This window comes from Tasmannia lanceolata, unplaced genomic scaffold (assembly GCF_043159265.1).
Source record: "Tasmannia lanceolata isolate RefF3 unplaced genomic scaffold, GAP_Taslan_0.1 ptg000007l, whole genome shotgun sequence".
NCBI lineage: Eukaryota > Viridiplantae > Streptophyta > Magnoliopsida > Canellales > Winteraceae > Tasmannia > Tasmannia lanceolata.
In genome coordinates this window covers 9,124,222-9,241,966 of record NW_027518684.1, presented here as the reverse complement: position 1 = coordinate 9,241,966, position 117,745 = coordinate 9,124,222, and the positions used below count along the sequence as shown (strand labels likewise).

Genomic DNA, 117,745 nt, shown 5'->3' with positions numbered 1-117,745 from the left:
CAATTTAGTTCTAACTCTTTTTGGATCCTTTGGATTGCCTGGATCCATTGACACCCTTACATGTTGACAAATAATCACACCAATTGAATGGGTTAGGATCTCTGGTACCATCGAATGCATGACCCAAAAAATGCCTAGAATCTAGAGTCTAGACCACCTTTGTACCTTCAAGGTTCGTTTGGATTAGTTGTGATTACCGGTATCAGGTGCTGGAATCGGCATTGTATTCCGATTCGATTCAAAAACTTAAGAGAATTAGGGGACTGAAATGAACCTGTTTACTGTCCACAAAGGTAGTATTCTGATTCCACCTTGGTTGGAATGAATATTTTGATTGGAATTTTTTCTTTTCTTTTTGTTTTTCATTCCATTTCCAGGGGAATAAAAGGATGCCAAATCCAATTCCAATTCCTGATTCCAGCAATCTAATAATATGATTATATGAGATAATTGGAGAAGAAAACTGAACTAGAAGAATTATCTCAACCGTCCGATTTGTAGTCTCGAAAGTCCATGTAGTCAAGATTCCATTCCACCGAATGCCTCCCACAAAATTCCACCCGTACGCGGTTTACAAAAAAAGAGTCAAATGTACAGAAAGTGTCTTTTTCTCGGCCAATTCGCCCAATGGCAGAACCGAAAATATAACGAAACTAAAAGGCTAAAAGACTAAAGACTTCCAGCAAGCTGGCTACTGTACATTATTTCTCTGTCGCACGATATCCGCTTTCTCTAAAAAAAAACCGTGGGCCCACCATGTGCTCTCGTGTACTCTCTCTCTCCCAAAACTCTTTTTTTATCCTTGGCCTTTCTCAATCTTTCTCTCTGCAATGCAGCTCTCAAAAGAGGGCCTGCAAAGCTAAAAACCCTCCACCTCTCTCTCTCTCTCTCCAACCATGAAAACCCACCTCCGATTCAGGGTTTTAGCCCTTCTATTACCTCTTTCTCTCTCCTTTCTTTTCATGGCGAGATCTCAGACAAATCCCGGCGATATCTCGGCGATGCAATCTCTGTCCAAAAACTTGAACGCCAGCGTGGCACTCGGATGGACCGACCCAGACCCGTGCAAATGGAAACTCGTCACGTGCTCAGCCAACCGAGTCACCGCCATCCAAATCGGAAACCAGCAACTCGGAGGAAATCTCCCACCAGATATCCAAAACCTAACCTCTCTGACTCGGTTAGAACTCCATCTCAACAATCTCACCGGTTCTCTACCGACTCTGACCGGGTTGGCTCAGTTGCAAGTTCTCCTCCTCTACAACAACAGCTTCTCATCTATACCCCAAAATTTCTTTTCTGGCCTTTCCTCACTTCAATCTGTTTACTTAGACTACAACCCCTTTTCCTCTTGGCAGATTCCAAATACCCTAAATGATGCTTTAACCCTAGTAAATTTCTCGGCCAACTCGGCAAATCTTACTGGAAAAATCCCTGATTTTTTGGGTACTAGTTTTGCGAGCTTGAATCATCTGGGTCTTGCTTACAATAACCTAGATGGTGGGTTGCCATTAACGTTTGCGGGATCGTCCATTCAATCGCTCTGGTTGAATAATCAGCAGGGAATCAGGCTCTCTGGAACCATCCAAATTATTCAGAACATGACCAATTTGGTTCAGCTCTGGTTACATGTGAACGCCTTCTCCGGCCCCTTGCCGGATTTTTCAGGGTTAAAGTCTTTGCAGGATTTGGAAATCCGTGACAATAGATTGACTGGTATTGTTCCTTCCTCTTTGACCTCACTTCCTTCTCTGAATAAAGTACTTTTAAAGAACAATCTACTTCAAGGGCCAATCCCTCTATTTGAGAATAAGGTAGATACGGATGTTAATTCGACTCAGACCAGTAATAGGTTCTGTTTGCCCCAACCGGGTGATTGCGATTCTCGTGTAAATGTATTGATTTCGGTTGCAAAATCGTTGAATTTTCCTGATAACCTTGCTGATAGTTGGAGTGGGAATGATCCTTGTGTGAATTGGCTGGGGATTACTTGTAATTCTGGTGGGAACATTACTGTTGTTAATTTTGATTTGAAGGGTTTTTCGGGTACTATTTCGCCCGATTTCGTTCAACTTGGTTCATTGCAGAAACTGCTGCTTTCTGATAATAATCTCACTGGTTCTATACCACCTGAGCTCACACAACTGGTGAATCTTCAAACATTGGATGTTCGTAACAATTCGTTCTCTGGGAAAGTCCCTGTTTTTAATCAGAATGTTCTTGTTCGGACAGAGGGGAATCCAAATATTGGGAAACAGGATCCTGGTAGCCCTAGTCCATCACCAGATAACACTTCTGGTGGTTCAACTTCAGGCAGAGGTAATCAAACCAATAGCAATGGTAGTAGCAGTAAAAAATCATCTATTTCGTTGGGAGTTATTGCGGGATCTGTAGTTGGTGTTGTCATTGTGGTTCTTGTAGTGGCGGCGTTGTTTTATTGCTTCTGCAAGAGAAAACAAAGTCGATTTGGTAAAGTACAGAGTCCAAACACAACAGTCATTCACCCTCGGCATTCTGGATCGGACCCAGAAGCAGTAAAGATCACAATCGCAGGCTCGAGCTTGAATGGGACCGTGAGTGATGGGTACAGTAGGACTAGCAGCGGACCCAGTGACATTCAACTTGTTGATACTGGAAATATGGTAATCTCAATACAAGTACTGAGAACTATGACGAACAATTTCAGCGAAGAGAATATCTTGGGACGGGGTGGGTTTGGGACGGTTTATAAAGGGGAATTGCAGGATGGGACAACAGTTGCGGTGAAGAGAATGGAATCGGGTGTGATTAGTTCAAAGGGATTGAATGAATTCAAGTCAGAGATCGCAGTTTTGACCAAAGTTCGGCACAGGCATTTGGTGACACTTCTTGGGTATTGTTTGGAAGGGAATGAGAGGCTTTTAGTATATGAATATATGCCTCAAGGGACTCTTGGAGACCATCTTTTTAACTGGAAGGAACTTGGGTTGAAGCCTTTGGAATGGAAGAAGAGATTGAGTATTGCTTTGGATGTCGCAAGGGGAGTTGAATATCTACATAGTTTGGCTCGTGAGAGCTTTATTCATCGTGATCTCAAGCCTACTAATATTCTTCTTGGAGATGACATGAAGGCTAAAGTTGCAGATTTCGGTCTTGTTCGTCTTGCACCTGATGGGAAATGTTCGGTCGAAACAAGACTAGCTGGAACTTTTGGTTATCTTGCACCAGAGTATGCAGGCAAGTATCTTTACTTAGTTCGATGTCTTTAAAAGTAGTAGAATGATTATACTGTTTGTTTGTTGTTAGCCTTATTAACAAACCTACAATAAGCATCTGAAAATTGCAATGGAAATCAATTAATCCAGTCATCCCTTAAGAAGCCCAGAATAAAATAAGTCTGTTAATTTATAGCCTCTTTGGATGGCACCAAAATTATCCTTGCTTAGAAACAAGTATTTTAATTTAATCTTTTTTGCAAATAAGACATTTATACCTCTTTGGGAGCCATTAGCTATTATCTTCTTAAATCTTTTATAACCATTATTGAAAAATAATCCTATTTAATTTCAAAACCATGTGCATATAAGATCGTATGCAAAAAAAATATTAGTGATCCAATAAGGGCCTCTTTGGATGCCATCGATATTTGTTCTTATTTGCAAATAAGATGGTTAGAAGTTACTCTTGTTTGTAAATGGTAACTACTGCCACCTAGGATGCCATAAAAGAAATGATTTTTCTGTTGGAGAACATTAGAACTGAAATCAAATGCTAAAAATCTTTTAAGATTTCAATTCTTGTTTTTCTATTTCTTGGTTTTCCCTTTTGTATAATATACTTTTAGGAATAGAACTGGCATAAATAGTTTCCATAGTACTAATTTTCTGAAGCTATCTCTGCTACTGTTCATCAGAGCAATTGGATAAGATCTGTGGATGCCCATGAGTTTGACCAAACTTTATCTGCACCCTTAATTTTTTGTTGCATTATGAATTCTGATTATATGGTTCTGTGTATACAACTGATGCCCCTAATGCGCAGTTAACACAACCATGCACATGGATAGTTGAATCCAATTCACGCACTAACATGAACCCGGGTGTTGTTTGTTAACTGTGTGGATGGACAGTAACTGGACGCGTGACAACTAAAGCCGATGTCTTCAGCTTCGGTGTGATTCTGATGGAGTTGGTAACAGGTCGGAGGGCACTTGACGAGAGCCAACCAGAGGAAAGTGTCCATTTAGTGACATGGTTCCGAAGGATGCAGATTAACAAAGAGACCTTTCAGAAGGCAATTGACCCAACAATGGACATAACTGAAGAGACACTAAACAGCATCAACAAAGTTTCTGAGCTTGCAGGGCACTGCTGTGGAAGGGAACCCCACCAGAGACCTGAGATGGGTCACGCTGTTAATGTCCTTTCATCGCTTGTGGACGTGTGGAGGCCCACGGACCCTGACTCAGAGGACATCTATGGGATAGACCTAGACATGACCCTACCACAAGCCCTCAAGAAGTGGCAAGCATTCGAGGATAGCAGTGCGACTTCATCGTTCCTCGCCAGCGTGGACAACACCCAAACCAGCATACCCACCAGGCCCTCTGGATTTGCTGATTCCTTCACCTCAGCTGATGGGAGGTGAGAATAGAGATAGTTCTTGAACAGTTTGCTTCAAATCCTTCCTTCCGCTGTTTTTTTCCTTTTGTAATTTTATTGTAAGGCCTTCTCTTTGTGGATGTATGATGGATGTAGCCATGTTGGTCTTTTACGGATACTCTTTTTATTTGTTTCTTTTGTTTCTTGGGGTTGTTTCAGAAATGGTTATTAGATCACGGAAAAATATCATCTCGCATTGTGGTGTAATGTGTTGTTGTTCTTTTCATTTATTTATTTTTCAATTTTGTCCTGGTCTTTAATGTAAATAAAAATATATCAGAATTGAAAACAATTCAATTACATAGTTGATTTTGTTTAAGTATAAAGGATTAAATACATCATCTCCAACGGCTCAAACTTTTGGAGTAATTGGTCGTTCACGTGGTATCAGAGCAAAGGTCATGAGTTCAAAACTCTTGTCTAGGCCAACCCTAAAAAGAGGTGCCACACGTGAGGGGGTGGGGGTGTTGAAGTATAAAAGATTAAATAACACCATCTACAACAGCTTAAGCTTTTCGTGTAATTGGTTGGTTCACGGATTTGGGGATGTAGTTCCGTCAAGCATTATGAATCAAAATCTCCAATTAGTGGTGATTCAAGTGTCCTAAAGGCTTCATGAAATTTACATTTTTCTAATATTAATTAAGTATAAATACCATTGATCACAACCAATTCTTATTTTATTGTTATCCCTATTAATAACTTTATTTTTGTAATTAAAAACAGGGATAGTACAGTCTGGTTGTGACCATTCAAAAAAAAAAAAGGTACAGTCTGTTTGTGCAATATAAAACATACATCCATGTGACATGTCACATGTATACAAAGTTCCATAGTTTAGATTCTGTGTTTTAAGGATTGAAGCTTATATGGATACCCTATGCTCTTTGTTGGGGCACTCCCCTTGTCTATCTTTACCTAGCAAAACGGGATTTTGTTTAAAATTCCCCTAATCCTCTAGACAAGTCTACACATATCCCCACCCTTGTCACCTCCTTGTTGACTACTACATCCACTAAAATCCAAGCTAACCAAACAAAGCCTTTGGAAAATGAAGATGAAAAATGGGGTTGTATTTGTTTAAAAATTAAGTTATTTGAAAAATATTAAAGTGTGAGGCGCACTTGTTAGCTAATCCAAACCGTTCTCCCATCGGCCTTTTAAATGCTTAGAAGAGGGGACGGACGGTTCGGATTTATTTGGAAAAGTCCCCAATAAATCAAAAGAGTCATTTGGAGTTGCAGCTGTTATTCATTTGCAAGAAAATTGACGTTATATTGTATAGGGATCTGAACACACATTGTTGTGGGCCACGTCCAGCACAATTCTAGGTCTTTTAAGTGAAGTTGATTGATGTTTTTCTTCCGATGGGATTGACTTATTCCACCACTCTCGACATTCCGTCTCTCTCTCTCTCTCTCGTATACGTCATGGCGGTGTTTCGCAGAGATTGTTACCCGCTAGTTTCGGCGAGAAAAAGAAGCAAAAAACGGAAGAGATAGATGGAATATGAGGCTTGTGGGTCCTCCATACATTTCACCAGAAACTCTTAGCCGATCGGGACAGGACAGTAAACATGTGTTAGCCCCTTTAATTAAGGGTGTTCCAGCATAATTAAGTTGCTGCCCCTGATGTCAATATGCCACCCCTGACTGACCATTTTCTCATTTCCACTGGGATTGGAGCGACCTTACTTGTCTTCTTGTGCATACGCTTGCGGGGGAGTTTGGAGAATGCCAGGCGTATGACAGCTGGGTAAAGAGTGGGACACACACACGGAAGCAACCAATTGCCGGAACTTGGAAGATGAGAAGAATCCCGACAGATCAGCAATGGTTTGCCAGCTGTCACTAACCTGCTGCCGTCTCCAAGATTCCCCCCACTCCCCACCGAACCCTCCCCATCTCTGTATGGAGAACGGAGCCTCTCTCGTCATTATAAACGGGAACCAGATTCGGCAGTTTTCAAGGTGCATGTGCCGTGTACGAGGCTACATCATTTTTTATTTGTTTGTTTGGGAAGTGATAAACTCACCCCCTTTTCTTCCCTAAGCCAGTCTCCTCTGGTGCATTTAGGAATACTCTTTTCCACTACAAGATGATGGCGTACGTCGTATCTTACTCAGACCAGGCTCGCGAGCCTTATCAAGCTTGGCTTATATTATGGGCATTGATATATTCACACCCCTCATCTTCCCTGGACAGCCCTATCTAGTGTAATTTGACTACACTTTTTACAACCCGGGGGGTTGGTAGTCCAAGTAACAAATGGGGTTCCAAAAAAGAAGTGACATATTTTGCCTCCTCCTTTCGCTCCATAGACAACCCTTTTAGTGTGTGTGTATATATATATAATCCTTAACGAGCCGAGCCTGGCCTAGCTTGGGCTTGGCTCGTTAAGCGTAACGAGCCTGGCAAGCAGGCTCTGCTCGTTAAGGATTCGAGCCGAGCTCGAGCGAGCTTCTAAGCCCGAGCCAAAATTGACACCCTTAATTAGGAGTGCAGCTCGGATCGATTTTTTTGGAATTCGGGTTGAGCTTTTACCTTAAATTGGGTCGGGTTAAGGTTGATTCCAATTCATATTTTAGCAAAAGCTCAACCTGACCCAACCCAACCCAAGTTGCACCCCTACAATCAATAGAGCTGGAGTAATAGTTGAAGCAGCTAGTAGAAAACTGAAACAACTAGTTATAGTAGGCATGAAGGAACTAAATGAGATTCGTTCTTTCTTTTTTCTTTTTCTATTTTTTACATATGTTTATAGAAAATATTCCAATTGACAGAATCAGTTCCATTTGAAAGTTCTTGATTCATTAGAGTCATTATAGACGATACTAACAAATATAGATCGGCAGAGGTAACAAAAAAAGATTGATTTATCAGATGTGACACCTACCAATGGCGGGATTCCGAATCAACAGATTCATTGAACAACTCGTGAGTAGAGTAATGGTGAGAAGAACTGTGCCATGTAACTTCATTAAAAAATGAAACTCTCTTTGAATAACTATAGAATAAAAGAATTGGATTTGAAAAGAAGTTATATTTTGATAATTTCTTTTTCCACTACAAGATGGTGGCCCGGGGAAGAAAAGGGGGTGAATATATCATTTCCCCTATGTTTCAGTTAGTTTTCGTTGACCCCAATAGGAGGCGCGGGTCCGTCGTCACTCTTATGAGTTAGTACGAGTTGTGGGCCCCTTGGGCCACCTGCTTGCTCGTTTCTTTTACCATTGAGAAGTTTTAAAACATACGTTACGTAGGGATTTGCTAGGGACCATAGAGAAGGCATTGTTTTGCCAGCTGGCACTACCAGCTGCCGTCCTCCCTCTCACTCCCACCGAAGAGGGAACCAGATTCGACAGTTGTCTTCTAGATTTATATGAGTCATTATAAACGGGAACCAGATTCGACAGTTTTCAACGTGCATGTGCCATTTACGAGGCCACGTCATTAAAATACAGCACTTTTTATTTCCGTGTTTGGTAAGTTATATATTCGCCCCCTTTTTTCCCCCTCTGGCCACCCCCTTCTACTGTATTTATGTCTATCCTTTTACAATACAACAGAGCGGTCTGGGGATGAAAATGGGGTGAATGTAAAATTCCCCGTTGTCTAGGTTAGTTTTCGTGGGTACTACTAATAGGAGGCGTGGGACGTCATTCCTTAGAGCTATAATGTTTGTGGGCCCCTTGGGCCACCTACTTTGCTTATTTCTTTACTTTTTTACCCTCTCTCGAGCGTCACCGATTCCACTCACCGTGTATACTTCAAATTCTAGGAGACACCATACGTAAGTCCCGCCACAATTGAAGCATCTGGTGGGGTCCACATTTGCTGTGATTCATACAAGGAAAATGATACGGTGGCCCACCCCCTTTACTGTAAAAAGTATAGTCATAAATACACGAGGGGGGGGGGGGGGGGGAGGGAGTGTCATAGTTTCAAATCAGATGTATTAAAGCAACTTAGAGCTTCATGTGATGGCTCTCTCCACTGTTGAGAAGTTTCCAAGCTTAATGAACATGATTTCAAAGCAGATGAAGTTCAAATAGCTACTTAGTAATCCTACTGATAAAACTTCACTTTTTCACACAGCAATATTGTACTTGCTAACCTCCATCTCATATAGAGATAGAAAAAAAAATACCAGGTCCCTAAAGAACTACAGATTCTTGTACCTCTTCTCAACTTCTTCCAAATCATGAATCTCCTTGTAATATCTACAAACTCGATGGACACACCTGCACCCACACAATGACATATACACTTTAAGCATGCAACTTAGATTCTGACATTCACACCAAATCAATATGGTAAGAGTATTCACTGCCTACCAATAAAGAAGGCATGCGGCAGCACAAAGGATAACATTCCTCTGAGCTTTAAAAATCTGCAAAGCATCTCAACAATATCATCAAGTTAAATGCTTGGTTACGAAAGAGGAATAAACAGGAGGAAAGACGAACCTTATTTCCCAGAACCTATGTTCAAGATACCAAGAAATAATTCCATTCAAACAAACCAGAAACCATAATACTTAATTGAAACACTCAGCAACAAGCCAAACATTACCAATAGCTACAATACTTAATTGTTCCATCAGCTTTGTATTTAATCATGTAAACCTATTTGCAACCAATAAATTTTTGTTTGCTTGCCCGAGAACAATGTCCCATTTATCATTCCTACAAAGTAGATTCATCTCCCATATCATCACTTCAATCTACCATGAGTTCATCTTAGCTTCATTGAATGAGTCCAGTTCAGAAAATTTTTGAAGCTCTGTAGGAAAACCTGTTGAGATTGCTTCTACTTTGCCTTTCTCAAAAAATAGAGCCAGACATAAAGTTGAGGAAGACCAGTAGAGGCTTTTATACTAGCTACGGAGCTGTAATACCATTTTTGTGATTGTTGTCCTTGTTTATGATTTTCATTTCCAGCAAGCTGGTTTTCTACAAGGAATTATATAAGGGATCAACAGAGTAGATTGTACGAGTTTTATGAATGCTATTGGATGTTTCCTAACCCTTTGATTAAAATCGTGTGATTGTTCTTTGAAGCCCAAGATATAACCTATTGAAGTGCATTTATGAGGTTAAAAAAATAAAAATAACAAATATCAGCTACCAGTCAATTCATGCAACTCGCCCAAGATATAACCTATTGAAGTGCATTTATGAGGTTCAAAAAATAAAATAACAAATATCTGCTACCAGCCTACCAGTCAATTCATGCAACTCTCTCTCTCCTGCCTGATGAATAGTCCGGATCAGCATAATGTTTAATCCCATGTTTTTTTTTTGGCGTAGGTGGTTAGTTCCATGTTATTGAACCACGTAGTCAAACAATTTCTTACCTTCTGAATCAGTCCACCACAACTACAAGCACACATAAGTCCAACTAATGTATAACCTCGTCGGGCCTTGAGTTTCGGCAAAGTCCAAATCAAGTAGAATCAAATTGGGATTCTATTTTAATACACAGCACTTACAGAAATTTTGGTAATGACTTTCGAATTTATGACAGCTCCAAGAGGGCAGAAATTCTGTCTACAGCCCAAAACAATTGTGTTGTTAGCTGGTTTGCTGAGATTATTTTCATCATCTTTTTTCTTTTTTGAATGGCAGCAAATGACTTTATTAATTAACATAAATAAGGAGGAAGTACAAAGCCCAAGAACAAGGTGGCCGTGTAGAAGTAGCTTCTAAAAGTAAAGAGAAAAACCAAGCTCCAATGCTTCTCCTACCAATATAGAAATAGAAAATAATTAAATTCCTAGGGGGAGACACTCGAAAAGCTACAACCGCAGCCAAGTCACACCATAGAGAGCCTAACTGATCACTGATCAGCGTCACTGTTGGCCAATCTTCAAACATGCTGAAATCACACCCTATGGCCCTCTATTTGATCCAAATCTTCATCTATCGCATCAGCAATTCTCCAAAGACAAGTTTTGCTATTCAGCCACCTAATTACATTTAGAGAATCTCCCTCTACAATGATATCTATGTAGACTGTAAAATCAACTAGACGAATCCCTTGCAATATTGCCTGCTAGAGGAGAAGGGGATGAATGAACCTCTTGATTGTTGCAAATCTCACTCCAAAACTGCCAAAGGGCATAGGAAGAAACACCCCGAAAGAAAGGGCTCACACCCGCCCATGATATAATCAAAGCTTGAGCCATTAAAAAAACATGCTGAGCCCCCTAATTTAGACTTGTTGTTGAAGATGCGACTATTCCGTTCCTTCCAAATAACCCAAATGTAAGCCAAATAAGCCGATCTTCCCAAAATTTGCCCTCTTTGAGGCCAAGGAGTGAAGTTCCATTCTTCGAATAAATCTTCTATATGTGCCAGGAAGACTCACCTGGTGCCAAAGCAAGATAGAGTGCGACTCCAAATCTCTCTAGCATAACTGCACTCGATGAAAATGCAGTTGAGGATTGCAGTCCAGTCAAAGGTGCGCACTCTATGTGAGGTGGGAATCTTCAAGACCTTGTTTACAAGCAAGATAGGCAGAGCCGGTAGCAGTTTGTGGTAGAAAGATTTGACACTGACTATCCCAGTAGAATTCTGTTTCCAAATTCTCTTGTCCTCCATGTTTCCAACAAAAGTCAATTCCCAGATTTCTAAAAACTCAGCTACCCTGTCCAGCTCATGATTGAAGAAATTGCGACGGAAATGAGTGTCCCAAGTGATCTTACCTTCAATGCAGACAATGAAGCCATTGCATATAAATCAAGGAGTTCCTTTAGAGGCACATCTTTACACCAAGGATATCTCCAGAATCAGATTATATCTCCTTTGTAAGCCCTAGAAGTATTCCTTTTAGAAAAGAGATCTTCTGATCTAGAATGTCCCACATCGTGGTTCCATAATGCTTGTAGTTATCACTTGATGCCCATCTTCCAAGTTCGATCCCGTATTTCTGTTCAATAGCAGAGAGCCATAAAAGTGATCTTCAATCCCCAATTCTCCAAAGCCATTTTCCCAGCAAGGCTTTATTCATAGTCTTGAGGTTGCGGAATCCCAATTCGTCGTTGGCTTTTTGTTGACATACGTCCTCCCATCTTACCAGACGCATGGTTTAGATTTCATCCAACACCTAAATTTCGGATGTCGGTCGCTTTTTGTTGACATACGTCCTCCCATCTTACTAGACGCATGGTTTAGATTTCGTCCAACACCTAAATTTCGGATGTCGGTCTGCACCAACACCGAAATTACCAATTTCGGTGCAGCAAAAGTGGCTCCTGTTCTTTTTTCAAGTCTCAGGTTCCTGTGAAAAGCCTCAAACATCTCAACTAGATTTTCCTTCACCATCTCCCAAAGCTCTTGAAAAATCAAGACAAAAGCCGTTTGGGCCCGGGGCCAAAGAAAACAACCCGGCCTTGATTTCATCCTTGGAGAAAGAGGACTGTACAAAGAAGCAGGATTCGTTTATCCAGGTGGGGAATCGCGAATCCCCGTTTCGCGAATCGGATTCGGTTCGATTCCCCAAAATAAGGGAATCCCGAATCGATTCCATCGGAAACGCGATTTCTCTCACCGGATTCGCGTTTTTTAATTTCTAAATCCACGTTTCAAAACATTAAAATTCGCGGTTTTAACAAAATGGGAATCCCGGTTCCCATTAACTAAAACCGCGATTCCCATTCCACAGAATCCGTTTTTAAGTTATGGGAATCGCAATTCCCGCTTTTTGATGTGAAATGCTATTTTAACCAGTTTGCAAAGAAGAGGGGGTAAAATGAGTTGGGGCTTTTTCGTAAATTTCTTTTAAAACCTAAAAAATCGTATAAAACAGAGATTTTTTCTTGAAAACCCTAAAAGCCTCTCCTCTTTCAACGTAACTGAAACCCTAGAAGCATCTCCTCACTCCCTAGCCATTCTCCACTACACCCCCCCCCCCCGGCGACGTCCGTGCGACGGCAAGAGGAGAAGAAGAAGAAGGTTATGAAAAAGCTAATTTTTATTTTTATTTTCAAAAAAGAAAGGGATTCCCCTCTTTAACGGTTTCTGTGCTGCCATTTCTCACAGAAACATTCTCTGATCTGTGAGAATGGTTCACTGCTTGAGGAATAAAGTAATAACCCCCCTCCCCCTCTCTAACGGTTTCCTGTGGAATGGTTCTTACAGAAACCATTCCGTGTGAGAATGGTTTCTGTGAGAATAATTCACTGGTTGAGGATATAACCCCCCCCCCCCCCCCTCCCCTTCACTGCTTGAGAATGGGTTTAGGGGAGTGATATTTACTCCCATTTTGATCACCCCACACCCACGTCAGTGGCAATGGGTGAGAAAAATTGAGTGGCTTTGATTGCAAAGGGGCTAATGTACATGATGTAAAAAAAAAAAATCCAGTGGCTACACTGGCAATGGGTGTCCTTGTTCATCGATCAAAAGGGGCGTAAATATCATTTCCCTATTTTTATTGTAGGGCTCACTTGAAATGTTTGGGATCTTGTGAGGTTTTAATGTTTTTCGGATAATTTAGACTCAAAATAACCAATCAATAAAAAATTTAGGAATTATTAGATTGAGTGTGAACTGTGAAGTTTTGATTGTGGTCAACTCACTCTGATTCAATTTTCTTGGATGCAAAGTTGTGATTTGTATTGCTTGTTTTATTTCAAAATCGCAAATTAGGATGGGACGGAATTGATATTTTCTTGGATGCAAAGTTGCAACTCTCCGGTGAATCCCCGGCGACTCCCCGGCAAAATTTCGAATCCCGCTCCCAACCATCCCCGGAGCCTTCGAATCCCGCTTTCGAATCCCGAGTCGAATCCCGTTTTCGTTTCCCGCCCTGGCAACCCCAATTGTATCCCATCCCCATCACTCGATTCAAGTTGGTCAAAGTCAATACCGTATGGGGTTGGGAGAGCTGAAAACTCTAAAGAGTAAAGAGACGAGTAGAAGTGATTCGTACAAACCCAGCATAGTAATCAGTAACTTCATTTTTTTAAGAGGGGTTTAAAACCAGGTTTTGAACTGATTTTACTGTCCCCCAAACAATCTCAAAAACTCGTTTTGGAGAGAGGATTTACAACCCAGAAAATCACATTTCCAAACAACGCTTTTGTGTAGTTTCAATCCCAAAACTGCTTTGATGACAGCCCACTTTTTGCACTTCTCTCTTGGGTTGGAGATCAGTTCAAGACTGATAATTGAAAGCAGTCTAAAATGACACCAACCGCTCAGATTTCAGGAAAAAGAAACATCAAGAGCACATTTATATACTGCCCAGGAAATTGTGCAACTAAGCACGGATTTTCTGAACTAGTTGCAGCTCAAAAAATTACAGATTGTGGAAAAACTCAAAAGGGGTTGTAAGCCAAAAAATTCACCTTCTCATGAGATGAGAAAACCAATTGGAGAAATGAGATAGGAAATCAATAGAGGTTGTTAGAAACTTACCAACTTCTCCAAAAGTTTAAGCTGTTGGAGAAAGGCGTTTATCTTTTATACTTTAACAGTCCCCCTCACGTGCGGCCCCTCTTTTAGGGTTGGCCTACACGTGGCCCCCTTTTTTGGGTTTGGCCATTACATGTGGTCCCACTTTGGGCCGACCATTGCATGTGGATTTTGTTTTTGACATCGGAGATGTTTGAACTCGAGACCTTTGGCTCTGATACCATGTTAGAAACTTATCAACTTCTCCAAAAGCTTAAGCTGTAGGAGAAGGTGTTATCGTATCTTTTATACTTTAACAGAGGACATTTAAAGCTAAGAGCTTGGAACTCCAGACCATGGAATGGAATGGTAATGAACCAGGAAGGGAAAATCAATAAAAGGATATTGAGAAGCAGGTAAAAATCTATGGTTCCGGGAGGGAGACCATTCAGAGACAAAATGATCGGTTCGAGATAGAAAAATTGAAAGGGCAGCAGATTACCATTCGAGAATGAGTCTTTAGTATTGGGAATGTCGTAGATGTGGATACCAAAACTTCAAATATAGGGTGGTCTGTCAAAGATGAAACATAAGATGATGTAATTTAGAATTATGATTATTTGTTTCATGGACAAATTTAATTTTTTTAATTTTATTTAGGCTTTATTTAGATTTACATTTCATGCTTTAATAATTTAATAAGTGGGAGATGTCCACATCAACCTATGACCAAATTCAATTACTTATTAGTTATTACTGATAGCTCACTACCCTAAACTCGAGCCTAAACTCAATTAAAGATCCTTATAACCGTATTAGTCTTATTATGATGCACCACTTAAAACTTCCTAAACCCAATTCACTTAAAACCTTAAAACCTCATTGGTTGCTCCCATGGCCTACCATTAAAACTCTTTCAAATCCACCTGAAACCTTATAAAACTCATTTTATATTCCATTGGCCAATCCTATGATCCACCACTTATCTTACTTACCCAACACCCCCTCCCATATAAATATCTCAACCCCTTTAAAAAACCGTAACTTTGGAATTCGAAAAAAAATACCCCCTCCCTCTTTTGTGTGAAGAAAGCTTACCTGTCTCCTCTCTCCTCTCTCCTCCTTTCCTCCCCTTTTCTCTCCTTTTCTTTCCCCCTCTAGTGAGCTGCCGCTTTCTCTTCTTGCCCGCTCTTCGTTCTCCTCTTCTTTCTCCTCCTCTTTACCCCATTTCTTCTCCTCTCCTTCCTCTCACCCTCACTGTTGGATTTATAAGTTGCCCCTTTTACCCCTTTCTCCACATCTTCTTTTGAAAAGTCAGCCGCCTCTCTCTTCTTTCCCTCCCTTCTTTCTCCTCTTCTTTACCTCATTTCTTCTCCTCTCGTTCCTATCACCCTCACCATTGGGTTTATACGCTGCCCTTTTTACCCCTTTCTCCTCATCTTCTCTTCCAGTTCTTTCTTGTTTCTCCACTTTTCTCCCTCTCACTTACTTTCACTATGATCAACCCCTTATTTCCCCACTCTAGCTTTCACTCTTTCTCAGCGGATGACCATGGCATGAAGCACGGCACGTCACTTCCAAGGACGGATCCCATTCCCTTTATTTCCAACAGCCTACCCCATATTCTCTACCCCCTGAAAATTTCCCATCTTCTTTTTACATTCCCTTGCCTAACCTTTCCCAGATACTATTACTTTTCCCATCACCTTGTCCTGGCCCATTGGCTATTATCACAATCTAGCCACTCGTAGGTACTATTTTTTTTTTAATGGCACAACTTGTGGGTATTATTTGAGCCGTATATTAGATCATTTCATAGATCTGATTTTTACATACATTATAGGAGACCTATTATATTTCTAGCAGCTAGTTGTTTTATTATAGATTTTATGTACGGAACCTGCATGAGCCGAGTTAATAGAATTAGAACCCATATTTTGCTCCTAAGTTCCCAGGAGTCATCTTGCAAACCCTAGTTTTGCCCCAAAAGATGGCCATCCGTGTGCTCTTCATACATGCATACGAAATTAGTACTAACAAAATCTCAGCCTAACCTAGGATCTTATTCCACTTGATGCAGTCTCGACAAGGGTTTCACGCACTAAAATTAGTCCAAGATGTGACTATTGATGGAACAAACACAAATATTCACAGATTTCAAAATCTAATCACGGAACTACCAAAGCAAGAAATAATCCCAAAACAGCCCATAGTGCAGATCTAGGGTAAAAACAATGATAAAAAGCAAAAAATAATTTCATGGACAGCAATAAATACACCCTAATCAAAAGAAGACAAGAGAAAAAAAATAGCTCGAAGCAAAAATACTTGAGATCTAAGTTATAAATTCCGTTCCGGTCGCCGTTCCATTTTGGCTACTGGAACGGAACGTTTCGGTGTTTCTGCCGTTTCGTTCGGCGTTTCGTTCAAAACTTTTCGTTCCGCTCCGACGAGGGGAATTTAAAAAAAAAAAAAAAACAATTAAAAATATGAAAAAAATCCAGTGCGTATAGTGATTTTTTTTCGATTTTTTTGCAAAAAGACGAAAATATCCCTCCCAACAGCACCCCCACGGTCATAAAACGAGGGTAAATTTGTAAAATACACTCCCCAACTGCCATAAGGGCATTTCGGTAATTTTTTGAATTTTTTCCAACTTTCCGGCCGGAATAGGGGATTTCGCCTGTTCCGCTCGGAATTCCGACCGGAAAGACTCAAACCGACCGGAATGGAAAATATAGGCATTCCGTTCCGGAATCCGGACCGGACCCGGAATTCCAGTGCGTTCTAGCCGGAACGGAACCGAATTGATAACCTGGCTTGAGATCCAGTACCTCCACCAAGTCCACACCTAGAAGGTTGAAACAAAAGGAGAGAAGATTATGTCTTTTCATTAGCCAAAATAAAACCAATAACTACAATTTTGTAGTGTTTGAATCGCCTTTTAAACCTTAATTGAAACATGAAAAGACCTACTTATCCCTCACTTATATCCTTTGCTCTAACATAAACTCAGGTACTTTTAACTATCAGACCATTAAAATGAAAGAAAGTACTAATTGAACACGGCCTTTGAGTTCCCTAAGTTCCCCAAGGGTCATGTGGACCCTTTGGTAGGCTATGGCTCCCATATATCTATCTTTGATAGGCCATGGTTCTCACATGCATCAATGGCATTACTAACTCTATTATATATGATTGTGATACTATTCATTTTCATTTTCCCAATGGGATTTAGAAAGTTTTGATTTGACAATTTTTTTTATTTATTTTTGGAACGGCGCTGATTTGACAATTTTAGGGACTCATTTTGGGTCTGGAAGTCTATTTTTTAGTACAGTTGGAATCTCAGACAAATTAAGAGTATTTTAGGTATGTTTTAATATTATAAGGTCTAGGATTCGAAATCCTTGGGTTTGGAGTTGTAAAAGGTCATGTAGTCGGTATATAAAATCTATATATTATGAATTTTACACTAGTGAAAGTTGTCTCATAGCTTTGATGCTGATTTTCACATTGATAACATCACCCATACACTATTCAACTCCATCTCATGGGTTTCTCTCCTCAATGGCTATGTACTATTCTTCATTAGAGTTTGAATTTAAGAACTGTCTGAATCTTCACCTATTTGCTACACCAGTATGCATTCAACTCACACTAACTACAGTGAAGAAATACAATGTGGAATCAATTCAATTGACTTTGGCCACTATGATAAAAAAGATCATTCAATTGACTTTGGCCACTATGATAAAAAAGATCATGACAGTCGTCGACGATTCTTAGAGAATTAATGAAACAATATTGAAAATCTTTTGATGGTTTACATTTACTCAACTCAACTAAGCCTGTGTCCCAAACTAGTTAGGGTCGGCTAATGAATCCTTTAGAAAATTTTCATGAAGAAGGTGAAAGAATCTACCCGGCTCAAATTGACTAAGTCTAATCCTGACACTAGTTGGGTTCGTCTAGATGGATCATTTTCTTCCATTCTCTCCTATCCAAGGTCATGTTCTCTGTTATGTTCCTAGCCATCAAGTCTTTCCTCACTATTTCTACCCAAATTGTTTTCGGTCTACCCCTCCTCTTTTTACTCCGTCAACTTGGCAGGAGTCACTTCTTCTCACTAGAGCATCCAAAGGCCTAAGTTGGATATGCCCAAACCATCTTAAGCGGTGCTCTCTCATCTTCTCCTCAATTGGTGCCACCCCCACCGTTTTACGGATGTCTTCATTTGTAATTCTATCTAACTTTGCGTAGCCGCATATCCATCTAAGCATTTGTATCTCCGCTACCCAAGTTGTTTATATTTAAAATTCAATATTTATATTATGTTTTTTAGTTTCTCACTTGTATTGATGAAAAAACATACAAAAAGGTAGGTAAAAGGCCTTCGTAATATGCATTGCTAATTTAAGTGGGTGCAAGAAATGCAACAATCAGATGACTATGATAGTACAAAGCGCACATGAACAACAGAAATTAGCCAAATGAAAAACAGCATCTAAATGTATATATTGTTTTGTTCCAATATACAAAACAACATAAAAAAACTAACACATCCAAGACTCAAACCACCATAAAAGAATTAGAAGAAGAGCTCACGGTTTTCTCATAGCGATCTCTTTCGGCAGCAGTGCAGATCTCAGATGTACACATCAACCGGTGCTCATTTTTCCAATATATGTCTACACAGAAAGAATCCACAATTAGTACAAGAAAATAGCGAGAGGAATCAAGAATCCGAGAGATCTAATCATCATTAAGAAGGGTTAAAGAAATGCATAAATGATGGAAACCCTAGAAAATTACCCATGATCTGAAAAACGGCAAAGGGGACGATACTGATTGCGGGTTGGAGGATTAGGGAGATGAGAGCCACGATCCGAGATTTCACGAGCTTTGGAAAGGGAATTGTGAGGAGAAGGGCAATTGAAGCCTCTGCTGCTACCACGTAGGTCAAGATCAACCACTGTAACGCCATTCTCTCTCTCTCTCTCTCTCTCTCTCTCTCGTCTTCCTCTTACAGGGAAAAGTTGATTGGGGACTTATATCTCCACTACCATATTTTGATAATGGCACTAAGGTAGTGTCATTATCAAATTATGGTAGATTTTAGACTTGTCAAATTTTCTTTTCTTCTTAACCAAGCAAGCTACAGAATAGACCCGGCAAAATGGGACCCGTACACGCGGGTACACGCGGCCCGCAGGGGTACGGGTACCAATTTCAATACCAGAGAAAAAAAATACCCGCACCCAACCTGTACCCGTGACCTGCAGGTGGGTCTGGGTCGGGCGTTGGTGCCCGCGAGTTACCCGCCATTTTGTTTTCAACTTTTTATTCTTAAGGCCTAAACACTAAACACTAAAAAATAGACTACGTGGGTGGGCCAACAAAACAAGTCAAAGCAATCAGACCATGTGACTGGCATCTTTGGTTGTACCAAAACAAACATTTGTTAAAGTAAATGAAAATTTGTATGATGAATGGGCGTATAAACATGTACTCATCATCCCATCCTTGATATTTGATTTTAAATTTGCCGGGTTACCTGCGGGTATACCCGTACCCGCCCGGTTGGGTTCCGGGTTCATAAAAGGCTAGCCCTACCCGCGCCGGTATTTCTTACCCATACCAGCCGGTACCTGTACCCGCACCCGCCTGGTTACCCGTTTGCCAAGTCTACTACAGAAGATGCGGAATGCTTTGGTAGGGCCAAACCTCATTGTAATACAATGTGGTGTCTCTCACCTTTGATTGACCCAAACCTTGCCTTTGATCCTATGGAAACGAAGTTTTGGGACAGCTCTTCATTTGCCAATAAGATCACTGGAGTCAATTTTTGAGAACTAACCATAAAATGGGGTGAGAAAAAAAAGGTGGTGTAAAACATAAGTTAGAATTGTAGTGTTTACAAGAAGATGGGTAACAGACCCAAATGGCTTGTTACCGATTGTTCTGGTCATTTCCAAAGAGATTCCGATACATTTAGAGAAAGTAATCACAACGTTCGTAATAAAGTATAAATTAGGTTTATGATGGCAGTGAGATTACATTTCAAAAGAGAGTAGTAAAAAATGTACATCCGTACCATTTTATATTCAGATCCAATGGCTCTCCTTACCCTTTAATCTTAAACAACCAAAATCTGGATCTGCATCATAACCATCTCCATTACAAAAAAGAGAGAGGACACAATTTACAGGCAGTCATTACACACACCCCCCCCCCCCCCCCCCAACAACAAAGCCGACTCAGTCGCTCTAAGTATCCACGTGTCAAGATGGGGGACGTACCGTCACTGCCCTCAACTAGCCGCCTCAGTTTGCAATTACATAAACTAGAGTTCAGTAACCATGGGAAAAAAACCCCACTCAGGAGCCTATTTCCGATGCCTGTGTTTTGGTTCAGCTCTCTGCCGCTTATCTTCATCCCAGTCTCGTTCATAAATCCTGAATCCAGCTCATTAAGGATAAGCAATTTAGATCATGTAGACTATAAGCATGTAAAAAGAATGGTTGCTGTTATTTTGAAGAAGAGATAAAGATGATGCGGCCATGGAAGGTGACCAATAAAGAAGTCACCAGGAAAGAGATCTGTGCGCGTGCCTGTATTGTGTACTTTATCGTATGCCAAATCAGGCCAGGTTGAGTCGAAATCAGGCCAGATGGGTTATGTATTTTTATTGTATGCTTACTGTACCCAAACCCAACCTGCCTCTAAATCTCTCAACCCTAACCCAACCCATCTAACCCGAAATCAGGCCAGGTTGAGTAGGGTTGGGTTTGGGTTCACATAGGACCAAACAGAAAAATAAAAGAAAAAAAAACATAACCCAAAGAAAATCAAGATAAAATTAGAGGATGGAGGTCGGGTTTGGATCGGGTCGGGTTGCCAAGGCCTCAACCCTAACCCAACCTGAAATAAAATCGGGTTGGCTTTTCCCAACACAACCCAAGGAAATGCCAACCCTACCCAAGCCAAAATTAGGTTGAACCTGTCGGGTTCGGGTTGAGACCGCCCAAAGTAGCACCCCTAGATATTTGAAAGCAATTTTTTTTTATGCGAGATGGCTGAGATGGAAACTTTATCATTTTAACATTCAAACACAAAAAAGAGGTATATTGAGGATACTGGTCATTCTCACGACGGTTGATCTTGCCACCAGCTTCTTTGCTATGAATCCTCGGCCCAGGTTCCTCCATGTAAGCTGCTCGCTGTAACATAGCCCCCTTTCTGGGTGGGACCACCTGCGAATACTCACCACTGGCTTCTGCCAATGATGAGTGGTCTCTTTTAATTTTTCGTCTCTTGGATGCCGCATTGGCATCCATATCCTCCTTCAGAATGTTCCCTTTATCCCTCTCCCTCTCCTCCACCTGAAAACATAAGGAAAATGTAAGTAGGTTCGTCAATAACAAAAGACAGGAATGGCAAGATTGCAGAGCTTAATGGAGTATGTTTTTCAACATGGCAGAAAGACTTTTACATTGATAACTGTGGATCATAAATAATAAATTTCCATAGACCATTTTTTTAATGACAAATTTCCATAGATATTATTTGGTAAAATATATAGAACACAACACTTCTTAAAATTTCCTTATAATTGTGAAGGTTCAGAATACTAATTCTTGGCTTCACAAGCCAAGATTCCTCGTACAAGTTTAAATGAGGATGATCATTTGGAAGATCGATATGGAAAGGGCACCCATTTGTCTGACACCAGAGTTGAGTATATGGATGTGCATCATGGCGTGGTGCCTTAATACGCTGTTATGCGGTTTTATTCAGCAATCATTGTAATCTGTATCGGGGACAACTTGTCCCCGTATCTTGTATTCGGTGATTTCTGATATAATAAATTTGTTATCTTTCAAAAAAAAATATGGAAAGGGCATATGGTCATGTCGAGTGGAGATTTGTAGGTTACATCATGGGAGGGGAGGGCTCCTCATAGGATAATTGAAGTGGAAGAGAGAGAGGCTTCGTAGAAGGTATCACGGGTTAAATATTCACCTTCAATCTGTGAATGATACTTGGTGTCTCGTGGGATGTGGAGTTCCAAGTAAAATGTTTGAAGCATCTTTAGTGGAATAAAAAAGGAAAAAACTCAAATAGGTGACATGTATTGGTTATACAGTCGATATGTATCGGTTTGGACTCTAGCCGAAATGCTCAATGACACGAGTATTCTGAACCTTGCTCCAAATGGGCTTCTTGTGGGAAAGTAGAACCGAAGAAAGTGGGAACCGGTGTCTAAGGAATGTGGGAGCATTGTTTAGGGAACTTGTTTCTAAGAGACGAAGCTCTCTTAGGAGAGTGATTTAAGAGAGGAGCAGCTTGTGAAGAAATGCATCACTGAAAATAAGTTATAGGGTTCAGAGAGGTGGGTGGGATGGGAGACAGATTATCAGGAGAAGAGGCTGAGAAGACATTCTTAGTGTATTAGGTCTGATTGATGACAAGGATTAGAATGAGAATGAAAATGTCAATTTATGGGCACTTTCTCCCAGCCGTATCCTTGGCATTTGGCAGATTCAGTGGATAGGTTTGTCAACAGTTCTAGAGGAATGGGGAGTCTTTTTTTTAATTCTGCAAAAGGTGCAAGCAAAACAAAAAACAAAACAAAATGATATAGTTTGATAGCAACAAGATGAGACTTTCAATGGATGAGGACAGGAAGAAGGAACGAATTAAAGTTTATCTCATTTGCATATTAGGGAAGTAAATTATAAGCCAGGGAATAGTACTAGCATTAAATTTGAGGGAAACTGCACTGATCGTGATCATTTTAAAAATTGTTTCAACCGAAAGATGGGTGAAGTCCTGTTTCCAAGAGATGTTAAAAGAGGCATAAGCAATGCAATTCAACCAGGCATCATAGTAAGAAGCAAGGAGTACATTGTGTTGGTGAGTATGAAAGTTCAACCACAAGTTGGTGAAGTCTAATTTCCAAGAATTGTTTAACAAAAGTGTAAGCAATGCATTTCAACCAAGATATATACACATCAATGCAAATTTCCATCCCCATATACACATAAATGCAGGGCAGTTTTCAGGTTAAAATAGATATAATGAACTCCGGTGAACAAGTATTCTAGGTGTACCTTATTTGACACCATATCTCGCTCATCACGCTTTCTCTCCCGAAAGTCATCTTCTCTTCTACGTTTTGCATCATCCTGTAGAACCAACATATTCTCCTCTGAGCGTCTTCGTTCTTTTTCTTCATGTCTAGGAGACAACCTCTGGATGTGTCTAGAACTACCAACCCTTCTATCAGGTTCTTCATCTCTTCTCCCGACATTAACGGATTGGGGAACAATATGAGGTGGTAGAGGTGGTGGTGGAGGCAAACTTTGCCCATGAAAGCGATCATCAAGAAGTTGTTTTTCGGAGGACATTTCACTGTAGCGGGGTTTATCTTTATTTCTTTCATCCTTAGGTTTATCACCAGCCCTATCAAAATTTCTTTCTATTCCTCTCTCTTGCATTCTTTCAACTGAGCGTTCTCTCGCATATCTCTCCATTGACCTTTCTCTTGACTTCTCAGCAAGAATATCTTCACCACGGGACCTATCAGGACGTTCTAGTCTTTCTTTATGGTCTCTATCATATCTTTCATTACCCTTGTCTTTTGATCTATCCAAAAGCTTATCTGTGGACCTACTGAGATTTTGTTCATTGGTTCCAGGCTTGTCGAGATCCACAGAATGAGATTTGTCCATTGTCCGTGGATCCACAACTCTTTCTCTATCAGAGAATCGGATTTCTTGACCTTCTCCATCTTTGGCTTCAGTGTCCGCCTTTCGGCGTTTGGTCAATCTGTCTTGTTCTTCTGCTGGACTGGTTCGCTTTTGTTGCTTATCTACAGACTTCGAAGCAAGGAAAGAATCATCATGAAAAGGAGACTGAGCAACATCATCTAGATCTTTTCCACGTAATTCAGTAGGTTTAACAGCTCCACTCTCCATCTTAGTTACAATACCATGCAAATCCATGGGCGTTTTACTAGATATGGTTAAGGCTTTGGATGAAGTTGAAAGTATACCACCATTGCTAGTAGATACAGAAGTGTTAACTGCTCCACCTTGCCTGCCTTCTGATGGATGAGCTGAGAAATCTCTGTCCCCGGCAGAAGGAAATGAAGCGGATACTCGGCCAACAGATTTTCCACTTTTCAAATCATCTTTTGCCAGATCCAGTTTTTGCTGTTTTGTGAGAGAACCAGCCTGTGTTGAGCGTTTTATCTGAGATTTTGCCTGTCACGAGTGAAAGAAAAAAAGCCTGAAAAATCATGGATATAATTGACAAATCATGCCTATGATTTAAAAATGCATAACGGATGCAAAACACACATCATGTTGGACTAAATCGAAAAATAACAGCATGCCAGTAACTTTAGATCTATGTCACAAATATCTTTCTCGGGAATTTCTTGGCAAGGGAAAATCTCAGGATAGATATGTTAATATTTTTATTTTTTCGGGTCTATATCAGGAAAAACTATAAAATAAAATTATTTAAAGATATATAAATATATATATATATATATATATATATATATATATATATATATATATATTAAGAAAAAATAAAAAATTAGTGATATTATCACTGTAAATGAAAATCACTATTTATTTATTTTTTTGAAAAGTGACAGAAGTCCACTATTTTTTTTTACATCTCAGGATTATTTTGTTTTATCAAAATATCATGATAATATCGATATATTTTGAAAATATCAGATATATTTGTGACATAGTTCCAGATTTATTTGCAAACGATAAATAAAAGAAAAAAGTAATTAACTTCAGTTTCTATCATCTGAAGTTCACTCATAGCTTAATAGATTCAATACTGGGTCTAGACACATCGAAAAACTGACTAAAAGAAGATGATGTGTCTTTGCAATCATTAGTTTCTAACTTTTTATCATCTGAAGTTCACTCATAGATTAATAGATTCAATAGACACATCCAACTTTTGATATCGTAGGTCCCACCATCTGTACCCAAACGTATGCATATGGTGCAACCCACGGTTCTAGATCAATGAGTGGGCTCACCATCTGCAACTAAATCCATGCCTAGGGTGGGGCCCACTATTTTACACTGTTTTGATAGGGTGGGTGACTCCCACCAGCTCAACTTAAACCCATGTATCGGGTGGGGACCACCATCTTATCTCATGTTTGATTGGGTGGGTCCCGCAATCTCCACCCAAGACCGTACAAAGATTGAGGCCCACCATTTTACACGTCGTGTTTTGATATGGTAGGACCCATTATTCTACATTCAAACATAGCATGGGCGAAGAATGCTAGTATTCCATTTATAAATCAAGTTTATCTACACAAGCATATTAGCATAACACGTCTTCGTTGATCTAAGATCACTACCAATACAAGGTGGATTCCTGAACATTCAATAGATTTTGGACCTTAACAGAAAACATACCTCAGGTTCCACAGCTACCTTTGGAGCAACTTTGACCATATTTTCGTCAGAGGCACCTTTTGCAAGGTCATCTGTAGCTTTTGGAATTCCAGTCGGTCTGGAAGCTCCAGCTTGGATGGTAGCAGAAGGAACAAGTGACTGAATGTCTGCATCACTTGCTAATGAGCCATCTCTTAATTTTAGTTGTCCTGAGTCAGGTTTCAAGAGTGTGATGCTTTCAGATCGTTCCAACCTTCCATCTACAGGTTTTGAACGCGATATCTGATCCCTGACAGAATTCAACGAATCTGGAAATTGAGCTCCCATAGCATTACTCGTTAGCCCTGAAGTCTCATTTTGTGAACCAATGAGAATAGAACCATTTGGACCCGCTAGGGTAGCACCACCTAAAGATTTTGCAGGTGAAGCCGCCGGCTTTAGATCAACATAGCCCATGCCAAATTCTTCCTCAGAAACCCATGAACTCTGCAATTTTCAAGGAATTTCTCCGTCAGTTTGATCAACCAAGCAAAGTACATTCCAAATACTCACCACCACATGGGAAAAAATGTTGATTATCAAAGAAAGCATAAAAAAAATTTGTACTACGGAAATGTGGCGGCTATGAAGTTCCAATGACATTATAGCTAGCCCAATTCGAACATTCACCTTGCGGGCAGCCAAAGCCGCAGCAACGCCTGTAGCGAGGACTTTCAGATCTTCCCTCTCATCCCCCTTAATTTTAGCTACCTGAAAGAAAAGATGTCTCAGGTTATCATATAAATGATGAGAGGCTCAATGAAACAGCAAGTTAGAGAATATAATAACAAGTGAACATGCATTGTTTTACCCGTTTTTCAAGATTGATCCCACTCTTTCGAGTAACAGGGAAAACACAGGAAATTTTAGTCAACATTATCAGAGCATTCCGGATATCCATGTATTCAGTTGATTCCAAGCACATGATGAGCAATCGTGTAATTCTTCCGCTCCATTTCCAGTGTACCTGCCAGGAAATAAGATGGAAAATGAAACTTGTTATTTCTACAAGTAAAAAACTACAGATTTTTTAAGGACAATGAGTTGGCGTGCCTTACTCCCAACACGCCCTACGAGATGGACTCAATCGAACCACCACTTTTGAAATTCAAAAAAAAAAAAAAAAAAACGAAAGGTTTTTTTTTTTAAAGAGAAAGAAACTGAAGGAAAGGTAAATAATTCAAACATATAATATCGACAAATTCACACCTGTTAAAAACAAAAAAAAAACATAAAGTTATTAACGGGTAAGATTGTAACTACAAGGAATATGTTATAACAAAAGGTACTGAATTAGCAGACATGCGTAACAGCGCAGGTCACTATATCACTTCGGAATGATTTTCTTTTTTTTTTCATTTCTTTTTGTGTGTGTGCGTGCGTGTGTGGTGGTGGTGGTGTGGGGGGGGGGGGCATTTATGTCATTTTGTGTCAGTTTCAGTGGAAATTTAAAAGCATGTACACGTATACATATGCAAACATAAATGCATATTTTTATTTCTTTTTTTTTTGAATGATCTACACATACATGTATACACAACCGCATAAAAAAAACATGTATATACGCATATGCGCACATACATCTCTATGTATATAAATCAGTGTTTCCAAAAGCATAAGCCAATTGGCGTAAGGATAAGCGTCAAGGCACACATAAAATGATGAGATGCTTCAAACAAACAATTTTCTTCACTACTTCCTAATCATTCAATGGAAATACAATCTGCCACTGCCAGGATATTTCCCTCATCAAGAGCAACCTTTTGGAGGTGAAGTTTGTGATGAATGGGCATCCATTGGAAGGAGCGAAGAAATACTATATTATCTACCAGTTTCCCTTCAAGGTTCATCCCATTGAGTTTTTTGCCTCATTTTAGTTTTGTTGTTTAGAGTATTTTGGTATTTTGAATTTAAGATCTAGCAGAAATGAGAAACTGTGCATATGAAAAATGCACATGATTACATTTTTACTTAATAATGATTTATGCGTGAAAATGAAGCACATTTTTTCAAGGATTTAACTATTTTTCATAAATTTCTTAACTATGGATTTTTATTTTTAAATTTTTTATTAAAATAGCAACAATTGTGAGGCTTATGTCGGGCCTCGTGAGGGAGCTGAAAACCTTGCCTCGCGAGAGTTTCTAGAGGAATTTTGAGGTATTGGCTCTAAGGGCCCCATGAATAGAATGTCTCGTGCTATTTAAAAGGGGAAAAAAAGATAGACTCTCTTGAGGCATGTGCCTCAAAGGCTCAAATGCGGCTCAAATGAAATAAGGTGTATTATCAAGGTTTCGGGAATCGGATCCGGTATGCATTTAGGTTGTGACGGAAATGAAAACATGTTGGTTTCAGATGAAAATTTCCTGTAAAATTATGGAATCGTATGAAACATATGAAAATGATGGACATTTAAGCGGGGGAAAAAACCCATAACGGTTGGTTTAACAATATCAAGCACCTAATGCAGTGTATCGAGCACCTAGTGACTTGTATTTTCTTGAATGTCTGATAACTCCAATACATACCATTTCACATGTAATTAATAAAAATATCTAAACATAATATAGACACTGCATTCGCATGCGATTAATATAAAGATAATTATGTAACACACATTGATATGGTTATAGTTTTAGTTTTGGTATACATTTCGATTTCCGTATACATTTTGGAGGGGATGGAAATTGAAACATTTAGGTCGTTTCGTGCCTGTCTCAGTGAAAATTTAAAACCATGGATATTGTTCTGAGAATGTCTTGTATCCTGGCAGTGATACAGTGAGGGTTAGTACTAACAAATGTGCACGACACATGCAGATCAAGTTGTGCGGTCAGTTCTCTGGGGTGCAAGGGGAAACGCCCCGGAAGGGAAATTTAATTTTCGATTTAGTACTAAAGAGTATTTCGGTAATTTTCTTGATGTAGTGGCATTGATGTATAAGCCCTATTAAGGATATGGGTAGTGAGGTTTTTTCTTTGAGATTTCTTGGCCGAGAAAGAGTGTTTTGTAACCCTAAACCGAAATAGTGAAACACTTCTCCCGTCGACATAGGTGCACTGCCGAACCATGTAAATCTTGTGTGATTATGTTTCTCGGATCTTGTTATTAACAATTGTTGAACGTCGTGTTTGATCCTATTTAAGAAGGCATTTCTCAGTTTTCTACAGATATTATTCACATTTCACTCAGCAAAAACTCTTATATGTGATGCGTATATAAATTGAGTTTATCGGGGATATTTTTGTGAGAAACACAACTTTCTTCATCACTCCCTTGGTTCGGAGTATTTTCATGTTTCGAAATTGTGACATGGTGAAGAGGGACTTTGCAAGGAAACATGCAGGTGATGTGGTTGGGGATCAACCAAGGGGTTAGATTTTGTAAACAAGGTGCACAAGATTATTCTAAGATTGCAATAACTTTTCATACAAGGCATATACCGTATTTCGTCAAATGATGATTAACGTGTGGAAATGTTTTTTTTTATTTATGCTAATTTATATTTCATCAATCTCATTTCTATTTTAAGAGTCAAAATCTGTGAATATTACACCTCACCTAACGAATCCGCCTCTAATGTTCCACGCACGCACGAGCACACATGCATACATTAATGAAGGTTTGGGACAAAATGTAACCACGTAACAACATAGTAAAAGAGCTCGCGGAATGGAACTCCACCATGACAACCTCGAATGGTGTAGCAACAAACAATTGATAATCATTGAAAGAATGAAACAGCACGTACACACATAACCATGTATCTCGCATATCCTAAGAACTACTTCGGCCACAATAATTGGTAGTTACGACCTCCCTAAACCATTCCAAACCCTGCACAAAAGAAAGGCCCCTATATACTAGACTGGTTCAGGACGAGAACACTGCCAAAGGTTCACAGCAGAGTCGATAATCACTGAAGAAACAAGAAATACATTAACATATTTTAAGCAGGTTGTTTCTGTCCAGAACCCTGTATCACCCCTGTCCTAAGAACTACTTCAGCAACAAGAATAGGCAGTAACAACCTCTCTGAGTGCAGAGCAAACTGATGGCATATCGTTATGGTTTTAAATTTAGTCCGTAACAAAAATATTTCAGCCGAAATTTCAGATTTCCACCAAGACCGAAACAGACATATTTCCACCGAAATTTTAGACATTTCCACCAAAATTTTAAAAATACAGAAACTTTTAGCCAGATTTAACATGATTTCGGCCGAAATTTCCACCGAAACCGAAATATTTCGATTTCTGTGGTGGTCGAAACCAACACCGAAACCAAAATTTAAAACCTTGTTCTCAAAATCCCACTTAGAACATAATGGATGGAGAATGGCAACAATTCTTTACATCCTAAATAAGCCAGTAGAGTACACAAATCTAATTATCAGCAATGGCATCTGATACATTTCAGTAATTGAGAAAGTGCAGTTTGCGTCAGTATGGTTCAAAACCAAGAAAAACAATTTACCTACATGCAAAACGATATAATGAGAAATAAAGACCTGTCTTTACACTCTACAGGGAAGATTCTATATTCCAAAAAAATGGCAATATTCAGCATTGGAACTAGTAGCACTTGTAACAAGCAAGAGAACTCACTCTAATAAACTGGCTAAATGTGACCCGCTGACTATTGGGATATCTGTAATAAACAGCAAAGCCAGGCATGTTTCCACATTCTCGTTCATATATTGACTCATCACTCTGGAAAAGAAACAATTTGAGAACCTCAATATGAGTCCTATGCAACAGATGTCCAATCCATAACCATATTTTTTTCATGGGATTTGCTAGCGTCCATCGTTTAAGGCATTTCACAGAACGTATGTTGCATGAGAGAGCAGCCATATAGGCTCACTTTTCAACAGATTTTGTCACTATTCATGAAGTGGCTGCTGTCTCATGCAACAGACGTTCCGCGAAATGCCTTAAGCGATGGACACTAGCAAATCCCTTTTTTCAGAATGAATTCTATAATCCTACAAAATAGTGGAAAAAAATTTCAGAAGTATGTAAGAGGATTTAAAATCAGTGATATGGATACCTTCCAATGGTAAGCCATCTTTAGCGTCTCATATAAAAACCTTCCAAGCCTACCTGCTTCAAATTCAGTGCAGCAGCAGATCATGGGCTGTAAGGTTTTACATATGAGAACGTCAATATGATTGACAGTGTTGAAATAAGGGGTGCCGAGAGAATGTAGAGTATGCACAAACATAGCACAGTACACGGCATCTGGCATGCTAAATATACAGCGTGGAAAAATGCAGCGCTGGAGAAACTCCATGTTAATTTTTAAAGCGTCAGGGCATGAACTCAACCACTTGTCCTTTTCACGCGCAAGACGTTTACGTACGGATGCGACATTTTCCTCATGCCGCAGGAATTCACTAGTCAAACGATCTAGCAATTCTTGGATCCGCTCCTTGTCTTTTTTCCGTTTAGTAATTGCAGAGTTCGAGTTATCAGAAAGCTCTTCTAGGGTTTTAAGAGCAGCATGTTGCTTGGCAATCTCGGACTCATAACGATTTCTAGGAACATAAAGATCATAGAGAGTAAGCCCCCAAAAGGTTGCATAGAGATCCGGAGAGAGGCTATTCCAGGCTTTTGAAGGCAATATTGATCGAACTGTATCAAGAAGATCCGACCACCTAAATAGATTAACAGAATTGCTTAGAAAACAAAAGATATTTGAATATAGTTAGGATTATCATTCAGGCATAAGCATGAGAAAACCCTAAATTCAGGAATGGAAAAAACAGGGTGTTACATGATGGGCTTCCGAGGAGGGCCAATATCTAGAACCACTGTGGCGGATGAAATTGAGGATTCAAATCCATTATCTGCATTTGTCTCTTCAACAACATCAGAAGGCCAAAACATATCAGAACCGCTTGAGCACTTGAAGAGCCTCATCACAGGCCGATATATTAGAAAGGCCACCTGGATAAGAAACAAAAAATTGTCCACTAAAAACTGATGGGCTAGGACGCAATACATTCCACAACTATATACATAATAATTAAACCACATATGCTGCTATTCTATGCATAAAATGAATAACAGAAAAGAACCTTGATAAAATCCAGCATCAAGTAAAGAAAGAGAGAAGAGCAAAAGGTGGCAAATAAGCAGTTACAGGGATGCAGAAAATATAGAAAGCAAAAGTCATACCTCTGGATCCAAGTGATATTTGTGAATGAGGTCATCTAGCGTAGGAATAAGCTGAACATAAGCTGTAGGTGGACTAACGGCACTATATAGGAATTCCACAAATTGAAGAAGAGTGCCGTGGCATCTATCGAACTGCTCGCTAACCATCTTAATGTGAGGCCCATCTGCATTTGTGACAACCCTGAAGTACATATAACAATCATACTCAGAATTCCATCAATACATTGCCGTAGGGTGAATCCATTTGGGTGGTAGACAAAATTCAAGGACTCAAATCACTCAACTGGGAGTCTAAACAACTCACCCATTCAGAGAGAGAGAGAGAGAGAGAGAGAGAGAGAGAGAGAGAGAGAGAGAGAGAGAGAGAGAGAGAACAATTGCATAAGGAACAAGTAGGGTGATTCAATCTCACATGGAGCGGTGTTGGGCTACGAGCAATAAAAGAGGAATTGCCAATTTAGGTTCTTCCTTCGGAAGCAATGAGTCCCTTAGCCTGTTTGTAGATTTGATCAATGCCTGCAAAACAACTGATTGTGTGTCATCCCTGATTTGTTTAGGTTATCAAGTCAGAGAATGTGCTCTGAATGAGTAACATTTTAAGATGGAAGCTCAAGATCTATACACTAAATTCGACCACAGTATATAGACAAGGAGACTTTTTTTTTAATGGTTATATAGACAAGGAGAATATTAAATGGCACTATTTCTTTCAACTAAAAAACAGTTAATCTTTATGCAATTGACCGCGCTTGCAAATATCCACTAATTGACATTAGAGAATCCTAATTCGAGGTTAAGCCAAAGTTCAGACAAAAATGCTAAAAAGAGAGATACATAAAATGATGAAGAACCATTTTTTATATAGGGTTATTTAAAGCAATATTGAAATGCCTTGAAATATTTTTATTTAATTTAATTTTTTTTAAGCCGACCCCAACTAATTCGGGACAAAGGCTTAGCTGAGTTGATTAATTTTTTTCCCCAAAACAATAGATAGGAACAATGCCGACCAGTATGTGCAAGAAAAACTCTTAAGACATCTTCACAACCAATATATATATATATATATATATATATATATATGAGAAAAGTGTTTCTAGTCTGCCGACTAGAGATCATTCTCTAGTCCGGCGACCAAAAACACTTGGGTCCCACATTTTTTGTGGGGATCTAAAGCATTCATTTGATAGGCCCCATCATAGATAGGGTGTCCACAAAAAATCAGCTTCATAGGATCATCTTAACCCTTCCATTTGTGGAGCTAAAAAATGGACAGATTTGTGCCGATTTATAGCCATCCATTTTAAGCTCCACAAATCACAGGGTTGGGATGATCCTATGGAGCTGATTTTTTGTGGACACCCTCTCTATGTCAGGGCCCATCAAATGAATGCTTTGCATCACCCAAATAAGGTGGGACCCATTTTTTTGGTCGCCGGACTAAAGAATGATCTCTAGTCGGCAGACTAGAAACACTTCTCTCTCTCTCTCTCTCTCTCTCTCTCTCTCTCTCTCTCTATATATATATATATATATATATATATATATATATAGAGAGAGAGAGAGAGAACGGTTTCTACACACAAGTGTAGATAAGTTATCTACACACTAGCTTAAAATACAGTGGAGGGCATATTGTTTGGGTGATCCAAACCATTCATTTGATTGACCCTCACATAGATAGGGTGTCCACAAAAAATCAGCTCCATAGGATCATCCCAACCCTACGATTTGTGGAGGTAAAATGGACGTGTATAAACCTTCACAAATCTGTCCATTTTTTGCCTCCACGGTTCGAAGGGTTAGGATGATCTTATGAAGCTGATTTTTTGGGCACACCCTATCTATGTGAGGGCCAATCAAATGAATGGTTTGGATCACCCAAACAATGTGGGCCCCCACTGTATTTTAAGCTAGTGTGTAGAGAACTTATCTACACTTGTGTGTAAAAACCATTTTCTCGTTTATTGCCTCCGTGTTATATATATATATATATATATATATATATATATATATATGAGAAAACGGTTCCTACACACGTGTAGATAAGTTATCTACACACTAGCTTAAAATACAGTGGGGGCCACATTATTTGGGTGATCCAAACCATTCATTTTTAAGGCCCTCACATAGATAGGGTGTCCACAAAAAATCAGATCCATAGGATCATCCTAACCATTCGAACTGTGGAGGCAAAAAATGGACTAATTTGTGAAGGTTTAAAGACATCCATTTTACCTCCACAAATCGTAGGGTTGGGATGATCCTATGGATCTGATTTTTTGTAGACAGCCTATCTATGTGAGGGCCTTTAAAATGGATGGCTTGGATCACCCAAACAATGTGGGCCCCCACTGTATTTTAAGCTAGTGTGTAGAGAACTCTCTACACATATGTGTAGGAACCGTTGATGTGGATGCTTATTACTTCTTTTTTGAATGGTAAAGATGCTTCTATTAATAGGAAGCGAGACCGAGGACGTCCCAAAATTACAATATCAGAACAAGCATAAAAAGCAAGGGGAGATCCAATACTGAGGGTCACTCAGGGAGGAAGAAAATCATAGAGTTTCAAAATCCCCTTAGAGACTCCCTCTCTAGCTAATCTGACCGCCTCACCATTAGCCGAACGTCTAATGTGAGTGGATGCTTATTATTTAGCAGATAAAGATGAGAGATAAACAAATGTAAAGTGCACCTTATTATTTCTTGTTATTCCGAACGAAGTAGCCTGATACCGCAGCGTCTCACTTCCAGCCATTGCATCCAGCTGTTCCTCTGTCATGTTCTCTGTGTATTGGACATTTGCCATTTGTTGGATAAGATCCTGTCACCACCCTCATTACTCAGATTCTTATTATTTTTAAGCACATAATACTCATGTAGTAAACTCTGTAACCTTCAACGCTCTCACTATACCTGCAAGAGAACAAGCTCAATTCCCTTCCCCTTTTTCAATTGATTAACAAGATATTGGAAAAGACCCCTCAATTCCATTGAAGGATATTTCTTACACCTGAAAACAAATGAAAAGACTCCACTGCTTATAAAACCCAAATGCAGGAAGATATGTAGGGTAGGACATTGTCTTGATGTCAATATTTTAAATATCCGCTATAAATCCATGGCAGAAATTTGAATTCTTAGGTGTACTGTGAAAATAGAAAATACAGTTCTACACTGGAAATACATATGGAAAGATAAAACAATGGCATGTAACAAATTCCCACGGCGATAGGAGTGCCACCAACCCTACATGACTATGTCTGTAAATCATATAAAGAGCAAAATCTAGTTATTGTACATGACCAAGCCAGCATTCAAGTATCTAATTGCAAGTAGAACAATTAATAGAAGAAGGATGACCAAGATACACAGGAAGTTTGCAGCAAGCATGGAAAATAGCAATTTCTAAGACTAAAAAAAGCAACAATTCAGTTTTGAGATGGCTGGTTTCATCTATCAATACATGTTTACTTATTGTTATCACCAATTGACATAGGACGGATCACACTTGTATGGGTTATCTAGAAACATAATGAAGGTGACAAACTATTGAGTTTTGGAAGTCCATAAATATGAATAGGATAATAACAAAAGTATTGTAAATCTGGACAGCGTGCAACTTCTACGATTCAACCATGAAATTATGATCAAAACAATAGAGATTTTAAAATTATTTGAGTAAATAAAATTACGTAATCAATCTGCACATTAACATGTAAATACCAAGAATATAAAGAAGTTATCGTTCTCAGTTCTCACAATCAGAAAATTTCAGTAACCCCATAAAGAATGCATCCCTATCCAACATACGAAATCTCATAAAGACTCAGAACAATAGCAATATGCCTATGAAGAAGATTCTGGACTTCCAAGAGGGTTTTTGGGTAGGTTTCGAGGTGTGCATGCACAAGCCAGGAAGTTGCAGAGTTATGCCGGGATGACGTAGAATGTGGTGGTAGAGAATGAGTGAAATGGATGGGAGAAAATTAAGAGTTTGGATCCTATAATTGGTGATTAGGTTGGGCAAGTATTTCTACGAGGTTTAGGATAGTTTGGAATGGTGCAGACATATGCCGGGATGCTATCGAAACACACCGGGAAGGTGTAAAATTAGTTTTAGGACAAACCGAATTGGGGACAAGGCATGGATGGGTTACAATGATATTTTTTAAGGTTGGAAAACTTTTTAATGGGCATTTTTGGATTTCTGGGTTCAAATCAAAAAAATAATAATAATAATGAAATTGGTGAGGCTAATGGAGGTTTGGGGTTCCCGAGAAGGTGGCTTATGGGAGAAAAACCAAAAGAGAAGAGAGAAGAATAGGATGCCTCGGTGAAGGATTGCTATGAGAGGAGTGGCAGAAGGGTTCTTTGGACACCGGCTTGTAGAAGAAATTTATTTGATAGAGAACTACACTCAATTGCTCTGCTTCTTGAGATATTTGGAGGGTGCTATGTAAAGCAGTCAAGTGTGGATAAAAGGGTTTGGATATGGGATTCTACTGAGGTCTTCCCTGTCAAATTTTTTTATAATCATCTTGCGCCTTGTCATGTACCCCCAAAGTAGCTAGAGTGTGGACGATCCGAGTGCATCCCAGAGTATGTACCTTTGGTTGGGCCACTCTTCTTGAGCGGATTCAGACAGTCGAATTTTTCTTCTTAAGTGGGAGATGCTGATAGCCTGATAGTAGATCATTGTGCACTCTGCATAGTGGCAGGAGGATCAATTAATCATATTTTCTTCCCTGTTCTTTAGCCAGGGAGGTTTGGAGTAGCATCTTAAGCAGGTACTGGATGAGTTGGGTTTTCCCTTCCCCTTTTTCTGACCTTTTCGAAGGTTGGCCATTAATAACTTGGAAGAAAAAAAAGGCAAGATTCTCTGAAAGGTTACTCTCCTTAGCACTATGTGGGTGCTTTGGAAAGAAGGAAATGCAAATGTCTTCGATGGTGTTTCTAAACCTACTCTTTCTTATTTGTGAATGTCATTGCTTCAACTAATTCTTGAGGGAAAACTCTCCCCTACTTTAAATTTGTATCGACTTTTGATCTTTGGAACGGTTGGAGGGAGATGCACTGTAGAGCGGCAGCCTGCGGTGGTGCAACCTTGGGATCCTCCACCTCCTGGTTTCTAAAATTCAATTAAGACCTATCAAAAAAGTGTGGGCAATCCAGGTCTAGCAGGCAACGGAGGAATTCTTAGGGACGCATGTGGAGAGGTCATTTGGGCCTTTGCTGGGACAATTAGGGTTTCAAATGGTACTAAGGTGGAGGTTCGAGCAGCTTATTAGGGCATTAAAAGTTTGGACAGAGTTTCCTTGGATCGAGTAATTGTGGAGGGAGACTCCCTCAATGTCATCCGTTGGCTTCGAGGTTCTCTTGTCCCCCCTTGGAGATTCACGCAATTTTTATAAGATACAGGATATTGTGGGAGACTCTTCGATTGCATTCATCCAAATCCGCAGGTCTGTCAATTCTGTGGATGATAAGTTAGCGAGGACGGGAATTTTTAAGTCAGGTCTCGAGATGTTCGACTATCTCCCCCCTTGAGCCTTTTCTCTTTCCTTTTATGTATTATTGATATCTATGTATTTTCTTAGTTTGACAACCTCGGTCTTTCCTTCATTAATGAAAATTTGTCACCATTCAAGAAAAAAAAAAGAATAGTAAAAACAATAAATGACTCAACTCAACTCAACAAAACCTTTGTCCCAAACTAGTTGGGGTCAGCTAAATGAATCCTTTAGAAAAAATTCATGAAGAATGTGAAAGGAATCTATCCGGCTCTAATCCTGGCTCTAGTTGGGTTCTTCTACGTGGATCATTTTCTTCCATTCTATCCTATTCAAGGTCATGTTCTCTGTTATATTCCTAGCTATCAAGTCTTTCCTCACTATTTCTACGCAAGTTGTCTTCGGTCTGCCCCTACCTCTTTTTACTCCATCAATTTGGCACGAGTCGCCTCTTCTCACCAGAGCATCCAAAGGCCTACGTTGGATATGTCCAAACCATCTTAAGCGGTGCTCTCTCATCTTCTCCTCAATTGGTGCCACCCCCACCTTTTTACGAATGTCTTCATTTTTAATTCTATCTAACCTTGTGTGGCCTCACATCCATCTAAGCATTCGCATCTCCGCCACACTCATCTTATGCACATGTTGCTTCTTGGTGGCCCAACATTCTGAGCTGTACAGCATGGTTGGCCGTTGGCCTCACAGCTGTCTTATAAAACTTTCCCTTCAACTTGGTAGGGATTTTACGGTCGCACAGAACTCCTGATGCAAGCTTCCACTTCGACCAACCTGCTCTTATTCTATGGTTAACATCCTCTTCAATCTCTCCTTCCTTGTGTAGAATTGAACCAAGATAGCGAAAGATATCCCTCTTAGGTACCTCCCGTCCAGTCATATTTACTACATCCTCAACCCGCCTTCTTACATTACTAAAGTTGCATTCCATATATTATGTCTTAGTCCTACTCAGTCTAAAACCTTTGGATTCCAAAGTAGTTTTCCATAACTCTAACTTAGCATTTACTCCTACTTTGGTTTCGTCGATTAATACTATGTCATCTGCAAATAACATACACCACGACACCTCATCCAGGATACCCTCCGTAAGCTCATCCATAACTAGCGTAAAAAGATAAGGGCTTAGAGCTGATCCTTGGTGCAGTCCTATTGTAATTGGAACCTCACTAGATGTGTCATCCGTGGTTCTGAATCTAGTTACTGCTCCATCGTACACAATGTTCTAAAAAGCGTTGGGCGGAGCTGGGCGGCTGACTGACCTCCCAGCGCCCAGGCGGCGCCTAGGCATTTTTCATTTTTTTTTAGATATTAATATATTTTCATAATATCTTGCATTTTTGTATATAAAATACAAATGCTTGAATACATAACAATCCAAACCATTTTATGCATAAGCACTAAACATTAAATAATAACAAAGAGTCAAAAACGCCGATGGCCTGGGCCGCCGCCTAATAACGCCCAGGCGGTGAGACCGCTTTTTTAAACGCCCAGGGCCTGGGCGGTGGGTTTTTCTGCGCCCAGCGCTCGTACATATACTTAATCACATCAACATATTTAGTAGGCACTTTTTTCTTTCAAGGACCCACCACATAACATTCCTGGGAACCCTATCATACGCTTTCTCCAAATCAATGAAAACCAATGACAAGTAATGAAAATATGAAAATATGACAAGTAATGAATATATGCTACTCATCTCAAGGCTTCAAACAATGACTTTCTTTGCCATCTCACCAAAGAATACTCCACTTCTCAACAAAAAAGAAGTTGATGAAGTTTTTTTCCTCCACGAAGCTCTCAATATCAATATAGCAAGTGAATGTAGTGTTCTTTTCGCACAACCCCAACATAAAGCATTTATATCAAACAAATGAAAAATTCAAAGGACTAAACTACGCATTTCTAAGGATTTAAAGACTTGCTCCCACTTAAATTCCCGTAATCCATGTGTGAGGCCTATTTAAAACAGTCATAACTCAAAGAACTTAATCTATTTTGATGTAAAAAAACTCTAATACCCCACTATGACTTAAAAGACTCAAATAACACTTTACAAACTAAATAAAACTCTTTTAACTCTAATGAAGGACCCCATCTTCTTAAACCCTTGATTCTTCAAGTCGTCTTGGAGGGTCCCTCATCACCAATCTAACTATGAAAGTAACCCATCAACGCAAGATAGCTCATAAATATGATAGAAAAAATACATGAAAGACTCGGTCTACCTGCGAATAGCAGGTTCGGATAAAAGGATTTGTAGGTGGTCGCCGGATGGATCCTTTTGCATCCAATCCTTTTCTTTAAATTTTAACACCCCCAACCCCCCCCCCCCCCCCCCCAAACCGCAAAAAAAAGGGAAAAAAATTAAAATTGGAGAGTATGGAGCCACCTTGCGCAACCTCGGGTGTGGGCTTTTAGCTGTTCAACTTATCTCAACATAATCTTTATGATGGACCATTTCTACATGAGACACAAAATCATTATCAACCTTTGTGTGCTATCCCTGCCCGATACTGAGTCCATAGACCACATGTTACTTGCCTGTTGGCCCCTTAGAGGCGAGGCTCTTTGGAGTTTCCATTTTGATATTGTCTTGCAGCTAGTATGGAATAATGGAACATGAGAGTATTCAAAGGCACTTCTAAGAGTGTTCGCTATCTACAAAGCTCAACAGTCCTCCAAAGGGCATCAAACCAACCATCAGGAGTAAACCAGATCAAGCCTATGTTTCCAGGAGGACGACACCCCCCACGACAAGTGGGATGCTCAAGCTAAACTTCGATGGCCCTGGCACGGGGAACCTCGGCCTTGCTGGCAGTGATGGTCCTTAGAGATTCAGGTGGCAATGTTATTTGGGCCTTTTCAGGTCCCATTAGGAGTACTGATGCTAGCGAGGCGGAGGTAAGAGCCAACCACCACAGCATCAAGTGTTTGGATAGAGATTGTGTGGATAATGTGATTGTGGAGGGAGACCCCATGAATGTGTAACGTTGGGTTGACCACCTCGGTCCTCCCTCTTTATCTTGAATAAAATTGCAACCATTCAAAAAAAAAAAAAAAAACAAACCAAGGTCGAATCAGCCCCTCTAGGGAAACTGATGCTAAATTTAGACAATTCTGATTCTTCAACCTTGGTCCAGCAGGCATTGGGGGGTTCCTGAGAAAAAAGGATAGCGTAATCTCGGGGACCTTTTCTATTTCTAATTGGGATAGAAGATTCAACTGAGGCAGAGATTTAGGCGCTTTTTTATGATTCAAAAATTTGGACTGGTCACAATTAGATCCAATAATCATACGAGTCTCGTTCAGTGTGATCACCAGGTGGTAGCAAGAGGACTCAAAATATATCCCCCATACAAAAGATGTCAAAGAAGAATCAACAAAACCCCAAACAAGATTAGTGTAATCTAATAATCCCCAATGAACATGATGAAAAAAATTCGACAGAAAACAACAAAAATGTAGCAATAATTTGAGTGTAATGAACTAGTATAGTACAGGCTTCATGATCAATGGCTGGCATGAGGGGTGTATAATTAATAAAAAAAAGATAAATGACAGTAATGTCAAAAGATTGCATTTCCATAATATGAGTAAAGCCTGCCACAATTTAAAGAATACATACAGGTGACCCCAAAAGGAAGCAAGTGATTGAAGCCAATCTGACAAATTAAGGCCATCATCTTTTAGCTTCTCACGTCCCCCTTGTGCCAACCGTTCAATAACGACATATTCCAATACATCATATTCCAGCTGTAAAATAAAGCATTTTTTCTCATTAGGCTCACCAAAATGACTTACAAGCCTAAATTTGGGAGTTACGATATGAACTGGAACTTGGAAGAGAAAACAAGGGAAATTCATGATCAAGAAGAAAAGAGAGAAGACCAATCAAGAGTAACATATTCTTGTAGGACTGACATCTCACCAAATACATATTCAAGCATAATAACAGTTGCAGTTTTGGAATGCGCCGCACAGAAATCAGGATCAAACACCCCAAAAAAAAGTCTATTGGCTTAACCAAGTAATACCTATGTGCATGGATTCTTTGCCCCCCTATGCCGAATCCGTGTCGACACGTTTCCGCATCCGAATCGGGCATAGATTCATGTGGGACACACCCGGATTCTTGTTGTAGCCGTGTCCTGCACGAATCTTATATTTTTGGGCGAATCCGATTCATCGTTGTCTCTTTTGAAATGCGAATCCTACATATTTTCCCTTTAAACGTATTTTCTTCTGAACTTTTTTTTTCTAAAAGCACAACCCGTATTCTTTCAATAAAAAACCATCGTGCCTCGACCCTCAAACATCGACCCCCTTCCTCCTTCAACTCTCTTAACACAAAACTCGCCTCAACCCTCTACCCTCAAAATTTTCATGAATATATATATATATATATATATATATATATATATATAGAGAGAGAGAGAGAGAGAGAGAGAGAGAATAGAGTTCCTAAGATGTCACCTCATATAGCTTATATGAGGTGGCGCTCACAAAACATAAGGGGGCCACATTTTTGGGGCGATCCAAACCACTCATTTGAAAGGCCCTTATATGGATATGGTGCCTACAAAAATCAGGTCCATAGGATCATCCTAACCCTTCCATTTATGGAGGTTAAAAATGGGCAGATTTATGGAGGTTTATACCCATCCATTTCAACCTCGACAAATGGAAGGGTTAGGATGATCCTATAAAGTTGATTTTTTGGGCACACCCTATCTATGTGAGGGCCTATCAAATGAATGCTTTGGATCATCCAAACAAAGTGGGCCCCTTATGTTTTTAAGCGCCACCTCATATAAGCTATATGAGGTGACACCTTAGGAACTCTATTCTCATATATATATATATATATATATATTTTAAATTTTGGAAATTTTATTTTATTTAAAAATTACTGAATCCGAATCCTACTTTTGGGGGTTTGCCGAATCTGACACCTCGAATCCGTGTTGGATCCCGACACACAAATCCGAATCCATGCAAGTATGCAACACTGAGTAATACTGATCTAAGTCAACCCAACCGACATGGTGACATCCAGGATCCCAAATTGTGACTTTGGAATAATAACAAAGAAGGCCATTATTAATCACTAGGGATTTGCTAGCGTCCATCGCAGAAGGCATTTCACTGATGGCCTGTTGCATGTGAAAGCAGCCACACAGGCTCACTTTTCAGCAGATTTTGTCTTTATTCATGAGGTGGCTGCTCTCACATGCAACAGTCCATCCGCGAAATGCCTTCTGCAATGGACGCTAGCAAATCCCTAATCACTATAACTACAATTTAAATAAACAGTATCAATATATGAAGATTAACTGAATCTATGAATAGGAATAAGAAGTTCAATAATCAAACGATCAGGCTGAGTACCCATTTTTTATTGGCAAAAAATTTAATAAATCATGAATAGAGGAAATGCTTCATGAAAAGAACCCAAAATGATTGACCACAGAGAGATTTCCAAGTTGTCAAGACCTAAATGGTCACGTCATTATCAAAAATCCAAAAAGAAACATGCAAAGGAATTTCCCTAAGTAAATGTGAATACAACTCAGCATTTTCCAAAATCCGGGACACTGACAATTCTGCTTCAGCACCGGAGGCTTATAGCCACAAATAGTGGGGGCATTAAACAAGTTTGCACAGCAAAGACCAACCCTATCCAAAAATAAACTCTAATGTTCGAGTCATTTTATTTTATTTTATTTTATTTTATTTTCTTGGACAATGAATGATGCTGACAAGTAGCAAGCAGCACGTAAAATGATTTGGATCAATCTAAAACCAACGATAAACAACCTAAGAGCTCAACCCAATATCCTCAAGAACCCAGAAAAGTGCATCCCTGAATTCAATCAGATTATTTTTTATACAGGACTAATTTTACGCAGAATGAGACAGTTTTCAGGAAAACACAAAGAAAATTAGAGTAAGCAATGTTGCAAGAGAAATGCCCACACCTGTGTCAAATACTTGAAGGCATCTACGACAGGAGTAATCATGTCCCTGTATGCCTCAATCTGCAATTTAAGGGTCCAAAACAACAAATGTCAGTCTTCTACTAAATAATTTATATCTAGAAACCAAAAGCAACAAATTTAGATTAATCTAAGCAAAGGTAAAGATCATACCTGGTGAACTATGGTACGGAGTACAGTCATTGGATTAGCATGAGCTAGCTTAGCTACCATTCGACCCAGTTGCTTTAAATTTTCTTTTGCAAGTCGTTTCAAGATCCTTCGGGTGTCCAACTGCAGAATGACAGAAATGAGAGAAAGAAATGCCTTGAAATTATCAGATAACAGCCACAGTTAATGCAAAAGCACAGTTAACAAGAAGACAATTAGCATACCTTTGCAATTTGCCTAGCTACCAATACCATTGGAATGCGTTCATCATCTTTCTCCCATTCACCATACAAACGGTAGCGCACCTAAGCAAAGAGTCACCTCACATGTTTTTCTATTATGCTTAATAGTACTCAAATGCAAGAAGTAAGAGCACCGATGTAATGCAAACCTCATATGGGAGAAGGCTCAGTACTTCCCATATCTCCTGCCCAACAGCAGGATTTGCAGGTATTAACTGCAAAGAAGGAAGTAAACAGGTTCCCAAGGCTTCCTCAACCCTTAGCCGTGCTTCTTTCAGTTGAAGACGAGGATCTCGGGTCCCACCATCGCCCAATTCAGGTAAAATGGCGCCTGCACCAGTATCCACAAGATCCTGTGCAGACAAGTAGTACCCCCTCAACACTCTACAAACCTGCCCATGTGAAGTTGAGGAAAGTCAATGAAGTACATTCAAGAACAAAATTTCAATTCTAAAAGAAAACAAAGTTCATAAACGTAAATAGATGGATCTGAATAGGGTATCGCAAAGAATCCAACACACCTTCTGTAGTAGGACAGCATCACGATGAAGATAAGGTCCAGCTGAAGCAAGCATCTGGAAAAGTTCTTTGGGGAGATCAATAAAAGAGCTCCGGAAAGAGGACGAGGCATTTGGTTCCATGGAATCAGACCCAGAACCTATGGACGATCCAAGCCCTTGAAGATGTGATTGACGAACAATAGCATATGCAGAAGAGATAGACTTCTCAATGAGCCTACATGCATAAAAGGCATGAAATAAGGAAAAGAAATAACAATATACACAGTTCCCTGTTTAGAGGTGGTGATAAGCACTCCTAATATCAATTCCAGGAAATGCTGCGTCCATACATGCAGAAAAAAAATGCTTTAATCTGCCATTAAGTTTAAGAGTAACATGGTTAAAAATCTCGTACCAACAAGAACTTGGCAAAGGTAAAAAGAAGTCAACTGGAGCGAGTGATGACTGGCGTGGTCAACTTAAGATTAACCACTCGATTCAAAGGAGCTTTTGAATTACATGTAGGGAAAACTTATGGCTCAAGAAAGAAAATGCAAAAGCAAGTCGACTTGTTAAAGTTGATGACTGACTGGGGGATCTGTAAATAGTGGGTTTTTCTTCGGCTGAGTTTTCATCTGATTCCAGGTTTTGCCCAACCAAGTGAATCGGAAACTTCTCTGACTCGCCCAACCAAATGATTCCCCAGAGTCGATTAGGTTTCACCTTGTCCGAGTTCTTGTCTGATTAAACATTTAAGTAAATCATGAAAAGACAGCTTAAATACTCAAATCGGTATTTGAATTCTTCCCAACTCAACTTAATCAAGACTCGTGTTCAAATAAGAGGCAACTTGGCTAGATTTTCCAACCCAATCAAGTTTCACCAGTCGAATAGATCAAGTTTCTACAACCAATGAAAGTACTTAAAAAGAACTCAAATGAGTCTTCAAAAAACTCAGCCAATTCAACTGGGTAAGATTGCAACGACCCAACTCACAAAAGTACAAAAAAAATATTGAGTCAACTTGTACAAGAACCCTCATCAGGTCTGAGTCAAGTTTTGAGTTTCGATCTTAACCCATGTCATGGATGAAAAATGAAGCAATCCAGAATGTACTTTCCCTAAACGGGAAAAAAATAATTGAGGCAATATCAATAAACTCTTCAGGTGTCACCTTATAAAGAATGAAAACTTGTGTGACAGACGGCATTAAGACTCTCAAAACTAGAAAAGCTAACTGGGTGGGGACACCCTACGTCATCAAAAAAAAAAAAGAAGCTAACACAAGTTTCAATGGTAAAGGGAATACATTTGACGACGAGAGCATATAAAGAAAGGGAAAGTTCCATCGTTTAGATTTTAGGGTGATAGGGCACATCCCACCACGATAAACACGATAAGAACACCTAAATCTATGTGTCTGTTAAAGTATATAAGAAAAAATAACGCGTTTCTCTAATAGCTTAAGCTATTGGAGAAGTTGGTAAGTTAACATGGTATCAGAGCCAAAGGTCCGAGTTCAAACCTCCCGGATAGCAAAAACCCACATGCGATGGTCAGCCCAAAGTGGGGCCACATGTGCCACGTGTTTGCCAAGTGGACCACACGTGCGGGGGAGTGTTAAAGTATAAAAGATATATAACGCCTTTCTCCAATAGCTTAAGCTTGTGGAGAAGTTGGTAAGTTAACATGGTATCAGAGCCGAAGGTCTCAAGTTCAAACCTCCCGGATAGCAAAACTTCACATCCGATGGTCGGCCCAAAGTGGGACCACATGTGCCACGTGTTTGCCAAGTGGGCCACAAGTGCGGGGGAGTGTTAAAGTATATAAGATAAATAACGCCTTTCTCCAATAGCTTAAGCTTTTGGAGAAGTTGGTAAGTTAACAGTGTCAAAGACCCAAACATAGTATAAATTAATATTTAAGAAAATCGGGGTTGCAATAGAGTCAACCAAAGACTGGAGCATCTTAGCAGACACAAAAGAGAAATCCCTGGTCACTTTGTCGCTCCAACGTCTTTTGGCAAAACATTGAACAAAACAGATAGCATTATTTTGAATGATAACACAAATTGGCAGCTATAACTAAAAGGTATCCCACAGAAAACGCAAGATAGGGCTTAGAGAAAATACCTGAACAAGCCCTCACAAATCTGAATGTGTGCAACAGGGTTAAGAGGGGAGAGACGATCAAATAGTATGTGTGCGTGACACCTGGAGAAAGCAAATAATGATATAAAAAAGAAAAATTGAGTAGCTAACTCATGATGAAAATTATTCTGCACGTTTGACAAAAGAAACAAAAGGATATATCACACTAGCATACTCTTGCAAAAACTATAGTTACAATATGTGCAAAGCAAGGAATAGAATGGGACGGTACAAATCCCACAGGTGTGTTCAAACTAAATGTTTCGCATCCTATCACCAGAACTTGCATTAGCATCCTAACCTACCAGTCATCCACAGAAAGAAATCCACTGAGCAAACCCAAACTCTGGTTCTTCTCAAGCTCAGGAGAACGCTCTTTAACAGCTTCATTTTCCATGTCCAAAGTGGTGTAAAGATCTATTGTTACATCCCCTTGCTTCTCATCATCCATCAGATCCTTTCCAGTAGCGGCAAGATTTATTTTGCCAATTTTATTAGCCTGTAAAATTAAGAATGATGGGACTCAGGTAAAAGTGTACAACATCAGCAGACAAAAAAAAACATAGAAATCTTCCACCGGGAATCCATCTACCCAAGTGGATCTGTGGAACTATAAATTTGGGCTGTAAATTAAAGGTAGAGCAATATTTAATTTCACAGCCATTTGAATAAAATAACAGAAAAAAAAATGAAAACATAATTGGATGATCGCGATTCAGATTCTCAACCACAAGAGTAAATCAATGTCCAAAGTTATTTATTGAGAATGGCGTGGTTTGTGTTAAACTTAACTGTTTCGTTATTCGAGATGGAATGAATGAAGCAAAGATTCAATGTTTCCAGGTTACTAAAGATACTATACCTCATCAAACCGCTTGGCTGAAAATGCATCATAATGCTCAAATGCCTCATCGTCCTTAAGAAGTAAATGCGCATATCTGAAATGGATAAATAATGTAATGATAAAAATAACTAGCAGATACAAATTGTTTATTTACATAAGCCATACCGAGACAGACATAAATCACATTAACACAAGGAGCAATTGGCACGCTCAAATTGAATCACAGCACAGTTCATGAAATAAAATCCAGGAATTTTGATCTATAATAAGCAATTAAGTGCAGAACTGTCTCTATGGAGAATAATTCTGTAGTGTGTAAAAGAATAACAATAATAAGAAATGAAATAATGAATCAGATTAAGAAGGGTTTCCATTTGATATTGTCTCCGACCATCAGTAACTCGTAAATAATAGTTGAAAAAAAAACCCTCCAGTAGAGATTAAGAGCGACTTGTTTACAGTTTAAACACCCAATCTCACAATATAACAATAAAACAACTTCCAGGAATTAGAATATGCTTGTTCATCTTCCTGTTTCCAAGAAGAAAATAATTTTTTCTCCGACAATATCACTTCAAGCCCTAGAAATCCTTTACAGTCTAAATGATATGCTTGTTTACAGTCTAAATGATAAAACCACCAACCGCACGGCAAACAATGACTTACAAGGTACAACCAAGTGGGACTATTGACTTTACATTTGGTGTCATTATCTCCTTCATCTGCAATTGTTCATGGATGAAATTAAGGGTGCCAATCAGTTACACATACGCATGCTATTTGGACCCAAATATTGACATATAACTGGGCCAGGTCTTCATAGTCATTCGATTTTTTTGAGCAAAGCAATAACAGCCAGCTTCTATGTGTTTGGATATCAAAAGAAAAAATTGGCTCTTAGAAGTGTGATAGCAGATTTAATTGTCACAACCAATGTGCTCGGAGGCAAAGGCAAAAGGTGAGGCATGATGTTTTCAAAATCGGAATTGAATTGCAAATCATTATAAGAGTCAAATGGGATTGCTGATAGATTAGCTGGGGAAGGCGTAGATAAATAGAGTATTGAGCTTTTCGATTTCGTTCCCTCTCCCTCCCCCCCCTCCCCCCCTAAGTGGGTTGTATCTTTTCTTTTTGTTTTTATGCCCTGTATTATCGTTTCTGCTTGTACTTTTGGGGTGTACTTACTCAGTCGCCCTCTTTACTAATGAAATATGGTACTGTTCAAAAAAAATCATAATAAGGGTCAATCGTATAAGACCTTAAATTGTATCATAGAGTCTTGAGCTTTTCGATTTCCTCCCCCCATAAGTGGGTTGTATCTTTTCTTTCTGTTTTTATGCCCTGTATTATCGTTTCTGCTTGTACTTTTGGGGCGTACTTACTCAGTCGACATCATTATTAATGAAATCTGCTATTGTTCAAAAAATAATCATTATACGGATCAATCGTGTCAGACCGTAAATTGTATCGTAAATCATAAGATTCATTCTGATTTATGTATAAAAATCTTAAACAATCAGAGAATAATAAAATAGCTAATTATTCACCTTTGATCCAAATCTATTAATTTAAGTAGAAATTGCCATGATCAGTTATTCAATGTCATCATAGGAATTGTTTGCCAATAATGAAATAGCAAATTATTCACCTTTGATCCAAATATATTAATTTAAGTAGAAATTGCCATGATCAGTTATTCAATATCATCATAGGAATTGTTTGCCAACAATGAAATAGCTAATTATTCACCTTTGATCCAAATCTATTAATTTAAGTAGAAATTGCCATGATCAGTTATTCAATATCACCATAGGAATTGTTTGCCAATAAATATGTCACATACTGATCATCTATTTCTTATCCAAACCCATGCATATTGGATAATAATCTTAAAAATAATAATAGACACAGATCATATCAATTCTCAAAATCTCAAACATCAAATGAAAAATATTAATTATAAAAAAATGGTAAGCCGTCGATATTGTTCTCCTAGATGCAAGTAATGTCCTCAAGCACATGCATTGTGAATGACTTGTTCAAACCAGTCTAATTCGTTCAAACTTCTCATCCTTTCTCTTCTTCCTTCTCACGAGAGGATTTTTGTTTTTTTGGTAGGTAAGCTAGAATCGAACCTGCGACCTCCAGGTGGAGATACAAAGCCTCAACCATTGAGCTACAGGCCCAACCCCTCGCGATAGGATTTCTGAAGGCTTCATCTAACGTAGAAAAGAAATGAGGTCTTTCAAAAGAAAGTCCCATTTTCTTTTATACACAACTTAATTAGGATAAATCACATGAATCAAATGAATCGTACACAATTTACGATCAAATAGTAAGATTCAATCAACGATCGCAAAATTCATACCGATTAATATTTAATCATGGGTTTCAAATCAAAATCCATAAGATTTGATTGAATAGTAAATCTTAAGATTTTCAAAACAATGGTGAGGTGTATTTCCTCTAGAGGAATGAGGCTTGACATGAGCCAAGATATGAGGTGTAAGCCTCATGGACTTTTTGAATTTATAAAAGAATTTTTTTTTTAAGTATGGAAATACCAAAAACTACTAAAAATTTTAGACATAAAATATATTTTATTTCCAACAAAATATCATCAGCCAACCATCAATACACTAACAAAATAAAGTATTTTACAATCATAACCAAGTTAACAACCAAATAATACAAAGTAAACAAATAGAGACAAGAATGATTAATGAGTTTAAGAAAATTGATCGGCAATAAGCAATAACGTGCAGAATTATCAAGATGGGGAATAATGATGTGATGTGTGAACAACAATAACAAATGAAACAATGAAAAAGATTAAGGGGCTACGTAGCTCGTAAATAATAGTTGAATGGAAAATGATCCAATAGTGTGATTAAAACCAACTTGTTCCCAGTTCAAACACCCAATTTAAAAATACAACATTCAATAGACTATGTGTGTTCATCTTTCTGTTTCGAAGGAGAAAATAAGTTTCGGCTAGCCCAATATCAGTTCAAGCGTAAGAAATCCTTTCACAATCCCATATCATAATTTGAAAAAAAAAAAAAAAAAAAACAAGATGTTACCATTATCCTTCTGATAACATACAAATGACAAATAATATCACAAACTAAATCTAAATGATAAAACCAACCCCATAAACAAATACAATAAACATGCAGTAAACCATGACTTACAAGTTACAACCACGTAGACTTTTTACCTCACATATGGTGCTATTATGATGGAGGACGATCGAAAGGACTAATACTTCACTCCGATACCAAAATGATAAAGGATGGATTTATGGAAGGGACGTTAGAGGTAAAAAGGATAGGCAAGGATTTTGGATCCTAAAATAGGTGGTTAGATTGGAAAAATATTTCTACTAGGTTTATAATAGATTTAGAAGGGTGGAGACAAGTTACAACCAAGTAGACTTTTTACTTCAAATATGGTGACACTATGATGCAAGACGATCGAAAGGACTAATACTTCGCTCCGATACCAAAATGATATAGGATGGATTTATGGAAGGGACGTTAGAGGTGAAAAAATATAGGCAAAAATTGGGATTTTGGATCCTAAAATAGGTGGATAGATTGGAAAAAAATATTTCTACTAGGTTTATAGTAGATTTAGAAGGGTGGAGACAAGTGCCGGGAAGGGGCAGACATATGTTGGACCTATGCCGGGAAGGTGCAAGCAAGGATTTTAAGCAAGAGTAAGGGACACAAGGGTTACGGTGAAAGGAGATGCGTAAAACAAGAAGAAAAAATAGGATTTATAGGTTTTAGGCAATGAGAAAGAATATTTTAAGTTCACAAGCAGATTGTTTTTGTGGAAGAAAGAATGAAAATAAGAGAGAAAATAAGAAAAATATAAAAAATAAAAAATAGGAAAAATATAGATTGCAAAGAAGAAACAAGAAACTTATCTCAATGCATCCCATCAAGAGTTTTCGTTCGCATCTCACCAAAGAAGAAGAAAAAGACCCTGCTAGAATCAAACTAGATACATTTCTTTTTATTTGAACAGTTTGAATACAAATAATCTCTTAAATTTGGCATTAACTAGATACTTTTTTTTTATTTGAATGGCGAATAGAACATTTTATGCCTGGATAACATAATCAGCGGGATCCCATCAATAGAATATGGTTGGAAACCAGTTAATTTTAGGCATCAGAACACAGATTTATAAAGGACTCTAGAATCAACAACAAGCAAGGAAACATGGTATGATAACTAGAAGACATAAGCAAACAAAAATAAATTTTGAATTAGAAATGTCCCACTCGATCCTATACGAAACAAGTGGAAGAATATACAATAGGTAACTTGAACATGCAACACAGTTAATGGACATGCATCTAATAAAATCGGACTGGGGGAACTGATCTTCGAAGAAAATGTATGAAACTCGCCTTTGACGCCACAAAGTTTTCAGCACCAACGAATATAAATACTTAACAGCAAATAGATCCCAGAGGAAGCAGCTCAAATAAATTGGCGAAAAGGAAATCCGTGAAGATGCTCTCAGTTTTATGCAATGCCACTATAGTTGATCCAAGGACTCCTGCTTCCATTGTGGTTCTTCAATAGTCCCTTCTTGGGAGCTGACATCCATATTTGCAAGAGGATTAATGTATGGTAAGGAATACGTGTCAAGTATCAAGGATTTGTCTTCCGTACTGGCTTGACAGAATGCAAGATTTCATCCATACCGTCCAAGTTAAACAGCAACTTCACAGTTAATGTATACATATATCAGTTGCCATGATACAGCATCTAGACATTAGCATCAAACTAATATGATACTCCATCCAAAAACATCAACCGAGAATAGGCCCCACCTCCATCTCAACAGAGCTCAACCCATTATGTGGCGAGCTCAATTATCAACGGAATATGAACAGTCCCATTGGCCCTCTTTATGAGTCGCCACTGATCCTCCTCTTGAGCAGCCAAACTAATTACAACCATAACATAAGCCCATAACATAAGCGACTGATCGACTAAAGAGCAGTTCCAATGTCAAACTACTATTCATTACAAATGAGCCACCATTTGTACGAGCCAGAGAATGCCTAACAAGACATTTAATCTTGATAGATGACTGAAATTCTTCCTTTTTTTCAAAATCATTTAAACAGCGTCATTATCTCCAAATTTATCTAGCCACGTTGACAAAAAACTGACTCGGCAAAAGACAACTTCCCCATTGAGAAACTGAAAGGCTTTAATCTCATTGGCCGATCATCAGAGGCAGAAGAACCTAAATTTCAAAATCAGTAGCGTTCCAGTAAGGTATGCCATGCCCAACTAACAGCCCAGAACCGCCTCCCATCTTCAGGGACCAACTTGCAACAGGTGAGATATCACATATACAGGGAAGAATGAATAAGTTAGCAATAAAGAATTTATTATATAGGGCAAGCATGAATTTTCACCGTGCACACATCACAAGTATAACAACAATAAATACAACCTCGAGTTCCAGTCATATTTTAAGCATTAAGCATCTCTTTCAAGTGCAGAACTAATAGGTGCTAAAGGCAATAAGAAAAATAGGTAATTACGAGAATCAAAACTGTAAAAGGTAATATTTAAAAACTTTATCAGGGGCCAAAGAAAATGAGACCCAATGAAAGCCATCAGAAAGAAAACAGACAGCAAAAAATGCCATCTTGCAGAACGAAATTATGCAAAAAAAAACTCACATGCTATCAAGACCAATTAAACCCGATTTGACCAGCACAGCTGTAAGCCGGTAAAGCCCAGAAGGCACAGGACTGCTTACTTCCATACGCTGATAATATTGGAACTTAAACCCCAGAATTTGAGATGCGTGAGACTGCAATACATGAAAATCTATGAGCAGAAAACACAATTTGCATATTTAGCACCAATACGATATCAAAAATAGTAATAATTAAATAAATATGTCAATCGAAACACGATTGCCAATTTCCTCATACCTTGGGGAAAATTGGAATTAGGTCAAAGAAAACATGGTTGTCAGGCAGGAGTTCAAAACAGTCTAGAACCTGAAACATATCAGAATAAAATAGAAACATCGCATGTGAGTTGTGCCATGCTAGTGTTTAATTTACTAAAATAAATTATAATACATATTGTAAGAGAGAATAATGGCCTTTAAATAATGCGCCATGAAGGAAAAAATGTTTAAAAGAGCACAGTGAATCCTAGAAAGGGCACACACAAAAAGGAGCAACTTACAATATCAAAAACACGGTTGGGGTCCAGATCAAAGTGTCCAATTAATGACTGTGGAGATTGGATGTCAGAGGGCAAATTTAGAAATAAAACATAGCGCATGTGAAAAAATATGGTCATAGAAAGGTGAGGTCAAAAACCTTAATTATGCTGATCATTGTTGCTGATGAATTCTGAGTGGATCCTTCTGAACCACTTTGACAAAGAAGCGTAACCTACAAAATCCACCAAAAGCAAATACCAAGTTGAATGAAAGGTGATAGGTGTAACTACAAAAAGAAATGCTACAAATACTGTTTTTGAAGCAATGATAAACAAAATCGATGCTTCTGAACCCCTTTGACAAAGAGGGTAACATCAAAAATCCACCAAAAATGAATATTAAAAGAAAGTTGATGGCTGGAACTTCACAAATAAAAGCTATAAATACCATTTCTGAAGCAATGATAAACAAAATCTTGGAAGAAAGGCACTTTGAAACCAATGGTTCCTTTTTTTTATATTGTAGCGAATTTTATTGCGAAACAAGGAGGACCGAGATTGTCAATACACGGGAAAGATAACACAAAACAGAAAAATACAGAACAAACAAAGAAAAAAAATAGTCAAGGCGGGAGTGAGTCAAACAACACCAATGATTCCTTAGAGACCCCTTCACGAGTTGCTAAGAAACAAATGATTCCTCATCAACTCGCCGCGCTATATTTTTCGATATCTACTAAAATAAACAAGTAGGGAGTAGCAGGCATTGTCCCACTCATTTCAACTCAAAATAAAAAAAATGGATACGCACTACAAACATTAAGGAACACATATCTACGAAGAGGTCTGTATCAGAAAAGGGCACAAAATCTTGTACCAACAAAATCTTGACAAAGACAGAGAATGGGAATGCTTTTGCAATCGGTAAAAATGACCCCTTCTTGTACCTGTAGATCAGGGGCGGAGCCAGGAATTAACAGTTGGGGGGGCGGATTAATTTACACTGTTCGGCATTGGTCATTGGGGGGCCATGGCCACTAAACTAGTTAGGCATGCATGTATACCCATGCACCCATAAAAGGAATTTTGCAAGTCATGGGGGGGCCATGGCCCCCCTCAAGCTATATGTGCTTCCGCCCCTGCTGTACATGACATTTCATGCGTACATGAACCAAGGTTTTAAATTTCGGTTTCGGTGTTGGTTACAGCCACCACTGAAATCGAAATATTTCGGTTTTGGTGGAAACTTGGTCGAAATCATGTAAAATTAGGTTAAAATTTTCAGTACTTTAAAAAAATTCCATGTAATGTGTAAATTTTCGGTGGAAATTTCAGCAATTTTCATGGAAATCTTTAAATTTTGGTGGGAATTTTTAAAATTCCAGTGGAAATCTTTAACATTTCGGTGGAAATTTTGTAAATAAGGGTAAAAACGAAATTTCTGTTGAAAATTGGGTGAAATTTCAGAGAAATCCTATAAAATTCCGATTCATGGTGAATTTTGTTCCAGCCATGCCCAAAACCGGCCGAAATTTAAAATTACGACATAAACACAAACAAGGAGAGAGAGAGAGAGAGAGAGAAGTAGATGGCCATATGGTTCTTCCTAAAAGTAGTACGGCTTTTGTGCCTACCCATAAAAACATATCCAATGCATAATGCATACTTAGAAAAACATATGATGGCAAACAACCATTGGGCCCAAAAAACGGTTTTAAAACATCTCCAGCTTAAAGAAATTGTTGAAAAAAGAAAGAAGATGGACCAAAAAGATGTGTATAAAACAGCAACGTTTGAACAAAATGTTACAAAAAACGGGAATATATTTATCAAAAAATTTAAATGCCTATCGATAAATATATCAAGTTCGAAAATCTAAAATATAACCCACGGTTCATTGCATAAACCAAAATCGTAAGCGTAACAGTGGTATACTATATTAGTATGTATTACATAATTATATTTATATGAATTGCATGTAAAATCCAGTGCATTCTTATGTATAAATATTTATACAAATTACATGTGAAATTTGGTATGTACTAAATTATCAAGCATACGCGACAGTGACTACACCAGCTTTACAAAGTTCTCGTTGAAGTCCGAATTTTTAAAAACTGATTCAAGGTACATGCATGTCAGGATGGTGACTGCACCAGCCTAATGTAATAAGCTGATTGATGCAGTATAATTTAGGAAAATATAATCACATATTCAGAGGAATAATTAAGATAAACTCAATCACATATTTGGAGGAATAATTAAGATAAACTCAGTAACTAACACAATTCAATGCTTCATCTTCATTTCAATTTGTAATATTCAGTCAATTTATATAACCATCAAAGAACCTTTTTGCCGAATTCCTCTATTCTCAATCCAAAAAAAATGGAATCAAGCTCAGAAAACTGCACCCAAAAGAAAATTGAAGTGCATTTTTTAAAGAGCGATTCATAACTTATTATAACCTAAATGAAAAATTGAACTTCAATATCGAATCTTGACTTCCTCTTTCCCTAGGCTCATCATTATGAAAAAATCAAAAAACAAAATACGCTATAGCTTATGTAAACAAGACTAAATCAAAACCCACCAGTTTGGCATAACCTTCACTCTCTTCCCGAAGAAGATTGAATTTGGTTTGCTGGTAAAGAAGTCGAGTATTTACTCTAACCTGCAATGCATCAGCAACAACAAGAGGAAAGTGAAAATGTATAAATCTAAAGCGAAAAATGAAACTACAAAAGAGCACTGAATGCAGGTGGTAAAAATCATCTAAAATAGCGTCCCAATTAACCAATGAAATTTCAACATGCTTCTTTCATACTCTCCAAGAAACACACAACATGCTTCTTTCATACTCTCCAAGAAACACACAACATGCTTCTTTCATACTCTAGGATTATCAAAAACATACTCACATATGCTGAGAAGTGAGAACCACTAATTGTCTATCACAATAATAGTATGGGATTGGCTGGGGACCATCACAGAAGGCATTTCGCGGAGTGTCTGTTGCATGAGAGAGAAACGACAGGCTCAGATTTTGTTTTATTCACTTGATTCATATGAGGTGGCTGCTCTCTCATGCAACAGACGCTCTGCAAAATGCCTTCTGCGATGGTCCCTAGCAAATCCCAAATAGTATTATGCAAGTCCTAACAATTTCAGAACATGGGGCTACTACCAGCTTCATCAGCTCAACCCCGGGATGTGAGTTCATTAACTTGCTCTGACTGCATATTTTATAGAGCACAGCACATAGCAGACAGTTGCAGACACTAAATGGCATGGCATTTGGGCAACAGCAATAACCCCATACTACACAGAATTATTAGACTGGCACTCTAAAGTAAAATACAACAGATGACAAGTGGACAAGTCACTAAAACAAGACACTTGAAACTAGCAAGTGACGTTGACAAGTGACTGCGAGCAAGAGGAACAAATGGTGGTTACGTAAAAAGGCTACGAGGCAGAATACCATGGAGCTACATGAGCAAGAGGCAGAATACCATGGAGCTATTTTAGAAACTATATGAAACATCTATCTTTTAGCCAAGTTTTGGGATGAGAATGTGAGGGTATTGAATCTTATATTTAGTTGATGAAGGATGGATATTTAAAAAATAGAAAGTTTTTTATTTTAGAAACTTTATGAAACATCTATCTTTTAGACATATGAAACCCTAGAGATGATGTCAACGTGCTATTAGCCAACTTTTGATATGAGAATGAGAGGGTATTGAATCTTATATTTAGTTGATTAAGGATGGAGATTGAAAAAATATAAAGTTTTTTATTTTAGAAACTTTGTAAGACATCAATCTTTTAGACATAAGAAACCCTAGAGATGGTGTCATGGGGCTTTTAGCTAAGTTTTGAGATGAGGATGAGATGATATTGAATCTTAGATTTAGTTGATAAAAAACACTGTTTTTTCTTAGATGAAAATGTTTTAAAACGTATTAAATGTATTTTTTGTGTTTCCCTTTTTTTACTACATTTTTTTTACCAATACCATATTAAAACTTTACTACCATATCTGACTTATCAGACCTTGATTGGTCAGAAACACAGTGCCAGAGAGTACGATGACTGTGAGGCATTGCGAGACCATGGAGAACTGGAGCATTCCACGGAGGATACCTCTTCCACATCAGGACATGAACATGGTGGCAGACTGGCAGTGTTGAGTCTACTGTGGATATTCAGACAGTGGATTTTAGCACACCGGACGACATCACTCTGCCAGATACAGTCCCAGCGGATGACTTTATTGTTGATGTCACTGAGCATGATGAGATGATACCAACGGATGATGACCTTAAGGAGGCTGGTCATGGATTGGTACTGCATATAGCTATTGCACCGATCCAGGAGTACGTAGCTATTTTCCCAGCCAGTTTACTTCTTCGGAGTGGTTTGTGTTCTTATGATTCTACATGGGCGATTTCTTCCCTATCGCTCCGCCAGCATCTCAGACTACTCTCACGGATGTTAGACATGGTAGTAAAATTTACCTTAAGGTGACTGTGAGGCCTCTGACGGATTACGACTCCTACTGCTTGAGTGAGTCATCTACATCTTTGATCCAGGAGGTTACCAAGATGACGAGGCTAGTAGAGCATATTTGCTTGAGGGGATCGTTCTCCAGTTCTTTTCAAAAAGGGGAGAATGATGCAGATTGTAGGCCCAATAAGAGGCATATTTGCCCATTAGGACTTTTAGGGATCTACTTCCATGTTATTTAGTTTTTAGGATTTTTATTTTCATGTTTTTAGTTTTTTAGGGTTTTTACTTTCCATGATATTTTATTGCCTATATATAGGCCTGTTGCATTGAACTTTAGGAACTTTTGATGAATTAATTGATTGAATATGGATTTCTCTCCCTACAGATTTCTCTTCTCACCTAATTTCTTTTCTTCCCCTCTTCTTCTTTTTCTATTATTCTTCTTCTCTTCTCTTCTTCTTCAATTTCTATTCCCTAGCCTACATCATCGAGCCAATCTGAGAATCGGACCATTGGAAAACAGCAAGGTCGGATCAGAAATTGGACGACTCTATGCAAGCAATGATGCAGTGACAGCATCACCGGCCAAACCAGACCTGTCACCAACAACCACAGTAGTGGTCAGAATGGAGCAGGGAAAAACCTCGACCGGAAACTACGAAGCAATCGAGGCACCAGCCAGACTAGACTCACCTCTGTCAACCATAATAGTCTTTTTTTTTCCTGAATGGCACCATAATAGTCATTTTAACCTAAGCAAATTTTCCGCAGGTTTTAGTGGAAGCTTCACAACCAAATCTACAACCAAGTAAGAAATATATGTGCTTAGAATGCCACTTTTATCTAAGAGTTTTGGCAACGGTCGATTCATCTATTTGTGACAACCAACCACCAGGTTTTCAATGTGGTCCCCATAAAGTCATAAACATGTAAGTAACTTCACATGTGAAACGCAGGCAGAGTATACCGGTGAGACTTCCGTCACCGATGAGGAATTGGGGAGTAAACCAAAACCCAAGCAGTATCCAATATGCGGAGCGACTCTGATGCAGGAAGAACTCATAGCAACCTACCCACTCTACTGGCTAAAGCAGAGAAGACATTCAGGGACCAGCACAGGAGCATCAGGCATGCAATCTTTAATCCAATTGAATTTTAAAGATGCATGATGAGAGGATTCTCCTCAAGAGCATTTACCTACCCTCTGCACAATCCACGACAAAAGGTGGAGGACATCGTCCTCTGTCAAGCATTGAGGGAGATACAGATATTTACTATGCGCAGATATGGATATCTTTTCTCTTCCAAACATGACAAGACCACATGAAAAAGAATTTCAAATCCCGCTTGGTGGGCAGAATTCTCGCAACTACGAATCTCTTCAGAATCTCCAGAACTGGCTTAGTAGTTTTGAAAGGCACTACAAGCCTATCCTTAGCATCCAGGAAAGTCACAAATTGAGGAGCCAGAGAGACCTGGATCCCAGACACAAAAGTAGACAACACCTCTGTGAACGAAGGACAAGATTGTAGATGATCTTACCATGTAGTTATGACATGTATCCAATATACATCATCCTTTTGGATATTAAAAAAAAGTAGCATATTTAGAAGGCATTTTACATAGTGTCTTTATGTTTCAGTTTCGCTTTTCTGATCTGACTCTATGAATTGGTTTTACAAATAAATTGGCCTTCTAATCCCTTTTCTATACAACTACGAAACTTCATTGACAAGCAGAAAACAAAACATAACTGACTGACATGGTCAGAGCACTAAAATCCAAGGAAGCAGGATTCTTCTCTGGGAGCCTTCAATTCCCGTTTCGATTCCCGCTCTGGCAACCTTTAGTAGGATTCTTCCCTGGGAGCCTTCGATTCCCTCTTTCGATTCCCGCTTTCGATTCCCGTTTTGATTCCCGCTTTCGATTCCCGTTTCGATTCCCGCTCTAGCAACCTTGCTAAAATCACACCAAAACGAAGGAAAATTAAAACCAATTACAAGCTCTTTCAAAAACCCCGTCTTCTCTACAGAATCTGCCTCCAAATTGGCTTCATGATGGATACGGTGAAATTGGCACCTTGCTGGCCAACAAATACCTAGCACCTCCACGGGTACCTGCATATATTTTTCGCAATCTGGGTACTTGCATATATTTCAGAAACTTGGAAAACAAATGGTATAAGCCTCACATGGCAATCTCCAACAGCAATCATGTAATAAGCATGTTAATCAAGAATGCATTCAGTAGGTGTGATGATTTGATGGGGTCATTACACATGCAACGATTAATATCATACTGCCAGCAGTTACATTCATATCTTACTCTTCACTAAATAATGCATATTCATACACAGCTTAATACAATCTCTTGTGTGATCCCAAATGATCCAAACATACATACCTCTTTTCCTTTTAAATCTTGAGCCTTCATCTTAATCATTTCGGATTCCCACAAGAATTCTTCCTATAACACTCAAAATCTCAGCAACAAGACATTTAGAAAAACAAAGTGATACATAAGCACAAACCAACACCTAATACCAGAATAAAATTGTTTTGGCTGAAATAAAAAGAAAAATTCACCTCACAGCGCTCCTGAAAAAGCCTCAAGGGAACCAATGCAAACTCTACCATCCATTTTGCCTAAAGACAGAAGAAATACCATGAGAACCTAGGAATATTCATGAGACACATGTACTTGAGCATTTATAAACACCAGAGTTTATGGATAGTTAAAAGCGTATCCAGTCAGATGGAAAAAAAAAAAAGATACGGCTTTGTTCTGTTGAAAGTAAGTGTACATCCATAATAACATATGCGATTTTTAAATTTTATTATAGACCCAATCTTTACTTTTCACTGCCAGAATAAAAACAAATTCCATTAAAGGGCGGCCCAGTGCACGAAGCTCCCGCCATTGCAGGGTCTAGGGAGGGCTAGATGTACGCAGCCTTAACCCTGCTTTCCAGAGAGGTGGTTGCTTCCGTGACTCGAACCCGCGACCACCAGGTCACAATGGAGCAACCTTACCGTTGCGCCATGGCTCACTCTCAATAAAAACAAATTCCATTAAGATACAAAAATATACACAAAGCAACATCAGTCATTTCCTAAAATGAGACACCTAAATAGAGATGTCAGATATTTCGACACCGTGGATAACTTACGCACTCAAGTTTGCCTCTTTATATACCTGAAGCAGCTGAACAGGGGAGAAGAAAAGTAAAAAATAAATTCAGCTTAAAGCAAAATAAAGAACGAAAGTGGATGGAATCAAAAGTTAAGGTTAGATGTTTTAAGGACAGGAACAAAAACACCAAATTCTTACCATTAAAAAAAAAAAAAATTCTGCCACACTTCTAATGGTAGGATCTAGAACCACCAATCAGATTCAATATCTTCAAACAAATGGAATTAACGCTGATTCTAAGAATCTAGAACCAGCAATCCGATTCAGTATCTTTAAACAAATGGAAATAACGCTGATTTTCGAACAGCTGCAGATTAGGTGCAGTGTTCTGACGCCATTAAAAGAAAAGGTGCAGTGTTCTGACGGAATCACAAGAAAAAATGCATGGCATTCCAGAGGGAACATGGCTTTCTTTCAGTGAAGCTATAAAACCTTCTATAGAGAATTGATGGAGAATTTGGATGAACTCCCCAAATGAACTAGCATAATTATGAAGTTGGACACCAATCTTATTACTCTCTTTCCGAAGAATAATGGGGCCAACGGGATTAAGGACTTCCAAACCTATTAACTTGGTTTTTTAATGGCAATGAATTTATTAAAAAAAGTGACCTAGATGGTGAAGTAAAACCTAATAACCTGGTTATTGTTGGAGATTCCAGAGAATCAGTGTAAAGGAAAATATATTTTCCCCTCCACAGAATGTAGGAAGCATAGTTTCATCCGCCCAAAAGAAGTTTTTATAGATAGACATATAATCTTTATGGTGCATTGGTAACCATGCGGGTTTTGACGGAAGAAAGAGTGAGTCTAGACTTGGTATGTAATTGGATGCGGGAAGAGCATATGACTACACTCACTGAAGCTTTCTGGAGTACATGCTAGTCAGGACGGGATTTTGGGTTTAGGGTGGATAAGTGAGGATCACAAATATCACATTTGCAATTTGTGACACCCTTCTTGTTTGCAACAAGTCCCTCGCATGGTATTCATACTAAAATTGGTTCCAGGATGCAATGATGTAATATCATGTCAATGAGTTAATTCAATAAGAACTTTAGTTATGAGCACTGAGTTTAGGAAATTTCCAGCCGATATTTTTCATTATTAATAAAGTAGTAGGGGTCCCACCAATCCCCAGCTAACCTAACAACAAAACATCGATACTCCCCTTTTTTGTTAGGTAAGCTGGGGCTTGGTGGGACCCCATTCATTATTAATAAAGAAAAAATATCAACTCGCAAAATATACTCAAGTCGATGCTAAAATGTTACCACTAGTTCCATTGCAATGGGCAAAACACTAGCTGTTAGGAATGAAGTAAGATAACAAACAAAACCACAATGCAAGCTCTCAGAGCAAACAAAAGGAGAAGCCAAAAAACTACCACTCATACTAAGGTTTAATATGGATATTGGTTTTAGTGCAACATCCAAGCTTATTGTATCATTAACTCGATTAGGCAGTTACCGCATTAATTAAATCCATGGAAATGGAAGCATCATAATTTGAAAGGTACTAGCAACATCATCCAGAACAATGTTGTAAAGTAACCCCCAAGCAATTAACAAAATTTGAAGATCTGCTAAAGTTGTCATGGAGTATGCTAAACTTTTCATTACTTGACGTCAGCCTTTCTCATGTCAAAGATATGTGAAAACGAGGAAAAACTTTTTTTTTTGTTTTGAATGGTTGAAAAAAAGGCAAAACTATCTGGAGAACAGCTTATTCAAGTACAGAACAAGTATAGATCTCCACAAGTGAAATATTTACCATTTTAATGAGACGAGCTCGACTATCTCCAGGCATTGTAAGCTGCAAAAGAGGGTAGCATACACCCATATGTCAGAAGGTTTCCTTACTCGCAATATATAGCATAAAATCAAACTGAGCGTAAGACTAATGGGCGGATAAAGTATACAGCCACCAGCATCTACAAAGAAAAGTGATACAGAAACATAATTGCTGAATGCTAGAATAAAAGAAACACAAGCATTGGACAAAAACTCGACAAAAAAAAAAAAGCATGCCCACCACTGTATCGAGGTCAATCCTAATGAACCAGTTGCTCCATGAACAATTTAAAGCCTTGAATATCAGCAAGGTGGTGTATGCTCTAATACAAGAGCCTCCTGGAGGTTTATTATTAAATCAAAATTGGGTTTATCTTCCAAGGTGGAAGTGTGGGTCATTTGAAGGATCGTTTCAAAGATTCCCAACCACAATGTACGGAAGCAGCCTAATTTTGCCAACATCAAGAAATTATGCCTACACCTAGTCAACTGAGATCATATGGTCCCTGTGCCATATTGGAGAAGTCAAAATTGCCCAGGACTCGGCAGCAGCCGGCAATACCCACATGCAGGCCCCACATGAACATCCACTTTTGTCCAGCCGGAGGCAGCTCTATCGGCATGAGAAAACAAACCGGTCGATGGTTCGCCCCCACTGAAACTGAACAGAAAAGCATCTGCTGAGGACAAATATCATGCAACCTCAGCAACCATGGATGAAAGTTGCCGCACAAACTTTAGCAGACCAGCAAACCAGGCGATGATCTCTCTTACTAGATTTCTCGAGACATGATAATCTGATCCCACCACCACGGGTTCTTCAAAGCAATGCAAGAAGACCACCAGAAAGGTGCCCAAGCAGGAGTGCCCATAAAAAAGGAGCCCAACTCAATGAGCCATGGCCACCTGGTACACTAACACCCACAGAAATTGAATCTCCCCATTAAGACCCAATATGCCAACCCTATCCCCAGACTCACCGTCAAAGATCTAAACATGTGGAACCCCGAACCCCCGGCCAATGAACCATGAACCAGAAATCATCAAACTAACATTAAAAAGACCACAGAGCGAAATCCCAAGCCTCAGAAAAGATTAGCAATATGTGCTGGAATGACCAAACAAACATCGAAAACACCAAAAACAAAGTTCCAGATCTTACAATTGAACCTACAATGAATAAGGAGTTGGTCAACTGACTCGGCATGTGTAAACCAACATTAAAAAGACCACAGAGCGAAATCCCAGGGCTCAAAAGAGATTAGCAATACGTGCTGGAATGACCAAACAAACATTGAAAACACCAAAAACGAAGTTCCAGATCTTACAATTGAACCTACAGTGAATAAGGAGTTGGTCGACTGACTCGGCATCAGTGATACACATAGTACAATGATTTTATATGTGTGACGAAGATGAACAGTGAGGATCTTGTCCAAACACATTGTCCAACAAAAAGACCTTGATTCTATGTGGAGCCTGCGAGGCCCACGCTTTCCTTGCAGGACATGGGTGATCATGGCCAGGCAACTGAGAGTAAAAGGAAGTAACTGAGAACCTGCTGGTTGGATCCCATCTCTAAATTCTCGTATATGTGCCCTACGTCCTCAGGTAGATAGAACTCCACCCCTATGTAGAATATAATGCCTTTTACGAACTCCTCTAAAAAGTAGGCAATCTCTGCCTAGAAAACCAGGCAAAGAAGCCCCACAAAACAATCCTCCCACTCCACATCACATCTCCAACTGATCAAGTCTCTCGCATGAATTCAGGCTCAGGTGCAAACCTCAACAACCATTTAGCAAGCAAGGATGTGTCCATTACTCTCAAGCATCTAATCTGAGATTACCCTCCTTCTTGGGTTTACACACAGTAGTCCACTCAAACAGGTGATATCTCTTTTTGTCCTCCTCGTCATTCCATAGAAAATCTCTCCGGAGCCTTTCCAACCTATAAACAGCACTCATCAAGCAGTAACACAATGGCATAAAATAGATCACTGCGTTTGAAAAAGCCCACCTAAAAAGAGCAATCCTATTACAAAGGGACAACATGATTCTCTACCATAATTCTTTGCTTTAGGAAGAAGGGGACAAGAAAGAGACAAGCAATTATTACATGAGAGAAATCCAAGGAATCAATGGGAGTCCAATGCATTTTGGCAATCAAACATGGAATGGCATGCCAAATCCAAAACAAATTCCGACAGCTGCCGAGCTTTTGTGCAACCAAACGAAGCATCAGGGACAAATGCACCCATAACCACACTGCATGTGAAGTGTAAATATCTCTAGGTTCCACTACTGGCTGGCAAAGTGGTAGAGATATCAACAAATAATATTTACTAGTTGCAAGTGCTTCAGATTTATTCAAGACTGTGTATAAGGTTATCTTTCAAAAGCCTAATCTCATAGCATGGCCATCACATGTAATATGATACATAGTAGCTTTCTAAGCAAACTACAAACGACTTTAAGGTATAAATTCATCAATGTCACTTATTAATGTCAAGATCACCACACCCCAAAACGCATTGGGAACAACTTTTAAAGGAAAAAAATAAGAAAGAAGATGAGACTGAGTACCAATAGAGCAATTTCAATAGTACCCATTCCCATCAAAAGAGAAGGAGAAAACACTCACATCAAGCCCCATTTGAGCGATGATGTCCGCAAAAATAGAAGCCATTTCTTCTTTGGATTGTCTATCAGAAAATTCAACCGAGTCCAGGATTGCCCTACACTTCTGGAAAGGTAATTCTCCGCGAACCTATTAAAAATCATCAGAACAAGAATAATTAAAATTTAAGGTGAAGATACAGCACAAAAATAGTCAGAAAAAGGCAAAGAAAAAAAAAAGGAAACCCTAGATAACCTTACCAGTGTCCAGCAGAGCTCGTAGAGAAATCGAAGCGTAGGGACCGGATTCGGCAACTTGAAATTACTACTCGCGGTCTTCCATTCCCGAAGGCAGTCCTCCGTAATGTATTTACACTCAATAGATAGATGGGGAGACATCGGTTTGGTACCAGAGGGAAATTAGGGTTTTTAAAATTGCAGGGGAAGAACTAGGGTTTCTCGAATGCACAGGGAAAAAACTAGGGTTTCTCTATTTCAGAAACCAAACCTTCAGAGATAGAGATGATTGAGATTGGAGGTTAAACTTTCTAGAATCTCCATGGAGAAGAGATCGAAATATCTGAGAGAAAGTAAAGTAGGGCTTCGAGTATTTCAACTGCTGATTTTTCCTTCTTCCTTGTTAGGGTGATTTTGGAGATTTGGGGGGGGGGGAGAAATTAGTGGGAAGGGAAACAGATAGAGAAAAAAAAAAAAGGGGTTTCGTTTTTCAGGTTGGAAAGGGTTTGGGCTGAAAAGAGAGGATAGATGGAGAATTCTGAGAGTTATTAAACCTAGCAGCGGGAACTTTTAGACGAGTAGGAGACAGAGTAAGTTACCCCCTCATGTTGGGAAATGGGAGATGATAAATTCGCACTTCCAGTAGGATAATTCGCACCCCTGGACATGAGACTCTAACGCTTTTTAACGTCGATGAGGTGTGAATTATCCTGCAGGGGGTGCGAATTTCCTATGATTGGAATAGCATCCGATACTACGGTCACTCTCAAATCTCAATACTGCGTTTGGATTGCCGGGAATCAGGATCGGAATTAGTAATTTTTATTCTGATTCTCCAGTAAACGGAATCGATAAAAATATTAATTAAAAGTTAATTCAAAAGGGTAAGTGACATGGACACAACCATATTTTAGCTAAGCCATCTTGTCTTTTAGTATTTAAAGAGCTGTTCAAAGGTTATTAAAGTTCCCAAAAAGCTCTCAATTAAAGAAAGAAAAGACAAGCTAAGCCTGTGCAATTATTAAAACATGGTTTTGGTGATCTTTTCCCTTAAAAAATATTCTAATAAAATTTTATTCCAACCAGACAGAATCAGAATACCGGGGAGTAGGATGAGAAAAAAATTTCGGCATTTTCCCAATTTAATTTTTAGTGGTGCTATTTTCGCTCTTAGGATTCCATTTATTTTTTTGAACAGAATGGTGGAATTGGATGGAGATGCCAACTACAGAGCTTGATTCACGCAATCTATAGTGCTTGGACTACATGAATCAAGAATCGGTATCGACATTAAATCCCACTACTGCTCAAATTACCATGGTAAAGGGAATGTCAATTCCGATTCTAGTGTTTGGGTGAGTATTAGAATCACAAATTGGTACTGAGGTCTTTAATTTCTTCGTCCAATGGGCTTTAAAAGGAAATAATGGCTTCATGTGTTTTGCAGCGGGTCAAGGTTCGTTTAGTTTTTTGTTTTTTGGGCAGCGTGCGAAAGAGGGGGAGGGAGATTTGGACCGTGAAATCACACAGATTTTCTAGAGAGTTTTTTCCCTCCATGAAATGCCATTTGGGACAATGGAATAGCCAATTCTAAATCTTTGACTTGGAGTTTCCTCTTCCTTTTCAAAAATCAGCGGTGCAACCACAACCGGGAAATGCACCCCTGCTTCCTTGTCACTCTTCTACCCGTAGCTTTTGTCAGCGAAGAAAAACCATTGTGTATGACCACAATCTGTCCACTGTGTCTGTATGGCATCCAAAATGAAAGCACCGACCCGAGGTGCTCGATGTAAGAGAGAAGGGGAAGATTGAGAGAGATTTTTGGTTAGGGATCAAGGGGAGAGAGAGAGATATTCAGGAGGGATTTTGCGGATTGTAGAAAGAAAGAGGAATGGAGAGAGAGAGAGAGAGCCATGACACAACCTCTCTGGTCCGGTAACGAGTTGTGCCTAATGTTTTGCCTAAAATTCTGTTAGGATTCCACAATTCCACCTTGGTATCGATTGAAAGGGAATAATACACTGATCGAAATTCGGCAATCTTATCAGAATGAAGGGGTTGAGAACATAACAAAATTGAATAATATTTGCGATAAACCATATTTTAATTTTTCTTTTCTTTATCTCCCCCCCCCCACCCCTCACCCCACAATCCCACGCGTACCTAAAGATCAAAGTTATGACCTCGCTGCTTGATCTACTCCCGTTTGGTTTTCGATCTGCTCTAAATGGATGCCCCGAAAGTCGAAGTAGTTGCTTCCTTATTGTGCACGGGCGATTGAAGATCTTTAACACTCTTATGTGCTCCAAGCCAAAGCACCAACGCTGCAATCCAACGATTAAGATATACGGCGAGAGGAGGGACGAGAGAGATATGAGAGAATCTTTGCCCGATCCTTGCGTATTTCATGCATCCTTCCCCACTTGCATTTTTTGCACTTTCATAGAGGTGGCTATGCCCACTTTAACCCAAAAACCAAGGTTGGAAACGTTCTCACCTGTTTCTAGTATCCTTTTATTCCAAACTCTCTCTCTCTCCCTCGATTATTCTTTCCGCACATCATTAAATACTTCTTTCCATCCTCGGACAAAGAAGATTTCAAAACTAATTAATTAATATTCACCTTACATATACCACTATATACTGTGATATAGGCACGTGAGTGCGTATTCCAACTACTACGATATAGGGACATCAGTGCATGTATCATCGTTGTTTACACGCATAATTAAATACATATGTCTATGCACACAGTAAATATCGGACTTGAATTCTCCAAGAATCAACACTGGCAAGCGAGTTAGGAGTCGGATCATTGCATAGATCCGATGGCTCATCCTGCATGACTCGAACAACTCCACTACAACCAATCTCTGTATTCCAACTACGATCGCACTTTTGCAAGTGACACCGACCCAGAGCATTGCCCCGAAGGTAAGTATTGGATTACGATACTTAGGGGTAGGACATTGAGTAACTGTAAATGTCTTCCCTCTTTTCGAGGTAGTGGATTCCTTGTTGGGCATCGATACTGATCTACGAAGCACGGGTACTCTCTCGGGGGTCCCGTACCCGTACCCCACACGTATGGGGTGCGGGTACGCTCGGGTACGTCCCGGGTACGCACCCCAGAAAATTTTTTTTAAAAAAAGAAACTTTTGTGATTCGGGTGCGTGTCGGGTGCGTTGGGGGTGCGCACCCGACGCACCTGACACGTTTAAAAAAAAAAAACTTTAAGTTAAGGGGTGTGTGTGGAGTAAAAGGGGGGGGGGGGTTTAAAACTTAAAAAAAAAGTATAAATGCACGATTTGGGTTTTTTAAAAACCCTAACATCTCTCTCTCTCTCTCTCTCTCTCTCTCTCTCTCTCTCTCTCTCTCTCTCTCTCTCTCTCTCCGACGGCTCTCCCTCCGGCCCCGACGGCTCCCTCTCCCTCCGGCTCTCCCTCCGACGGAACCTCCGGTATTTCTCTCTCTCCCTCTCTACTGCTCTCTCTCTCTCTCTATTCCTCCCATTTTTTTTTCTTTTTCCTTCCTCAGATTATGGCAACCGATTGTGTTCCCCAAACCTATTTCCTCAGATTAATAGGTTTAGGGCTGACAATCAGTTGTCATAATCTCTAAACTTAGGCCCTTTTCGTTTGAGATTTTGCCAACTGATTGTTTTTAAATTTTAATCAAACCTATTTAGGGCTGACAATCAGTTGTCATAATCTCCAAATAGGTTTTGGGCTTTTTCCCTTTTGGGAGCACAATCGGTTGTCAAAATCTGAAATGAACACGGCCTTAAATCTGTGTATCTCTGTCTCTCTCTCTTTTTTTGGGGATTTTGTGAATCTGTTTTTTTGGGGATTTTGTGAATCGATTTTGAGTCCAAAAACAGATTATTGGGCCATCTTTCTTTTGAATTTTGAGGACAGATTGTGAGTCCAAAGCAGATTTTTGGACTCAAAGTCTGTTGAATCTAATTTTGAGTCCAAGAATCAGCTTTGGACTCACAATCTGTTCTCAAAATCCAAATCTGATTTTTGGGTGCAATACATGTTGGCTGTTGAGAGTCCAAAACTGAGTTTTGGGTGCAATACCTATTGGCTGTTGGTTGTTGGCTGTTGGATGTTGAGAGTCCAAAACTGATTTTTGGGTGCAATACCTGTTGGCTGTTGAGAGTCCAAAACAGATTTTTGGGTGGAATACCTGTTGGTTGTTGAGAGTTCAAAACTTATTTTTGGGTGCAAATACCTGTTGTCTGTTACTCTGTTGAGAGTCCAAAACTGATTTTTGGATGCAATACGCCAGTACCTGTTGAGACTTGAGACTTGAGAGTCTAAAATTGCTTCATTATAAATTTATAATTGCATTGCATTGGATTGTCATTTGCCATTTGCCATTTGCCATTTGCCACTTGCCTTTTGAATTTACATGGGTATGTTTGGTTGTATAATGTGTATACAATTGTTTAATTTACATGGGTATGTTTGGTTGTGTATACAAATTTACAATTGGTGTTGCCTTGTAACCTTGTTTGTTTCAATTTGTGTAATTGAGAATTAGAGTCCCTTGTTTTGTTGGGTTGCAACGTTGCGTACTAAAATTGTTTTTGTTGTTTAATAGATTTTAGAATGTCTTCATCCGGTGCAAGTAGTGCCGCCCAAACCGCACATACGTCTTCTACTGATGAAGATTTGTCGAAGCCTTTATGGAAGCATGTCTCTAGATTTGATAAAGATCCTAAGGGTGGAGGGAATGTGAGGTGGCAATGCAATTTTTGCAGTAAGAGCTTCAGTAGCTCCTACACAAGGGTTAGGGCGCACTTGTTGAAGATAGCGGGACAAGGAATCGGACCATGTTCTAAAGTGAAAGCAAGTGATCTACTTGCAATGCAAAGGTTTGAGGAAGAATGCAAAGAGATTATGAAGCAAAATGCTCCCAAGAAAGTGCCATTGCCGCCATCGTCGAGTACTGGATCATTGGGTTGCACAAGTATGTTTGTGGCTCCAAGTTATGATTTGAAGAAGAGAAAGACAAGTGGAAATGTGAGTGCACTTGAAAAAGCTTTCAACATGGCGGCCCGTGATCAACTACATGCCGAGATTGCTAGGATGTTTTACTCCGGTGGCTTGCCCTTTCACCTAGCAAGAAACCCATACTATGCTAGTTCCTACACTTTTGCCGCCAACAATGCACTTTCAGGGTATTTGCCTCCGGGGTACTGTAGACACCCCATTTTACTCCGCCTTAATCAACAAAGAAGTGAGTATTTTTCTATCGGTTTTTCAGTGTTTTCCATTCCCGTGTCCGTCCCTTATGCTTTCTCAATCTTTCCGATCATTTCCGCTATGTTCCGCATTTTTCTTTTCGCTAAGTGTCGAGAATGGTTATTCAGAAGAATCCAAGCCAGGGGAGAATTCGGACCCATTCGGTGGGCCCGCAGTGAACATTTATTGAAATTTGGACCCGTTTGGGGGGCCCGCATTGAGCATTTCCTATTAAAATGAGATCAAACAGGTGTGCCCTGCATTGTATTTAATGAAGAATATAGTTTTTAAATTCATTTGGATCCAATAAACAAGATCAATTTCCATGATGGGCGGAGTGTATTTTTGCCAATCTGATATGGACCCATCATTGTGAAAAATTAAAATTTAAAGTCGTGGCTCGTCAAATTGGATAATTTAGGTCGTCCCATGGGAGTGACTTAGGGGGCCCACGCTATGAGTAATCCTAGCCAATTAATTGATAGCCAGTTATTTGAACGGCTCGGATCAGCCCTTGGAATTGATCTAAGGGGGCGCAACCCAATTTATCTTGTAGCCCATCAATCAACGATTTGGATGATCTTATAGGATGGATTTAGATGCACAACCAATTTACACTATGGCCCATTAAATCGAATGGCTTGGACGATCCTATGATGCCAAACCTTCTCTCTCCCCTCATGTTAGCTTTTTCACTAAATTTGGCAATCTTCTCTCTTTCTACTCAATAATTATCAAGTCACAAATTCTCCTAAAATAAATATTCTATTGTTGTCAAGAAAAGAGTTGAAATAGCATCTCTCTACACTAAAATTGGATTTACTATTTCCTTCCTTTATAAAAAAAAAGGAAAGAAAGGGAAACTGGGCAACCTCGGGATGTCTTAAGTTTCTTTTTCGGAACTTGCTCTTTTGGGAAAAAAAGACAGCAAGTGGGTTGGGTGGAGAGAGGATCGATCACAGATTTGAGAGGAGAGAAGAGCTCTGTAAAAAAAAAAAAAAAAGAGAAAGGAGAAGAGAGATCATCCGATCGAGGGCTCTCCCTTGCTTGGCCGAAACCCACCGCCCACTCATCTCTCCACACAGCCCACCCAACTCTCGAGCTCCCTGTTTTTCTCTTCCCATTACCTCTCACTCTGGTTTCGGTTTTCCACTCTTGATCCCCCTCAATCCTCCCTCAGTTTTCCAATCTCCATCCCTCTCATCTAACCCTCTCACTCTCAATCTCTCACCATCTCAAATTCTTACACTCTCCTTCTCACCCTCTCTCTGTGTTCTCTCATCTCCCTCACCTCTACACCCATCCCAACAGCAGCCCTCAACCTCCTCTCCCTCTAACCATTCCTCGTGGGAAAAAAGGAAAAATAAAAAAAAAAAAAAGAAAAAAAAATAACGTAAAAAAACAGAGTGTTGAGACACTCTGTTTTTCACGTTTCTCTCTCTCTCCCTCTTTTTCTCAACCTCTGTTTCTCTCCCTCTCGTTTCTCACTACCTCTGTGTCTCTCCCTCTTTCTCTCAACCTCTGTTTCTCTCCCTCTCGTTTCTCACTACCTCTGTGTCTCTCCCTCTTTCTCTCAACCTCTGTTTCTCTCCCTCTCGTTTCTCACTACCTCTGTGTCTCTCCCTCTCGTCTATCACCACCTCTGTTTATCTCCCATGTTCTCTCTCTCTCCATCTCTCTCACATTCTCTCTCACTCCCATTGTCTCTTACTCTCACAACCCATCCCTACCTCTCTCCCTCCATCCGGCATTCTCACAGTGAAAAAAAAAAAAAAAAAAAAACACAGAAAAGAAAAAAAGAGAGAAGAAAGCGAAGCGGATCGAGCGGCGGCGCGATTTGTCGGGTTCTTCGGCTCTCGGAATCGGCAGAGATCTCGCCTACAGGTTAGTACACTATTCTCAGATTTTTCCCAAATTATTTGGCATTTATTATGAATTTTGCATGATTTTTAGCCTTTAATTGAATTTAATTGAATATTAAATGTGTATGCTAAAAATCATGATCTGCATGAGGATTTCAAATCCGTTTCGTCCCAAAATTTAATACGATGTTCTATTTGAGTGAAGAGTGGTATTTTATTTTAAATATTGGCTGAGTAATTACAAAATTCGAAAAAATAGCCATCTCAGGATGATCTATTTTTTGGAATTTTAAATTTTTCTTGCGTTCATCACATCAGAAAAAGGTCGGAGGACGTTTTCCGGAATCGTAATTTTCTCGAAAATCGTGTTTAAAAAATAGAAAAACTCTTCAAAAATATCTTTTTGATGAAGAAAAATAAAATATATACTAAACGAATTCCAAAATTAATGAAATTTCGTAGGAAAATAATATAATGCTGATACATTCTACCATGAATTTTTGGGAAATTTCGGAATTGGTTTGGTATATCATTTTATACTTTCTTTGAAACTTATCAGATTTTGGGAGAATTTTTACTGACATCAGATCACGGATAAAATTCTCAAAATTTTTATAGTATTCTTATATTCCATATTTCTAGTTGCTGTAAAATTTTCAAGTGATTTAGATCTTATTTCATATGGGATGTAGTGTTAATTCATAATCTGGGCTGAAAACTGAAAAATCCGAAACTGATAGTAAATAGTTTTCAAAATTCATGAAAATCTCACAGCATACTATATTTACTCATATCTTATTTCTGTAGAAATTTCACTGAATTTAGATTTCTATTTCTAGTAGTTTCTGTGTTATTTTTGCAATCTGGTCAATTAATTGTTAAATCAAAATTAAATATGAGCTTGATGTAAAAATCTGTAAAAATCTCTCAATAAGGTACATCTCATCATATCTTGCTGCTGTAGAAGTTTCAACTCATTTCGAATTCATTTGCAATGGTTTCCCTTGTAAAATCACTCATATGGTTTAAAATTGATAAAATTCATTGAAAATCCGAAATTAATTAAAAATCATCTGAAAATCTCTAAAGAACCTTAAATCTCTGTCACATATTAACTCCTTAATCCATTGAAACAGCAATCTTAAGATCTTTAGATTTCCCTGGAAAAATGGCCAGTGCATCCATAATCGTATCCCTATTGCACTCGATCTTTGACAATTTGAATATTTAAGCTATAGCACGTTGTTGGCTCCGAGGTTACTGTCCACGGAAATCCTGAGATATGCCAGGCAATAAGGTGCTATAACCTAAGTATTAAATTGCACAAGGAAAGAGCGCACGATTCCCTTCCTTGGATGCTATTCTGGGTCGAAATTGGTGAACCCTAGAACCATTGGTAATCCTTGAATGTCTAGAAACTGAAAAGCCTTGAAATCTGAAATTAACTAACTTCAAAAGCTGAAATCGATTCATCTTGTGTCTCTCGGAACCATTGGATTATGGTTTCCGTCGTAAGAACCATTAGAGCCCAATTTAGGAACACTGGTGTCGTGTCGTGTCGTGTCCTAAGTTTTAGGGAGTCTTAGGTTTTAGGGAGTCCTAGAGTTAGGAGTCCAGCCTCATCACGGACGCTTGCTATGGATAGCAACCGTGCCATAGGTCTAGTTACACTAGTCACCCAATCTTTCCCTAGGACAAGCCTAGTAAACTAGGATGTAGGCTAACCTGCATTAGTCTAAGGAACAACTTGCATTTAGATAAGAATCATATAGCATCTTAGATGAAATCCTAGGATAATAAAATCCTCAACTTGAATTAAATAACTTCTCTTAAAACTGTTGAAACAGTCAATCCCGTCTAGGTCGGTGTCTTAGTTGAGTTAGGCATAAGTAGCTTAGCTTAGGTGCACCGAACTACGTCGACTCTGATCCCAGTGAGGCTTGGGTACGTAGGCAGCTTGGATGTCTGATGGCATACCAACCGCGAGTCGGCACCACAACAAATTGTGGTGTTTTGTATATTAATTTTCTTGTAAATGCTTAGTCAAATCACTTAGGATTTTTCATGAAATTAGAACTTTAGGAGAACTTTCACTTAGATTAAATCCAGACAAATTAAGAAATCAAGATACACATTTAGGATTCACATTGAAATTAGATCATAGGATGCATGTCCCGTAGTTAGCACATTAACAGAGAGTTGAATGAGCCATTTAAAATAAATTTAAAAGAGTTAGCTTTTGGGAATTGAAGACCGATTATCGGGCAGGAATGGTGCATGTGGTGGATAACTCCCCATACCTTCCATTCTTGTAACCAGGTAGCGAGTCTAGATTTCTGGTTAATTACGAGTCCTAGATCTCACATCTAGGTGGCGACTCTGTCAGTCTCTTTTGTGTGGAATTCGGATTGCCTTAGTGATCCCAAGTTCATATAAAAGATGAATTATAATCAATCATAAAAATGCACACGCCAATCGCGTGGGTACGAGAGACCAAAAGAGGGAGTGTGGCGGCACGCGCCCCACCCCCTCTCGCGGGATCGGGTCCCACAGGTACAACTTGCTTAGGACAACTCTACTTCAAAGAGAGGGCTAATATTGATAGGTTGTTGCAACCTATTAGAGACACTTGGAGGGAGAAAGGCGTGAGCATTGTTAGTGATGGATGGAGCGACTCACAGAGGAGGCCTCTCATTAACTTCATGGCGGTATCGGAAGGTAGAGCTATGTTTCTTAAGGCGATAGATTGTTCGGGGGAGACAAAAGACAAGCATTTCATTGCTAACTTATTGAAGGAAGTCATTAATGAGGTTGGACATGATAAGGTTGTCCAGGTAGTTACCGATAATGCTCCAAATTGCAAGGCGGCCGGACAACTTATTGAAGCTCAATTTCCTTCCATATTTTGGACCCCGTGTGTGGTGCACACACTCAATCTTGCTTTGAAGAACATTTGTGCGGCAAAGAATGTGGAAGTAAATCAAATTGTCTATGGAGAATGTAGTTGGATCTCGGATATTGCGGGAGATGTCATGCTAGTGAAGAATTTCATCATGAATCATTCGATGAGATTGGCCATATTCAACGACTTCAATAGTTTGAAGTTGCTTTCCGTTGCCGAGACTCGCTTTGCGAGTGTTATTGTGATGCTTAAGCGATTTAAACTCTTAAAGCAAGGTCTACAATCGATGGTGATTAGTGACAAATGGAATTGCTATCGAGATGATGATGTAGGAAAAGCAAAGTTTGTGAAAGAGAAGGTGTTGGATGACATTTGGTGGGATTCTATCGATTACATACTCTCTTTTACATCTCCTATGTATGACATGCTAAGAGAGTGTGACACGGATAAGCCTTGTCTTCATTTGGTTTATGATATGTGGGACACGATGATTGAGAAAGTGAAGACGGCAATCTATAGGAAGGAAGCAAAGAGAAAAGAAGAAGAGTCTAGCTTTTATGAAGTGGTGCAAGAAATTCTTTTTGATCGTTGGAACAAGAGCAACACTTCGCTTCATTGCTTGGCTCATTCATTGAATCCAAGGTTAGGTGACTTAAAATTTTATTTAGATTAATAGTTATGTTCATTGTGAACTTTATTTCCTACTTTTAACATGAAACTAAATTATTTTTTCTATCCTTGAAGGTATTACAGCGAAGAATGGCTTAGTGCCGGTTCAAATCGTGTTCCTCCACATAAGGATACAGAGATTTATGCAGAGAGGGTAAAGTGCCTCAAAAGGTACTTTCCCAATTCAGCAGATCGCACGAAGGCTAATGTGGAGTTTGCCCACTTCTCTATGAAGTCTGGATTATTCAATGACGTTGATTCTATCAATGACCGAGCTACTTCAGAGCCTCATGATTGGTGGGCTGTCCACGGTACGTGTGCTCCTATGCTTCAAAGCTTAGCTTTGAAGCTTCTTATGCAGCCTTCGTCTTCATCTTGTGCCGAGAGGAATTGGAGCACTTTGTGCATTCTTTGAGAAGGAACAAGATAACTCCACAACGGGCTCAGGACTTGGTTTTTGTTCATAGTAATCTCCGTCTTCTATCAAGACGATCTCCACAGTATGCACAGGGAGAGACGAGGATGTGAGACATAGGTGGAGATTCATTTGACTCTTTTGAGGATGTTGGGGTGCTTGAAGTTGCTAGCCTTTCACTCGATGAGCCGGATTTGGAAGCCGTTGTTTTTACCGATGATGTAGATGATGATATTGGAGATGAGGCGACGGACATTGTATCTAATGAATGATGCGATCGTAACATTTTGTACTTAAAGTTGGAACTTATGAAATATGGAGTAATATTAGATTTTGCTATTTTGCTGATGTTAATTGTAATTTGATTGTTCTTTAATTGTTTTTAATTTTTATAAATATATAATAAAATAATAAAAAATATTATTATATTTAATGTACCTGAACGTACCCGCACCCGGGTTTTTTGGAAAATCACGTACCCGCGTACCCGTGTCGTGTCGTACCCGTACCCCGCACCCGTACCCGTGCTTCTTAGATACTGATCTTATGGGTTACCTTATAGTCTAGCATACCCGAATAGGATTTCTGATCAATAACTATTGTAGTGCGGACTAAAAAAACAAAGCGAGCCCTACAGACCAATATGACCCCTCACGTCCAAGGATACTGGGGTCCTCAATGTGTAGAGTAACATTATCTTTATTCCTAGTTGACATGTTATTTTATGATATACTAATCCCGTTCAATACCGGAACCATCCATTGTACCTGTGATGGTTGCTCAAGGTCTCTACTCCAGTGACCGAAATAAATCACCTTGTATGGACACTAGGCCCGATGCCAGTTGTGTACAGAAAGAATTGCATAGTCTCAACCCCAACCCAGTGGGATTTGTTTGGAATTAGAAGTAAAACAGGAGATGGGTTGGATGTCAGTCAAAGAGGAGATAGGTGGCGTCTTTCAAAAGTGTCGTTTTGTTGTAAAGGCAAAAGGTGGAAGTTTGATGAAAATCCCATGCCAAAATAAATGCCACCAAAAAAACTATGGTTTAGTGGTATGCAATTGGGCTCTAATTTGTATTCCACGTCAGTCGATAGGCTTCCGACAATCCCAATGGTCAAAAGGAGTTTCGGACAAAAAAATCAACCAAATGTCGTTCGGCTTTTCAAATCCCATGCAAATGCTACAAAAGTCCTATTTTTTTTTTAGGCAACCAAACACGGCCTTAAGGTCTCTAAAGAATCAGAATATCACATCTCCCTACCTCTTAGGATCCATGAATCAACGGGCATGACATTCTTACTTGTCTTTCTTGTCCTTTTCCTAAAAATGCCTACATTTCTAACGCTTTTCATTTTCAAAAAGAAACACTCAAAAGGGGTGGAGAGATCATTTCATTAGCATTAAGGGAAAAGTAAAGCAAAAAACTAGTATGGCTATTTTTGAAAGAGGAATGCTAGATTCGAGCCCTTGGGAAAAAAAAAACGGCAAAGGTCAGCCCCATTGGTCAAATCTCATTTATCTATCTATCTCTATAAAGCTGAATGTGGTAAGCTGAGGTGTCGCCACGTGGCACCCCCACTGCATCCCGAAATTTTAAAACGCTTGATAATTATAATTATTGAATAACCGATATTTAAAAACACTTGATAATTATAATAACTGAATAAAAACACTAGATAATGACTAAAACGCGTCTTTTCCTAAAATCATTCCGCATACCCTGCCGCACAAATTACCTTCTAATGTGGAAATCCTAAGCGTCGCACTAGATTCCTTTCCTAAATTAAATTTTAGAAGGGAAGTTACATACGTTTCATATCCCCTTTGGCGTTTACAGAATCTTGGACAACGTGGGTGCGCCACGTGTTAACCCATCTTTACAACGTATTTTAGCAAAATTCGATTATTAGTTTCCTGCTTTTCACGTAAATCGTTTCAACTCCTACTTTTTTCACACAAATATAGAAAATCAGCACAATCGATTTCTTTTTTCTATCTTTTATTCTCAAGTTTCTTATTTGATTAGATTTGGGCGGAGAGTGGCAGTCCAAAACGTTTGTAATCCTTTCCTGCTTTTAGCGTAAGTTATTTCAAGTCCTACTTTTTAGCACAAATTAAGAAAATCAGCCCAATTGGTTTCTTTTTTCTATCTTTTATTCTGAAGTTTCTTTTTTATTTTATCCCTTCATCCTCTCTCTCTCTCTCTCTCTCTCTCGGAGATGGCAAGTACAATTAAAAACCCACTACATCAAACCTCCTCAAGTTACAGGTAGTAGCCTTTCTTCCTCTTCTGATGGGGTGTAAAAAGACCAGCCTATCAGCTGCCGACACGTGACCCGAGGATGGCCCACCGCAGACCCCGCGTCAGCAGGGGTAGTTTGGTAATTGCAGCATAGTAGGTGAGCTCGAACCTATAGCTGGCTGACACCTGTCCTGGAGTAATAACTCCCCAACTACCCCAGTTTTTCCTTTATAAAAGGGCTTCCAAAACTCATAAAAAGGGTAATAACTTCTTCACCCACCACTCTAAAAACTAGCTCTGCACTCTTGCTCATACTGACTTAAGTGTCGAAGGGCCTGTCCGGAGTAACACTCCGGGTTGGTCATTCTGACCTCGTTTGCTCTTTGCGCAGGGCTCAGCTACTCAGCTCCCTCACCTCGGCTTCTCGGGTCCTCCAGTTCGGCTCTTACGTCACTGTCATATCTGTTACCGATTTTAGGCCTAACAGATTGGCGCCATCCGTGGGACCCTGAACTAAAGGCTGTTCCAATCACGTTACAAAAAATGGCAGGGCGCAAGAGTGCGCGGGTGCCAACCGCACGGACTACCCGAGCTGTGCTACCCCGCAGGACTCGGAGTCAGCGAATCGCCTCGCTCGTGGTGGCAGCTTCTGCTACGGCCGAACAGAGCCAGCCTCGTTCGGAACACCTCAACCCCATGCCTACTCCGGAGCAAATTCAAGCTCTTTTTCAGCAAATGACAACTCTCGTTGGTCAGTACCAGCAGCTACTCCAGGTGCCTCCCCAACCTCCTCCAGAAGCTCCACGACCTGTCCAAGGAAGGCCAGATATCCACAGGGGAGAGCCGTCGCGCCACGGTGATGACCGAACTCATCACTCCACCAGACAAGTTCGTCACCCCACAGCCAGGCATGCACAGACAGAGCCTCACCGCCGTCGGAGGTCGCGGTCTCGCTCAGCGCAAAGGCGCCGAGCTCACGAAGAGCGCGCACCACAAGCAAAATCCCGGTCCCGTCGTAGGAGTCCGGAAAGCCACTTCGGCTCCGCGGCCAGCCAATCGGTGGAAAGAAACAGGTCACCAGACCGTAGAGCTGACCCGATGCTGCGGAGGATGGAAGAAATGGACCACCGCATAGAAGAGCTAGCAAAAGATCACAGCAGGCCCGCTTCTAGGGTGTTCTCAAGCAGAACGCCGTTCACCCACGACGTCATGGGTGCCCCAGCACCCAGAGGATTTAAAATGCCAACCGTCCCGCAGTACGACGGAACCACTGACCCTGTGGATCACTTGGAAACGTTCAGGACGATGATGCTCCTCCCCGGAGCGTCCGATGGCTTCCTCTGCAGAGCATTCCCGACAACACTGACCCGTGCGGCCCGGGACTGGTACTCCAGGATCAAGCCAAACTCCATCAGCAGCTTTGAAGATTTTTGGGACGATCTGGTCCGCCATTTCATGAGTAGCCGCAAGCCAAGGAAAACAACCGCCTCCTTGATGGCCTTGCGCCAGGAGGACAACGAGCCTCTGAAAACGTTCGTCCGCCGCTTCAACAGGGAGGCACTCTAAGTGCCAAGCCTAGATCCCTCAGCTGCCATGAACGCGCTCCTCGCAGGTGCTAGATCTAACGATTTCCGCCGAGCAGTAGCCCGCCGGAACCCGCACTCACTAGCAGATCTAATGGCCGAGGCAGAGGAATATATATCAGTAGAAGAGACGTTGGCGACCCTGGACTCAAATCGGAGGAGAACCTCTGAAGACAAGAACCCTACTAAACAGCGTAGGGATGACAAGGCCGTCAGAAGAGAAAAGTCCCCCCAGAGGAGGGAGGAGAACTTTACCCCTCTCAACACCTCCAGGAGAAGTATACTGGCCGCAATCGAGGGAGAAGAATTCGTAAGATGGCCAACCAGAATGATCTCCAAGGGAAATAAGAGAGACCAATCAAAGTACTGTCGGTTCCACAAGGACCACGGTCACGACACGGACGAATGATGGCAGCTCAAGGAAGAAATCGAGCTGCTGATTGGCCGGGGCTACTTGAAAAGGTATGTCCGAAATGACGACCGTAGACCGGAGCACAGAGAGAAGAGTCCTCAGGGCCGCAGCCCTCGACAGTCGCAGCCGCCCCCTGCTAAGAACCAATCTCCTTCATCCAGTCCACAACCAGAGGCACACAATTCCCGGCCAAGGGGAGTCATAGGCACAATTATGGGCGGACCAGCCGCTGGGGGCACATCATCTGCTGCTCGAAAAGCATATGCACGCCGAGTCGACGCTGTGCACACAAGCAGCAAGAAGATGAGGACGGAGAATGAGATCTCCTTTTCAGATGCGGATCTCGACAACCTGATACTGCCACACGACGACGCACTGGTCATAGCCATGCTCGTCGCAAACTGGGAGTTGAAGAAAATCCTGGTCGACAATGGGAGTTCGGCCGATATTTTGTACTATCATGCTTTCGAGAGAATGATGATAGGTGACGACCGCTTAAGGCCGGCGAACTCCGATCTGTTCGGTTTCTCGGGGGAAGTCGTGAAAATGGAAGGGCAGATTGAACTCCCAGTCCTCGTCGGAGAGCCGCCCTGCCAAGCTTTCGCCATGGTCAACTTCCAGGTAGTGAGGGCCACTTCGGTCTATAACTCTATCTTGGGACAACCCGGGCAGAACTTAATCCACGGAGTCGCTTCAGCTTATCACCAGAAAATGAAGTTCATAACGCCAAACGCGTGGGTGAGGTCAGAGGAGATCAACCACAGTCCAGGGAGTGCTATGCCATGGCACTCAAAAGGCAAAGATGCATCGGAATCCTTGCCGATTGAACTACTTGATCTGAGAGACGAAGCACAGGTGACTGAACCCGCCGAAGACCTCAGAAAATACTATCAGTAGTAGACCACCCGGCGTGGAAGTGACTTTGTAAATATCTACTGAATGTGAATGACAAGCTCTTTTGCAAATCTCTTCGTACTCATTACTTGGAAACCCAGTTCGCTAAAACATGGGTACTCATCAAATTGGAAACCCAGTTCACTAAAACTAGGGTACTCGCTGCTTGGTTCGCCACGGCTCGTCTCCGCAAAGACCGGGAGCGCACTCCTGGTCTGGAACCAGTCCGGATGCAAAAACCAAAGCTCCTCGGAAATCTAGTTTGCTAAAACTTGAGTACTCATCAAATTGGAAACCCAGTTCACTAAAACTAGGGTGCTCGACGCTTGGTTCGCCACGGCTTGTCTCCGAAAAGACCAGGAGCGCACTCCTGGTCCGGAACCAGTCTGGATGCAAAAACCAAAGCTCCCAGGAAACCCAGTTCGCTAAAACTTGGGTACTCATCAAATTGGAAACCCAGTTCACTAAAACTAGGGTACTCGACGCTTGGTTCGCCACGGCTCGTCTCCGCAAAGGCTGGGAGCGCACTCTTGGTCCAGAACTAGTCCAGATGCAAAAACCAAAGCTCCTCGGAAACCTAGTTCGCTAAAACTTGGGTACTCATCAAATTGGAAACCCAGTTCACTAAAACTAGGGTACTCGACGCTTGGTTCGCCACGGCTCGTCTCCGCAAAGACCGGGAGCGTACTCCTGGTCCGGAACTAGTCCGGATGCCAAAACCAAAGCTCCTCGAAAACCCAGTTCGCTAAAACTTGGGTACTCATCAAATTGGAAACCCAGTTCACTAAAACTAGGGTACTCGACGCTTGGTTCGCCACGGCTCGTGTCCGCAAAGACCGGGAGCGTACTCCTGGTCCGGAACCAGTTCGGATGCAAAAACCAAAGCTCCTCGGAAACCGAGTTCGCTAAAACTTGGGTACTCATCAAATTGGAAACCCAGTTCACTAAAACTAGGGTACTTGCTGCTTGGTTTTCCACAGCTCGTCTCCGCAAAGACCGGGAGCGTACTCCTGGTCCGGAACCAGTCCGGATGCAAAAACCAAAGTTCCTCGGAAACCCAGTTCGCTATAACTTGGGAACTCGCCGCTTGGAAACCCAGTTCGCTAAAACTCGGGTACTTGCTGCTTGGTTCGCCACGGCTCGTCTCCACCGAGACCGGGAGCGCACTCCTAGTCAGGAACGGGCCCGAGCAGAAAACCAAACCCTTGCAAAAACCCAAGTTCAATAAAACTTGGTCATCCTAAGCCGTTCAGAACATCTCCAGCCGGACTGGATATGACGCGTCTCGCTAGACGACAAAAATCAGTCCGGCTTGGGCCGGACTGACTCCCAGGCCGGACTGACAAATTCCGGACTTATTATCAAGCCGGACTAATTCTCAAGCCAGACTGACAAATTCCGAACTGGATATAGCGCTTTGCGCTACAAGACAAAATTCAGCTCATCTCAAGCCGAACTGGATATAGCGCAATGTGCTACAGGACAAAATTCAGTTCATCTCAAGCCGACCAGGACTCGGTGTGATTCGCTACAAGACAAAATTCAATTTCGTCTTTTAGCAGATTGCGCTATATTCAGTCCATCTCAAGCCGAACTGGATATAGCGCAAAGCGCTACAGGACAAAATTCAGTCCATCTCAAGCCGAACTGGATATAGCGCAAAGCGCTATAGGACAAAAATCAGTTCATCTCAAGCCGACCAGGACTCGGTGTGATTCGCTACAAGACAAAGTTCAATTTCGTCTTTCAGCAGATTGTGTTATATTCAGTCCATTTCAAGCCGAACTGGATATAGCGCGAAGCGCTACAGGACAAAATTCAGTCCATCTCAAGCCGAACTGGATGTAACGCAAAGCGCCACAGGACAAAATTCAGTTCATCTCAAGCCGAACTGGATATAGCGCAAAGCGCTACAGGACAAAATTCACTTCTTCTCAAGCCGAACTGGATATAGCGCAAAGCGCTACAGGACAAAATTCAGGCCGGACTGACGGCTTGGCCGAACTGCTTTTCCAGGCCGAACTGACGGCTTGGCTGCACTGCTTTTCCAGGCCAGACTGACGGCTTGGCCGGACTGGATATGTGTAGACACCCCATTTTGTTTTGTTTTAATCAACAAATAAATTAGTGTGTTAAATCCATGTGAGAACCCCCTCTATCATTGATTTATATGTTTTAGGTCATTAATATCTTGATCTGACTTTACGGATCATCAATCGGGACAAAATAAGCTAGGGTCACTTCATAGCCCGGACCCTGATTCCATTCCGAGACCCGATTTCCGTAAATCGTTAGATCAATGACAGATCTTGACCTGGGTCTCACCATCCAAAACCACCTAACCTCTCCTCTCATCCTAACCATCCAAACCTCACCTAACCTCACCTAACCTCTCCTCTCATCCTAACCACCCAAACCTCACCTAACCTCACCTAACCTTACCTAACCTCACCTAACCTTACCTAACCTCACCTAACCTCACCTAACCTCCTATCCCATTCTCCTATAAATACCCTCTCATCCCACCATCCAAAGAGGAGAAGAAAAGGAACCCCTCTCTTAGAAAATTCATCCCTCTCCCTCATCTCTTCAAGGGTTCGGCCATTCTTGCCGGATCGGGTGATTTTATACGTTGGGTGATATATATCAAAAGCAGTCATTATCAAGCAAGGAATCATCTTCAAGGAATTAACATCAAAGAAAAATCAAACACAAAGTGGGTTTCCAAAGAGGTAGGCATTTATTTCAATTCTATGTAGGGTCTGTTTTCATGCATATCTTTTACTTTAAAAGAAAAACCATGTTAGGAAGCATGTAGGGTCCGTTTTCCCCCTGGTTAGCCTCTGGTTAGACCCTGGTTGCACCCAGGTTCGCTGCTGGTTGCACCCAGGTTCGATGCTGGTTGCACCCTGGTTCCCTACTGATTCGCACCCTGGTTCCCCTGCTGGTTGCACCCTGGTTCCCTACTGGTTGCACCCTGGTTCCCTGCTGGTTGCACCCTGGTTCCCTACTGGTTCGCACCCTGGTTCGATATTGGTTCGCACCCTGGTTCCCTGCTGGTTCGCACTTTGGTTAGACCCTGGTTGCACCCAGGTTCGCTGCTGGTTGCACCCAGGTTCCCTCCTGGTTGCACCCTGGTTCCCCTGCTGGTTCGCACCCTGGTTCCCTGCTGGTTCGCACCCAGGTTCGCTGCTGGTTGCACCCAGGTTCCCTGCTGGTTGCACCCTGGTTCCCCTGCTGGTTCGCACCCTGGTTCCCTGCTGGTTCGCACCCTGGTGCACCCTGGTCCGCACCCTGGTTTGTACCCTGCTTCCTCCTGGTTAGACCATGGCTAGTCTCGGGTTTGCTCCTAACTTAGACCCAACTCACTAAACCCCATACCCATAAGCCTTAAACCCTATAACCGAGTCACATCAACCCAAGCCATACCTTTGTCCACTCACTGAGGCACACCATTTATCCATAAATCTGGTTACATTAAATCTAACCCAGCCAGGCCACCTGCAGCTTAAGTCAAATCGCCCCAATACAATCCAACCAAGTGGGATCCCAACCCAGCTCAACTGAGTCAACTCTAGCCAACCTCCCTAGTCGAGTTGACCCAACTCTCTAGTCGAGTATGCTCAACCTCTTTAACCGATTGGACTCTCCCCTTAGTTGACTCAATCCAATTCCTTAATCAACCCATCCCAATGCAACCGAGTCGCATTCGACCAAGTGGCGGCCTTCCATGTCACAACCGAGTCATTCCCCTATTCTACTAATGCCCGTTTACACCTAATAGAACTTCCTCCCTTTTGCCTAACCAAGTCATATCCCAACACAATCTGAGTCGCATGTCTGAATCCATTTGGCCGAATCTCATAAGCCCGCCCATTTTGAATTCCCAAAATTCAAACCCTTGATGATTCCTATATGCTCAATTCTTTGATGCAAATTCCCAATTCCAAAATCCCATTGATAAATCAATGTTTCTGAATCTCAAGTCCAATGCTCAAATACAAACCCGATTCCTGATCCAAATACCAATTCTGTTTTCCAAAATCCAAGCAACCTCCCCAACCGAACTACGTCGACTCTGATCCCAGTAAGGCTTGGGTACGTAGGCAGCTTGGATGTCTGATGGCATACCACCCGCGAGTCGGCACCACAAACAAATTGTGGTGTTTTGTATATTAATTTTCTCGTAAATACTTAATCAAATCACTTAGGACTTTCCATGAAATTAGAATTCTAGGAGAACTTTCACTTAGATTGAATCCAGACAAATTAATAAATCAAGATACACATTTAGGATTCTCATTGAAATTAGATCATAGGATGCATGTCACTTAGTTCGCACATTAACATAGAGTTGAATGAGCCATTTAAAATAAATTTAAAAGAGTTAGCTTTTGGAATCGAAGACCGATTATCGGGCAGGAATGGTGCATGTGGCGGATAACTCCCCATACCTTCCATTCTCGTAACCAGGTAGCGAGTCTAGATTTCTGGTTAATTACGGGTCCTAGATCCCACATCTAGGTGGCGACTCTGTCAGTCTCTTTCGTGTGGAATTCGGATTGCCTTAGTGATCCCAAGTTCACAGGAAAGATTAATTCAAATCAACATTAAAATGCACACGTCAATCGCGTGGAAACGAGAGACCAAGAGAGAGTGCGCGGCGGCTCGCGCCCCACCCCTCTCGCGGGATCGGGTACCACAGTTTGGCGACTCTGCTGGGGACCACCTAACTTCATTAAAATTTCAAAAGATAATTCATTTGAATTTAATTTAACTGGCTCATAAAAACTCTATACTTGTTAGATTAGTTTGTCTTGTTTTATTTTCTCATCACATTTTACTTGAACTTAATCTAACAAAACCTGAAGGCATCATAGATTGCGCGAACTTATTGCACACACTTACATCACTTGCATCTAAACCCTTGCATCTCACATTCACACACGTCCTATTTTAGGAACCCGGAGTGTTATCTAGCATGGTTGACTGGGATTTCATCACCTGGTGCCTCTGTGCTAGAGAAGCATTCCACCCTTAGCCTAGTACCTTTATGGTGCGTAAACGGATCTATTGTTCACGTACTGATACGCCGGACACTGGTACAGTATATCGAACATGGATTCGCGCTAAGGGAACTCTTGGCCTTACCCCTAGATTAACCCACACATGCATGTAGTATACGAACACATGTGCATCACATGTGTGAGCCTAGTTTAGGATATCCTACCCATTTGTGTCTAGATTAGACCGTAGTCCATCTTCCAATGGCTACGATCGGTCCTAGGTACACAAACAAAGTCATGAGTTGAGATCCTATCTCCACTCCGCTAGATTAGGATTAAGGTTGATGCCTTCAGGTAACACTGATAAAATGTGTGAAGAATAAAAACTTTCCCTTTGGGGTTAGGATATAAATCCCATCGTTTCCAAATATCTCATAGGATTAGTCATTCATGATCTATCCGTTGAAAGTAATCCTATGCAATCTCATCTTTTGATCATGTGTCTATCATTCGTCTTTTGTGGGATTCGATTGTGTCTTCATTGGCGGAAATTGTGTCTCAATCATTTGATCGTGCAATCTTGATGATCCAATCTTGCCTGTACCCTTGATCTCTTCCTCCTCTAGGGGCTACCTTTTTCAAGAATATTTCTGCTAAATCCTTCAGAGTTTACTCTCATAATCCTTGAACTAAGGGCATTCCCCTATGCGAATCTGTCATCATTGTCATGTCTTGGTCCTTTAGGATTCATTCTATTATCCCAATTACTTGCTTAAATGTGTAATATTTTTCAGTCATTGAGAAGAAACACTCCATGAATGTCAAGCTCATATACCTCGTGTTCATTATTTCCATGACAGAGCAGTAAACACCATAGCTAACCCTGCTACTCCTTGGGTTCGGATTTCTTCACGGTTAAAGAGAAAATCTGTCTCTCCGCCACCTTCCCTGAGAATCCCAGCATCTCCTTCTTTCTCAACCTCATCTTCGCCAATGGCAGACAACCAAGATGGTCTTCCACCCGCTGCCATTATCGATACTCTTACCTTGATTCTCCAGCAGCTTCAAGAACTCAAAGAAGAGAACCGAGTTATCAAGGCCCAGCTTTCTGAAAAGTTGGGGCCATCGTTGTCCAAAGATAAAGGGTCCATGCACCATACAGTTACTTCAGCCGCACCTGCCCAGCCAGTGTTCATTCCTATCCCTGACAAAACTGAAGAAGATTTTGAAAAAGAGCAGTACAGCGAAAATCGCAGCAGGCCTTCTCAGTCCATGGTTGATAAAGTAGTTATGGAGAAATTAGAAAGTCTTACCAGGAAGGTTCAGGACATTCAGTTTCAAGACCAAGGTGGTTTCAATCCGAGTGATCTCACACTGTTCCCAGAAATCCGTCTCCCAGCCAATTTTCAAATGCCGGACTTTGATAAATATGATGGTGTGGGTTGTCCAATCACACATTTGCAAATGTTCACCATCATGTGTCAGCCTCAAGGCTTATCTTCTGAGCAAATGGCTCAATTGTTCCCGGTTTCCCTGACCAAGGTTGCCAGGAGGTGGTTCATGGTCTTGGACAAGACTCGTTACAAGACATGGAAGGATATCGGCGAGCAATTCATCAGGCAGTTCAAATATGATGATGGTACAGAAATCACCAGAAAGGATTTGGAAAGGACCAAGCAAGACTCGAGGGAGTCCTTCCTAATTTTTGTGAAAAGATGGAGGAGAACAGCAGCGCAGATGATGGAGCGCCCTTCTGAGGAAGAGCAGGTCCAAATAATCATGAAAAATATTTCCCCCCAGCTCCAGTATCACATGTCGTTGCAGTATTATCCGGACTTCAAACACTTTATCGTGGCAGGCACCCAAATAGAGGAGGCTATGGCTCAAGGTGTGTTCAACCGAAGTAACCCGAATACCAGAGAATTCAGGAAGCCTCCATCAGCTGAAATTAATAACCTTTCCCGCTCCAAGCCTCAGCCTTCAAAACCTCAGAACCCCATGGTGATGGATTATACCCAACTTGCTGTCGCACCTCGGCCACAGGCCCAGACAGAATTTACCCCTCTCCCTCTTCCGCCATCTGAGATACTCAAGGAGTGTCTAGCTTCAGGTCGCATAATCCTGCCCGACATTAGGGCTCTTCCTAATCCTTTACCAGCAAATTGGCGAACAGATCAACACTGCGAATACCATAGAAATTCTGGCCATCTCACTGATAATTGCATTGCCTTAAAATTCAGAATCCAGAGGTTGCTCGACAATAAAAGCCTTGTGTTTGAGCCAAGTCCCGTTGCTACCAATAACCTATTACCGAATCATGCAGTACTGCCGCCAGCCGTTCGCAATGCTTAAATAACTGAAGGTTCAAAGGGGCACAGGTCCGGTTGCGAATCCAAAGTTGAAAGTACCATTTATGAGCCAGCTTTCACCGAGCCTCCGAAGCTAGACAGTTGCGGCAGTTAAAGTTTTAGTCGTTTACTATTTTATTTTGAGTCAGCCATCATGGTCAGTACAATTGTTGAGTCCGGTTCTACAGTTCTAGGTTAATGCCTAGTCTAGGCAAGTTATCTTTTGTTTTTCTTTTAGAGTTGTGAATCCTGAACATGTTCAGGATAGGTTGTCAGATGTAGTATCTTTTTCTTTAAATAAAGTTTCAGTTCCAATAGTTCACTTGTGTCTATTTCTTAAGTGTGCTTCTGATCTTAAAATAAGACTCCCTCCTCAAATGAGAACAAAATTGACGAAACTCCACTTGAGTCACAACGATTACTTGAACAAGAGGAGGAGCGCCAATCTCAGCCTTTCAAAGATGAAATTGAAGTGGTAAACACTGGCACTGAAACCTTGATCCAATAAATGCCGATTGAAAATACATTACCCTCTGAAGAGTGTGAAGAATTGGTAAACCCGTTTTGAGGATAAAAAGATGGTCCCGTAAGCGTTACCATTAATGTCAAGAGAAAGACCCAGATAGAAGGTTCAAGAAAGAATGAAGTGAATATCATATGCTATGCAAGGGGCATAGAGTGGAAATAACTTTCATATTTCCAATCAATGACCTTGGTTCTCAAATTCATAACATGAAGCCAACAAATTCAAGATAAGAAGTTCAAGAGCAAGTATTGAAAAGTGGTCATCAGATATCAAGAGTTACAAATCCATAGATGGAGGATGTCAAGGAACAAGTTTCGCTCTATGAAAGCCGAAAGCACGCATTAGAATCTTGAAAGAAGAAAATCCATTATCTTACCTGGAAATGCCGTCAAACTCCGTGAAAAAAAAAAAAAAAAGAGAAAAAAAAAGAAATAAACAATCAGTACCAGACAGACTCTAGTAACCTAGATCGATTCCCAATCTGAACATCGAAAGGCCTCATTTGGCCGATTAAATCCCAAAATCAAAACCCAATGTCAAAAGAATACCGATTTGCAAACCCTTCGAGCCTAAATCAAATTTTCTTGAAAACCCTTCAAACTTGGGGCATTCCCCCGAACTACGCGAGACCTGATCCCTACACTGGGGTACGTAGGCAGCTCGGTTAAACCGAGTTCGGTCGATTCAAAAAAAAAGAAAAAGAAAAATCAATCGTTCCAGAAAAAAAAGAGGGACAAGTTCCAAAAGAAGAGAAGTTAATTATTCCAGAAAGAAAAGAAAAAAGAAAAATCAATTAACCTTCAAGCAATTTATCTTCAAACTAGGGGCATTCGCCCTGAACTACACACGACCTAATTCCTACCTTGGGATATGTAGGCAACCTGTTCACAGGTTCGGTCGAAATCTTTGTTGAGCCTTAAGCCATTCTTTGAAAAGCCCTATCCTACCTATAAAAGTCCTTCTGGTGTTCAGAACTAATGAGCTAGGTCCCGAGACAAAAAATAAAAAAAATAAAAAAAATGAAATGATGATGAATAAAAAAAAAAATGGAGTTTGAAGATCTGCTAGACTGAAAACCTGAAAGGGCGGTTTAGGCAAAATTTAAGATCATTCCCCTGCTAAGTTGAAAACCCGAAAGGGCGACTTAGGCAAAAGCTAAGGGGATAGCCTGCTGGATCAAAAACCTGGAAAGGTGGTTCAGGCAAAAAATTAAGGCTAGCGCGGTCCGCCAAGTTAAAAACCTTGAAGGGGTGACTTGGTCACGGTAAGAGAATCGATATAAGAAGGCTACAGCCAGTATCAGGACTGAAGATCAATTGAAGTTCAAACAAATTCAAGTGACATCCTCAAAACTGGGGGCATTGGAGCTAAGCAATCCTAGGAGTTGTAATTAAATCATTGAGGCATTACTGTTTTAAGGAAAAAGTCCAGTGTTTACCAATTGAAAAAAATATTCCTTGAAAGGATAGACTTACCAAATAAAACGTTAACTAAGTCAGAAGCATTACTGTGTCTGTCAGTGTAGTTAATCAATCGTTGTTATTCTATGTTCACTCCTTTAGAGCTCCTCAATCCTTTGAGTAGTGCCTTTTATCTAAGTTTTCTATTTAAAAAGAGTCAATCGTCATCCATATGTCCAAATGATGCAACTGTCTCGGTGAAGGAGGCCCGGCCTCGTCAGCTCCCTGCGATTGTACCTGAAAAAGTTCGAGAATCTAGTCAAACAGCTATATTTCAAAGATGATCAACCCAGAAGAATTCAGAAGTAGAAACATCAGAAAGCCCAGCTTCCGTAAAAAGATCATACCCCAGGAAGGCATCTTAAGCTTGGAAGAGCCTCAGATGCAATGATGGTCGAGCCAATTTCTCAGAAAGATGAACCGTTAAAATTCAGAATTTCCTTCCAGTTAGTTAAATACTTTCCTGGTCAAGAAATATTTATCTAAACACCTATCAAGAGGCAAGTCCCACTTTTCCATGATTATATCCAAGAGAGCCGTTGTTCTAAATTACCAATCTCAAATGTCTTGTTCAAGGTTTCAGTTATCAAAATCCCCAGAAGACAAGACCAGCAGTCTCTTTGAGAAAAATCTTGTTGAAGTTTCATAAAAATGTTCCTAATCCATTCTTGCTAGTAATGGTTCTTCGTTCCAAAGGTTTGCCGTTTCATCATTCGTCAAAGTCCTAGTTTCCAACATCTTTGTCGGGCACGATCCATAATATCCCCGATTTCATTGAGTTCAAAAAAATAAAAAATTCATCAAATCCAATCCTACGTCAAATTCAAGTTCATAAAAAATCTCTAAATTCTTCGAGCCCGTTTGTGAACGGGGGCCGCCTCATTTCTCGAGTCCATTTGTGAATGATCTCGTCTTCTTCTTGAACCCGTTTGTGAACGGTGTCTCATTTTTTGAGTCCATTTGTGAATGGTCTCATGTCCTCCTTGAGCCCGTTTGTGAATGGTGCCTCATTTCTCTAGTCCATTGGTGAATGGTCTCGTCTTCTCCTTGAACCCGTTTGTGAACGGTGTCTCATTTTCTGAGTCCATTTGTGAATGGTCTCATGTCCTCTTTGAGCCCTCTTGTGAAAGGTGCCTCATTTCTCGAGTCCATTTGTGAATGGTCTCGTCTTCTCCTTGAACCCGTTTGTGAACGGTGCCTCATTTCTCGAATCCATTTGTGAATGGTCTCGTCTTCTCCTTGAGCCCGTTTGTGAACGGTGCCTCATTTCTCGAGTCCATTTGTGAATGGTCTCGTCTTCTCCTTGAGCCCGTTTGTGAATGGTGCCCCATTTCTCGAGTCCATTTGTGAATGGTCTTGTCTTATCCTTGAGTCCGTTTGTGAATGGTGCCTCTTTTCTCGAATCCATTTGTGAATGGTATCGTCCTCCTTGAGCCCGTTTGTGAACGGTGCCTCATTTCTCGAGTCCATTTGTGAATGGTCTTGTCTTCTCCTTGAGCCCGTTTGTGAACGGTGCCTCATTTCTCGAGTCCATTTGTGAATGGTCTTGTCTTCTCCTTGAGCCCGTTTGTGAACGGTGCCTCATTTCTCGAGTCCATTTGTGAATGGTCTTGTCTTCTCCTTGAGCCCGTTTGTGAACGGTGCCTCATTTCTCGAGTCCATCTGTGAATGGTTTTCTATCCTCCTTGAGGCCGTTTGTGAACGGTGCCTCATTATCCAAGTCCATTTGGGAATGCTTCTTATCCTCGTTGAACCCGCTTGTGAGCGGCGTCTCATCTCCTTCTAAAAACTGTTTGAGAGCGATCTTTGTCCTTTCCCTTCAGAATCCATTCGAAAATGATATCTCATTCTCTAATTGCCCGTTTGTGAACGGCGCCGCATCGAGTTTTTTTTATTATTCAAGTTCTAGGGTTTCATCTAAGGTTTTGCATTATGTTAAGGTGCGTTGTGTCTAGAGAGTCCTTTGTCGATTAAAGCTACGCAAAATGGTTCTGTCATTTTTAACTTTGGTATTCAATGACTACGTCATCTCTACCAAAGAGGGGCATCTGTAGACACCCCATTTTGTTTTGTTTTAATCAACAAATAAATTAGTGTGTTAAATCCATGTGAGAACCCCCTCTATCATTGATTTATATGTTTTAGGTCATTAATATCTTGATCTGACTTTACGGATCATCAATCGGGACAAAATAAGCTAGGGTCACTTCATAGCCCGGACCCTGATTCCATTCCGAGACCCGATTTCCGTAAATCGTTAGATCAATGACAGATCTTGACCTGGGTCTCACCATCCAAAACCACCTAACCTCTCCTCTCATCCTAACCATCCAAACCTCACCTAACCTCACCTAACCTCTCCTCTCATCCTAACCACCCAAACCTCACCTAACCTCACCTAACCTTACCTAACCTCACCTAACCTTACCTAACCTCACCTAACCTCACCTAACCTCCTATCCCATTCTCCTATAAATACCCTCTCATCCCACCATCCAAAGAGGAGAAGAAAAGGAACCCCTCTCTTAGAAAATTCATCCCTCTCCCTCATCTCTTCAAGGGTTCGGCCATTCTTGCCGGATCGGGTGATTTTATACGTTGGGTGATATATATCAAAAGCAGTCATTATCAAGCAAGGAATCATCTTCAAGGAATTAACATCAAAGAAAAATCAAACACAAAGTGGGTTTCCAAAGAGGTAGGCATTTATTTCAATTCTATGTAGGGTCTGTTTTCATGCATATCTTTTACTTTAAAAGAAAAACCATGTTAGGAAGCATGTAGGGTCCGTTTTCCCCCTGGTTAGCCTCTGGTTAGACCCTGGTTGCACCCAGGTTCGCTGCTGGTTGCACCCAGGTTCGATGCTGGTTGCACCCTGGTTCCCTACTGATTCGCACCCTGGTTCCCCTGCTGGTTGCACCCTGGTTCCCTACTGGTTGCACCCTGGTTCCCTGCTGGTTGCACCCTGGTTCCCTACTGGTTCGCACCCTGGTTCGATATTGGTTCGCACCCTGGTTCCCTGCTGGTTCGCACTTTGGTTAGACCCTGGTTGCACCCAGGTTCGCTGCTGGTTGCACCCAGGTTCCCTCCTGGTTGCACCCTGGTTCCCCTGCTGGTTCGCACCCTGGTTCCCTGCTGGTTCGCACCCAGGTTCGCTGCTGGTTGCACCCAGGTTCCCTGCTGGTTGCACCCTGGTTCCCCTGCTGGTTCGCACCCTGGTTCCCTGCTGGTTCGCACCCTGGTGCACCCTGGTCCGCACCCTGGTTTGTACCCTGCTTCCTCCTGGTTAGACCATGGCTAGTCTCGGGTTTGCTCCTAACTTAGACCCAACTCACTAAACCCCATACCCATAAGCCTTAAACCCTATAACCGAGTCACATCAACCCAAGCCATACCTTTGTCCACTCACTGAGGCACACCATTTATCCATAAATCTGGTTACATTAAATCTAACCCAGCCAGGCCACCTGCAGCTTAAGTCAAATCGCCCCAATACAATCCAACCAAGTGGGATCCCAACCCAGCTCAACTGAGTCAACTCTAGCCAACCTCCCTAGTCGAGTTGACCCAACTCTCTAGTCGAGTATGCTCAACCTCTTTAACCGATTGGACTCTCCCCTTAGTTGACTCAATCCAATTCCTTAATCAACCCATCCCAATGCAACCGAGTCGCATTCGACCAAGTGGCGGCCTTCCATGTCACAACCGAGTCATTCCCCTATTCTACTAATGCCCGTTTACACCTAATAGAACTTCCTCCCTTTTGCCTAACCAAGTCATATCCCAACACAATCTGAGTCGCATGTCTGAATCCATTTGGCCGAATCTCATAAGCCCGCCCATTTTGAATTCCCAAAATTCAAACCCTTGATGATTCCTATATGCTCAATTCTTTGATGCAAATTCCCAATTCCAAAATCCCATTGATAAATCAATGTTTCTGAATCTCAAGTCCAATGCTCAAATACAAACCCGATTCCTGATCCAAATACCAATTCTGTTTTCCAAAATCCAAGCAACCTCCCCAACCGAACTACGTCGACTCTGATCCCAGTAAGGCTTGGGTACGTAGGCAGCTTGGATGTCTGATGGCATACCACCCGCGAGTCGGCACCACAAACAAATTGTGGTGTTTTGTATATTAATTTTCTCGTAAATACTTAATCAAATCACTTAGGACTTTCCATGAAATTAGAATTCTAGGAGAACTTTCACTTAGATTGAATCCAGACAAATTAATAAATCAAGATACACATTTAGGATTCTCATTGAAATTAGATCATAGGATGCATGTCACTTAGTTCGCACATTAACATAGAGTTGAATGAGCCATTTAAAATAAATTTAAAAGAGTTAGCTTTTGGAATCGAAGACCGATTATCGGGCAGGAATGGTGCATGTGGCGGATAACTCCCCATACCTTCCATTCTCGTAACCAGGTAGCGAGTCTAGATTTCTGGTTAATTACGGGTCCTAGATCCCACATCTAGGTGGCGACTCTGTCAGTCTCTTTCGTGTGGAATTCGGATTGCCTTAGTGATCCCAAGTTCACAGGAAAGATTAATTCAAATCAACATTAAAATGCACACGTCAATCGCGTGGAAACGAGAGACCAAGAGAGAGTGCGCGGCGGCTCGCGCCCCACCCCTCTCGCGGGATCGGGTACCACAATATGACGCGTCTCGCTACACGACAAAAATCAGTCCGGCCCAAGCCGGACTGGATATGACGCGTCTCGCTACACAACAAAAATCACTCCGGCCCAAGCCGGACTGAATATGACGCGTCTCACTACATGACAAAAATCAGTCCGGTCCAAGCCGGACTGGATATAACGCGTCTGGCTAAACGACAAAAAATCAATCCGGCCCAAGCCGGACTGACAAACTCCGGACTGGTAATTTTCGGACTGCTCCAAATTCCGGACTGGTAATTTCAGGACTGCTCCAAATTCCGGACTGTTAATTTCCGGACTGTTTCAAATTCCGTACTGCTCTAAACTCCGGACTGACAAACTCCGGACTAGTAATTTCCAGACTGGTCCAAATTCCGGACTGACAAACTCTTGACTAGTAATTTCCGGACTGCTCCAAATTCCGGACTGACAAACTCCGGACTAGTAATTTCCGGACTGCTCCAAATTCCGGACTGCTCCAAACTCCGGACTAGTAATTTCCGGACTGCTCCAAATTTCGGACTGGTAATTTCTGGACTGCTCCAATTTTCGGACTAATGATTTCCGGACTGCTCCGATCTCCGGACTGGTAATTTTCGGACTGCTCCAATTTCCGGATTGATGATTTCCGGACTGCTCCGATCTCCGGACTGGTAATTTTCGGACTGCTGCAATTTTCGGGCTGATGATTTCCGGACTGTTCCGATCTCCGGACTGGTAATTTTCGAACTGCTCCAATTTCCGGACTGATGATTTCCGGACTGCTCCGATCTCCAGACTGGTAATTTCCGACTGCTCCAATTTCCGGACTGCTCCAATCTCTGGACTGATGATTTCCGGACTGCTCCAATCTCAGGACAAATGATTTCCAGACTGCTCCAATCTCCGGACTAATAGTTTCCGGACTGCTCCAGCCTCCGGACTGATAGTTTCCGAACCACCACCAATCAGAGATGTACTCACCACATTTCCCCAAGTCATCATAATAACTTGAAGAACTGGTGGCAACTGATGGGGTGTAAAAAGACCAGCCTATCAGCTGCCGACACGTGGCCCGAGGATGGCCCACCGCAGACCCCGCGTCAGCAGGGGTAGTTTGGTAATTGCAGCAGAGTAGGTGAGCTCGAACCTATAGCTGGCTGACACCTGTCCTGGAGTAATAACTCCCCAACTACCCCAGTTTTTCCTTTATAAAAGGGCTTCCAAAACTCATAAAAAGGGTAATAACTTCTTCACCCACCACTCTAAAAACTAGCTCTGCACTCTTGCTCATACTGACTTGAGTGTCGAAGGGCCTGTCCGGAGTAACACTCCGGGTTGGTCATTCTGACCTCGTTTGCTCTTTGCGCAGGGCTCAGCTACTCAGCTCCCTCACCTCGGCTTCTCGGGTCCTCAAGTTCGGCTCTTACGTCACTGTCATATCTGTTACCGATTTTCGGCCTAACATCTTCTATGCCAATTCATATATTTGCATGAAATTCCCCCCCGCATCTTTTTGTTTCTCTTCTTGGTATGTTCTTTTCTTTCAACTTGGTTGAATTTGATTTTTTTTTCTAGATAATGATGTGATTTTCATATCTGGGCACGAGGTTATCCTCAATTTTTCTGACCGTATCAATCAACTCCATGGATTAGTAATTGATAGTAGGTTCAGTTTTGATTAGCACACTATTTATCGAAAGATAAACAAAACTAGATGCTATGCTAGATGTTTAGATTTCCCATTACGTACCACTTTGATATAGATAAAACAAAAATTAAAAGAAAAATAAATATATAAAAAAAATTTAGGGGCCGCTCTAAGATCTCTAAATAATTCTAGATGCTCTCCGAAGATGCACTCTTTTCTTAGAAGTAATTAATAAATATAAAAATAAAAATCAGGGGACGCTCCATCCTTTCTACTATTCGGTTGGAGTGGCATAATGAGATGCAGATGTTCAAAGGGGTGGCCTTTTTAATGTTTTATGTATAATTAGATTTTGGAAAATGGATATTTAGATGGAGGAGTAACGTCTCCTGTTTGAGAGGTTAATTTTTTCCAAGGGTAGATTGTTGATGAGATTCTTCAAAGGTAGTATACTGAAGAGTATTTCTTCTAAAATTCAATCACTAGCAATGTGTTTTTGGGCCATTGAATGATGCCTATATTAAAAATCTCTGACTTTTTAAAGCACTTTTGTGAATTTTTTCCTTCGGGATTTTTTATGATCTTCGATTACTATCTTTTTCATTTGCTCTGTTTGAATTACTTTTCTATTGGTTGGTTTAATGATGTTTGTTCTGTTGGTTGGTTTTGAGCGATGGCAATTAAGAGAGTTTCATTTACATTCTCCTATGCTTAACGATTCATTTATGAAGTAGGCTTCTTTTTTTAAATTCCAGGTTTTGTAGGAGATGATTATTATGAAATGAAATGACTAAGTACACAGTCAAAGTTGTTGATGGTATTGAAATTTGAACAAAAAGGAATCCCACTTCATGACATGTTAATTGATTAAATATTTCTGTGGCTACTGACTCCTCTAAGTGGAGATCTATTTGGAAAAAGTAAGGTCTGTAGCTTCGAGAATGGTGTTTTCCCATGTTTATATTTTGTTTTTGGTTCATTGATTTATCCTAAATTCTTCAATTTCAAGTTTTATGTATTTTTGTAGGAATGGCTGAGCTCCATATTTTGACTCATATAGGTGTGGTCGCACTACAATCTGGGTGTTCAGGTTTATCTAACGGTGGAATTCTTGGTTTTGGACTGTCAATTTTTTCTATGATCTGACAGAAAACTTCATCCGGAAAAGTGAAGAAGATATTTGCTCATTGCGTAAATGGTGTAATTGCAGATGAAATCTTTTTTATTGGAAATGTGGTTCAGCCCAAAATGGAAACAAGTCAGTTGGTAATGTTTCTACTTCATGCAGAACCGTTAATGGTGTCCTTCCTATTGTATCATGTTTGTGGTTTTATATTGCACAACTTTTCTATTTCAGTAAATTCATTTTACATTGGTTTTACTAATTGGATGTTCCCATTTTATTATAGTTGTGACAAACATCTGATGAAGGCTTTCATAGTTATGGAGGATGAGTTACACTACTTCAGTATAAGCTATTTGCCTATACCAATGTAGTTCTCACATTGCATTAGATGTGACAAATTATATGAATCAAATTTAACATAATATCAGTTTCTTTCTCTTCGTCGCCTTTTTAAAAAAATATATCAGTTTCTTTCTCTATCGCCTTTGGCCGCCCCACGCATCGCACGAGTCTACAACTAGTTTTAAATCTATGGCAATGGCATTTGGTCAAATCCCATTTATTTGACCCATGGAGTTCCCTTTGACCCTAGCATTCCTCATTTTGAAATGGATGTGGAAATGTCCTTGCCTTATTTTAATTTTTTGTATGATCGAATAAATAAAAGAATTTCTTATTAAATTGGATGTAGATTTATTCATCGCAGAAGGCATTCGACAGACCAGCAACCTCATGAATGGAGGCAACCGCCTCCTTTCATGAGGGGCTGGTCTGACATGAGACGGACCAGCCATGAACTGCCTTTTGCAATGGACGCTACCAATTTCCCAATTGGGATCTGAGAACAAATAGTGCTGCCAAGCAATTTTTGGGTCCCATAAACGGGGACATTCATGCCCGCAGCACGTTGATTGTTTCACTCCTGTATCTTCCAAAAAGATCTCTGAGAGTTGTTTCATAGATCCGAAAGAGAGTACTTGGGTTCTCTCAATAACTAAAAAGGACACCGTTGATCTTATAATAGATACACGGGCTGACCCGTTGTTGACCCACGCCGAAAAGTCATCCTATTGCCATTGATTGAGGTCTACAAAAACCAACGGTCTAGTTTTTCTCGATTGAACTGAGGCTTGAAAGATCAAGGGCCTGGAATCATCAAATCAAGGTATTCTCATAGGCATAAGGACATTTGGCCGAGGGTAGAATCAAAGGATCTGATCCTATACACGTGGCACAATCAATGGATCCGCTGGAGTCAATTTTCCTTCTGTCTTAAAAGAAAACATTGGGATTTGTAGGGACCATCTTAGAAGGCATTTTCAGCTGATTTTGTCTTATTCATTTAATTCTGGCTGCTCTTACGTGAAATGCTTCTACGATGGTCCCTAGCAAATCCCTAGAACAAAAATTCCAAGACAACACACACCATACATTCATACCACGGTCCTCGCCCCTTCGTCATAAAGCTATCATCATATAAACGGCCCAGATCATTCAAACATAGACTGACGTCGATTCGCAAGCCCCACGTAGACACAAACCATATTTTTCTTGGGAGATATGATAATGCGCCCCCCATGTAACATGAATAGCTTTACAAGGGAGGCGCATAATCCTACAGAGGGGGTGAAAAAATCAACTCCCTTTTTCTTTCGGACCCAGATAAGACTTCAAAGTCAATAACCTGCAATTTTCTCTGCCTATATCATTCACACCCTCTTTCCACATTTGATCTCAAAAACCAACCTTCAGCATGGCCTCCTCTCCCTTCCTCCCTCTCTTCCTCCTCTTCCTATCCCATCTCTCTTCAACATCTTCCCAAAAACTTCTCTCCAATTTCTCAATCGCCAATTCCCCATGGCGCCCAAACCAAAGACAAATCCTCATATCGCCATACTCCACTTTCGCATCCGGCTTTCGCACTCTCCCCTCCTCTCCCAATCTCTACATCTTCGCAATATGGTACCGAAACTCCTCTGACCAAACCATCATCTGGTCTTCAAACCCCCAAAACCCAATCAATCGTTCAGCACTCCTCACCATCTCTCCCTCCGGCGTCCTCTCCCTCAACGACTCCACCTCCGGCAATCTCTTGCGCGGAAATCCCGCCGGAAAATCCAACTCCTCATCGGAGCTTATCTTAACCGAAAACGGTAACCTAGTTTTTCACCTTTGGTCGAGCTTCAATTTTCCCACTGATACAATTCTCCCCACTCAACCTTTTAACCCAAATCAAACAACGACCCTAATCTCACGTAGAAACTCTAATTCTTATTCATTTGGGAAGTTTGAGTTTAGGAACTCAAAATCACTAGTTTTTAATTCGACTGATAATTACTGGACTTCAGATTTCACGTTCAAGAACTTCACCGTGGACGGAACGATCACCAAGGATAACGCCGGAGTTGTGATCTCGGCCGATCGTGGGGCCGCTCGGCTTCGTAGGCTAACCCTAGATGTTGATGGGAACCTTAGGATTTATAGTCTTGACCCAAGTTCTCGTACTTGGACTATGGTTTGGCAGGCAATACAAAACTTATGTGAAATTCATGGTTCTTGTGGTCCGAATTATGTATGTCAGAGCAATGGGTCCAACACTACAACGTGTATTTGCCCAGCTGGGTTTAGAAGGAATGAGAATGGTGATTGTGTTAGAAAAATACCCTTATCGACTAACCTTTTTAACAGCAAATTTCTCAGGCTGGATTTTGTAAATTTCTCAGGGGGTTCAAACCAGACCGATTTGAAACCAACCAATATCTCAATTTGCCAATCCACATGCCTTACCAATCCAAATTGCCTTGGATTTGCCTACAAGTATGATGGGACCCAGTACTGTGTTCATCAGATCGATCGCCTTTTCAATGGATACTGGGCTCCAGGGACTGGAGTTGCATTCTTCCTAAGAGTACACCAATCTGAATCTGATGTATCCAATTTCACCGGCATGACTTCGATGCTCGACACCGTTTGCCCAGTTCAAATTAGCCTCCCTCTCCCGCCAAAACAATCGAACACCACGACTAGGAATCTTGCCATTATCTGCTCTCTCTTTGCTCTAGAGCTGATCAGTGGGGTGTTATCTTTCTGGGCTTTCCTCAGAAGATACTCCAAGTACAGAGACATGGCTAGAACATTTGGACTTGAATTACTCCCTGCTGGTGGCCCAAAACGTTTCTCTTACGCTGAATTAAAATCTGCCACCAAGGACTTCTCGAACATCGTTGGTCATGGTGGGTTTGGTATAGTTTATAGAGGTGAGCTTCCTGATCATCGGATCATCGCTGTAAAACGCTTGAAAAATGTAGCAGGAGGGGAAGCTGAATTCTGGGCTGAAGTGACGATAATTGCTCGAATGCATCACCTCAATCTCGTCAGATTGTGGGGTTTTTGTGCCGAGAAAGGTCAGCGAATGCTCGTCTATGAATACATTCGGAATGGATCTCTCGACAAATTCCTCTTTGCCCCAGCCAGTATCGGGAGCAAAGAGAATTCAGATTCAAATAGCCAACAGCAATTGGATCGGCCTCTGTTGGATTGGAATATTCGGTACAGAATTGCGGTTGGAGTTGCGAGGGCAATCGCTTACTTGCACGAAGAATGTCTAGAATGGGTTCTTCACTGTGACATTAAGCCTGAAAATATCCTCTTAGAAGATGATTTCTGCCCCAAAGTTTCGGATTTCGGACTAGCGAAACTATCCAAGAAAGAAGATATTGTGAGCATGTCTCGGATTCGAGGGACCCGAGGTTACTTGGCCCCTGAATGGGTGAAGACAGAAGAGCCAATCACAGCCAAGGCAGATGTTTACAGTTTTGGGATGGTGTTGTTGGAGATAGTGAGTGGGATTAGAAACTTCGAGTTTCGGCGTTCATCTCTGGGGAGTGAGGATTGGTATTTTCCTAGGTGGGTCTATCAGATGGTATGCAAGGAGAAGAAGGTGGAGGAGATTCTCGACCGTCGCATTCTTGATCAATACAATGATCAGCTGCACTCTGCGATGGTGGATCGGATGGTGAAGACTGCGATGTGGTGCTTACAAGACAGGCCGGAGCTGAGGCCTTCGATGGGGAAGGTAGCGAAGATGCTGGAAGGGACAGTGGAGATCATGGAACCTGCGAAGCCGAGAATTTTCTACCTGGAAGAGGCCGGAGATGACGCACTTTGAGATGAGATCTACATATGGCTATAGACTCTCCATGTATAATAAACAGTATAAATGTCTGTATAAAATTTTGGAGGTAGGTTTTAGACACGATTGGATTGTAATATTATGAATTTCGAATATGAAAAATACACAAACTATGCAACATCATCTTCTCTGTTAGAACTGTTAGTGATTTTGGCTTGGAATAAATGTATAAATATTGTTTATTTCTTTTCATTTTAATGGAGTATATTTATATGCTGCTTGAGAACATTCATCGTTCAGAAAAGTTGAAAATTCAACTTGACCCGAATCGGGTCAAGTTGTGAACTTATGTTTATGTTTTTGAATAGCATTAAACATAAGTATTACTAAATACTTATGTTTCTATTGAAATAGTAGTACTAAATTTATGTTTAATATATATTTCATCAGAGAACCCATTGACATTGTGGGAAGGTAGCAGCCTTCTTCACGAAACCTGTTGATTTCTGGAGGTTGGATGGAGAACGAGGCTGTTGTAAGCATTACTCAGTTTTGAAACCAGTCTACAATTCGATTGGAGTCACGGAAAATGAATGAAATATTCCTTTGTAGAACTGAGTGCAAAGCACCAAAATTCGGTTCATGATTGTTAACACCTTCCAAGAGACTGCAGTGTTCTTTTGAATAGCATTAAACTTCCAAAGAGGAGTCAGATTTTTTAAATTTGCTTAAATGGAACTCATTCCTCTGCCCTGATATGCCCAACAATATTTGCTTCAAGTTTGACAATGGAGTTTGAGATACATCCTAGCACTTTACTGTAGCGGAATTCATAGCGGAGTAATTTCTAAAGGCTCCACTGCATCTGATTTACCTGAATTTGCTTTGGATGCATCACCTGGATTTGATTTTGTCAAACCAACGATGGTAGGAGACCAAATAAATTATTTGAGGGATCTTATTACTGATTTGGTGATTTGCTCTCAATTGAGATAAAATGAAAAACTTTTGGTCTTTGGCCCAGATTTTCTGGTTGAAGTGAAGCTGTTCCTTTTACTTAGCGGCAAACCTCAATTGAAACTGTAACAACCACATAAATAAAGGAGAAAATGAAAGGACTAGCCTTCTTCCATCAACATCAAGAGGAACCACCATAATGTACTTTCTTATACAAAGTCTAATAATAACAACCAAAACCCCAACCCTGTAGCAACATCTATTGATTGAGTGAAGGAGTTGCACTAAAGTATTATGAAGATAAATTACAAAACAATCTACATTATTTCAGAGTGTTTTGGATGAGCACATCCTTAAGCTCATGCAGAAAGTTGCAGTTTTGCTGTCTTTTTAACTGAATCTAGTAATATGAAGAGGCATCTGTTCCAACATTCCCTCACATGAATAACAGCTTTTAAACCCTGCAGATATGAAGTAGTGTGGGCTATATTCAGTTGTGAAATCTGCATTGTCAACTTAGTTTGCATGAGCATGATAAGAGATTCTATTATGAATCTAAAATGATCAGCATTACCTGTCCCTCGATCCATAGAATTTGAAACACATTCACTTGAAACGAAGTGTGTATAGCGCCTTTGGGGTTAAGTGAGTTCTATGTAGATGCAGGAGTGTAGTCAGTTTCATTACAATCTTTGAGCAAAGGATCTAGGATCGAGAAATACAGTTAAAAGTAGTATGGAGCGAGGTGGTTGATCTGATATAATCCGCGTTGAAGTATAAAAGATTATAAATAATGCCATCTCCAACGGCTTAAGCTTTTGGATTAGTTGGTTGTTTGACAATTTGTAAACCACAAGCATTGCCAACTTAAAAGTAATTGTTTCGGTTTCGTTATAACATAATCTCTTATTCTCTAGTGCATGCTAATTAACTGAAACCATCTTCATATCCAAATCTTACATAATGCTCTAAAATGGCAGAAAAAAACATTGAAGACTGTCGTTCAAGCTACAAGATTACCTAGGTTTCTCTGAGGCTAACTTTTTTTTTTCTTAAAAGAGTTATATGCAATTTTCTTGTTCTTGAAAATCATGTTTTCTGTTATAAATTAGAAAGGATGAAAATATAGACCTACCAAAGTGCAAAGCTTCAACTACTATTCAAGATAAGGCAATTAAACAAAAATCTTCGAAGAACTAACTATAGTTGAACAACACCATACCAGAAAAAGCCCCAAACATCTCAAAGCATCTTGTTTTAAAATACAACTAATGGAAAACATTGAAAAAGCAAACAAAAAGAAGTAAGCCTCTCACCAAAGAATAGTCAAACAAAAGAAAAGTCAGTAAAACTCCAGTATACAACACCTCACAAAGCACACTCCATCTGCTTGCAGCGTCATGCATACTCCTCGGCATGTAGCACCATCTCAGTCCCCGGCGGCATGAGCATGCTTCCACACTGCACGCACAGGAACAGCGGCGGCACAGTATCTTCGTCGTCAATCCCCCCACACCGTGTGTGCTGCCACACCTCACAGATGTCGCACGACACCATCCGCTCTCCATCATCATCCCTCGCCCCGCAAGTGCAATCTACAGTCCAATTATCCACACCTCCCTCATACCTTAGCCTGCTTTCCAAATCCACCCCACTCCCCCTCAGCCAAATGTGCATACCAGACTCCGCCACGCCAAATAGCAGTTCATCATCACCCCCCTCTACCCCATCCACCTCCCACGCCGTGAACCCTTCCATGATACAATAAGTGTCCCTCATAGCCTGCTCTGCTACAAATTTCAGCTCCCCCACTGTGGCATGTGGTGGCATTACCAATAGTTCCGGTGGTGGGAGCGGCCGTGACAACTCCTCTAACTCCGTCCCTGCCGATGGCATTACCCGGCACAGGAACCTCAGCTTCTCGTCCTCATCGTCTCTAAAGGGCCACGATTTCACAAAGTTCTTACTGTCAAGGATCACCCTGGCCGCCATCGGCACCATCTCCATCAATGTCACTGGGTAATCCTCCAACACATCCTTGTACACATACATCATGTCTCTGTATACATCAGCCCTCTGAGTTGGAACCACTGGAACCACTGCCATTGGTTCTGGCTTTTGTGATTGCTCACTGTTGGTTCTATTACTGACTTCTTCGATCGTGAACTCTAGTATCCTGGTCGAAGGATTAACAGCGCGAAGAATAACGTGATTTCCGACAATGCAATTGCCGATCGACTTAAGCACAAAATCCAGCAGCCCAGTGTCTCCAATGTGGAGCCTTGCCTCATCTCGGACGTCCTGTCGTGACATCCCACCTCCACCGTCGGCCTTCTTCTCTTTCAGTGCGTCTACAATGACCTGCGCCGCGAGTTCTAAACGCCGGGCTGACCAGCGGCTCGACATGTCTGCGGTTAGTGATGCAAAATCCTTGTACTGCTTCATTTTATCTTGTGCCTTAGACTTATGCTGCATTTTTTTTGGCCCCGGACCTGACAAGGATTTCGAAGTAGGTGCAGTGGGAACTGAGGCGTTCTGCTGAAATGGGAGACGCATTCGGAGTTCAAGCATAAATCGGAGAAGGTCTCTAACTGTTTCAATTTTGGTTTTACTAATATTTCTATAGCCACAAACAATCCTCATCAGTTCTTTCTCTCGATTGATCCTACTGAAGTCTTCGATGACACTGTCTAGATCAAACGAGCTAAGGATATGGATCGCCTTGATGTACTTCTGCTCGGTCACCCCATAGCTGCCATGGCAGAATTTGTAACCCCACCTTCCAAACCATGATTGCCCATATGCAACACCATAAAGCAGCCGTAGCTGCATCGATCTCTTCCTCGATACATCTACTACTGTCACTTCCCTGCAAAAGACCTCAAAATTTGGATTAGTTATCCCAATTGTGTGAAGGCAATACTATTTGACATAAGTGGTAACAAGTCTGTTACCAGGTTCGTAGCATGGTGCAGATCCGATCCCACAGATCCATTATCTCTGTTCCGTGGATGTATTTTGATCCGCTTTCAAAGCCGTTGATGCACAAGAGATGCCCGAAGCCATTGCAGTGAATCAATCCATGCAAGAGATGATTTTGGAGATCGAAAAATTTCTCCCCAAGAGGCTTATCCCACTCAGTGTCCACTGGAATAATCATATGATATCGTCGTTTAGACACGAAATGATGACTCCAACCTGCAAATGGAAAATGAAACTCAGACAAACAGAAGATTACTAATTAATCTCAAAGAGAATGCTATTAAGAGAAGAAAAGGGAATGGTCTGTCCCTGTTTCTCATTTTAAATGAAAGTGCTTCAAACAATAAGCTACTAACCCTTGTTTCTTGTTTCAATCACCTGAAAGACTACAAACAGCAAGCTACCATATCCATTGAAGAAAACATTACTAAAAGAAGACATCGATATTGATATCATAGAAAAGCCTCTTTCTAAGTTCATTCAATAAAAGGGATGAAAACAAATTAGGATATAATTCCATCATTGAAAATTCTCTGAAATGAAGAAAAGGAAACACGCCCTTGCGAATTATGACTCGGATTCGGCAGAAATGAACAAATGGAACTAAGTTAAACTGATTCAGGTTATAAGGAATTGCACAACAGAAACCCTTCCAGACCCGAATCCAAATTTAGGACCATGATTTGAAGTTGGGAAAGAGGGGAAAATTCAATTCCAGTTTCCATTTCAAGACCCAAATCCAGGCAAAGAAATTCCAGAAAAGTCACTAAGACAATTCCATTGCTAGAATTCAATAACGGCAAGAAATTGTTCCCTACCCAATTGAAAAAACCCAATTACACACACAGAGATATGTGCGTATTTCATCATTTTCAAAATGCTCTGAAATGAAGAATATGAAACAAACCCTCATGAATTATGACTCTGATTCTGGAGTAATGAACAAATGAAACTAAGTTATACACACACACATACGAGAAGATGCAAGAAAACACAGTTCTAATTGAATTTAATACAAATTCTAATCTCTGTTTCTCGTTGTAATCAATGAAAGGGTTTCAAACAATTAGCTACCATGCATTGAAGAGATCACTATGAAAAGAAGACAGAAATTGTTCTCAAAGAAAAAACTCTTTCTCAATTCAATGAATGAAAAGGGGTGGAAATAAATTAAGCTATAGCTCCATCCAAGAAACTGTTCTGAAATGAAGAAAAGAAAACAATCTCTAATGAAATTAAGACTCCTGACTAGGAACCATTGCACTAACAAAACTAATTTGAAAAACCCAATTCGGTTGCAAACAATTTCCCAACAGAAATCTCCCCAGACTCCAATCTAAAATTTGGACCCTAATTAAGATTAAAAGAAATCAAATTCCAAGACCAAGATTCAAGCGAAGAAATTCGAGAAAAAACACTAAGACAGTTCCATTACCATAACCCAATTCTTGCAAGAAATTTCTCCTTACCCAATTGAAAAAACAAACCCAAATCTCTACCAAGAAGATGCAAGAAAACAGAGATCTAATTGAAACTTACCAATGCAGCGGCAATATTCACAGAAGGGGCGGGACGAGTATTTAACGCTCTCTTCAATGAAATACAGAGGGATAACAACACCACTATTCTCATTTACAAGCAAGGTGCACCAAATGGGCATTCCTTTGATTTTGTAGTCCTCCATGTCACTGCATTCTTGGAGAAAAGATCGAATGTTGTCGCGAAAAGGGCCAGAAAAGTTTGTCGGGCATCCGGGATCAGCAAACGAGTGGAATCTGTAGACCTTTGCCCTTCTTTTTCTCTTCTTAGAGGATTCAAAGAGGTTCGACATGAGAGATCCTGGTCTGTAAGTCTCTGAAGCTTTCTTTGTTTTGTGAATTTTTTCTCATACAGAGAGAAAATGAGAGAGAAAGTGCATAAAAGGACTTAAGAGATTACTGGTTTGTTTGGCTCTGAAGCTTTCTTTCTTTCTTTCTTTCTTTCTTTCTTGAATATTTTTTTCATGCGGAGAGAAAATGAGAGAGAGGAGAGGGCATAAAGGGTATTTTCTTGTTTGTTGCAGTAGCTAATAACCTCAGCTTCTTACATGCCTGATGCCGCCCTTTTTCAAGCGACGGGATTTTACAGAATTGCCGCCGAAACGGTTGGGCTTTTGCTGGTTTTTCAAGAGGCGAAGTGAGGAGATATTAGTAATTTCGAGTGAGTTCGGTAATTGCAAGTCCACGTGCGTCGTTGAGCTCTCGCCGTACATGTGAGCTGACTTGATTAGGGTTAATCTTGACCGTCCACTTAACTTCCTGATACGGTCAGGAAGTACGGTGATCTACACTTGGCATTCTTGTAGACGCGAGGAGCCGAGAGCGAGATTCTTTCTGCCACGTGTCAGATTCTAGTTGGTTTGGAGTATCCTGAGGCCGGTTTTGCCGTTGAGAATTCAGTTAAAGAAGACGCACGCCTGGCGAAATATACCAGCCCCCTGCTTGAATCTTTTCAAAATGTTAAGAATTAGGGATTTGCTAGCCTCCTTCGCAGAACTACCTTTGCATGTTCAACGAGAGAGAGAGAGAGAGAGAGAGAGAGAGAGAGAGAGATTGATTGTTGTTGACCATGTGAATATGCTAAGTTTATATTTGGGAAGAAGGTGTGCGTGAGTTTGAGTTGCCCCCTATACTCCTTTCCGTGAGTGGAAAGGAAAGGTCCATGCACCTTCTAAAAGTGAAAGATATTCGAGATTTATGTTGAGTATGTTAAAAAAACAAAAAACTCAATCCATGATGTATTTTGCTTTCCTTCTATAAACAAACAATGGAAAGAGGTGGAAACATGGAAAAGGGTTTCCTTCCCATCTCTTTCTTCCCCTTGCAAAACAAACAGGCTCGGACATTTTACATGTGTTTTTTATTTTTAATCGACAAAATTTTAAATAATTGCCTCCTAAATTGTGGGGCTTTTGCTGTTTTTCGAGGGCGAAGTTGAGGAAATCTTGGTAATTTCCAAGTGAGTTCTGTATTTGCAAGTCCATGTGCTCTGTTGAGATCTCGCCTTGCGCGTGAGCTGAATCGATTGGGTTTTCTTGATACAGTTGGACGTAAGGTGATGTACACGTGGCATTCTAGTAGTTGGATAGAGCTGGCGAATCAAGGAGCCAAGGGCAAGATTCTTTATGCCACGTGTCAGATTCGAGTTAGTTAGGAGCATCTAAAGGGTAATTCTGATGTTGAGAATTCAGTTAGGGCCTGTTTGGATGCCGAGAAGATTTCGATTTGGAATTCTCACATTTGCAGACCTTTTTGCGTTGACATTTGAAAAAAATCAGATTTACAAATAAGCTGTGGAAATAAGAAATTGGAAATCCACAGATCTGGGAGTTTCCTTCACCCTTTTGCTCCTCAGCCTCCCCCCTGCAGCAGGAATTACCCCCTTCCCTCTCTGTCTTCCTCAACATGAGCTGCCAGATCTATTCATTTTGTACTTAAAACTCAATTTCAAATCCAAATACAAAATCTGAGGTATCCAAATGGGCCCTTAACGAAGACGCCCACCCGGCAAATAAATCCGTCCTTGCTTGAATCTTCTGAAAATGTACAAAACAAGGGTAATGATAAATTCGCACCCGTAGGATAATTCACACCACTGTAAAGTGAAAACGCATTAAAGTTTGCCACATAATTCATGTTAGAGGGTTTTGAATTATCCTAGACGGGGTGCTAATTTATCATCGCCCAAAACAGCAAATAAAAAACACCATTCTAGCGCGCCGAGCAGAAACCTTGCCTAAAAATAAAAACTTCGCAATCAACCTTAGTATCTTAACATTCGCTGCAAAAAATAAAAAAAGAGAGAGAGAACGAAAAGCAAATTATAAAAATCACCCTCATTCTTTTGTTAGCACCCTCTTTCTTTTGTTTGATGATAAAACCTTTCACAGCTCTTTTCTCTTCCCCACTTGGTTACTAACAAGGTTTTAAATTTCGACCGAAATCCAAAATTCATACCGAAACCGAAATCCACAATACCCAAAAACCGTACGTGATTTCGCTGAAATTTCAGATTTAGGCGGAAATTGGCAAAATCCGAAATTTTTTAATCCAAAAATCTGATTTTTTTTAAATTAATATAATCTTGTAAAAGGAATGGAGAGGGGGATTCGGTGATGGCAACCTGCCATTAAGAGGGTGCGATTACACTAATCGAAAGAGGAACAGCCTAACAGGCTGTGATTAAGCCAAATCATACCATGTGAGTCACGGGCGACCAAACTAATTGCACACGCGATTACAATATCACACGACCTCCTCAATTTTAAGGAAATAATATATTTGCCCTTCTTTTTTACTTGGGGCAGCCCCCTCTAGTCTAAAAGAATTGTCATAAACAAGGTTTCAAATTTCGACAGAAATCTGAAATTTTGGATCGAAATTTCGGATTTCGGCAAACACCGAAACCGAAATTCTTGAAACGTACCAAATTTCGGTCGAAATTTCGGCTAAATTTAAGATAAAATATTAATTTTTTATTCCTTTACTGAATTTCAGCCGAAATTACCAAAAATTCGGCCCAAAAAACAACATTTCGAGCGTCCGTTACCAAATCCCAAAATTTTGGGAATTCAGCTAAAATTTAGGTTTCGGACAGGACCGAAATTACCTCCGAAACCGAAATTCAAATCCCTGGTCATAAATACACTAGAGGGGGCTGTCCCAAGTAAGAAAAGGAGCAAATATATCACTTGCCCTTTTCATATTGCTATTAGTGCGTTCATTTCCCCTTTTCATAATGCTATTAGTGCGTTCCTTTCCTTTTCTCGTAATAAATAATCTATTGATTTTTAATGTTGTAAGGGATTTCACCTGAAATTTTGAAATTTCAGTTTTATTCCGAAACTAAAATTTAAAACCTTGGTTACTAATCCTTATTTAAGCCCACTTTAGTCCTGTAGCCATTTACAAAGAAAAGAACACTGCTAAAAGATAGAGAACACTGCTAAACTTGGCTTTCCATACCAGAGACAGAGAAGAACACTGCTAAAAGTGCTGATTTTTCCTCTTCTGCATCTGCCATTTCAATGGTTTAGTGGTAATTTTTGTGAAACAACCAGTTAATCCAAAAGCTTAAGCTGTTGGAGAAAGGCATTTTATTATTCTTTTAAACTTTAACACTCCCCCTCAAGTGTGGCCCCTCCATTGCATGTGAATTTTGCTATCAAGGAGGCTTTGGGTTGACCTACACGTGGCACATGTGGCCCCTCTTTTGGGTTTCGCCCTAAGTTTCCTATGTAGTTTTCCTCAAATAAATATCTATGATTTTAGGCTCTGTTTCAATTGTGAGAAAAAGATGGGGTTGGAAAGAGATGAAGTTGGCTTTGCTAGATTTTGTTTGTTTGTTGCGTGATGGGAAAAATACCCATATATCTTTTTATTTGGGGTTCTTCTCTTTGTCATAAGTATTTTTATGCTACATGGAAATACATTTGATCATCTTTTCTTGCAATTCCATTGATAGGTGACTCTGACCACAATCAAAGAAACAAGCAAGGAAAATTGAAAGATAGGCTCCAACAGTTTGAACTTTGAACTGGTTACATTAAAAAAACAGAGGCGCATGCCTTTGATTTGAGTTGGACTTTAGATGAAATTAAAAAAACAGATGTGAATTAATACACAATGACACAGATTTAAAACAAAACAATCAAAGATTTGACTTAAACAAATGAAATCAAAGTTTTGAGTTTAAAAAAAAGAGCAACGTGCCTCAGTTGGATAGAGAGTTTCCCATTTGGTTTGTGAAGATCATCCATGACTAATAGTTGTATTCTTAAAATTAACTCAGCTTAATGCAACAAGTAGAAAAAATAACCTTTCTTTACTTAAAAAATGGACCCAAAATACGTTTTATGTTGTATGCTACTTTTGTCTCATTCTCTCTTCCTAATTCTTACTCGCACATTTCCTTTCTATTATTTCTGCATCTTAGTTTCTTTTTACTTTTTTCCTTTTTAATTTACTTTATTCTTCAAAGAGGAAGTCTTTCTCTTGGAACATAAATACATGCTTGCTATTGGAAGCAAATGGCCGTTGGGTGAGCACTTGTACAATAGCGAATGGTGATTGGTGGAATTTTGTTGGCTCTTCATTTTTGTGCTCTGGGTGGTACCTTCTTTTATCATTATCAAAACATTATGCTGACAATTCACAGTAGAAGTTGTGAGTTTGTAATATTTGTATTTACATGAGTTCTGTCGAAGTTCACATGAGTTTGGATTACATATCACTGGAATCATGTTTTGTTGGACCTCCCTACTTGTGTGGTAGTTTCATCTTGCAGGATCAATTGCAATTGCCCACATTCAACTGGTGTTTGGGAGAACGTTAAGCTTACTTAGGTTGTGCTTGGGTCTACATCTATCGAACCTGATTTAAAATTGGGCGAAGCTTGGGTATATTCTGTTACTACATGAGAAACCTGGGCTGGATCCATATAGAATGTAATATTTTTTTCAAGGACAATAAAAAAAACTATATAACAACAGTCGATGTGCCCACCGGTTAAGCAAGCGTGGCAAACCTACAAAATGTTAAATGTGTATCCTGTTAGGTACTGTGGAAATTTCCAAATGGATGAAAACAAACAGAAGCTCCAAATCATTGGTATGTGTCACAAAGAGGCCAATAAACAAGGAAGCTTGAAATCATGTTCATTACTTGCACATGCTGGTATTATATTCTTCTATTCAAATCACACTACAATTAGTTTCAACGAACAAGGCAGCCTAAAGGAGATTATCACATACATGAAAATTCAGAATCGTAGGTGAAACAAACATCAGACAGTTGCTTGAGCTCTGTTATTTGAGCTCTGTTAGTAGTGTTGGTATTATGGTATAAACCCCGATTGAGCAGGGTATATCAAATCAGTGTTTACTATGTGTATAGCCGAATTTGCCTCAACATTATTTTAGTTTTAAGAATTTTATGCCATATGTTTATTTTGATGTTACTTGCATGCGTGGCTGTAATTATTTATGTTACCTGATGTTAGATTTTGAGGCATCTTTATATGCAAGCTTAAACTGTAAGAATTCAATAAGTAGAAAAAAAGGAATTTATCGCAATGATGTGCTTTCAAGTTTAAACAGATAATTTTGACTGTAAAGAGAAAAGGTTGATAGAGATTACTTTAATTGCAACATACAGAGATTAGTTTAAACTGTCTGGACGTTGCACAACACTTTGTTAATTTTTGTTTAGAACGAGATATTGGAAGTCAAGTAGTCCCAGTATAAACTCAGACCAAAAACTTGTAGAGGTGTTTTCTTATCTTGCGAAGTGTTTTTCTTCATGTTGGCACATGCTATTATGTGTCATTTTTTTCATAAGACATTAATGTGTCATTGTCATCCATCCTCTTATGATGCCTGCAGTTTTCTTCATCCATCTTTGGGGGTTCTACAGTCATCTTGAAAAGCATTAGCACTGCTTAACATGCACATTTTGGGAGCTAAAGTAGGCTATATTCAGAAGGTTGCGATCACATACCTTAGATTCATCAGAATAGGCCTTGATTTTAATCCCCTATGAACCAAAATCAAATCCACTCTTGTTAACTCTCAATAATGTGTTAGAAGTTGTTTATTATCATTGATGTTAACATGCACACGATGGGACAGTTCAAAACGCACCCTAGACGAGCAATCTTCTCTAATATCTAGAGAAGATACATGCTATGAGATCGAGAATTCCAATAATGAGAAATCAAAGCAAGAAAGAAATTAGGGACTCGTTCAGAATTAGTTAAACTAAGAATTAAACTAATAAATCAAAGCAAGAAAGAAAGAAATTAGGGACTCGATTAGAATTAGTTAAACTTAGAAACAGTCCCACAAAGGGATTCAAGAGAAAGGGGAAAAAAAGCCTTGGGCATTCGACCCCATCAACAATTTCTAGCCGCCTTGTTGACGTACGCCTTTGTCTGCCTAGCGGATTTATTATTATTGTTTTTACGCTTAAAAAACAAAAACAAGACGAGCAATTCACAAGTATCGAGCATCTTGAGCTCTTAGGCTTAGTGTTCTAAATTAGTTTTAGGTGTTTATTTGTCTACGTAGATAATTAAAGCAAAAAACATAAAAAACACTTATATGATATTTGAAGTAATTTTATATAGATATGCTCTTTTATATGTAAGGGGCTGTTCGGATTTTTATTTATTTTTTTATTTTTTTTGGGGGGGGGGGGGGGTGGGGTGGGGGGTGTTGTGAATTCTAAATTTTATATGATGTGTGCCCCATAGGATGATCCAAATCGTCCATTTGTTCGGCCACAATGTAAATAGGTTGTAATCTTAAGCCTCTGATCGATAGAAGTTTCCATAATTGGCAATCCCTCTATAGATCGGACAGTTAGGATCATCCTATGGAAATGATTTTGAGGGCACAACCTATTTATGTTGACGGTTTGGATCATCCTATGGTGTGAGTCCCACTGTACTTTTTGAAAGATAATGCCACACATCATATAAAATCTCCCGCCATGTATTGAACTCCGATCAACCCAATCCGATGATCTAAGCCGTCAATCTGCTGGCCTGCAATGTGGATGGACGGTGGTCCAAAGACTCCAAACACCACATTAGTGAAACAATGTTGACTGCCCGTATGATGGCTCTTGCTTCTTTGATAGGAGTGACCATAGCCTCTTTTTTTTACCCTGGGCCACCGATTTAAATGCTACAAATTGGATGGTTTGGATTGCATGATTGATGTGATTTTCTTTACATCAACACTTGATCCACTAGATTGTCTTGATCATCTGATCCATGATGATCCTTGTTTCTCGTGATCTAGATTGATGATTACACGTTAAGGGGTGGATCTATGATTGTTGCTGTGACACCCAATCGTTCAAATTGATTCTTTGCTCAATCTCTACTGCCCATAAGACCTTGCCACCAATTTTGTTCTCATCAAACAATCTTAATTGTCTAATCAAGAGCTGTTAATCGTCCTGTTAGGTCTAAAATTGGTAACAGGTTATGGTAGGGCCGGAAGGGCTGATTTGACAAGCCGCAGCTGAAGGACTGATTTGACAAGCCGCAGCTGAAGGGCTGATTTGACAAGCCGCCGCTGAAGGGCTAATGGAGTCCTGCGCTGCGCAAGGGCACAGACAAGGAAACAAAGGGTCAGAAGACCAACCCGGAGTGGTGCTCCGGACGGGCGCTTCGACACTCAAGTCAGTATGAGCAGGAGTGCAGAGCAATGTCAGAGCAAAAAGCTTAGGGTTTTCGATCTTAGATCCCCCACCTTAGCACAAATGAGGGCTATTTATAGTGGTTCTGAGCCACCTGTCCAGGACAGGTGGTAGCCCCTGTATGGACCAGGTCTCATACCTAGGAGGGGCAAGTGGAAGTCCCTGATTGGTCCAGGTGTCATACCTAGCAGGGACAGGTGTTGGCTTTACAATGGTCCCTGTGAGGGCCACGTGTCAACAGCTGATTGGTTGCAGATTTTGGACCCCATCACGTCCAATGAATCACTTCTTAGTAGTTGTTCCAACTTCTAAGTATTAATCTTTTTCACATGCACAGGACAACCCCATATTCTCATGTGATTGATTTGCAGGTTTTCTACATGTCCGTATCAAGCTTACATCCAGAGCACAACCGGCCGGTCTTCCTGATAAAATAAAACATGATTATAAGATATTAACCCAACAAGTGAAGAAGAATTCTTTATCTACGGAGTTTAAGAAGTGAGTTTCACAAAATACTGTGTATGTTTCCTTGTAACCTTTGAATAAAAGATCACTATATTCAATGAATAAATAAGATATTAACTTTTTTGATTCCTTGTAACTAAAACAACATAATTTTAGTCAAATCCTAACTTACCCATAAACACCACCTTGTAGTAATCATAATGTCATGTAAAGTATTCCTTAATAACAGATTAGATAAAATATTTTTTTAATCCATCATATAATTTTATTATTTTAATTTTAACTTTATTTTCTATAAGGGCAGTGATAAATCGACTCCCCAAATGGATAAATTGACTCCCCATGTGTCTGTTAGAATATGTGTGTGAGATCCAACGGTTGGATTGGGTTAAGATCTCACCGTTGGATCATCTTAGAGGTAGATTGGGTAAGTTGGCTAAATGAAGCAACTAGATAAATTAGCCAAGTGGATTAGAAGAGGCAAGCAAGAGAGATTAGGAAAGTAGATTTGATTAGGATTATTTCCTTCTATAATTATCTTAATTCCATTCTATGTTTATCATGTAAGTGCTCTATATAAGCACACCTTGAGATTATTGTAAAGCATAAAAGAAATCCAAGATTAGTGAAAATCTCCAAAATTCTTCAATGTCTAAGAAGAGAGATAGACACATGGGGAGTCAATTTATCCATTTGGGGAGTCGATTTATCACTCCCCTTTCTATAAAGATAAAAGGTTCATGTGTATTGGTGAGGCTGCTTTTAAATCTAACAAAACCTTACAATATCTCTCTTTTGAATAACTTTTCCAGTCCAGATCTCCTATTGAATGCTTATAATGGCAAAAATCCAGTAATATCATTTGGGTCTACAAGACTTGAGAGTTTTCTTCTCTCTTTTTGACTGATCTCTACAACTCTACAATATGCCTTTCTCACTATTTCAGTACCATGCAGACAAGAAAGTTGTGAATTTTCAATTTAATGGTGCCTTTTGGGAGTAAATGTTAGAGATGGGATTGCAAGTTTTCAATTGAATAATTGATAGAAATTTGTAATTGAATGATATAGAGATTTAGGAGGAATGGCCCAAAATGATGATCAAATGATCTTAACTGTCCAAAATATATAATGTCCTTTCTGCTGTTGAGCATAGGTGGTTGCTTCTTCTTCTTCTTCTTGTGGGAAGAGTTAAGCTGAAGCTAGCTTTTCCGTAAGGCCTTAGGAGAACAATATGAAGAAGAAGAGTAAAATAAAAG

The 117,745-nt window shown here is 40.3% G+C and overlaps 7 protein-coding genes across 11 annotated transcripts; 4 read left to right on the top strand and 3 right to left on the bottom strand.

The window, feature by feature from the left end:
• Nucleotides 1–782: 782 nt before the first annotated feature.
• On the top strand, nucleotides 783–4,847 carry LOC143881769 (receptor protein kinase TMK1-like). Its single transcript, XM_077385044.1, has 2 exons — nucleotides 783–3,216; nucleotides 4,109–4,847. The coding sequence occupies exons 1-2, from the start codon at nucleotides 897–899 to the stop codon at nucleotides 4,624–4,626; spliced, it is 2,838 nt and encodes a 945-aa protein (XP_077241159.1). The 5' UTR covers nucleotides 783–896; the 3' UTR covers nucleotides 4,627–4,847.
• A 3,731-nt stretch (nucleotides 4,848–8,578) lies between these two features.
• On the bottom strand, nucleotides 8,579–19,073 carry LOC143880930 (uncharacterized). Its single transcript, XM_077383909.1, has 4 exons — nucleotides 18,856–19,073; nucleotides 18,649–18,731; nucleotides 8,977–9,032; nucleotides 8,579–8,883 (listed from the first exon to the last, which is right to left on the bottom strand). Exons 1-4 carry the CDS (start codon nucleotides 19,025–19,027, stop codon nucleotides 8,805–8,807), a joined length of 390 nt encoding a protein of 129 aa, XP_077240024.1. The 5' UTR covers nucleotides 19,028–19,073; the 3' UTR covers nucleotides 8,579–8,804.
• Nucleotides 19,074–20,054: 981 nt separating this feature from the next.
• Nucleotides 20,055–66,266, bottom strand: THO2. Of its 3 annotated transcripts, XM_077385041.1 has the most exons (32): nucleotides 65,724–66,266; nucleotides 65,488–65,613; nucleotides 62,825–62,866; nucleotides 60,445–60,504; nucleotides 60,263–60,325; nucleotides 55,938–56,018; nucleotides 53,503–53,577; nucleotides 53,366–53,413; nucleotides 53,104–53,172; nucleotides 52,846–52,979; nucleotides 47,145–47,220; nucleotides 46,588–46,781; nucleotides 46,265–46,345; nucleotides 44,154–44,367; nucleotides 43,782–44,024; nucleotides 43,615–43,695; nucleotides 43,394–43,513; nucleotides 43,223–43,282; nucleotides 40,870–40,997; nucleotides 34,627–34,723; nucleotides 34,406–34,534; nucleotides 32,121–32,224; nucleotides 31,709–31,889; nucleotides 31,305–31,477; nucleotides 30,579–31,185; nucleotides 30,134–30,238; nucleotides 26,338–26,493; nucleotides 26,157–26,237; nucleotides 25,509–25,973; nucleotides 23,157–24,311; nucleotides 21,181–21,425; nucleotides 20,055–20,498 (listed from the first exon to the last, which is right to left on the bottom strand). In XM_077385041.1, exons 1-32 carry the CDS (start codon nucleotides 65,859–65,861, stop codon nucleotides 20,429–20,431), a joined length of 5,601 nt encoding a protein of 1,866 aa, XP_077241156.1. In that variant the 5' UTR covers nucleotides 65,862–66,266; the 3' UTR covers nucleotides 20,055–20,428. The 3 variants fall into 3 exon arrangements, with proteins under 3 accessions (XP_077241156.1, XP_077241158.1, XP_077241157.1); XM_077385043.1 differs by lacking the exons at nucleotides 52,846–52,979; nucleotides 53,104–53,172; nucleotides 53,366–53,413; ... (5 more) ...; nucleotides 65,488–65,613; nucleotides 65,724–66,266 and adding exons at nucleotides 51,550–51,868; nucleotides 51,979–52,819; XM_077385042.1 differs by lacking the exons at nucleotides 52,846–52,979; nucleotides 53,104–53,172; nucleotides 53,366–53,413; ... (5 more) ...; nucleotides 65,488–65,613; nucleotides 65,724–66,266 and adding an exon at nucleotides 51,550–52,819.
• Nucleotides 66,267–70,315: 4,049 nt separating this feature from the next.
• On the top strand, nucleotides 70,316–77,071 carry LOC143880554 (uncharacterized). The gene is made up of 4 exons (XM_077383553.1): nucleotides 70,316–70,887; nucleotides 75,419–76,357; nucleotides 76,460–76,695; nucleotides 76,965–77,071. Exons 1-4 carry the CDS (start codon nucleotides 70,316–70,318, stop codon nucleotides 77,069–77,071), a joined length of 1,854 nt encoding a protein of 617 aa, XP_077239668.1.
• A 7,410-nt stretch (nucleotides 77,072–84,481) lies between these two features.
• LOC143881767 (uncharacterized) lies at nucleotides 84,482–89,603 on the top strand. Of its 3 annotated transcripts, none has more exons than XM_077385040.1 (2): nucleotides 84,482–84,664; nucleotides 87,804–89,603. In XM_077385040.1, the coding sequence occupies exon 2, from the start codon at nucleotides 87,932–87,934 to the stop codon at nucleotides 89,288–89,290; it is 1,359 nt and encodes a 452-aa protein (XP_077241155.1). In that variant the 5' UTR covers nucleotides 84,482–84,664; nucleotides 87,804–87,931; the 3' UTR covers nucleotides 89,291–89,603. The 3 variants fall into 3 exon arrangements, with proteins under 3 accessions (XP_077241155.1, XP_077241153.1, XP_077241154.1); XM_077385038.1 differs by having other exon boundaries at nucleotides 87,799–89,603; XM_077385039.1 differs by lacking the exon at nucleotides 84,482–84,664 and adding an exon at nucleotides 84,693–85,229 and having other exon boundaries at nucleotides 87,799–89,603.
• Nucleotides 89,604–100,412: 10,809 nt separating this feature from the next.
• Nucleotides 100,413–103,087, top strand: LOC143881766 (G-type lectin S-receptor-like serine/threonine-protein kinase At5g24080). Its single transcript, XM_077385037.1, has one exon. The coding sequence runs from the start codon at nucleotides 100,457–100,459 to the stop codon at nucleotides 102,869–102,871; it is 2,415 nt and encodes an 804-aa protein (XP_077241152.1). The 5' UTR covers nucleotides 100,413–100,456; the 3' UTR covers nucleotides 102,872–103,087.
• Nucleotides 103,088–105,033: 1,946 nt separating this feature from the next.
• On the bottom strand, nucleotides 105,034–108,605 carry MMD1 (RING/FYVE/PHD zinc finger superfamily protein). Its single transcript, XM_077383907.1, has 3 exons — nucleotides 108,314–108,605; nucleotides 106,747–106,990; nucleotides 105,034–106,661 (listed from the first exon to the last, which is right to left on the bottom strand). Exons 1-3 carry the CDS (start codon nucleotides 108,603–108,605, stop codon nucleotides 105,191–105,193), a joined length of 2,007 nt encoding a protein of 668 aa, XP_077240022.1. The 3' UTR covers nucleotides 105,034–105,190.
• Nucleotides 108,606–117,745: the final 9,140 nt, after the last annotated feature.

Bases quoted from the DNA above. Each gene is read 5' to 3' on its own strand.
- LOC143881769 (XM_077385044.1), top strand. From the start codon at position 897: ATGAAAACCCACCTCCGATTCAGGGTTTTAGCCCTTCTATTACCTCTT. The intron at 3,217-4,108 runs GCAAGTATCTTT...GTGGATGGACAG, and splicing joins TCTTGCACCAGAGTATGCAG to TAACTGGACGCGTGACAACT.
- LOC143880930 (XM_077383909.1), bottom strand. From the start codon at position 19,027: ATGGCGTTACAGTGGTTGATCTTGACCTACGTGGTAGCAGCAGAGGCT. The intron at 18,732-18,855 runs GTAATTTTCTAG...CTTTCTGTGTAG, and splicing joins TGCCGTTTTTCAGATCATGG to ACATATATTGGAAAAATGAG. The intron at 9,033-18,648 runs GTGAGCTCTTCT...GATGCTTTGCAG, and splicing joins GAGATCGCTATGAGAAAACC to ATTTTTAAAGCTCAGAGGAA.
- THO2 (XM_077385041.1), bottom strand. From the start codon at position 65,861: ATGTCTCCCCATCTATCTATTGAGTGTAAATACATTACGGAGGACTGC. The intron at 56,019-60,262 runs GTATGTATGTTT...GATGCATTGCAG, and splicing joins AAGATTTAAAAGGAAAAGAG to GTTAGAGTAAATACTCGACT. The intron at 31,890-32,120 runs GTGAGATTGAAT...TATGTACTTCAG, and splicing joins GTAGCCCAACACCGCTCCAT to GGTTGTCACAAATGCAGATG.
- LOC143880554 (XM_077383553.1), top strand. From the start codon at position 70,316: ATGTCTTCATCCGGTGCAAGTAGTGCCGCCCAAACCGCACATACGTCT. The intron at 76,358-76,459 runs GTTAGGTGACTT...CTATCCTTGAAG, and splicing joins GCTCATTCATTGAATCCAAG to GTATTACAGCGAAGAATGGC. The intron at 76,696-76,964 runs GTACGTGTGCTC...GGGTGCTTGAAG, and splicing joins TGATTGGTGGGCTGTCCACG to TTGCTAGCCTTTCACTCGAT.
- LOC143881767 (XM_077385040.1), top strand. From the start codon at position 87,932: ATGGCAGACAACCAAGATGGTCTTCCACCCGCTGCCATTATCGATACT.
- LOC143881766 (XM_077385037.1), top strand. From the start codon at position 100,457: ATGGCCTCCTCTCCCTTCCTCCCTCTCTTCCTCCTCTTCCTATCCCAT.
- MMD1 (XM_077383907.1), bottom strand. From the start codon at position 108,605: ATGTCGAACCTCTTTGAATCCTCTAAGAAGAGAAAAAGAAGGGCAAAG. The intron at 106,991-108,313 runs GTAAGTTTCAAT...TTCCATTTGCAG, and splicing joins TGAATATTGCCGCTGCATTG to GTTGGAGTCATCATTTCGTG. The intron at 106,662-106,746 runs GTAACAGACTTG...GGTCTTTTGCAG, and splicing joins TGCACCATGCTACGAACCTG to GGAAGTGACAGTAGTAGATG.